We start from the raw sequence: 141,787 nt of genomic DNA, 5'->3' as shown, positions 1-141,787 counted from the left end.
ACCCGTTTTTCCCTGAAGCCTTTTTTGTTTTTTTCCTGAAAAATTGAAAAAAAATAAAGAAAAAATGGATTATGGGATGTTTTATTTTAGCATGATGAATAAAATGTTTAAGACAAGGTGTCCATATATTTACTTCTCCAATTGCTTTCTAAAAACTATGTACAGTATCAGATTATTACAATTTCTGTGCACCGAGGACAAGGAAGTCCTAGGTTGCAAACTGAGACTACAACTCTCAACTGCAAGAGCGAGATGCGTTTCTGCCTCTAGGGGGCAGCACTGCCATTGAAGCAGAGACTAAAACTATTAGTGATGGCTATAGCTAAGAAAATGAGTCTGATTAAATTTCATGTATATTCATTGAATCTTGGTCCCCCCCCCTTTTCTCAGTTCTTTTTGTGAGAATGGGGGCTTTATGTCCACTTGACACTGTGGAGGACTAGCGGAGACATAAATAATTTTCTTGGTTACTAACGTTGATGGTTTCCTCTGTTGTTGTTTTGAATTATTTTTTTTTGCCTGCTCTACATAAACTGGCAAAACCAAAGAGGTTCCTAACAGTTCAGGTGTTCCTAACAGTTCAGGAGCTTGTAGCTCCATTCGTTACCAAAAAAGGTAAAAATAAAAATAAAGTAAATTCAGTTTGTAATAATTGTTTCAATACACTGTACTTTTAATTTACCAACTGTAATAATTTTATGCCAAACCAATTTGGACATAATTACATTTTATGTTCCTAAAGCAGCCTTCCTCAACCTGGGGCGCTCCAGATGTGTTGGACTACAACTCCCAGAATGCCCCGGCTGGGGCATTCTGGGAGATGCAGTCCAACACATCTGGAGCGCCCCAGGTTGAGGAAGGCTGTCCTAAAGTAACAAAGTGACTTTCAATCTGTAAAAAGTGCTAATATTGCATTGTTTTGATTTTCCCGAAAATTTCTGATTTTTCCCCGGGGGGAAACCGGGAAAAAAACGTGTTTTTTTCCATGGCTTCAAAATGTCCAGGAATTTTACATCTCTATCTCCAGGGGTCTCCAGATGGCCTCACTTCTTTCCTCCACACGGCCAATCCTTTGGTATTTTCCCAGTTTTTCTGCAATTCTTCTCCCATTCTAAAAGTTGAAATGGCTCTCCTAAGGCGTAATGTCTTAAGCTAAAATATGCTGGTATTTGGGGTATTTTGGCCTCACACGTTTTGGTCACCACTGGAATATGATCCCCGAGAGCTTCTCTGAATGCAACTCAGGCCATGATGGACTGAAAGAGGTTCTGTACCCCTGATAGAAATGCCCACAATCTGAGCCCAAGGTTGATTTGTAGTTTTGCTTAGACACATCATTTTCCCAGTGAACGGGAAATTAGCTCTCTGGGTTTACAACTGAAGCTGGCTGTGCAAAGGTGCATGCATCGATTTCACCCGATTTCATAGGTGACCCTATGAAAAGGAGGACAGGGCTCCTGTATCTTTAACAGTTGTACTGAAAAGGGAATTTCAAGCAGGTGTCATTTGTATATATGGGGAACGTGGGGGAATTTCCTCTTCATCACAACAGTTAAAGCTGCCCTCTTTTAAATCTGGTCACTCTAGTATAGCTCCCGCGGCTTTAACTGTGGTGATGAAGAGGGAATTTCACCAGGTTCTCCATGTATACAAATGACACCTTCTTGAAATTCCCTTTTCTATGCAATTGCTAAAGATACAGGAGCCCTGTCCTCCTTTTCATAGGGTCACCCAATTTAAATGGATGGTGGGGAATGCAGCTAGTATCACTTTGGCTAGTTGGTCTGCACTGTTGGCTGGTATGCATTGCAGAGGAGGAAGAAAAGCCACGTTCACGCTGGGGGCGGCAGCGGTCCTGACGTACATGTATATTAGTGTCACTCTAAGTTTTGTCAGGGTTCCCAGCTTAAGTCCTCTTTAAGTTCTTGCTAGATAAACGTTCTGCTGCATGGTATGGTGACCAAATGAAAAGGAGGACAGGGCTGCTGTATCTCTAACACTTGTATAGAAAAGGAAATTTCAGCAGGTGTCCTTTCGATGCATGCAGCACCGGCTCAGATTCCCTCATCAGCACAACAGATAAAGCTGCAGGAGCCCTGCGTTCTTGACCAGATACAAAGGAGGGCAGGGCTCCTGCAGCTTGAACTGTTGTGATAGAAGGAATTTCATCACCAAGTGCTGCATGCATACAAATGACACCTGCTGAAAAAGCAAATGCTATTTTGGGCTGCATTCATAGAAGTATAGGTTCCAAATCGTATGAGGTCCTGGTTCCTCTCTATTCGGCCCTGGTTAGGCCTCATCTAGAGTATTGCGTCCAGTTCTGGGCTCCACAATTCAAGAAGGACGCAGACAAGCTGGAGCGTGTTCAGAGGAGGGCAACCAGGATGATCAGGGGTCTGGAAACAAAGCTAGGGTGACCATATGAAAAGGAGGACAGGGCTCTTGTATCTTTAACAGTTGCATAGAAAAGGGAATTTCAGCGGGTGTCATTTGTATATATGGAGAACCTGGTGAAATTCTCTCTTCTTCACAGCAGTTAAAGCTGCAGGAGCTATACTAGAGTGACCAGATTTAAAAGACGGCAGGGCACCTGCAGCTTTAACTGTTGTGATGAAGAGGAAATTTCACCAGGTTCCCCATATATACAAATGACACCCACTGAAATTTCCTTTTCAGTACAACTGTTAAAGATACAGGAGCCCTGTCCTCCTTTTCATATGGTCACCATAAACAAAGCCCTATGAGGAGACACTGAAACAACTGGGCATGTTTAGCCTGGAGAAGAGAAGATTGAGGGGAGACGTGATAGCACTCTTTAGATACTTAAAAGGCTGTCACACAGAGGAGGGTCAGGATCTCTTCTCGATCCTCCCGGAGTGCAGGACACAGAATAACGGGCTCAAGTTACAGGAAGCAAGATTCTGGTTGGACATCAGGAAAAACTTCCTGTTAGAGCAGTACTACAATGGAACCAGTGACCTAGGGAGATTGTGGCCTCTCCCACACTAGAGGCCTTCAAGAGGCAGCTGAACAACCATCTGTCAGGGATGCTTTAGGGTGGATTCCTGCATTGAATGGGGGGGGGCATTCCAACTCTGCTATCCTATGAGTCTATGCAATTCCCTTCTCTAAGCAACTGTTAAAGATACAGGAGCCCTGTCCTCCTTTTTATATGGTCATCCTAGATTAGGTGCTCAGCTGAACTCAGGCCATAGCTGACAGCAACGTCTGTCTGAGCTCCTTGCCCCTTCCTCATGAGAAACCGGCACCCCTGGCATACTTGGAAAGGAAAATGCAGAGAACGTGAAATTCTGCCCAGATTTGAAAACTGAGCAAATGTGGTAGAATTTGAACTTGCCTTGATGAATTGCTAGCGTTTTCAGACTGGAGTGACGTGTTTATTGATTTTCAATGACACTGCATGGAAATTGCCGATTGGGAAAGGGTTAGGAGACACCAAGGATACCAGAAGAAGTAAATGGGGCAGGGGGTGAGTGAGCAAATGCAGAGGGAAACAGCCTGGCCTTTCCAGCCCACCTCCTGCTACTCGGAGCAGCCCCTGGCCTCACATATTTCTGTCCAGACCTCTGCCACGAACTCTTCTGGAAAAGCGAATTCTCCTAGGAGCAAATCCAGGCCATGAGCAAAGTCCTCGGGGCTCTGGCATTCCTTAGCCATTTCCACCATTGTCGAAGCTGCAGAAAGTGGGTTTGCCGTTAGGTTTTACATGGTGTTCAACGCTAGGCAAGACTGATCAATGCCCCCCACCCCCCACCGCACCCTTTGTGGGGCAGTTCTATAGAGTTATCTTCACTTGATAGGTTCACCTTTCATAAGAACGTGTAAGAACTGCCCAGGTCTTGGGTCAAGGGTAGACCTTCTTGGGCATCAGCGACAACACCATAGGTCAGTTTCATTTGACTGAACCAAACCCAGCCAAGTCCTTAGGAATACCCCTAGCCATATCACCAATAGGAGAAGGGCTATGGGCGCAAAGCACACCTGGGAAAGCACATGGCGATGGCTGTAATTTCAGCTGCAATTCCCCTTTCTGACCACTGCATGGAAGTATATAAGCTATTGTTCAGACCCAGCCCAGGGTGACTCTGGATTAACAGCGTGAGCGAGAAGAGTCACCTCATTCTCGAGAATAAACGTTTGGAACCCAACGCCTTGCCTGTGATCTTTCACGAGTGTCTCAATATTGGATTTTGGCACACTCGGATTTGGCATAATTTATGCAACACTCTTCTGCTCACGACCTGGTGGCCTTTTTAGGTAGGCTCCCGCTGAACATGGAGGTTCTTATCTGGGCATGTTGTTGCTGCACTAGTAGGGCCTCGGGGCGTGGGAGAGCGCTGCACGGATTCCAGCCATTAAAACCCCGGGAGCACCCCTCCTCCTCCCCCACTCACCGAGTTCCACATCACGGATGCCCATGTAGCTCTCCAGAAGGTCATCCACCTTTCCGGCAGCTTCTTCCTCAAACTCGTTTGGCTGTAAACGGGAGGTAAGGAGATTGGTTAGTGCCAGGACACCTTGGCTTACGGGGATCTCCCTAGAGAGTTGACAGCTCTGGATGGTAACAATGTCGGCCTCTTTGGTGTGTGGAGTGTGGGGCAGACCATCAAAGCTTGAGAAACATGGCGGTTCAGAGCCCCACTCTGCTGTGAAGCTCCCTTGGTGACCTTCTGTCAACCATAATCTCTCTCCTCCCTCTCTCTCCACCCCTCTCTCCTCCTCCCTCCCTCTCTCTCCCTCTCTCTCTCTCCCCCTCCTCTCCCCTCTCCCCCTCCCTCTCTCTCTCTCCCCCTCCTCTCCCCTCTCCCCCTCCCTCTCTCTCTCTGTCCCTCCCCCTCTCTCCCTCCTCCCTCTCTCCCCCTCTCTCCCCCTCTCTCTTCTCTCTCTCCCTTCCCCCTCCCTCCCTCCTCTCCGTCCCTCCTCTTCTCTCTCTCCTCTCTCTCTCCTTCCCTCCTCTCTCTTTCTCCTCTCTCTGTCTCTCCTCTCTCTCTCTCTGTCCCTCCCCCTCTCTCCCTCCTCTCTCTCTCCCTCCTCCCTCTCTCCTCCCTCCCCTCTCTCTCCTCTCTCTGTCCGTCCCTCCCCCCTCTTGCTCCCTCTCCTCTCTCTCCCCCTCTCTCTCTCTCTCTCACACACACACACAGAGGAATATTATGATAATATTATAAGGATAAAATTAGAGGTAGGAGGGGGAAACCATGTATGACACCCTGAACAGATGCGATTAAAAATGTAATAAATTACTGGGCAGAGCCAGGGCAGAAGCCAGTGGACACAAACAGAACCAACCACAATCTGGATCTTACTGGATTTTTTGACCCTCCAATATCAGCTATTCGACAAAAGGCTCACTGGTAAAAGTCACTCTTGTTGAGCATAGCAGCCATCAGTCCCTTCCAGAAGTGCCTCTTCTGCAGGCAGAAATGGGAAGCAACTGGACGTTTGTGCTCCCTTGTCATCCTTCAGGACAGGGGTGCAGCACCGAAATAAGGTGGGGGGGCTGAATTCCCCCACCAGACCCCTGCCGGCCAGATGACATCAGTGGGTGTGGAGACGCCCATTGACGTCCTCGCCCTCCGCCCATTTTGCCAGTGTGCTCTGAGTTCCCTGCCACTTGCATCCCCACGGTGATCTCTGATCTCAGCCTGGAGATTACAGGCGGGGGGCAGGCCGAGCCCCCCCCCGGAGGAACCCAAGGGGGCTCCATGGACTGGACGTGCAGCCCCCCACAGGCCGGAGACTGTGCACCCCAAGCCCTGACAAGACAGGCATCCAATCTAAACTCTCACAAGTCAACGGTGCTCCAGGCAGATCCTGTGAATAGGCATGCGTTCAGGCTGTGCGTTATTTCCCTCCGCCACACTTATGGTAAACGCCATTAGCATGGCAGGGGAAATACACACTTTCCGCATACTCTGGGAACCGCGCTTCCTGCTCCGATCGTGGCCTTAAAATAAAAATAAAATAAAATTCCCATGATGCACACTCTAATGAAATGTGCAGCGCACACCTATGGCCACAGGTGCCCGGCCTGTTCCTCATTTCATCACAGTAACCGAATCCCCATGGGAAAAGAGGAACCCGATCCACCCCAGCTCCTCCTCCCCTTCAAGCCAGCCCAGGCCTGACTCACCGCTTCCTCCACCGTGGCACTGCCCTGGGCACGCAGCCGTAGCGTCTCCCTTCCGCTGGCCACTTTCCCCTCACAAGGGCTCTTGTTGCTTCGTGTCCGCTGGCTGATCATGTCTTGGGGAAAGGGGCAGACAAAGAAACGGGGAGTCAGAGTAGGGACAGACCGCGGGAGTGTTGGTTCAAAACACGGTTTATGTTCCAGCTGTACTGTTCCTCTGTACGTCCCTTCTTCTCTTGCATTTCCGGAGAATTCCCCGTTGGCGTTCTCATCAGAGAGCACCAAATCACGCCAGCCAGCCAGCCTCACTGGGTTCGGACGTCATTGATTTATTTATTATTGCATTTATAGCTCGCCTTGTTTCCTCCAAGGAACCCAAGGCGGCGTACATAATCCTCCTCCTCCTCTCCGTTTTATCCTCACAACAACAACCCTGTGAGGTAGGTTGGGCTGAGAGTCTGTGACTGGCTCATAGTCACCCAGTGGGTTTCCGTGGCCGCCTGGGGACTAGAACCCAGATCCTGTAACTTGAGCCCATTATTCCGTGTCCTGCACTCTGGGAGGATCAAGAAGAGATCCTGGCCCTCCTCTGGGTGACAACCTTTTAAGTATTTGAAGAGTGCTATCATGTCTCCCCTCAATCTTCTCTTCTCCAGGCTAAACAGGCCCAGTTCTTTCAGTCTCTCTTCATAGGGCTTTGTTTCCAGACCCCTGATCATCCTGGTCGCCCTCCTCTGCACACGCTCCAGTTTGTCTTCATCCTTCTTGAATTGTGGAGCCCAGAACTGGACGCAATACTCTAGATGAGGCCTAACCAGGGCCGAATAGAGAGGAACCAGTACCTCACGTAATTTGGAAGCTATACTTCTATTAATGCAGCCCAAAATTGCATTTGCTTTCTTTGCATGCCACGGTAAGTGACCCTGAAAATAAACCGCAGTGGGTTGGCTGTTCGCTCACTGACCCACTTTACTCCTAATCGGACGCTCTGTGCTGGCTGTGGCTTTTTTCTCCCTTAGTCCTCCCAGCACAAGGGCCTTTTGCAGCCCAATCCCTTTCACATTAGGGATGTGCTCCGCTTCTAATCGGACCGGCGAATTAGAAGCGGAGCGGGGTGCTTCGCCTCCCCTTAAAGCGGAGGCGAAGAGGATTGGGGGGCCGGCGGAGCGTTGCGAAGAGGATCGAGGTGAAGGCGGATCCTTCGCCTCGATCCGGAGCTCCGCAAGAAAGATAAGTGGGGTTTACCGGGCACTGCCGCTGTCGCTGTCGCCCATGCGGCGACAGCGGCAGGGCCCGGTAACCCCCCCTCCCTCCTCTCCCTTTCCTGCATCCGTCCGCGGTCCCTCGGCTTCTTCAATTGAGCCCGCGGCTCAACCAGGAAGTCTAGGCCGCACTTGCGGCCCAGACTTCCTGGTTGAGCCGCGGGCTCAATTGAAGAAGCCGAGGGACCGTGGACGGACGCAGGTAAGGCCCCCCCTCCCCCTTGGTCCCTTACCGGGCTCTGCAGGTAAGGGAGAGGAGGGAAGGGGGCCTTACCTGGCGCCACTCCCCTCCACTGCGGAGCTCCGATTCGGAGACGGAGCTCCGCGGTGAAGAGGAGTGGACTATGGGCGGAGCGGCGCGGAGCGGAGCAGGCCGATCCGAAATTTTCGGATCGGCCCACGGGGCGGATCGGGGGGGCTGTGCCCTATTTCACATCCCCACCCCCTACGGAGGGAACCCTTTCTCGTTTCCTGCCTTGCTTCAATTGCTATGTATTTTCTGTGCAATTTTTCTGTTCACCACCTTTTTAAAAAAAACAATTTCCGGTGCAAATCGGTTCCTTTCGTTCCTGTTGTTTGCAAGTGCACAACTGAGCACCTAGCCTGTCCGCTATTTACTTTCTTCAACAGTACAGATCAAGATCCCTTCTTTATGTGTTGAAAGATTTTGCACAATCTTTGAATTGCACAAAATTTTGAATTTTGCACAATTCTTTGATGGCAGTTTTTGGCAGGCCTTTTTTTTCTCTCTCACTGCATTTTTGGTGATTTGTAAAATGGCGGAATAAACGTAAAAAACGATGGGAGAGGCAACCGAGGTTGACGACGTCATGTAAAGAACGTGCAAACTTCTGAGAGTGAACAATCACAAGTGATCAAGAGAAAATGCCTTGCGTTTGTGAGCATTCACCCCCACCCACCTGCCTGGACAGAAAACATCTTTCACATTGAATACAAGATTGATTGACTTAAATTTGCTCCCCAGAGCCCCACCTCATAGCACAAATGCAGCACTCAGTTGCATGCAGAGACTTCATGTACTAGTGCAGAGGTTCCCAAAGTGGGCGGTACTGCCCCCTTGGGGGGGTGGGATTGCATAGGGGGGCGTCAAGAAGCAAGGCGGCCTCTTAACGCCTCTCCAGAAGGTCTTAAAACCCAGGGACAAATAAAAAAAATAAAAAAAATAAGGGACATTTTTATGGGAGAAGGTAGTTTGGTCCCAAGCCATATAGGGGAAGAATCCACACATGTATTAATACTGTTTAAGAAGAGTCCTTTTAACAGTGAATTGAAATGTTTCCAAAGCACCAAAACACTAATGAAGAGACATACCTTGCTTGGTGTGCCCTGCCACGCCGGCTGCAAAACAGAGGTGTTTGCTCTCTTTTCCCTCCCTCCCTCGGCAGGTGCTTTGGATTTTGAATAAATATTCAATTAATTGTTACTGTTTTGAATTTTATTGTTATTATCTTCCTTAGTGGGTGGTTGAAAACCGCTATTCTGAACAATGATTTTTATAGTGTAGGGTAGGGGGCACTGGGCATGAGTAGCAGTCCAGGGATAACCCAGAAGGAGTGATGGAACTGCGTGGCTAGTGCCACCATTTTAACTCCACCAGCCCCACCTCAAATGTAGGCCATGGTGGGGTTGGCCAGTACAATGAACACGGCAGTGCCAGTGAATGCAGGCATGTTGGCCTGGCGCAGGGTGACCCTATGGAAAGGAGGACCGGGCTCCTGTACCTTTAACAGTTGCATAGAAAATGGAATTTCAGCAGGTGTCATTTGTATATATGGAGAACCTGGTGAAATTCCCTCTTCATCACAACAGTTCAAGCTGCAGGAATATAGCTAGAGGGACGAGACACAGAAGAGGGCAGGGCTCCTGCAGCTTTAACTGTTGTATTGAAAAGAGAATTTCAGCAGGTGTCATTTGTATATATGAAGAACTTGGTGAAATTCCCTCTTCAACACAACTGTTAAAGCTGCCCTCTTTTAAATCCGGTCAGTCTAGTATAGCTCCTGCAGCTTTAACGGTTGTGATGAAGAGGGAATTTCACCAAGTTCTCCATATATACAAATGACACCTGCTGAACTTCCCATTTCTCTACAACTGTTAAAGGTGCAGGAGCCCAGTCCTCCTTTTCCACAGGGTCACCCTATGCGCTAGTATATGCAGCAGCAGCTCAAACTGCAGATTCTTCTCAGGGACTGACTCGGGTTCCTGCCTCCTTCTCCTCCGCTGGTGTCCACTCACCAAAGGCGCGTTTCGGCTGCACCAGGCGCAAGGTGAACGGCTGCGCCTTGGGCATCTCGCGCAGCATCTTGGCAACTTCGTAGTGGCGGCACCCGACGATGGTTTGGTCATTGATGGCCTCGATGCTGTCGCCAACGCACACAATTGGGATGCGGTTGATGATGCTGCCTTCCTTGATGCGCTGCAAGGCGATTTGGGAGTGCGTGCGAGGAGGAGAAAGTAAGGAACACATAAGGCAAGGCTCAGGCCCTCCCTCCAGCCATTAAGGGTCATGGAATAAGGTGACCCTATGAAAAGCAGGACAGGGCTCCTGTATCTTTAATAGTTGTGTAGAAAAGGAAGCTTCAGCAGGTGTCACTTGTATGCATGCAGCACCTGGCGAAATCCTCTCTTCAAAAACTAGATTAGCAACTGTTACCCAGAGGACCGTCTCTTCTGCTGCTCCCAGACTGTGGAATGGCCTGCCGGAGGAGATTCATAGAATCATAGAATCATAGAATAGCAGAGTTGGAAGGGGCCTACAAGGCCATCGAGTCCAACCCCCTGCTCAATGCAGGAATCTACCCTAAAGCATCCCTGACAGGTGGTTGTCCAGCTGCCTCTTGAAGGCCTCTAGTGTGGGAGAGCCCACAACCTCCCTAGGTCACTGATTCCATTGTCGTACTGCTCTAACAGTCAGGAAGTTTTTCCTGATGTCCAGCTGGAATCTGGCTTCCTTTAACTTGAGCCCGTTATTCCGTGTCCTGCACTCTGGGAGGATCGAGAAGAGATCCTGGCCCTCCTCTGTGTGACAACCTTTTAAGTCTTTGAAGAGTGCTCTCATGTCTCCCCTCAATCTTCTCTTCTCCAGGCTAAACAGGCCCAGTTCTTTCAGTCTCTCCTCATAGGGCTTTGTTTCCAGACCCCTGATCATCCTGGTTGCCCTCCTCTGAACACGCTCCAGCTTGTCTGCGTCCTTCTTGAATTGTGGAGCCCAGAACTGGACGCAATACTCTAGATGAGGCCTAACCATTGCCGAATAGAGAGGAACCAGGACCTCATGTGATTCGTCAACTTAACAGTCTTTTAGCATTTAAGAAAGCTATCAAGACTGATCTCTTCCGGCAGGGCTATCCAGTGGAATTTTAGGATGTTTTTAGAATGTTTTTAGGATGTTTTAACAATGTATATTATGTCTTAATTCAGTTTTATGCATTTTACCGTTTACTGTTGTTCCCCGCCTCGATCAAAACAGAGCGGCGGGTAAGAAATAAATTGTATTATTATTTATTATTCTTCATCACAACAAGTTAAAGCTGCAGGAGTATAGCTAGTGTGTCCATATAATTATTATTATTATTATTATTTATTTATTTATTTATTTATTTATTTATATAGCACCATCAATGTACATATGGACCATGTAATGTGATTTTAGATTGTAAGCCTCTAGGCAGGTTATCGCTGTTTTATTTGTATATTTTGTACAGCACCAAATACATTGTTGGTGCTATATATAAATAATAATAATAATAATAATAATAATAATAATAATAATAATAATATGCGAAAGAGGGCAGGGCTCCTGCAGCTTTAATGGTTGTGATGAAGAGGGGATTTCACCAGGTGCTGCATGCATACAAACGGCACCTGCTGAAATTCTCTTTTCAATACAACTGTTAAAGCTGCCCTCTTTTCGGCCATGTTCAGAAGACACTTTAAACCATGGCTTTAACCATCGTGAATAAGACTTTCTGACTTAACCATCATGGTTAAAGCCATAGTTTAAGGTGTCTTCTGAACACGGCCTGGCTTTCTGGCTTAACCACCATGGTTAAAGCCATAGTTTAAGGTGTCTTCTGAACACGGCCTGGCTTTCTGGCTTAACCACCATGGTTAAAGCCATGGTTTAAGGTGTCTTCTGAACACAGCCTGGCTTTCTGGTTTAACCACCATAGTTAAAGCCCTGGTTTAAAGTGTCTTCTGAACACGGCCTGGCTTTCTGTCTTAACCATCATGGTTAAAGCCATGGTTTAAGGTGTCTTCTGTACATGGCCTGGCTTTCTGGCTTAACCACCATGGTTAAAGCCATGGTTTAAGGTGTCTTCTGTACACGGCCTGGCTTTCTGGCTTAACCACCATGGTTAAAGCCATGGTTTAAGGTGTCTTCTGAACACGGCCCAGCTTTCTGGCTTAACCACCATGGTTAAAGCCATGGTTTAAGGTGTCTTCTGAACACGGCCTGGCTTTCTGGCTTCTGAACTGGGCCGTAGTGTTTTATACTTACACAAATAGTTGAATCCCTATGATACTATCTATTCTTAAGGGAAACCAAAGAAACTACAAAATCTTAGGAAACAAGAACAGATTTTTGGAAGCATCCTTAGTTTTAACCTCTGGGCCCAGAGAAAGTTGCAAGCGTCCTCTTTAGCTATGCAAAATGATTTATTCTCAACGCTTTTGGATAATTGAAAGTTCTTATTGGAATGGCCTTTGGTGGCTGGTGGCTATTAGCTGTTGCCCACATCCTTCTTGATTGAGCAGAGGATGGAGAGGAGCTGATCAGCAGTCCAAATGCATCTGGCTAAGAGGAAACAAATCTAAGGGATGGGCACGTTTCCCTCTACGTGTGTTTTTTACGCTACCCTCTCCTCCCCAGGAAGCTGAGGCTGTTAAATGTTGTAGGATGTAGTGATAGCCACCAACCTGGATGGCTTTAAATTCCTGGAGGCAAAGGCTATCCATGGCTCCTAGCCCTGATAGTTGTGTGCTATCTCCAGTATTCAAGGCAGTAAGCCAGGTGTGCACCAGTTGGATTACTGCAATGCGTTATACGTGGGGCTGCCTTTGAAAACGGTCCGGAAACTTCAACTGGTACAAAACAGGGCAGCACGGTTACTAATAGGGGCTGGCCAACGAGACCACATCACGCCAGTCCTTTTCCAGCTTCATTGGCTGCCAGTCCAGGTCCGGGCCCGATTCAAAGTGCTGGTATTAACATTTAAAGCCCTAAACGGCTTGGGGCCAGGCTATCTGAAGGAACGCCTCCTCCCGTATGTACCTGCCCGGACCCTAAAGTCATCCTCAGGGGTCTTTCTCTGTGAGCCCCTGCCAAAGGAAGTGAGGCAGGTGGCTACCAGGAGCAGGGCCTTCTCTGCTGTGGCACCCCGGCTGTGGAATGAGCTCCTTAAGGAGGTTCGCTTGGCACCTACATTATATTCTTTTAGTCGCCAGGTGAAGACCTTTTTATTCTCCCAGTATTTTAACAGTCTATAAATTAATTTTAACTCGGCTGTTTAAAATTTGTATTTTAAATTTGTATTTTTGCATTGCTGCTGTTTTTAGCTTGGTTGTGCTTTTATATTGTATTTTTATATTATGATTTTATACTATTGTTTTGTTTTGAATTGCCTTAAATTTGTAAAACGCCCAGAGAGCTTCGGCTATTGGGCGGGATAGAAATGCAATAAATAAATAAATAAATAAATAAATTGCTGGGGAACATGGGTGGGAGGGTGCTGTTGCACCGTGTCCTGCTTTGTTGGTCTCTGGCCGATGGCTGGTTGGCCACTGTGTGAACAGAGTGCTGGACTAGATGGACCCTTGGTCTGATCCAGCATCAGGGCTCTTCTGATGTTCTTATGTACCAAGCCATTTTTAGAGTGCCTGATTTGGTCCTATTTTTGAAATGAAAGCAGCTGTTTCTGAGCTCAAGCCGGAGCATAGGGGAGGAATGTTGGCAGCTGGGCTCAGAAGCCATTCCAACTAACCCTGCTCCAATATCCAGGGAGAAGTTTAGGTGATGAGAATTTTGGCAGCATCCTTAATTTTCCTTTTAGAGAACGTTGCAAGCCAGTGCTCACACGCTCGAAGCGTGGGACTTTTCAATTAGCAGGGATGCCAGGGCCATCCACCATTACCCTGCCCCCCCCCTCAGACGTCTCTGTTCCCTCTGTGCTTAGCTGTAATTGTTCATAGTAGCTGACGGAAAGTGGATTTTGTCCCTGGGGCTGAGAAAAGAAACTCCTGGAAAATCCTGAGCTGCTTGAGCAGTGAAGTGGCCAAGTTTGCCGACGCCTCCAAATTATTTAAGGTTGTTAAAACACAAACGGATTGTGAAGAGCTCCAAAGGGATCTCTCTAAACTGGGAGAGCGGGCATCTAAATGGCCGGTGTGGTTCAATGTAAGCAAGTGTAAGGTGATGCACGTTGGGGCAAAAAAAAAAAAACCCAACTTCAAGTATAACCTAATGGGATCTGAGCTGGCGGTGACCGAACAAGAAAGAGATCTTGGGATTGTGGTGGACAGCTTGATGAAAATGTCCACCCAGTGTGCAGCTGCTGGAAAGAAGGCAAATGCCATTTTAGGTGTGATAAGAAAAGGAAATGAGAATAAAACAGCCAGTATTGTACTGCCCTTATACAGATCTATGGTGCGACCACACTTAGAGTACTGTGTACAGTTCTGGTCACCGCACCTAAGAAAGGATATTATAGAGCTGAGAAAAGTGCAGAAAAGGGCAACGAAAATGATTAAGGGGCTGCTGCATCTCCCCTACCAGGGAAGGTTACATCAACTGGGATGGTTTAGCTTGGAAAAAAAGGAGGCTAAGGGGAGACGCTGATGCTGACTGCAGCCAGGAAATCAGAAGACGTTTACTTCTTGGGAGGAGAGCAATGACAAATCTTAATAAAATAGTTAAGAGCAGAGACATCACACTGACAACAAAGGTCCGCATAGTTAAAGCAATGGTATTCCCCGTAGTAACCTATGGCTGCGAGAGCTGGACCATAAGGAAAGCTGAGCGAAGGAAGGTAGATGCTTTTGAACTGTGGTGTTGGAGGAAAATGCTGAGAGTGCCTTGGACGGCAAGAAGATCAAACCAGTCCATACTCCAGGAAATAAAGCCAGACTGCTCACTTGAGGGAATGGTATTAAAGGCAAAACTGGAGTACTTTGGCCACATAATGAGAAGACAGGACACCCTGGAGAAGAGGCTGATGCTAGGGAAAGTGGAAGGCAAAAGGAAGAGGCGCCGACCGAGGGCAAGACGGATGGATGATATTCTGGAGGTGATGGACTTGACCTTGGGGGAGCTGGGGTGACGGCCGACAGAAAGCTCTGGCCCATGAAGTCACGAAGAGTCGGAAGCGATTGAACGAGTAAACAACAAGGGGAGACATGATAGAGGTGTATAAAATTATGCCTGGTGTGGAGAACGTGGATAGGAAGTCATTTTTCTCCCTCTCTCAAAAGCAGGGGACATCCCATGAAACTGATGGGTGGGAGATCCAGGACAAATCAAAGGAAGGACTTCTTCACACAGCGCAGAGTTAAATTATGGAACTCACTACCACAAGATGTCGTGATGGCCACCAATCTGGATGGCTTTAAAAGGGGGTTGGATCAATTCCTGGAGGCAAAGGCTATCCATGGCTACTAGCCAGTATTCGCGGCAGTAAGCCTGTGTGCACCAGTTGCTGGGGAACATGGGCGGGAGGGTGCTGTTGCACCATGTCCTGCTTGTTCATCCCTGGCCGAGGGCTGGTTGGCCACTGTGTGAACAGAGTGCTGGACTAGATGGACCCTTGGTCTGATCCAGCATCAGGGCGCTTCTTATATTCTTTTGCTTGGAATATCTCCCTACCCTTTCTCATGCAATTTCGGACCTCTCCTGCCGAAATCCAACACATAAACTACAACGCTGACCTTTGCCAGCTCATGGTTGTAGAACTGTCAGATCATCCACAGAAATTTGTTACCATGCTTTGTACTGCTGCTCTTTGCCTACACACACACACACACACACATCTGTATATAGATCCACACCACTGTCTTCATTTCGACTCTCCTTGTGGGTAGGGTGACCCTATGAAAAGGAGGACAGGGCTCCTGTATCTTTAACCGTTGCGTAGAAAACGGAATTTCAGCAGACGCCCTTTGTATGCATGCAGCACCTGGTGAAATTCCCCTTTCATCACAACAGTTAAAGCTGCAGGAGCCCTGCCCTCTTTTGAATCTGGAAAAAAAGAGAGTAACCCTACTGTGAAAACGCTGTGGAAAGGATCCAAACATCAAAGAACTGTCTGAGTGTAATGAATAAGACAATAAAAGGTTCTACTATGATGTAAATGAATGTGTATTCAAATGCAATGACACCATTCTGGAAATCTTCCTTTATCCATAAGAGCTGCAGTCAACGAGGTTTTACAAACTGTGAAACTATAGACTTTTACTACCAGCAGCCCACAAATAGATACTGTTGTTTTATACTGTTTTTATGTTTTTTTAATTTTTGTATACTTTTAATGTTTACTATTTTTAATTGTTGTAAACCGCCCAGAGAGCTTCAGCTGTGGGGCGGTATATAAATGTAATAAAATAAATAAATAAATAAATAAATAAATAAATAAATAAATAGTTGTGCTATACAGGGGGTGAACCTGCTTGTTTAACCTGGATGATTTACTTAGGGTGACCATATGAAAAGGAGGACAGGGCTCTTGTATCTTTAACAGTTGTATTGAAAAAGGAATTTCAGCAGGTGTCCTTTGTATATATGGAGAACCTGGTGAAATTCCCTCTTCTTCACAACACTTAAAGCTGCCCTCTTTTAAATCTGGTCACAGTATAGCTGCAGTATAGCTCCTGCAGCTTTAACTGTTGTGATGAAGAGGGAATTTCACCAGGTTCTCCATATATACAAACGACACCTGCTGAAATTCCCTTTTCTATGCAACTATTAAAGGTACAGGAGCCCTGTCCTCCTTTTCATAGGGTCACCCTAATTTACTTGAATGCTGACTTATATTGCATATATTGTGGGTGTATGGTATATATTGTAGCATGTAGGATTTATGTGATTTTTTTTTTATGCAGTGTTGATAATATGTGATCATTGTTTCATATTGTTGTATCTTCATCTACTGTATACACAGTAAGATATATGTATGTGTATCTCTATGTTAATTGTGGTGTTACACTTATCTGCACCTTTTTGAAGTGTTAATGATACTCTGATCATCTATTTGTAAAAGAGGAGTTGCTAAAATCTAATGGTGTCATTGCATTTGAAAACACATTCATTTAAATGATAGTAGAACCTTTTATTGACTTATTCATTACACTTAGACAGTTCCTTGATGTTTGGATCCTTTCCACAGCGTCCTCTTTTGAATCTGGTCACGCTAGTATAGCTCCTGCAGCTTTAAGTCTTGTGATGAAGAGGGCATTTCACCAGGTGCTGCCTGCATACAAATGACACCTGCTGAAATTCTTTTTTCTATACAACTGTTAAAGACACAGGAACCCTGTCCTCCTTTCATAGAATCATAGAATAGCAGAGTTGGAAGGGGGCTATAAGTAGGGTGACCATAAGAAAAGGAGGACAGGACTCCTGTATCTTTAACAGTTGTAGAGAAAAGGGATTTTCAGCAGGTGTCATTTGTATGCATACAGCATCTGGTGAAATTCCCTTTCGTCGCAAAAGCTTTTAAAACTTGATGTTGCGCAGACTTTATACTGTTAGTTTTACCCTACCCTGTGCCTGCTTACCCTACCCTGTGCCTGTTGGCATTCTCTTCCCCTCCTTATTGTTTTACTATGATTTTATTAGTTTGTAAGCCTATGCGGCAGAGTCTTGCTATTTACTGTTTTACTCTGTACAGCACCATGTACATTGATGGTGCTATATAAATAAATAAATAAATAAATAATAATAATAATAGTTAAAGCTGCAGGTGCCCTCCTCTCTTTTGTATCTGGTCAAGAGGGGCAGGACTCCTGCAACTTTAACTGTTATGATGAAGACAAAATTTCACCAGGTGCAGCATGCATTCAAATGACACCTGCTGAAATTCCCTTTTATTATTATTATTATTATTATTATTATTATTATTATTATTATTATTTATTTATTTATATAGCACCATCTATGTATATGGTGCTGTACAGCGTAAAACAGTAAATCGCAAGACCCTGCCGCATAGGCTTACATTCTATTAAAATCATAGAAGAGCGATAAGGAGGGGAAGAGAATGTAAACAGGCACTGGGTAGGGTAAACAGGCGCAGGGTAGGGTAAAACTAACAGTATAACAGTATAAAGTCCAAACAGCATCAAGTTGTGAAAGCTTTAGGAAAAAGAAAAGTTTTTAGCTGAGCTTTAAAAGCTGCGATTGAACTTGTGGATCTCAGATGTTCTGGAAGAGCGTTCCAGGCATAAGGGGCAGCAGAAGAAAATGGGCGAAGCCGAGCAAGGGAAGGAGAGACCCTTGGGCAGGCGAGAAGCATGGCATCAGAGGAGTGAAGAGCACGAGCGGGACAATAGTGTGAGATGAGAGAGGAGAGATAGGAAGGAGCTAGACCATGAAAAGCTTTGAAGGTCAACAGGAGGAGTTTATATTGGATTCTGAAGTGGATTGGAAGCCAATGAAGAGATTTCAGAAGTGGAGTAACATGGTCAGAGCGGTGAGCCAAGAAGATGATTTTAGCGGCAGAGTGGTGGACAGAAACCAACGGACTGATGTGAGAAGAAGGAAGGCCAGAGAGAAGAAGGTTGCAACTTTAAAGATACAGGAGCCCTGTCCTCCTTTTCATATGGTCACCCTACTATAAGGCCATCAAGTCCAACCCCCTGCTCAATGCAGGAATCTACCTTAAAGCATCCCTGACAGATGGTTGACCATCTGCCTCTAGTGTGGGAGAGCCCACCACCTCCCTAGGTCACTGGTCCCATTGTCATACTGCTCTAACAGTCAGGAAGTTTTTCCTGATGTCCAGCTGGAATCTGACTTCCTGTAACTTGAAAAAAATAGCCAAAGGCAAGGGTGGAACCAAGTAATCTTCAAACATAAATATTAGCAAAAGTTTTATTAAAGTGTCAAGGTGCCTACGCGTTTCGAACGCAGTTGCGTTCTTCCTCAGGGCTTTATAGCATCCGTGAAGTTGTCTACAGAAAGCTGCTAGACTAGGGCTTTGTTTCCAGACCTCCTTATGGTCACCCTACTTGGGGGCATGGTTCCAGGGCTGCTATAAGAAGTGGCTACACTTCCAAATTTACCGTCACACCGTTGGTCCTCCCCTACCTTGATGAAGGCATATCCAGCCCCATTATCTGTGATCGTCAGCCCTAGGGCGTCCTCCGTCTTGGTCACTTCCACCTCCTTCGTCTCGCCACGGATGTGAGCAAAAATGAAATCCTCCAAGCCAATCTGGCCTCCGAGGAGCTTCTGCATGTCCACTTTGTGAGTATTCAGGGTGCAGAACAGGATCTGAGCGGGTGAGACATCAACGGTATTATTAAGGACGCCTCACCCAGTAGCACAGAGAGAGTTAAGGGCAAAGAGTCTGTCTCGTTTGGGGCATGCAGAACTCAGAACTCAACACCACAGAAAATCTGATGTTGATGGCTAGTGGGAGGACAGTGCACAAATTTTGGGAGGGGGGAGCCAGTGTGGTGTAGTGGCTAAGGTGTTGGACTGGGAGTCGGGAGACCTGGGTTCTAGTCCCTCCTCGGCCATGGGAATCCAATGGGTGACTTTGGACCTGTCACAGACTCTCAGCCCAACCTACCTCACAGGGTTGTTGTTGTGAGGATAAAATGGAGAGGAGAAGGAGGATTATGTACGTCGCCTTGGGTTCCTTGGAGAAAAGCAGGTGGGATATAAATGTAATAATAATAATAAAAAAATCATCTTGATACCTCTTGTGAGGGCCCCCATAGCTGTTTTTTTAGAGGGCTACAGTGGGGGTTGTTTGACTAAAATTTGGATGGGGAGGGATGACCTGTCTATCTAAAATTATTTCAAGGGTGGATCCCTCTCAAGGGTGGATCAGAGCTTGGGGACATTTTCCTCAAAGGCCTCCCTACATAATACATCCCCCCTTCTCTCTCACACACACACACAATTAGAACACTGTGGAAGATAGTTTAATGTGTTCTCGGAATTCAGCCGGTACTCGCTTACGGATTCCCTACACAAGGTCTTCATCAAGCCCAGGAAGCCCCTGAGCATGTGAATACTGCAGTTATCTGGTTTTTCACAATAGGGAAGGTGTTGAATCACGATGGAAGAGCACCCGCTTTATATGCCGGAAATCCCAAATTCAATCTCTCTGGCAACTCCAGATAGGATTGGGGGGAAAGACACCACTCTGAGACCCTGGAAAGCCATTGCGTTGACAATACTGGGCTAGATCATAGAATCATAGAATATTAGAGTTGGAAGGGGCCTACAAGGCCATCGAGTCCAACCCCCCTGCTCAATGCAGGAATCCACCCTAAAGCATCCCTGACAGATGTCTCTTGAATGCCTCTAGTGTGGGAGAGTCCACAACCTCCCTAGGTAACTGATTCCATTGTCGTACTGCTCTAACAGTCAGGAAGATTTTCCTGATGTCCAGCCGTAATCTGGCTTCCTTTAACTTGAGCCCGTTATTCCGTGTCCTGCACTCTGGGATGATCGAGAAGAGATCCTGGTCCTCCTCTGTGTGAGAACCTTTTAAGTATTTCAAGAGTGCTATAATGTCTCCCCTCAATGGTTCGATTCCTAACACAGACACACTGCTTAGGTCACTCTTTAAAGTTCCACGCATACCTGTGGCATTCTCTTCCCGCAAAAACGAGACCACGTTTTTCAAGGTCCCTTTTAAACCCTCCTTCCTTAGCTCAATGGCCCTGTCCAATATTTCTCTGCTCTTAGGTCCTGACACCTCCTTTCCTGTGACCTGTTCTCCTCCAGTTCTGCCGCCTCCTTCCTCTACCTTTCCTCCCTTGCTGCCTCCTACACCTGGAGCCATCTTCCAGAACAGCTGCCTGACGCGGCCTCTCCCCCGGCACGATGCTGAGTTTATTTTTGAGTTATGGTTTTATTCAGCCCTTCCTCCAAGGAGCTCAGGGTGCTGTGTACATGCTCCCCTCTCTCCCCTTCCTTTGCATCCTCACAACAACCTTTTCAGGTAGATTAGGACCATGACTGCCTCGAAAGCTTAACAGCTGAGTGGAAGGATTTGAACTCGGCTGTCCTAGCCTTGCCCTCCAACTGCTACTTCAGTAAAGTAGTTAAACGGTTTCAAGGAAATTACCCCCCCCCCACTCCCAGTTCTCCCTCCATGCTGCCAAGTCTCCGTGGGACCAAAGTTCAGCCCTTCCTTGGATAGCTGAAGCTGACCAACCTTCCCAGTCCTCACCTCTGTCGGGGAGATGTCAAAAACCTCTGCAATTTTGGCATACAGCTCCTTAACGTTGGTGAAGCCCTCGATCTTGCCGGTGGGGCTACCGTGGGCCAGCTGGGTGTGGAAAACGAGCCGGGGCCGGACACGAGCTGGGCCAGGGCCTTGTGCTGGGGGGCCCTTGGACCCCCCTTCTGAAGAAGCGTGGGAGCCTCCCGCCTCCTGGGACACCCCGTTCTCCATGGGCATCCCCTTCTGCGGTCCTGGGTCTCGCTTCCTGCACTGCTGTCCAAAGCTACGCAGTATCGTGCCGCCCAGCTTTCGAACGCTGGGAGACAAGGGCCCCGGTTGAATTATTGATGCTGCTGGCCTCCAGGTAGAATGGCAGAGGCGTAAGGCGATCCCAGGCCTGGCACAATACCCAGAAACCCAATCTGCCACAGGACAATTCAGTTAGGTGAGCTGCACCCGGCTTCCCGAGGTACCACTGCCCGACAGGTCACTGATGCAGCAGGGTGAAGTAGAAGGATACTACCCAGAAGCATACAAAGCTGCAAAGGATCTGTGCCTCGGATTCTGTTCCAGATGCTGTCAGCATCTCCTGGGAATACAGATGTTTTCCTGTGGTACCTGCAGCACATGAGACCTGGGTTTGTTTGTTTTTATTTAGGAAAAAAAACATTTATTCCATCCTGACTTTCTCAGCTTTGATGTTATGGAGTAATTGAAAGGACTCGATATTGAGAAATTTTAAAAAAGCAATTTCATTACCAGCACCTAATCGAAGTTTAGTTAATACCGTAAGAAATCTATCAGCACGCTCCTTCGATATATAGCGAACAGTGACAGTAAACAAAATAATATATGACAAGGAGTTCATATAGAAACATTACGACGTCGAGTAATGATTGAGAAGAACATTTTAGTTGACGTACCAACAAAAAGCAAAGTCAAAATAACCGGTTTTTATAAAATATGAGACTAAGGCTGCAGTTCTGTCCCCACTTACATGGGAGTAAGTCCAATTGAATTCAGTGGAGCTTATGTCTGAGTAGACCTGCACAAGAGGCAGCTGGACAGCCATCTGTTAGGGATGCTTCAGGGTGGATTCCTGCATTGAGCAGGGGGTTGGACTTGATGGCCTTAGAGGACCCTTCCAACTCTACTATTCTATATTCTATGACTTTGACTGCTTGTTGCGGCCATTTAAGCACTGAGCCTCCAACATAAGCTCAACTTGTGTATTTGTTTAAAAATACAAATATTATAAAACTCTGGAACTGACTGTGGTTTCCAGAGGAAACCAAATCTGGATAAGTGCTGCACCCTGGAATTCTTGCTGCCAAGAAAGGTGGGGTGAGTACAATGACGTTATTTATGTGTCTGGTGGCATGTGCAGGCCACTTTACAAAGAGCTATCTTGGCAGGTTAATATCTACAGGCTTAACATCTAAAAATCATAAACCATGGCCTGAATTTTTATTTTTACATTAGTTTTCCAAATGCAAAAACAAAGAAAGGTCAATGCAGGAATCCACCCTAAAGCATCCCTGACAGATGGTTGTCCAGCGGCATCTTGAATACCTCTAGTGTGGGAGAGCCCACAACCTCCCTAGGTCACTGGTTCCATTGTCGTACTGCTCTAACTGTCAGGAAGGTTTTCCTGATGTCCAGCCGGAATCTGGCTTCCTGTCACTTGAACCCATGATTCCATGTCCTGCACTCTGGGAGGATCGAGAAGAGATCCTGGCCCTCCTCTGTGTGACAACCTTTCAAGTATTTGAAGAGTGCTATCATGTCTCCCCTCAATCTTCTCTTCTCCAGGCTAAACCTGCCCAGTTCTTTCAGTCTCTCTTCATAGGGCTTTGTTTCCAGACCCCTGATCATCCTGGTTGCCCTCTTCTGAACACGCTCCAGCTTGTCTGCCTCCTTCTTGAAGTGTGGTGCCCAGAACTGGACGCAATACTCAAGATGAGGCCTAACTAGTGCCGAATAGAGGGGTTTTTGGGGGGGCATCATCAGACGAGTGTTTTAATGCATGATCATTGCTGGGCACTCACAGATTCTTGCGGGACCCTCTCATGACGTTGTCTGGATCCTGTGCACCCCCATCCCTTCTAGCCTTCTGCGCATGATGAAAAACAACCCAGTAAGTCTGACTTATTTTTAAGATGGACCTTGCTGCTACCTCCTGCTGCGTGCAAGAGAAGCAGCACGATCAAGACGGCCCACGGAATGGACCACGTGCACATTGTTTACTTCCTCTTTTGAAAGAGGAAATAATGAGGGACAAACGCGCGGGCGGAGAAGCAACGGTAAGGAAATGCGATTTCCCCCAACGTGATGATGCTCTTTGTCACACAAAGGCTAGAAGGGACGGGAGGCATGGGCGACGCAGACAACATAGTTATGTGACCCCCGAGACTATGAAGAGAGACTGAAAGAACTGGGCATGTTTAGCCTGGAGAAGAGAAGATTGAGGGGAGACATGATAGCACTCTTCAAATACTTAAAAGGTTGTCACGCAGAGGAGGGCCAGGATCTCTTCTCGATCCTCCCAGAGTGCAGGACACGGAATAATGGGCTCAAGTGACAGGAAGACAGATTCTGGCTGGACATCAGGAAAAACTTCCTGACTGTTAGAGCAGTATGACAATGGAACTAGTGACCTAGGGAGGTGGTGGGCTCTCCCACACTAGAGGCATTCAAGAGATGGACAACCATCTGTCAAGTATGGTTTAAGGTGGATTCCTGCATTGAGCAGGGGGTTGGACTTGATGGCCTTGTAGGCCCCTTCCAACTCTGCTATTCTATGATTCTATGATCATGAGAGGGACCCGCAATGGTCTGTGAGAACCCAGCAACAGACTTCATCCTTAGCTGGGGTAGATAGAAAGATATTTCAGGCATTTCCCAACCATTGAAATGTTCCCTAACCAAAGGAAGTGTAAATTTGGTCCTGTTTAACTTCAGAAACTACTCCCAATGGGTCCAAAACACCCTGGTGGGTAACCAGTGCTAATACATACAGATAAACTGCATCACCACAGATAAAATTGTAAATAGGAATCTTTTTATTTGAGAAAATCATAACATTAAAACTAAGTGGTTATATGAGTGTTAGAATCATTCTCTGTGGATACCGGGAAAGAGAATGCAACAAAACCAGAAGATTAATTTAAAGAATTGCAATTGCCAAAGCTGGGATGAATTTAGCTAATAAGGTAACAGTTTGAGCTTCTAACATTGTTATGAGTCCTTCTTACCATCTCCTGCTTACTACTGGCGGTTTCAAGCTAGAATAAAACACCCGAAACTGAAACATATTTGTTAACTCGCCTTCACTTCTTCCTACACATTACTTCAGTATGGAAAGCAAGCTAGAGCATTGTTTACTTCCTCTTTCAAACGAGGAAGTAATGAGGGACGGAGAAGTGTGGGCGGAGAAGCGACGGTAAGTAAATGTGATTTCCCCCTGAGTGATGGACAGCCGCTCAGTTCAGCAAAATGTTAAGGACAAGGGCCGTATCATTGCAAGTAGGGCTGGAGAAGATGCCTGTCTGAATCTCGAAACCCCGGAGAGCTGCTTCTAGAGTAGAGCAGTCTTCCCCACCCTCCAGATATGTTGGACTACAACCCCCAGAATCCCCCAGTCAGCATAGGGAGCTGAAGACCCACACATCTAGAGCCGTGGATCTAGAGAGTTCTGCGTTAGATACACAAAAGGCAGCTTCATGTGCCATAAGCCAGTGTGGTGTAGTGGCTAAAGTGTCGGACTGTGAGTCAGGAGATCCGGGTTCTAATCCCCACTCGGCCATGGAAACCCACTGAGTGATTCTGGGCCAGTCACAGACTCTCAGCCCAACCCGCCTCACAGGGTTGTTGTGAGGATAAAATGAAGAGGAGGAGGATTATGTATGCCACGAAGGGCTCTCCGTGGCCCCCACCAAACCGTGGGGATGGATTTCTTTTCCCTGTCACCAGGGGGTGCTGTTCTCTCACCTAGACAGTGTCTCTCTGGCCACAGACTTCTCTTGTATATTCCCAGAGTATAAACCATCTTGATGGGATTTTGTAATTGTTTCCTGAGACTGTATTAACCTAGGACATTGGGTGACTTGCCTTCTGGGAAAGGCATCCACTTGCAATAAACTTTTTAGATGGTTGAAGCTGTTTGGTGCCCCTTGAACCAGCGTCACAGTAGGCGGGTTGCAGCAAGTGGAAAGGCCAGGAGGAAAGGGATGATAAATCCACAAATGGGAGGGTGTCTGTTATATAAAAGAAAGTGTGGTGTAATGGCTAAAGTGTTGGACTGGGAGTCGGGTGATCCAAGTTCTAGTCCCCGCTCGGCCATGGAAACCCTCTCGGTGACTTTGGGCGAGTCACAGACTCTCAGCCCAACCCACCTCACAGGGTTGTTGTTGTGAGGATAACATGGAGAGGAGGAGGAGGATTACGTACGCCGCCTTGGGTTCTGTGGAGGAGAAAAGGCGAGATATAAATACATACATAAATAAATAACAACTGATGGGTTGGTAGTGGAGTTAAAACTTCTCCTGTTGGATTTCTGCCTGTCCTCTGGTAGCCTGGCAGCGGAGGAAAAAGAGGTGAAGGCAATCCTGTATCTACTGAGGTGGCAATTCCTGCCCACTGGAGCACCCAAGGGAACGTATGCCCCCCCTCCTGTTTTCTGGAAAAGGTGGGGCCCACCCTCCTCTGCCACACTTGCTGTGCAGGTTTTGATCGTTGGGAGTCACTGGCTGAATTTTGCGCAGTTTCTCTTCGGATGGATTTGCAGCAATGGGCAGGTGAGCCATGAAGACCCTCAAATCAAATCGTTGTCTTACATAGGGGGAGGGCAAAGGAGTTGCCCCAGACCCTTTTAAGTCCATTGCCCCCCTCCCTTCCCATTAAAGAAAAACCAACTACCCTCACCCCCCCCCATCTCTGATTGGTGGCGCCTACAACCAACCCGTGCGCCTCCGAGCCGTGATGCGTCCCTTTACGCGCGGTGGTAGGGATGTAGGTGGGGGTGGGGGAGCCGCCTATCAGGGTGGGGGCGGAGGCAGCTCTCGCCCAATCAGTGCCTTGAGAGAGAGCTCATTTGTATAATGACACAGCTGGGAGGGAGGGGGGAGGACAGGGAAAGGGGGGAGGTGCTTCTGCTGGTGAAAGAGACAAGAAAGAAAAGAAACAGACCAGGAAAGTTTTGGAGAGAATTATTGTGGTTTTGCTGTGGTTTCGGGGAGGGGTGGGACGCGGGGAACCAGGGAACGAGGAGGGGGAGAGGGGGGTCTGCAAGAGGGGGGAGATCCTGAACGAATCCCAAGGTTTTGGGGGAGAGGGAGAGGGAGGGGTGGGAATTAGTTTCTCGGTCTCTTTTTCCAACCTCTTGGTTTTTTTATCATGATGATGGATGCGAATATCGTGGTGTCCTTCCATATTGGAGCTGCGATCTCCAAAGCTCTTTGAGGGACCTGTTCCTGGTCTAGATGGAAGAACCTCAAAAGAGCTCTGGCGGACCAGTCCAAGGGAGGGGCGTTAGTCCCCTCGCCCTAGGGCTGGCGAGGTGCCTCTGTAGGTGTGAAGGTAGCCCCCACTCACCCGCTGCTAGCCCCTGCAGCCGGCGAACTGGTAGGCTGCTTTTGGACATGGAGGTTCTGCTTTCCCTGTCCTGGCTCATGGGCCTCTCTAGACCTGCCTTCCTCCTTCCAAAAATGGTCCTGACCTCTTTTCCGAAGCGACCTCATCCATCGCTTCAATCTCATGGCAGCACATTCTATAAACTAATTCTTTATTTGAAGCCTTGAAGTTTTTTGTCTGTGCTGAACCCATTCCGTGATGGCTCTGGAACGGTTTAGCGTAGGGCTTCCTAAATGATAGGAAAGTTAACTGAAATGTTAGGAACCACCACCTTTCACAAAGGAGGCATTTGTGGTTCTCTCCCATGGTGGTGGTCTTTCCCACGTCCATCAGAGTCCTTTACAGCAGGGCAGGCAAGTGGTAGCCCTACAGATGGCCCACAACGTCATCCTGTCATCCTTGGCTATGGACCAGGCTGCTTGGAGTTGGAGTTTGGTCCCATGTGGAGGGCCAGGGTTCCCCACCCCTGCTCCGAGGAGTCTCCTGTTCCCTGCCTAAAGAGGATGAGAGAAGTGGTTTGGAAATTGTCTTGAATATTCGCTATTACTTACGGAAGCCCCTACCAGAAGGTGTGGTGATAGATATTCGCTTAGATCGCTTGCAAAAAGATCAAACGACTTTACTAAGAATCGACGTCGTTCTTAGCTATGTTAGCTAAATGTAGAGGGTGTTTGGAACCCCATATATAGGGCAAATCTCCTGCTGTTTTGAGTTAACAGCAGGACAGGGCTGTTGCCTTCATGCCCTGGTTGTGGGCTTCTAAGCATGGTGGAAGCACCTGGTTGATCATGGTGGGGCGTGATAGCCTGGACTGATCCATCAGGATTCTTCTTCTGTTCTTCTCCTATTAAACCAGGGATGGGGAGACCTCTGGCCCTACAGGTGTAGTTGGACTTCATCTTCCATCAGCCCTGGACAGCATGGCCAGTGTTCAGGGATGGTGGGAGTTGACCAGCAGCATCTGTGGAGATTCCCCGGCCCTCCGTTACGTTCTCATGCTAGCTAAATAGTGCCTGCCTGGAGCAGGCCAGATGGCTTCTGAAGATGCGCTACTTTCAGGCAAATGAGATGAAAGGGCGGCTGCTGTCACACCTTGCTTGTGAGGTTCCTGGAGGCCTCTGACCATGGGTTGGAAACAGAATCCTGGGTTAGGTGTTGTATAGTGTGAGAGGAAGATTCACACATGCAAGGCTCTGCGTGGTGTGTAATACATTCCAAATTGTTCTTTCTAGGTCCCTCAGTTTGAGCAACCATCCTGTTGCCAAGATACAGCAATGTCACAGAGTTCCAAACAGCAATCCGGAGGGATCCTGTAAGTGTTGAATGTCTTGAGAATAGGGGGTCTTAAGTGGGCTTATTATACTCTCTCTCTCTGTGGCCTTAGCTAGACCTAAGGTTTATTCCGGGATCGTCCCAGGGTCATCCCTGTTCATGTAAATGACACACAGGAGATCCCGGGAGCAGGCAGGGACGACCCTGGGACGATCCCGTGATAAACCTTAGGTCTAACTAAGGCCTCTCTCTCTCTCTCTCTCTCTCACACACACACACACACACACACTTCATTATTCCAGTCTGCATTTTAGATGCTTTTACCTGAAGTAGTGAATTGCTGAAGGTATTCGAAATTAAATAAAAATTCTGCAGCATGTTACTCCAAGTTTTGCCTCCAGAAAAACAGATGAAGTACATTTTTCGGGGCAGTTTTGCTAGTCTCTGAAAAATCTTATTTGGCTTCCCCTATGGTTTCTGAGATTCACCAGGTATTGGTTGCATTTGCTTGCCATTTTAAGTCAGAAATCCTGGCTTAATAAACCACATCATAGCTTTGCGTGAAGTCCGAACCTGGGGTTATGGTTTATTGCCCTCAAACAAGCCAGCATTCAGAAATCAACAAACAGCTTGGTTTAAAGCTGGTTTACAATCCTAGTTTGTTTAGGCACAATAAACCATAATCCCAGGGTTGGCTATCCCACAAAGCTTATCACTGCCTGGTTTGTTTACCTACTCACACGAGTAGGAGGAACAAGCTAGTTGTGTGCACAAACACACAGTTCATTCATTGCTGTGTAATAAACCATGATTCCTGGCTTCTTATGTGTGAACAACCACAATGTCTTGCTTGTGTTAAACCACTGATTTTTTTTAAAAAAACTATGGAGACATATTTTATCTTACGACAAGTAATATGAAGCTATTCTCAAGAACGTTTTAAATAACATTGCACTTTTATACAAGCCTACACAACGGCTTCTAGGTGAGACTTTTATGCTGCAGTCATACTGCCTGATACATGGACTTTTACAGGGCATCTAGACGGTCTCGCTGTCCATTTGTAATCCTCCTAAGTTTTCCCACCCCTTCTGTCTTTCGTTTTTACCACAAAAGAAAATCCATTGGGGTGGGAAAGATGGCATAGCTGCACAATGGCTTTTTACGGATAAAGCTAGGAGCTCCCTTGAGTTCAATAGGGCTTAATTCCACGTAAGTGTGTATAGGAAAACACCCTGGGGAATTGTTTATGCAGCTTTCTGTCCTGTATATGTAAATTTAGGTATGTTCCATTTTTTAAAAGAACAAAAACAACCCACACCGATATTCACAGAATCATAGAATAGCAGAGTTGGAAGGGGCCTACAAGGCCATCGAGTCCAACCCCCTGCTCAATGGAGGAATCCACCCTAAAGCATCCCCGACAGATGGTCTGATCCAGCTGCCTCTTGAAGGCCTCTAGTTTGGGAGAGCCCACCACCTCCCTAGGTAACTGATTCCATTGTCGTACTGCTCTAACAGTCAGGAAGTTTTTCCTGATGTCCAGCCGGAATCTGGCTTCCTTTAACTTGAGCCCGTTATTCCATGTCCTGCACTCTGGGAGGATCGAGAAGAGATCCTGGCCCTCCTCTGTGGGACAACCTTTTAAGTATCTGAAGAGTGCTATCATGTCTCCCCTCAATCTTCAATATGCTGATACATCTATCAACGTATTCCAGAACCTAGAGAGAAGGAGTGTCTATGAATGTTCTGAATGAACAAATTTCATTCTGTTGTTTTCAGCCCAGCACTCCAGCCTCTCAAGATCACTTTGAAGTTTGTTTCTGTCAAACTGTTATTGATGAAGGCTTGGATATGGTTTGGGGTTTGATTTTACCGCTGCGAGAATTTTTGCTTCTCTTCTGCTGCTCCCAGACTGTGGAATGGCCTGCCGGAGGAGACTCCTCAACTTGGCAGTCTATTTGCATTCAAGAGAACTATTGAGACTGGTCTCTTCCAGCAGGCCTATCCAGGGGGATTTTAGGATGTTTTTAGAATGTTTTTAGGATGTTTTAACAACGTATATTAATTCAGTTTTATGTATTTTATATTTATTGTTGTTCCCTGCCTCGATCAAAATGGAGAGGTGTGTAAGAAATAATAATAATAATAATAATAATAATAATAATAATAATAGCTTGTAACCTTTGATTTCAGGAATGTTGCTGGTAAAACTCAGCATGGAAGTTTCTTGGTGGCTATTAAGCAAGAGAAGGGTGAGACCCCTCGGTTAATTGGGGAGAAGCCTCACAACGAAGAGGAGGTGAGCCTCCTGGTGCGTTTATACAACCAGACTATCGGCCTTCCTCTTACCCCTGACTTGTATGTAGAAACATTAGACTTCGGCACGCCAGAGTTGTCCTTGGTGGTTCAAAACTGGAGTTATCTGTCTCCACTCCTGGTTCTGTTGCATAGGTCTGAATGGGCCCGAGTGGGAGGCGTTGCAAAGAAAGGGAGGAAACGCAGGAAACCTGATCATTTGGGGGCACGTTGGTTGCTCTGCACTTAAAATAAAAATAAAAATTAACTATGCACCAATTTTGTGTCTGGGCCATCCATATTGTACATCAAGCAAAGATGGATTTGGCAGCCTGTATAAATTATAAACAGTTAGCACTATTTTCCTATCTCATATAATTCTGCAATTTGTTTTTACTGTTTTGCATAATTCTGGGTTGACTCATCATGGGGGCGGGGCCTGGATATTTGGGGGGCATTAGAACTTGTCTCTGCCATTTCACTCCAGCTACTGGAACTGCCCCCTCTGGCTTGGGAAAGCTCAGCAGGTGTTGCCCGTTCCCCTTTCAAGTATATCTTCACATCCATGAAGGCTAGAAACTACGGCTGTGCACCCCCTACCTGAACCACTTTGGAACACAGTCCGGACCTTCCGGATCGGGCCAGAACTGGTTTGGGTTGATCCGAACTTTCCCCGATCTGCTCCAGAACTGGAGTAAGATCCAGAGGTCTGAATCGATATTCAATCCCCATTTTGCCCCCCTTCCCCACTTACTTGCCTTCACGACAGAGCCAGGTAAGCCCCCCTCCCCTGGCTCCGCCACCATCGCCAGGTAAGCCCCCCTCCCCCCCCCCACTTACTTGGCTCTGCCGCCGCCGTCGCACAGACCATGGCGGCAGCGGACGGAGGAGCCAGTTAAGCCCCCCATCCCACTTACCTGGCTCCAAAGCTTCGGAACAGTCCAAATCGCTTCGGACCGTTTCGAACCGCTTCAAGCCGATCCGGACCTCCCCCGATCCGATCCGGAACCGGGCTTCAGGGGTCCGGATTGGCCCGCTCCGCTTCAGATTCAGGGATCCGTAACAGAGCGGAGCACACCCCTACTAGAAACTTGGTTTCATTTTTAATTTGAGATTCTCCGGGAATTTAATTCTGCGCCCGGGGTCACATCTGTGCTTTCGTGTGTGTAAGTTTTTGTGGAATTGCCACAGACAGCAGCACTGAGCATAATACTTTAGAAATCCAATCAGTTTTAGTCCAGGTTGCTAGTAATCTTATTTCTGTCTGTCCTGGACTGGGCAGCCGGTGAAGAAAAGGGGCTGGCCAAAAGGCAAGAAGAGGAAGAAAATTCTCCCCAACGGGCCCAAGGCCCCAGTGACGGGCTACGTCCGCTTCCTGAATGAACGGCGGGAGCAGATCCGGATGCAACACCCAGACTTGCCTTTTCCAGAGATCACAAAGATGTTGGGCGCAGAGTGGAGTAAACTGCAGCCTCCGGAGAAGCAGGTGAGGCACAAAAAGCAAAAGAGAAAGAGAGTCTGCTTGCCTGCTCAGCACTTGCCCCCTCTGACTCCTTTCTCCCCTATCGTCAAAGGGGCTGCCGCTTTTGCAAAGGTGTGAAGGCACTCTGCGTATGGCCAGAGGCTCCTTCAGTTTTCTTGCATAGTTCCTGGAAAAAATGGAGAGGGGTGTTTCAGTTTCTCACTATAAACTATTTCCATGGCACCCTAGTATGAAATGTTTATTGCTCAGTCCACAGATCATTGTGACACGTGCAAACTTGCAATGCAATAGCAATACTATGCTATTATACAAAACAACATATGGTGAAAACTACAGCGCTATCAAGTACATAACACCCATTACTGAAATGATGGTAAAATGGGTGAACGGAAACCTTTAATTACTTTTCAATCACAGCTCATAAGAACATAGAATCATAGAATAGTAGAGTTGGAAGGGGCCTATAGGACCATTGAATCCAACCCCCCGCTCAAAGCAGGAATCCACCCTAAAGCATCACTGACAGATGGTTGTCCAGCTGCCTCTTGAAGGCCTCCAATGTGGGAGAGCCCACAACCTCCCTAGGTAACTGGTTCCATTGTCATACTGCTCTAACCATTAGGAAGTTTTTCCTGATGTCCAGCTGGAATCTGTCTTCCTGTAACTTGAGCCCATTATTTCTTGTCCTGTACTCTAGGGGGATCGAGAAGAGACCCTGGCCCTCCTCTGTGTGACAACCTTTTAAGTATTTAAAGAGTGCTATCATGTCTCCCCTCAATCTTCTCTTCTCCAGGAAGTGCCCTGCTGGATCAGACCAAAGGTCCATCTGGTCCAGCACTCTGTTCGCACAGTGGCCAACCAGCTATCAGCCAGGGATGAACAAGCAGGGCATGGTGCAACAGCACCCTCCCGCCCATGTTCCCCAGCAACTGATGCACACAGCCTTATTGCCTCGAATACTGAAGATAGCACACAACCATCAGGGCTAGTAGCCATGGATAGCCTTCGCCTCCAGGAATTGATCCAACCCCCTTTTAAAGCCATCCAAATTGGTGGCCATCACTACATCTTGTGGTCATGAGTTCCATAATTTAACTCTGCGCTGTGTGAAGAAGTCCTTTTATTAGTCCTGAATCTCCTACCCATCAGCTTCATGGGATGACCCCAGGTTCTAGTATTTTGAGAGAGGGGAAAAAATGTCTCCCTGTCCACATTCTCCATACCATGCATAATTTTGTACACCTCTATCATGTCTCCCCTTCTCCAGGCTAAACAATCCCATTTATATCTCTGAATCTTTATAGCACCTCACACCAGTAGTATCCAAAAACTTTGCTCTACGTCTATTAGCTTTCGCCGCAAATAGTGCAACCCTCTGAATCACATATTTATTTTTTTATTATTTTTTATTTATTTAAGCATTTTTATGCTGCCGTTCAGCCAAAAAAGGCTCTCACGGCGGCTTACAAAAGTATTTCTTGACAGTCCCTGCCCACAGGCTTACAATGTAAAAGACATGACACAAAAGGAAAGGGGATTGGGAGGGAGGAGGAGGAGGGGGAAAAGGAAAGCCAATTCAGGCACTACTATCTTAGTTGCAAAGTTCAGCAGTTAAAGTTGGCAGTTGGCAGCTGGCAGCAGGAGGGAGGGGGCTCTCAGCTGGAGCTGGACCCAGACACAATGGAGAGGTGCCTGGCTGCTGCTTCCTCCCTCACTGGTGGCCTCTGCAGAGACAGTTGGCAGCAGGAGGGAGGGGGCTCTCGGCTGGAGCTGGACCCAGGCACGATGGAGAGGTGCCTGGCTGCTGCTTCCTCCCTCACTGGTGGCCTCTGCAGAGACAGTTGGCAGCAGGAGGGAGGGGGCTCTCAGCTGGAGCTGGACCCAGGCATGATGGAGAGGTGCCTGGCTGCTGCTTCCTCCCTCACTGGTGGCCTCTGCAGAGACTGTTGGCAGCAGGAGGGAGGGGGCTCTCAGCTGGAGCTGGACCCAGGCACAATGGAGAGGTGCCTGTCTGCTGCTTCCTCCCTCACTGGTGGCCTCTGCAGAGACAGTTGGCAGCAGGAGGGAGGGGGCTCTCAGCTGGAGCTGGACCCAGGCATGATGGAGAGGTGCCTGGCTGCTGCTTCCTCCCTCACTGGTGGCCTCTGCAGAGACAGTTGGCAGCAGGAGGGAGGGGGCTCTCAGCTGGAGCTGGACCCAGGCACATATGGGTCAGTTGAGTGTAATAAATAACTCAGTTTTTCCTTAACAGCCCTGTATTTCACTTTCTTTAAAACAGGCTCCAAATAACTTTTTCTTAAGTCTGTGTATAAGGGACAGTCAAATACGTAATGCACTATGTCCTCTGGAATTGGCTCTCCGTTAACGTATACAGCCCTGGTCCTAGGCAGGATCTATGCTACTGCTTTAAAGCACTTTATAACAGTTTTGACAACTGTTGAGGCCCAGGACACACTACATATACAGTTGTCAACACTGTTATAAAGCACTTTAAGGCAGTAGTGTAGATCTGGCCTAATGTGAAACCTTCTTTTTCTTTACACTCTTCCTTCTCTTCTCTCTCTCACTGCTGTCTCGTACACTGTCTGAGTCTAGATTGGAAGCTCCTTGAGGCCAGAGGCCAGTTAGAGATTTTGTGTGTGTGCATATCAAGTTCCGGGTGTAGCGTAAGCTGACCCCACCATCTAGATAAGAGGCGAAAGAAGACCTGACGGACCTTGTGGACTGAAAGTGGTAAATCTTCCTCTGATTTCAGCGCTATCTGGATGAAGCTGAGCGGGAGAAGCAGCAGTATATGAAGGAGCTGAGGGAATACCAGCAGTCGGAAGCCTATAAGATGTGTGCCGAGAAGATGCAGGAAAAGAAAATCAAGAAAGGTATGTTATGTCTGCTGCTTCTCCGATATGGCTGCAAGAAAGGCCAATGCTATTTTGGGCTGCATTAATGGAAGTATAGCTTCCAAATCACATGAGGTAGTGGTTTCTCTCTATTCGGCCCCTGGTTAGGCATCATCTAGAGTATTGCGTCCAGTTCTGGGCTCCACAATTCAAGAAGGATGCAGACAAGCTGGAGCATGTTCAGAGGAGGGCAACCAGGATGATCAGGGGTCTGGAAACAAAGCCCTATGAAGAGAGACTGAAAGAACTGGGCATGTTTAGCCTGGAGAAGAGAAGACAGAGGGGAGACATGAGAGCACTCTTCAAATACTTAAAAGGTTGTCATACAGAGGAGGGCCAGGATCTCATCTCGATCCTCCCAGAGTGCAGGACATGGAATAACGGGCTCAAGTTAAAGGAAGCCAGATTCCAGCTGGACATCAGGAAAAACTTCCTCACTGTTAGAGCAGTACGACAATGGAATCAGTTGCCTGGTGAGGTTGTGGGCTCTCCCACACTAGAGGCCTTCAAGAGGCAGCTGGACAGCCATCTGTCAGGGATGCTTTAGGGTGGATTCCTGCACCGAGCAGGGCGTTGGACTCGATGGCCTTGTAGGCCCCTTCCAACTCTGCTATTCTATGATTCTATGTTCCGGGAGCAACTTGCACAAAAAAACCCAGAGAGAGGGTGAAACTCAGTAACGAAAACTGGCAACATCGGGCTGAAAGAACTGGGAAAGCAACTGTTGCCGGGGTGATTACAGTAACCCTGAGTTTGGTAGTGAGTTGTGCTCCAGAGTTCAGACTTCTGCACATTTTGGTTTATATTGTACTACTGGTGCAAAACCCCATGCCCTGCTCCTCTCCTGCTTTTTTGCCCCTTACCGCAGAGGCGTCTCATGGATAATGCAAATACTGCTCATGCGTGGTGAACACTGCCATGACACAGGCTCTGAACAACAGGCCTGGCCGCGGACACTCCCTGTTCAAGCTAAGCCCCACTACTTAAGGAGCCTGAGGCGAGGGACAAACTCCGCCTTTCTCCAAACTATGTGGAGAAAGGGGTGAAATTGGAAGGATTTCAGTAATAAATCAAAGCGCTGTGAATTATATGTGCTGATTTAATGTCACAGTGGGTGTTAAATGTATATAGAATCATAGAATAGTAGAGTTTGAAGGGGCCTACAAGGCCATCGAGTCCAACCCCCTGCTCAATGCAGGAATCCCCTCTAATGCATCCCTGACAGGTGGTTGTCCAGCTGCCTCTTGAAGGCCTCTAGTGTGGGAGAGCCCACCACCTCCCTAGGTCACTGGTTCCATTGTCGTATTGCTCTAACAGTCAGGAAGTTTTTCCTGATGCCCAGCCGGAATCTGGCTTCCTGTCACTTGAGCCTGTTATTCCGTGTCCTGCACTCTGGGAGGATTGAAAAGAGATCCTGGCCCTCCTCTGTGTGACCACCTTTTAAGTATTTGAAGAGTGCTCTCATCTCTTCCTCAATCTTCTCTTCTCCAGACTAAACATGCCCAGTTCTTTCAGTCTCCCCTCCCAGGGCTTTGTGTCCAGACCCCTGATCATCCTGATTGCCCTCTTCTAAACATGCTCCAGCTTGTCTGCACCCTTCTTGAATTGTCATTAGTTCCATTGTTGTACTGCTCTAACAGTCAGGGTGTTTTTCCTGATGTCCAGCCAGAATCTGACTTCCTGTAACTTGAACCCGTTATTCCATGTCCTGCACTCTGGGAGGATCGAGAAGAGATCCTAGCCCTCCCAGAGTGCAGGACATGGAGACATGGGCTCAAGTTACAGGAAGCCAGATTCCAGCTGGACATCAGGAAAAACTTCCTGACTGTTAGAGCAGTATGACAATGGAATCAGTTACCTAGGGAGGTTGTGGGCTCTCCCACACTAGAAGCCTTCAAGAGGCAGCTGGGCAACCATCTGTCAGGGATGCTTTAGGGTGGATTCCTGCATTGAGCAAGGGGTTAGACTCGATGGCCTTAGAGGCCCCTTCCATTGCTACTATTCTCTGATTCAACCTGCTGGTGTAGTGTCTGCCCTGCCTATTTGGCACAGAGGAAATTAATTACTATTCAATTTAAAGCTTGAGCTTTGAACTTTGCCAATTATAACCAACTAACTTTTCTTCAGCTCCTTCCCCAACGTTCTGTGTCTGTCCTTTCATCGACCCAGAACTTTAAATTGAACAATTTTAACTTGCTTTTTAAATCATCTTTCTTTTACTGTTTATATCTCTGTTCACTGCTCTGGAATCTCTGTTAGATAATTGAGCGGTATATCAATATTGTTGATGATGATGATGGCTGGCTATTGAATCTCTGCTTTCGGATTGCCCCAGGAAGCATGTCCTAGAACACCATCTTGCCTAGGAACAGAAGAAGGTCCTGGCCTTCTTCAAGGACAGGCAGTTCTCACAATTATAACACCCCCAAATCAAACTTTTGTGTTTTTTGGGGGGCGGAGTACATGATTGATGGCTTGCTTCCCATTTATTTATTTATTTATTTATTTATTGCACTTATATACCGCTCCCATAGCCAGGGCTGTCTGGGCGTTTTAGAGAAATTCTAAAATTAAGATTAAAACGAGTATACAAAATTTAAAATCCTAAAACACAGAACACGCACACATAAAGCATTAAAAACCGTTAAAAAACTAAACATGTAGGTGATTAAGATGTGCCACCATATGCCTGGGCAAAGAGGAAAGTCTTAACCTGGCGCCGGAAAGATTGCAGCGTTGGCGCCCTTGAGTGGGGGGTGGGGGAGAGTATGTCATAGGAATCAAAAATTTGGAAGTCACAAGGGATAGGGATTAGGTAGGGTGGCCCTATGGAAAGGAGGACAGGGCTCCTGTATCTTTAACAGTTGCATAGAAAAGGGAATTTCAGCAGGTGTATGTATATATAGAGAACCTGGTGAAATTCCCTCTTCATCACACCAGTTAAAGGTGCAGGAGCTATACTAGAGTGACCAGATTTGAAAGAGGGCAGCTTTAACGGTTGTGATGAAGAGGAAGTTTCACCAGGTTGCCCATATATACAAATGACACCTGCTGAAATTTCCTTTTCTATGCAACTGTTAAAGATACAGGAGCCCTGTCCTCCTTTCCATAGGGTCACCCTAGATTTAGGAGGACCTGTCTTTGAGTTGTGTCTGTGCTGTTGGCTTTTGTGACTTTGGTCAAGTAAAGTCCTTATCTCTCTGCTTTGGCTGACTTTTTTTTTTTTAATTATCATTTCCTCTAGAGGATGTTGGATCTGGAGCAGTGAACACGCTACTGAATGGGTACAAGGTAAGCAACTTGACAGAGTTTGAGGAAAGACCTCTTAGATATTGGCTTAGAAGGACTAGCCTTGTGGAAAACGGGGTGGGTGGCTGTTTCCAGCTGCCGGAGTCCTCAACTTTAAACCCTCCGCGCTCCATATCAGCCTGGAATTTCGCTTAGCACATAAAATGTGGTCTGTTTCCCCCTCTTTATTTTTATTATTTTCACAACAAACTAACACACAACACAAAAGACCAAAAAACACAAGACTCAAAGAAAACATACAAAATTAAGATGGACTTTAAGTAACCATATTTTCCCTTGCTCTATAATTACAAAATTCCCCTCTTTCTTTTGTCTTAGAATTTTCTTCTTATTCGTTGAATCCACAGATAAACAAATCACTGTTTTCTAGATCCTGCAAAAAACAGTCTTTAAGAGGTTTCCATTCAGTTCTAAACATAGATGTAGACTTTTCTCTGATTATTGCCTTAAGTTTTGCCATCTCTGCAAATAGACTCAAAATGTGGTCTATTTTTTTAAGCTATTTTTTTTTACTTTGTATTGATGTCAGGTGTCAATTGCAAATGCTAACAAGTTGCTATACCTAGGGTGACCATATGACCGGATCTGCCCGGATTTGTCCGGGGTTTTGGGGACAAATCCGGGAGGGGGAGGGGAAATCCGGATTTTTCCAATCTTCCCCAGCCAAAGAGCAGCTCTGATGGGAATTAACAAAAATGCTTATAACTCTGTCATTTTAAAAGATAAAGTCATGAAACTTGGCACAGTGGTAGCTCTTAGGAAGGGCTTTAGTCATACCAAATTTGAAACAGGTCCGTTCATCCATTGATTAGACATGCATAAGATTGCACATTTAGTCTTCTGAACATATAGTAGAGGGTGGTTTTCTTACCTCCTTGCCTGTTGTGCTAATCTATTCCTTTTAAAGAATAAATGTTATAGTTTAGTTTAGGTTTTGTTTAAGAAGTGAAATTGCACAGTTTATACCAAGCGATCCTGTGGTCCCTGAGGAACTAGGATAGATTGGAATTCCCTCTCCAAGAAGGTCTGACCTTGGAGCAAGGAGATTTGACCTTGGACCTCCTCACCCCAGCTTTTGCAGAAATTCTGCGTCCCTCATCCCTCTGATGGCAGACCACCGACGTCGGAGCAGAGTGTTGGGGAAGGGATGGATTAGTAGGCAGTCACTGAGGGTACCAGGAGGTATCTAGAGCTGGTCCCAACACATGGGAAACAGAGAAAGAAAGAAAGAAAGAAAGAAAGAAAGAAAGAAAGAAAGAAAGAAAGAAAGAGAAAAATACTCCTTTTGGGAGTAAGAACATCAGAAGTGCCCTGATGGATCAGACCAAGGGTCCATCTAGTCCAGCACTCTGTTCACACAGTGGCCAACCAGCCATCAGCCAGGGATGAACAAGCAGGACATGGTGCAACAGCACCCTCCCACCCATGTTCCCCAGGGTGCACACAAGCTTACTGCCTCGAATACTGGAGGTAGCACACAACCATCAGGGCTAGTAGCCATGGATAGCCTTCGCCTCCAGGAATTGATCCAACCCCCTTTTAAAGCCATCCAGATTGGTGGCTATCACTACATCTTGTGGTAGCGAGTTCCGTAATTTAACTCTGCGCTGTGTGAAGAAGTCCTTTCTTTTATTTGTCCTGTATCTCCCATGGGATGACCCTGGGTTCTAGTATTTTGGGAGAGGGAGAAAAACGGTCTCCCTACCGACATTCTCCGTACCATGCATAGCATGTAACTTAAGATATGTTGGAGGCTCTGAAACTGAAGGTAGGATTGTGCTGTTCTTGTTTTATCCTTTGTCAGTCCTACCTTGGAGCCTTGATGGCAGAAATCACCTATAAACATGTCTAATAAACGTGTTTCGAGGGGAAATGTACTTTATTGAGCAGATCTATATTGCAATAAACAGAATTTCACTGACGTTTCTGAAAGGGAAATTCAAATTATTTTCTCAGACTCCAGACACTTTTACACACAATTTGTCCCCAGATTTTCCTTTTCCCGCATACTGGGCCAGGGAAAAAGATGTCACCTTTTGTTAATTCCCCATCATGTCTTTAGCTTTCCAATTTCCTTCTCCACCAGGCCGGGGAGGGCAGCAGTGACGGCTTCTCAACATTTGACGTCCCCATATTTACAGAGGAATTCTTGGACCAGAATAAAGGTACAAGCCAGGCCAATGAAATGTGTGGTGTAGTGGCTAAGGTGTTGGACTGGGAGTTGGGAGATCTGGGTTCTAGTTCCCACTCGGCTATGGAAACCCACTGGGTGACTTTTGTCCAGCTGCCTCTTGAAGGCCTCTAGTGTGGGAGAGCCTACGACCTCCCTAGGTCACTGGTTCCAGTGTCGTACTGCTCTAACAGTCAGGATGTTTTTCCTGATGTCCAGCCGGAATCTGGCTTCCTGTAACTTGAGCCCATGATTCCATGTCCTGCACTCTGGGAGGATCGAGAAAAGATCCTGGCCCTCCTCTGTGGGACAACCTTTTAAGTATTTGAAGAGTGCTATCATGTCTACCCTCCATCTTCTCTTCTCCAGGCTAAACCTGCCCAGTTGTTTCGGTCTCTCTTCATAGGGCTTTGTTTCCAGACCCATGATCATCCTCATTGCCCTCCCCTGAACATGTCTGCGTCCTTGTCTGCACAGACAAGAACCGTGTCTGCGTCCTTCTTGAAGACCTGCACCAGGTCTTCTGTAAAGCTCATGAGACCAAGCCACCCCAAAATACTTTACATTACAAGGAACAATATATCCTTGCTGGGAAAATATACCTCTCCCCCCACCCTCACCTACTGTGAGGATTATAGCGAAGCTTTGAGGGAACAGGGAATTCAGGTGTGGGTCTGGGAGCACAGGACATCAGCCTCCCTACTAATGAAAATGTGCCGGCGCTGCGTTCCCGACGGCCTGTCTCCACTATACCACCGAGCAGAACAATATGGATGCCACACAGACTGCCCTGAACTTTTTTTCATAGAATCACAGAATAGTATAAAGACTGATCTCTTCCGACAGGCCTACCCAGTTGAATTTTAAGATGCCTTTTTTAATGGTGTGCTGCTTTTAATGATGCACTGGTTTGAATTAGTTCTATGTATTTTATGGTATTTTTATTTGTGTTGTACCCCGCCTTGATCCAGAGTGAGAGGCGGGTAACAAATATAGTAGTAGTAGTGCTAGTAGTAGTACATAGTGGTAGTGGTACTACTACTAGTAGTAGTAATGTATTTTATGGTGTTTTTATTTGTGTTGTACCCCGCCTCGATCCAGAGCGAGAGGCGGGTAACGAATATAGTAGTAGTAGTAGTAGTACGTAGTGGTAGTGGTACTACTACAACTAGTAGTAATGTATTTTATGGTGTTTTTATTTGTGTTGTACCCTTCCTCGATCCAGAGCGAGAGGCGGGTAACGAATATAGTAGTAGTAGTAGTACATAGTGGTAGTGGTACTACTACTAGTAGTAATACTACTACTACTATATTTGTGGTACTACTATATTTGTGGTACTACTGTAGTAGTAGTGGTGGTACTACTACTAGTAGTGGTACTACTAGTAGTAGTGGTACTACTACTAGTAGTAGTTGGAATGGGTCTATAAGGCCGTTGAGTCCAACCCCCTGCTCAATTCCTGCCCTCTTTTTCTCCCCCCTTGAGAAGCACGGGAAGCCGAGCTCCGGCGACTGCGGAAGGTGAACACAGAGTTTGAGGAGCAGAACGCCATCTTGCAGAAGCACACAGAGAGCATGAGTTGTGCCAAGGACCGCTTGGAGCAGGAGCTTATGCTGGAGGAGAGGCAGACGATGGCGTTGCAGCAGCAGCTCCAGACAGTGCGCCAAGCCCTCACAGCCAGTTTTGCCAGCCTCCCCATTCCAGGTACAGTGGGGGGGGGGCAGAGAGGGTCTCAGCTGAGCTGAGCCCTTGGCAATCTTCCCTTTAATCTTAGAGGGGCTACCACTCCGTGGAAGCGTGTGTGCTTTGCATGGAGTTTTTTTTAATATATATATATATATATATAATATATAATTTACTAGTAAATATTATTTTCTATTTACTAGTAACCAGCTTTGGCTTTGCACGGGTTTGATACAGTGAAGCCTTTGTGCATACCTTTGAGGTAGGGGTGTGTATGGCCCGCCCAATCCTCTTCGTGCCCGATCCGCAAATTGCGGATCAGGCCCGCTCCGCCCCGCCTTGATCCGCCTAGGGGCCACTCCGTTCCGGCTCCAAATTGGAGCTCCGCAGTGGCGGGGAGTGGCGCCAGGTAAGGCCTCCTCCCTCCTCCCCCTTACCTGTGTCCGTCCTGGCCCATCCCAGCTTCACTAGAGCCCGCAGCTTAACCAGGAACTGTAGGCCCCACTTCCTGGTTGAGCCGCGGGCTCTAGTGAAGCTGGTATGGGCCGGGATGGACACAGGTAAGACCCCCCTCCCCTCTTACCTGGCTCTGCCGCCGTCGCTGCATGGGCGGCAGCGACAACGGCAGGGCCAAGTAAACCCCCCTTATCTTATCCGCCTTCAACTTCACCTCGATCCGCTCCGCAATGCATCGCGGCTCCCCCGATCCTCTTCGCCTCTGCCTTAAGGGGAGGCGAAGCCCCCCGATCTGCTCCTGTTTCTCCGGTCCGAGGAGAAGCGGAGCACATCCCTACTTTGTGGCTGTCAGAGCTGGACACGTTCTCACCCTGCCTGAGAGATGCTGGCACCCCTGGGTACAGCCTCTGCCATGGTATGTTCCCCTATAGCTCCCAGAGGGATTGGCCTCCTCCATTCCCTTGAGGGGGCCTGCCCTGTAGCAGTGAGGAGGGGGAAACTATAACTCATAACACTCCCTCCTGGCTTCATAGAATCATAGAATCATAGAATAGTAGAGTTGGAAGGGGCCTACAAGGCCATCGAGTCCAACCCCCTGCTCAATGCAGGAATCCACCCTAAAGCATCCCTGACAGAGGGTTGTCCAGCTGCCTCTTGAATGCCTCTAGTGTGGGAGAGCCCACAACCTCCCTAGGTAACTGATTCCATTGTCGTACTTCTCTAACAGTCAGGAAGCTTCACACTATTGACTGTAAAGCTACGTGCAGGATAAGGGTCTCCTACTTAATGACTGAAGATGGCTTCAGTAACATTGACACATTAAAATTAATTAATACTTTTTTTAAAAAAAACACCCACCAAGGTGTACACCGCTAGGGTTCCTTTAATATGCCTGCCAAGTTTCAGGTGTCCAGGTTCCACCGTCTTTGTGCTATGGTGCAAAAACGTCTTCTTTTATTACTTAATAGATTACATGTATATGCTGCCCAACAGCCAAAGCAATCTGAGTGGTTCACAAAAGAAAAGTTAAAGCCATACAATGCAATAGCATAGTAGAACATAATGTAAGAAAACTTCAGTTTAATACAGAATAAAACCAAAGTGAAAAGCGGGGCAAAAGCCACAAAGATCTAAAAGTACATGAACACAAGTTTTTTTAAAACTGAAGGCCTGAAATGTCTGGGGAAAGCCTGGCTCCAAAAAGGACTGTGGGGGCCTCTCTGGGGCATGTATGTATGTGTGAACTTCTACAACTGGGGTACCATCACTGAAAAGGCCCTTAGTAGTCACCAACCTGACTTTATTTGTCTTGGTCACCCAAAGAATGGTCTTTGAAGGTGATCTTCAGTTCCAGACAGGTATAAATGATCCTTTAGGTGCCCTGGCCCAAGTGGTTTAAAGTTTTGTAAGTTAATACCACCACTTTGAACTGGAACCACAAACAGACTGGCTGCCAATGCAGAAGATTACGGGTTCAATCTGCAGTTGCTGCCCAGTTCTGGCCAAGATTGTTTGACCTGGCTATTAGTAGTAGTATGTATTATTTGTAGTATTATTAGTTTGTTTGTGTTTATCTTGATCTTTGCTCTGAGGGCTCTTAGACTGTGCTCAGATTATGGAGGAGGCGTAAATATGGAGGCCTTTAATGACATCCCCAAGCCCCCTCCAATTTTAGCCAATTCATGCCCCTTCAATGCCTTCTAAAAACAATAAAGGGAGCCATCCCAAAATGTAACAGTGCTGATTCCCCCATGCCCTGTTCTGTACTCTTTCAGAGTAGCTAACATAATAATATCGTTGTCTAATTGAAGAGCAGCAAAGATAACATTAGATATTGTCTGGCATCAGGTTATACATTTTGTAAACTACCCAGAGAGCTTCGGCTATGGGGCGGTATATAAATGTAATAAATAAATAAACCTGAAAAACCCACCTTGTACATAGAATCATAGAATAGCAGAGTTGGAAGGGGTCTACAAGGCCATCGAGTCCAACCCCCTGCTCAATGCAGGAATCCACCCTAAAGCATCCCTGACAGACGGTTGTCCAGCTGCCTCTTGAAGGCCTCTAGTGTGAGAGAGCCCACAACCTCCCTAGGTAACTGGCTCCATTGTCGTACTGCTCTAACCGTCAGGAAGTTTTTCCTGATGTCCAGCTGGAATCTGGCTTCCTTTAACTTGAGCCCGTTATTCTGTGTCCTGCACTCTGGGAGGATCGAGAAGAGATCCTGGCCCTCCTCTGTGTGACAACCTTTTAAGTATCTGAAGAGTGCTATCATGTCTCCCCTCAATCTTCAATACGCTGATACATCTATCAACGTATTCCAGAACCTAGAGAGAAGGAGTGTCTATGAATGTTCTGTATCCGTACTGTGCAAGTACAGAACTTGCTGTTGAGGAAAGAATTCTATATCTCAGCTTTCTCCCCCCTCCCCCCCTTTTTTTTTTTTAAAAATAAGTAAGTTCCTAGTCCTTAAGACAGGCTTGAAACTGTGTGGCTGATTTCTAGGCTGCCAGAGGGTGGGGATTCATTCTTTGCCACTCCGGGAAGTAGAGAAGAGATGTTAATTCACACAGCATGATGGTATCTTTCCGGCAGGGACGGGTGAGACTCCCACACTGAGCACCCTGGATTTTTACATGGCAAAGCTGCACAGTGCCATTGAAAGCAACCCTGTGCAGCACGAGAGGCTGGTTATCCGAGTCAAGGAGATTCTGTCACACATTGCCAGGTAAATGACAATGAGCAGGAGCTACTGTGGGACTTTGCAAAATAGGACCGTCCCACTTTTCCTCCATGGATCAGGTGAGATCCACTGTTTCAGCAAAGCGTGTGGAGGGATAGCAGCATTTTTAATATACGTTCTCTAAAGCAGCAGTTTCTGCAGCCGAAACTCTCCCCACGGCCTGAGTTCGATCCCAGCAGAAGCTGGTTTCAGGTAGCCAGCTTGGGTTGACTCAGCCTTCCATCCTCCCGAGGTCGGTAAAATGAGTACCCAGTTAGCTGGGGGAAAGGGAATAACGGCCGGGGAAGGCAACGGCAAACCACCCCACTATAAGGCCTGCCAAGAAAACGTCAACGAAAGCTGCCGTCCCTCCAAGAGTCAGTAATGACTCAGTGCTTGCACGAGAGGTTCCTTTCCTTCCTTCTCTGACGTTGGGTCGACTGTCGCAGGAAATTTAGTTGCACATGAGTGCTTGAGGACATGCACACCGATTGCGCAGGGATTCAGAATGGTGTAGCAGAAATAATTTCCAAAAACAGACAATTAAAAGAAGTTAAGGATATACGTATGAATTAACATTTAATACAAATGAAATGAAATTATTAATACTTTCAAAGAACACTCTTCTACATTTACAAATGAAGTAATAAAATAAAAACAGTTCTCATTAGACTCTGGCCATACGCGTTTTGACTTGTTAGCCTTCGTCAGTGGCTTTACAATTCGTCAGGGATTTATATATCACTCCCCAAAGTGGTAGATAGAGTGCACCAGGCGTGTTGGCTTAGCCTCAACTCTCGTGCATAATAAGGTAATTATTTCCACCAGCACTAGGTTGGCAGGGGGCACTTCGCCCCCTCCACCTCTGTCACATCTGGCTCAAGGCTGATAGCCACTCATGCAGAGGCAGTGAAAATGGTGACTCAGTTTGAGAAAGGTGTAAAAGTGAACCGTGGGCAGGAATAAAAAGTTCAGGTACCCTTGAATGACATGAACCTCCCAAACTCATCTTCAAAAGGAAGGCACCTCCTGCTCTAGAGAATTCTGACGGAATATAATGTATACGTACACAAACACCATCCATATTCCATAACGAATTAGCATTCTCTGGGAATAATATGAACATCAGAAGTGCCCTGATGCTGGATCAGACCAAGGGTCCATCTAGTCCAGCACTCTGTTCACACAGCGGCCAGCCAGCCATCGGCCAGGGATGAACAAGCAGGACACGGTGCAACAGCACCCTCCCGTCCATGTTCCCCAGCAACTGGGGCACACAGGCTTATTGCCTTGAATACTGGAGGTAGCACACAACCATCAGGGCTAGTAGCCACTGATAGCCTTTGCCTCCAGGAATTGATCCAACCCCCTTTTGAAGCCATCCAAATTGGTGGCCATCACTACATCTTGTGGGTAGTGAGTTCCATAACTTAACTCTGCACTGTGTGAATCATAGACTAGCAGAGTTGGAAGGGGCCTACAAGGACATCGAGTCCAACCCCCTGCTCAATGCAAGAATCCACCCTAAAGCATTCCTGACAGATGGTTGTCCAGCTGCCTCTTGAAGGCCTCTAGTGTGGGAGAGCCCACAACCTCCCTAGGTAACTGGCTCCATTGTCGTACTGCTCTAACAGTCAGGAAGTTTTTCCTGATGTCCAGCCAGAATCTGGCTTCCTTTAACTTGAGCCCATTATTCTGTGTCCTGCACTCTGGGAGGATCGAGAAGAGATCCTGGCCCTCCTCTGTATGACAACCTTTTAAGTATTTGAAGAGTGCTATCATGTCTTCTCTTCTCCAGGCTAAACATGCCCAGTTCTTTCAGTCTCTTGTCATAGGGCTTTGTTTCCAGACCCCTGATCATCCTGGTTGCCCTTCTCTGAATCCAGCTTGTCTGCGTCCTTCTTGAATTGTGGAGCCCAGAACTGGACACAGTACTCTAGATGAGGCCTAACCAGGGCCGAATACAGAGGAATCAGTACCTCACGTGGTATCTTGGCCCCAAGTTGTTTAGGGCTTTGTACACTTTGTACCAATGGGGAATGAGTCAGAGCGAAGAGAATAGGACCTGGCCTAAGTTTTGCCTGTGCACCAGAGACATAGGAAGCGGCCTTAGACCAGGACAGATGATTCCTCCATCTAGCCCATTCCTGTCTACTTCGACTGGCAAGAGTGCTCCAAGGTTATCTCAGGCAGACCTTGTGTTTCTGTTTTAAGCTGGAAATGCCAGGGATTGAACCCAGGACCTCCGACATCCAAAGTAGGTACTCTGCCATTGAATTACAACCCCTCTCCTGCAATGAGCTCTAGGAGGAGGTGAGAAATTTGAACCTGGGTCTTCCTGACTTGCATTTTTACAGGACAATCTGTGCATTCTTACTTGGAGATAAATCACACTGTGTTCGATGCTGCTTAGTGCAACAGAGGGAAATCTCCAAGCCATGGAGGTTTTCAATCTAACCTGTGGAGGGTTGGGCTCCCTCCCTGGTCACCACCCCTTCACCTCGCTCTCTGGTCTGGATGCTACTATGGGCTTGGGCAAGAGTCAGGGGAGAGGAACCCCCATGTTATCGCTGATCAGTCCTAACCAGGAGATTCCCCTGTGCGTTGCTTCCCCTAGCAGCACAGAAAGGGAATCCCTTTGTTATGTGGCTGTGCTTAGCTTCTGTTCTGTTTACAGGCACATGCGTGCGCACACACACACTAAGCCTTAGTGTGTGTACAGACGTAATAGAAGGAAAACATAGCCAAGCTGTGTGTGTGTAAATGCAGAGTGCACTGGCATTTAGGGGAAGAGGAGGTCGTTCAATAAGTCACACCCTGGGGATTAGAAATCTTAGCATGACAGACAATTAAACACACCAGAGGTTGATTATTGTACTCTCTCTCTCTTCCTTGGATCTAGTGAGCACTTGTGAGCCGCTGTGGATCCGCTGGTGCAGCTTGAAAAGGTCTCAGCTGTGATCTGCTGTGTCACTGGAAGGTTCCTCCTCACGCGGCTGCCTTCATCTTCCAGATCTTCTCTCTGTGCTTCTCCTCTTCAAGGAGCCTTCTCCATTCCTGCAGTTTGTAGGAACAACTCTCTCCTTTTCCTTCTCTGTCCCTTTGCCCTACTCCCCAAAGTTGCCTGGTAGGACAGTAGATGGTAGAATACTACAAAACCAATGTGCTTATTCTAGGGCTGCTGGATTCTGGAGATCTGGGATGTTGTACTTGATGGTGGTGGTAGGAATCCAATTTTTGCAAGGGAAGGTGAGCAGCTGCCTACAAATGGCCTGGTGCCGATGGCTATCAGCCATGGTAGCCAAATAGCCTCATTGAGGAGAAGCAGTGGACCCTTTGCTACCAGATGGGTATCGCTGCCACTGCATATGTGGCTAGCCACTGTCAGGAAGTTGCAGTGCCGCCTTCTAATCAATTAGATCATACTAGAATATCATAAGGAATAGGGATGGAGAGATTAGTCTTTTTTTTTTTTGTCTGTGTCAATTTAATCTCTGTTCATTTATAAGTCTGTTTTTAAAACTTGCAATTTTTTTTTTAAAAAAAATCTGCACAAAAACCTTACTTAGCATCTGTATTTTTGAAAGTATATCCTCACAAAATACGTATTTCTGAACTTACTTAAGTAAGAATATAAGAAGAATCATACTGGACCAGTATGAACCATCTAGTTCAGCGTTCTGTTCACACAGTGGCCAACCAGCTGCTCATGGGGAACCCACAAGCAGGACGTTAATCAACAGCACCCTCCTGCCCATGTTCCCCAGCAACTGGTGCCTCTGATTCTGGAAGAGAGCACATAGCCATCTGGACTAGTAGCTATTGATAGCTTTCTGCCCCAGGGATTTATCCAACCCTTTAAGCCATCCGAATTGGTGGCCATCATAGAATAGCAGAGTTGGAAGGGGCCTACAAGGCCATCGAGTCCAACCCCCTGCTCAATGCAGGAATCCACCCTAAAGCATCCCTGACAGAGGGTTGTCCAGCTGCCTCTTGAAGGCCTCTAGTGTGGAAGAGCCCACCACCTCCCTAGGCCACTGGTTCCATTGTCGTACTGCTCTAACAGTCAGGAAGTTTTGCTACATCTTGTGTAGCAAATTCCATAGTTTAACTACGTAAAAAGAAGTTAAACATAGTTTAACTACGTAAAAAGTACTTCCTTTTATCTTGAATCTTCCCAACAATCAGCTTCATGGCATGACCCCGGGGTGGTAGTATTTTGAGAGAGGGAGAAAAATACCTCCCTATCCACATTCTTCACATCGTGCACACCTCTATCCAGTCTCCTCTTACCTTCCTTTTTTTCCAAGCTAAACAATCCCAGCTGTTGTAAATGTATTTTACTCAAAAATACGCATTTTTAGATGTACTTTGGTGGGGGGTTTTGAGCCAAGAACTGTGCCGGAAAATTGGGAGAAGTGCGAAGTCCAAAGGATAGAATCATAAATAGCGGAGTTGGAAGGGGCCTACAAGGCCATCCAGTCCAACCCCCTGCTCAACGAAGGAATCCAACCTAAAGCATCCCTGACAGATGGTTCTCCAGCTGCCTCTTAATTATGTTCCAATCTACACAATAGTCCAGGAGATGTGGATCAAGTTAATTTGCATTCAGAATACATAAAGAATTCTTCAAGCATCCCTAAAAAGCTGCTTTTGAGCAAGTCATTTCAGTGGTCCAACTAGCTCAGAACTGGCGGCAGATGTAACAAGCTTGCAGGCCAGAGAAGACTCCTTTTTAACTAGAGACGCCTAGATTAGACCTGGGACTTGCCTGCAAAGCTCATTAGACCCTCCTATTTATATAGGAATCTGTTTTATATTGAGTAAGACCATTGTTCCATTCAGTTCAGTATCGTGGGAGTAATAGTGGCTGTCCGGGGTCCCACACAATACAACGCAGCCCTGCCATTTTAATTGGAGATGGCAAGAACTGAAGCTGGGAACTTCTGCATCCAAAAGGCATGCCTTGCACTGACTCCAATGCCCACCCTTTTTAAAGGTTAATTTCCTCTTCCATATGTATGGTTGCCATCCACAGTTGCACCATACATGGCGAAAAATCTGGCAGTTGGGACGCTGAATTCAATGGGCTGGGAATCCAGGCTTTGTGCTTTTGAAAAATAAAGTCTCTAGCCCTCATGACTGCAATTGGTGGAACCGCCAGAGAGCAGGAAGTGAAGGAGAAGTTTTCAAAGCTTCTTGCCCTTTCTCATGGAAAGAAGAGAATTAAGAACATAAGAAGAGCCATGCTGGATCAGACCAAGAGTCCATCTAGTCCAGCACTCTGTTCATAGAATCATAGAATAGCAGAGTTGGAAGGGGCCTACAAGGCCATCAAGTCCAACCCCCTGCTCAATGCAGGAATCCATCTTAAAGCATCCCTGACAGATGGTTGTCCAGCTGCCTCTTGAGGGCCTCTAGCGTGGGAGAGCCCACAACCTCCCTAGGTAACTGATTCCATTGTCGTACTGCTCTAACAGTCAGGACGTTTTTCCTGATGTCCAGCTGGAATCTGGCTTCCTTTAACTTGAGCCCGTTATTCCGTGTCCTGCACTCTGGGAGGATCGAGAAGAGATCCTGGCCCTCCTCTGTGGGACAACCTTTTAAGTATTTGAAGAGTGCTCTCATGTCTCCCCTCCATCTTCTCTTCTCCAGGCTAAACCTGCCCAGTTCTTTCAGCCTCTCTTCATAGGGCTTTGTTTCCAGACTCCTGATCATCCTGGTTGCCCTCCTCTGAACACGCTCCAGCTTGTTCGGTGTGGCCAACTAGCTGCCAGTGGATGTGAGTGCAATAGCACCCTTCCTCTTGATTTGTTCACTCATGTCTACAATCAGGACATGAGTGCAATAGCAGCCCCCCCCCCCCCCCGGCCCTTGGGTTCTCCAGCAACTTTTATACAGAGATAGAGTAACGTATGGGGGAAATGGCATAATTCGCATAATGATCTCTGGCTGCAAGACCCAATTTGTCAGTGGACAACCTGAGTTTACTTGGCATAAAATATGGATTTCCCTATTTATGAGCACACTCCAGTCCCCTTTCTCATGATTTAAGAAAAAAATCCAGTCTGGTTTTGGCCTCATGGTGAATTAGTTCTGCTTTGCATAGACTTTCAGAATCTCTTATTTTCTTAGTGTTGTGTACTAAAAGGGGAGGTTATTTTAGCAATGAGGGAAGTGGTTATGTTGCTTCTGTGGGTGCAGGAATTCTTTTTTTAAAAAATAAAATATTTCAAAAACATACAAAACCTATCTGAATAACTGGCTGTCTTTTTTTACATGTGGGTGAATTTTAGCTGGTATGTAGAAAAATTGAGAGAAAGGTTTATGAGTTATTTACATGGAAACTGCAGTGTCCATGTAGTTAAGGACAGTGAGTAGATTCTGCATTCCCCCATTATAAAGCAGAAATGGGTGTGTGTGTCATTCTAACGTTCATAAAATCAAAATATCTGTTACAGGCTAACAGTAGGATCCTATACATCAGCCTTCCTCATTCTCGGGCGCTCCAGATGTGTTGGACTGCATCTCCCAGAATGCCCCAGCCAGCTGGGGCATTCTGGGAGTTGTAGTCCAACACATCCGGAGCGCCCCAGGTTGAGGAAGGCTGCTATACATGTTACTTGGATGTTGAACTGTGTTCAATGATGCTTACTCACTAGTAAGTGCCTGTACAGATATAGAATATTTTTTATTATGTGACCATAGGGTGTAGCAATATGAAACTATTAAACAATTATATAAACAAATTGCACTAATTTAATAAAATGAATCAAATTACAAATTAGTTTTTAAAAAGTAATTTTATATTTATAATTGAAAATTAAAAGGAATTGTGATTAGTATTGATATCGCCTTGACAATTCACAGTATGATCCTGTGCCTGGCTGGGAGACGTGTAATCAGCTCTGGATGATGGGATCACGCTCTCCCTGAAGGAACATGTGCACAGCTTGGGGGTACTACTGGATCACTTTGTCATTGGAGGCTCAGATGAACTCTTGTGACACAGAAGCCTCCCACCAGGTTCAACTGTGACCCCACCAGTGGTCTATGCTCTGGTAACCTCTAAATTAGATGACATCAATGTATTTTACATTATTTTTATTATTATATTTATTTGTATCCTGCCTTTTTTCCCAATACTGCGTCTCAAGGCGGCCTTATGAAATTTAAAACATACACATTTTAAACCTAGGAAAAGAAATGTACAAAAAAATAATAATTACAGTATTAAAACATAGACTTTACAAGTCCTTAACATAGAGGGAGGACCAGATTATTCTCCAAAGGCCTGCTGGAACAAAGAAGTTTTAGCCTGCTTCCAAAAGCCCATCAAGGAGGGAGCCAGCCTAGCTTCCCCGGGAAGAGAGTTCCAAAGCATTGGAGCAGCCACCGAGAAGGCCCTCTCCCGTGTTCCCACCAGGCGCGCCTGTGAAGATGGTGGGACTGAAAGAAGAGTCTCTGCGGAAGATCTCAAAGCACGGGCAGGCTCATAAGGGAGAATACTGTTTTTCAGATAACCTGGACCCGAGCCATAGAGGGCTTTATAGGTCATAACCAGCACGTTGAATTGTTCTTGGAAACCAACTGGAAGCCAGGGGAGCTGTTTTAACAGGGGACTTGTCTGCTCCCTGTAACCAGCCCCGGTCAACAATCTGGCTGCAGCTCTTTGAACCAGCTGGAGTTTCCGAACGCTCTTCAAAGGCAGCCCCACGTAGAGCGCGTTACAGAAATCCAATCGGGATGTAACTAAGGCATGTGTCACCGTGGCCCGGTCCGACATCTCTAGGGACGGGCGCAGCGGGCGCACTCGCTTTAACTGTGCAAATGCACTCCTGGCCACCGCCAAAACCTGGGCATCCAGGCTCCGGGCTGAATCCAGAAGTACACCCAAGCTGCGGACCTGTGTCTTCAGGGGGAGTGTAACCCCATCCAACACAAGCTGAGTCCCTATTCCCTGATCTGCCTTTCGATTGACCAGGAGCACCTCTGTCTTATCTGGATTAAGCTTCAATTTGTTCGCCCTCATTCAATCCAGTACTGCCTTTGAAGATGGTTTGGAGACTGAAGCTAGCGCAGAATTCGCGTGGAACGACTGTTAACTGGGACTAGATGATGTGAACATATAAGACTAGTCCTGACTCACCTACTTTGGTTGCCAATTTGTTTCGTGGCCAAATTCAGAGTGCTGGTTTTAATCTATAAAGCCCTACATTGCTCAGGATCTCAATACTTAAGGACATAAGAAGCGACCTGCTGTATCAGACCAAGGGTCCCATCTAGTACAGCAGTCTTGTTGAAGAAAGTGCCCAGCTAATCATTAGAGATGCTTGCCAAGAAAATGTCTTACTGTGTGTCTTACTTTTCAGTCAGAAATCTATCTATATATAAAACGCTTTGGTATGTTTCCATACAGGCTTCAGCTGATACAGGTTGCTAAGCAACAGTAACAATGTGTAACGTCAGCTGATACAGGTTGTTAAACCCCTTGTCTGACTCCTCCGGGCTTTCCAAGGTAATCCTACCCCCCTTTCTGCCTCTTTGCACCCCCCCCAATGAAGGGGGCAGTGCCATGGTCGCATGAGCGAGGCACGGCCGGGGCCCTTGGTGGCTGGGTGCGAGGCCGCTCGCCTGCTGCGAGCCGAGGCCCCGGCCTAATCTCATGCGAGCCGGGTGGGCGTCCCAAGGCTGACAGGAACCCCAGGGAGAGGGGGACACCTGCTTCTCCTCCCCCCGACCTCCCTGCTCCCCAGGTCTGCCAGATGGCGCTGTATCGGTGGCCCCCATGATGATATTTATTTAATAAACTTTAAGACATGCTACAACGGCGTACGTTACGCCGGGTACAGCTAGTAGGTGTATACACACCTTGCTAACTCCCTTGCAAGGTAGGCACATGCTTTGCAGCAATCAGCTCCTGTGCCTCATTATTCTGCAGAATAAACGTTGTTTGACCCATACTTCATCTCTTCTCCTCCTTGTGTGCTGAATTCGACTTGGTACACCAGAGAACGAGCTATTTTTGCTACATTCTCCATGATACCGGAATTGTGTTGCAGCCTCGTTACAAAGCGAGGTGCAGATGTATTCACAGCTTCTAGGCCCAAGCTTCCTGTTCCGAAAATTACATGTTTTGTTTGTAATTTGTTGTACAGGAGAGCATTTTCATTAGCCAGACTTAATGTCCTTCCCTCCAAACTTTTGGAGGGCAGATTTAATAAAATTCCAGTGCTCAACAGATGCTGCCCCTGCAACAATAGTGAAGTGGAAACTGTATCTCATGTTTTACTGTTTTGTAGATTTTATCTAGGGGCTAGAAATGATCTTATAAACCCTATTTTACAATTTTATCCTGGTCACCCAACTGAATTCTTAACGTCTCTCTTACTTTGTAATATAGACAAATCAATCACTGAGCAAGTGGCCAAGTTTTTGAACCTGGCCATTTCTTTCAGATCTTCTATGATCGCCTGACTTTTAATAGTTAATAGTTAATGGTATGTTCAGTTTGCTTGTATGTAAAAATTTTATTTGCTGGAATGGTCTATTGACCGCAATAAACTGTTGTTGTTGTGTACTCTGAGCATATGCAGAGTGAAATCTGCCAGAGCAGAGACAGGAATTCTGACCCTCCAGAAATCCCTGGTCAGAGGGCTTTCAATGGTAAATAGATTAAACACGTCTGTGTTTCCGGAAATCAGGACAGCCTTGGAGATCTCTGTATCATCATGATGTTGGTGGGGTGCTAGAGGGAAAGTGTCAGGAGTGAGTTCGAGCAATTCATTCACATTAAATTGAGAGGTTTAACACTCTGATCCCATGGTGGCCAACCAGCTGTCGACCAGGAACTGAAGCAGGCCATGGATGCAACAGCACCCTCCCACCCATGTTCCCCAGCAACTGGTGTAATATAGGCTTATCGCCTCTGATACCAGAGAGCAAGTCTTCTTATCTCACGACTTTCAGCATTTTTTCTTAATAAAGGGGCCATTTTCACACTGTTCTTTTTTATTATTTATTCATTTATTGCATTTCTATACTGCCCAATAGCCGAAGCTCTCTGCGGATTATTATTATTATTATTATTATTATTATTATTATTATTATTATTATTATTTGCATTTTTATACCGCCCAATAGCCGAAGCTCCAATTCAAAACAAAACAATAGTATGAAATCATAATACAAAATACAATATAAAAGCACAACCAAGTTTAAAAACAGCAGCGATGCAAAAAAATACAAATTTATAGGGTGCAAAGTTAAAATTAGTTTATAGACTTAAAATACTGGGGAAATAAAAAGGGTCTAAAAGAATATATAATGTAGTTCTTCTTCTTCTGTTCTAGCTTTCTGGGATCTACCCTCTTCTTCTTTGTAATGTGACATGAATATTATATATATTATTTATTTATTTAGAATATTTATATACCGCTCCCCATTGAAAAATTTCGGAGCGGTGTACAAGGTAAAATGAAAATAAAAACAGAATAAAACAGTTAAAACAAAATTTAAGAGAAGCAAAATATTATTCTAAATATATTTATTTCTCGATGGCTAAGTTAGCAGTTTTGCATACACTTAAAACGGAGGCCACATATAAAGGAGCAAACTCAGCTTGCTATTATTTATTTTACATTTTTTAAATTATTATTTTTCTTTGTTTCTTCCACTGTCCTTGTGTGCAGGTCCTTTTTAATTTGTAAGGCTGATGTCAGAGCCTGCCTCTCTTTTTATTGATTTGGAGACAATAATTGTCTGAAAAGCGGGATAAATATATATAATTTATTTATTGATTACATTTCTATACCGCCCAATAGCCGGAGCTCTCTGGGGAGGTTCACAAAAACACTGTAAATATATACATTTTTCCAGCACTCTTCCCAGCCGACCTTCACAGGCAATTAATTTATTTAAAATAAATTAAATAAATAATTTAAAATAATTTAAATAAATTATTTAAATAAATGGAAGTGGAGGGGAAAGGGAGAGACGGCGATCGCTTTTATTCATTTAAATAAATAAATTATTTAAATTTATTTAAAGAAATTATTTAAATTTATTTAAAGAAATTATTTAAATTTATTTAAATAAATAAAAGCGATCGCCGTCTCTCCCTTTCCCCTCCACTTCCATTTATTTACTTTTATTTAGGGATGGAGCTCCTCACTTCTATAACCTACGTCCTCCCGCTTTCATGTTTCTATTAATTTAGGTTTTAATTATTATTCGTGTTTTTGTGTTTTTTTTGTTTAACTTCAGGCAGGCTGCACGGGCGCTTGCTAGGCCTCGAGACAGTTGCTAGGGGCAACGGCTACGCTCTCTCTCGCGCCCCGCCCCGGGTTGTATTGTTTCGAACGGGACGAATCAGAGATCGAGGAGGGAGGGGCCGCTGCTGCTGCTCCTCCCGTGATGCCCTGCGCGTGGGTGGGGTTTGTGAATTTGTGTGTGAGGGAACGAGAGAGGGGGAGTGGGCGGGGCGACGCAGCAGGAGTGGGCGGGGCGCAAGGCGGGCGCCATATTGGATGGGTCTCGCTGCGGCAGGTGAGGGAAAACTGGGGTTTTTCCCCCTTCCTTCTCTCTCACCCCCTTTTCCCTGCAACAGAGGAGGGGGCGGGGAGGTAATGGGAGCGGGGGGTCTTGCTGGAAGGAGGGAGGTGGGTTCGGAAGGCTGGCTTAGGGGTCGTGTTATTGTGGTGCTCATTGGAGGGGAGCTGATGGGGTCAGGATTGTCAAGCTGAGAGAGGAAGAGGGGAGGCGAGAAGGAAATCCCCCCCTCACAGCCCCAGGCCCCCTGTTTTTGGCGTAAGGGGGGGGTGAAAAACCCTCCTCCCCACGGTTGGACTGCAACTCCCATCAGCCCCAGTCAGCATAGCCAGCGGTGAGGCGTGAGAGGAGTTGTAGTCCAACAGCATCTGGAGGGGGGGCCTCAGCCTCCCCCATCTCTGCTTTACTGCATTGCTAATAGTGGGGCATGATGGGAGTTGCAATCCAACATCATCTGGAGGGGGCCCTCAGGCTTCCCCATCTCTGCTTTACTGCATTGCTAATGGTGGGGCATGATGGGAGTTGCAATCCAACATCATCTGGAGGGGGGCCTCAGGCTTCCCCATCTCTGCTTTACTGCATTGCCAATGGTGGGGCATGATGGGAGTTGTAGTCCAACATCATCTGGAGGGGGGCCTCAGGCTCCGCTATCTCTGCTTTACTGCATTGCCAATGGTGGGGCATGATGGGAGTTGTAGTCCAACAGCATCTGGAGGAGGGCCTCAGCCTCCCCCATCTCTGCTTTACTGCATTGCCAATGGTGGGGCATGATGGGAGTTGTAGTCCAACAGCATCTGGAGGAGGGCCTCAGGCTCCCCCGTCTCTGCTTTACTGCATTGCCAATGGTGGGGCATGATGGGAGTTGTAGTCCAACAGCATCTGGAGGAGGGCCTCAGGCTCCCCCGTCTCTGCTTTACTGCATTGCCAATGGTGGGGCATGATGGGAGTTGTAGTCCAAAATCAGGAGGGGGTCCTCAGGCTCCCCCATCTCTGGGGAGAGACATCCCTGACAGGTGGCATCCCAGGGACAGGCATCCCTGACATCCCTGACAGGTGGCTGTCCAGCTGCCTCTTGAATGCCTCTAGTGTGGAAGAGCCCATGACCTCCCTAGGTAACTGGCTCCATTGACGTACTGCTCTAACAATCAGGAAGTTTTTCCTGATGTCCAGCAGGATGTCCAGAGGTTGAAGCCTCCATTTATCCTCCTCCTAGTCCAGGTAAAAGTAGGACATCTGAGAGGGAGTGACTGGGGGGGGGGGGAGGGAACCGCTCCCTAAATTTGAGGAAAGCAAATTTCTCGTGACTGGAGAGTTGGGAGTATGTGGCATTGCTCTAACGCAGTGTGTAGGGCTATTAGGGCAACGTTTTGGGATGTGGGATTATACTGCATTTGGGTAAGTGCAATGAAAAAGGGGGTTGCTTCTCATTTTGTGGTCTTTGTTATTGGGGGCAGTTTGTGGAGATGTTTTTTTCTTTTGTCCTGGTTCAGCGACGTTGATGGCTGTTTGTCAGGGAGATGCATATTGCAGGCGAAAGGTGTGTTTTGGGAGATATGGAAGGGATATCTCCAGGGCTGGGCATTTGTGGTGGATGGAGCATGGGGGAAGCCCTTAATTTGGAAATATGAATTCTGGTGTTGTTGTTCCTGTGGCTTGGGATATATTTAAAGGATGGGTGATTCGGGCACTAGGAATAGCGATGTAAAACATCTGTAAATTTTGGAGCCATGGTGACAAGCAGAAGGGATTTTTCTTATCCAGCTTTTTTTTTTAGTGGGGAATGGGGATGACGGGGGGAATGGAAAGACTTAGGATTGGATCCGGATTTAAGACTTTCCATTCCCCTCTCCCATCCCCATTTCCCCCTTAAGTCACTCTGAGACTGGGTTCGGATGACACCATCGCCAATAGGTGATGAAATAGTTAACCATTAAACTATTGTCATCTGGCAAGCCTTTTCCATACCCCGGTGGGTTATTTCCATGAAATAACCCAACGCAGATAATCAACGATGTGCAGAGTTGACTATCTGCACAACCGTTGATTGTTGCGTCGTGTGGCGGGCTCCGTTGACTATTTCACACGCCTACAGAGTTGCGAGGCAAGAGTGGCAGAAACCCTTGCTGCATGGGGCTCTATAGGCATGTGTTCGTTGTCCCAGGAAGCATGTGGGAGCTCCGATAGGGTCGCCCCCCTGAATGGGGTGCTGCAATAGGCGATCAGTGAAAAGAGCATTCCACCATGTTAAGGCCGTAATTGGGGTGGGTCATTCTGACGTTCATAAAATGGAAAATGTTTCACCAATCTTTCTGAAACGGAGACCTGCCAGAAAGAAATGCTGGTTTTACATACCCTGCGTGTTTCAAGAAGATTGGTGAAATATTTTCCATTGTGGAATGAGCTCCCCAGAGAGGTCCGCCTGGCGCCTACACTGTACTCCTTTCGTCGCCAGCTGAAGACCTTTTTATTCACTCAGTATTTTAACACTTAATTTTAACTTAAATTTAAATTATACTGTTTTAACTCTGTATTTTAACCTTATATCAATTTTGCTGCGTGGTTTTATCCTGGTTGTGCTTTTTATATTGTATTTTGTATTTGTATTTTTAACTTGTTGGTTGTTTTATGATGATTTTAATTTTTGTGAACCGCCCAGAGAGCTTCGGCTATTGGGCGGTATAAAAATGTAATAAATAAATAAATAAAATAAATAAATATTGAGGGCAGGATGGCAGTTCAAAGGACCAAAGTGGGAAAAGCCTCTCTGGCTCAAAATGGCTCTTTTTTTTTTACTTCTGGGTGGCAACCATTTTTTTTGCTCACTAAAAGCTCTGAATTGGGACCCTTACCCTTCAATTCAGTGGTGGGATCTTGTCCCCTCTGTCCTTCTAGTTGGTGGAATGGCTTTTCTTTTTTCAAAATTCGCTTCTGTTGATTTTTAATTAATATATTTCTTTGCCCCCTTAAAGTCAATGGAAGGCCCGATAGAGCAGAGCATGCTCAGTAGCATCGCTCTCCCCCCTCCCTCCTGTCTCAGATAGATTAGAATGTTGGAAATAAGATGCACGCCTACAGAGTTGCGAGGCAAGAGTGGCAAAAACCCTTGCTACTCTTGCCTAGTGGGGCTCTATAGGCATGTGTCTGTTGTCCCTGAATGGGGTGCTGCAATAGACGCCTCTCCACACGCTTCCCTAGACATGCATGTCCCGTCCCTGGGTGGGATTCTGAGAATGGGGAGGACAGGGTGCAAGGATCTCTCCTGCAGCTGTCAACCCATCCTCCCCGTTCTCTCTACCATGGCGGAGAATGAGAATGGGGGATGCAAGGATCTCTCCTGCAGCTTTCAGGCTGCAGGAGAGATCCTTGCGTCCCCCGTCCCATTCACCATCACTTTGGAGAGAACAGGGAGGGTAAGATGCAAGCATCTTGACAGCTGCAGGAGAGATGATTGCACCCTGCCCTCCCCAATTGCTCCCCCACCCAGGGATGGCACGCCCCATGAGAATCCCACTTCGTGCTGGGTTCTGACAGTGTGTGGGGGTGGAAGTGGGGGTGGCGGCATGAAGGGGCATTCTCATGGGAACCAGCACTGCTATTCGGTGGGAAGGGCAGAGAGGGATGAGGGTGGGCAATAGTCAACCATGTGTCAACTCCATGGATGACTATTTAGGGGGTACTCCCAACACGACATGATAATAGTCATCCGTGGAGTTGACTATTAACACATGGTTGACTACTGTGTTGTGCGAACCCAGCCTGAGAGTCTTTTGACTGAAGAGTGGGGAATAAATGCTTTGAATAAATAAAATAAATGATGGGAGTTACCGTTGAAAACATCTGGAGGCACTAAGTTGCCTACTCATGTTCTAGAGTGAAGGAGGGTGGTTGCCACCTAACTTTTGAAATATGGGATATCGCTGTCAATGACAAACTAACATGTAATATTAGAGTAAGAAGAGGAATAACAAAAAATGATTTTGAAGAGATATGGAAACTGTTTCTAGAATTTGTTTTATTAAAGGGGAGAGGAAGAACCCCTCCAGAGGATTCAGTGCAATTTTGGAAAGTACAATAAGATCCCTGGGGATGGGGTGCACTTATTAATGTTAAAGGTAATAATAAGAATAATGTGTAGTTAAATATTGAAGACTGATGTTATTGTTATGTATGTGGATTTTTTTATATATTTGTGTAGTTATAAAAAAAACCAATAAAAAATTTAAGAAGAAGAAGAAGAGTTAGATGGAGCATGCACAATAATTACCTGCGGTACTTTTAATCTTTCAAAAGTACCCATTCGATACTTGATGCGTTGGTTTCTCCTTGGTTGTTATAGCACGCTGGTTACACCCTGGTCTCTGAAGAGAAGGTCCTGAGACTTGTAAGACACCTTGGGTTTTCCTACCCCTGCTTATCCGCCATGGATCAAGATTACGAAAGGCGCCTTCTCCGCCAGATCAATATACAGAATGAAAACATGATGCCTTCCGTAAGTCTATTAATATTATTTGTACTGGCTCTTGTTTATTTGTTGTTTCAACCATCATGTTCACCTCAACTTTACCCCAGCAATACAGGTAAGCACACAAAAACTTTACAAAACATTATTTTTGTCAAACCCCAAATCTCTCCCCCATAGGTCATAATAATAATAATAATCTATGCATTTGTAATACTGCTAAATGCTGCACAAGGAATAGAATAAGACGGCGACCTTCTAGAATAGTTTAAAACCTTAGAAGAGAAACATGATGCAGAAGGAAGAAACAATGGAGGGCTCAAGAAAACTAGCAATTTGGGATTGGATATATGATCCTTAACAAATCGCCAGGTGAAATGGCCGCTGTCTTGTTCGCCCATCTTGCAAACGATACCATAGTCTTTCCAGTGCCTTATATTAATGCGGAAAATGTTCCATTTCATAAGTTCGTTGGTAACATAAATATGTACTTCAAAGTTTCAATTAATGCTTTTCTGGTGAAAAGTGCGGCCTAGACTTCCTGGTTGAACCGCGGGCTCAATTGAAGAAGCCGACGGACTGCAGACGGAGGCAGGTAAGGGAGAGGAGGGCGGGGGGTTTACCGGGCCCTGCCGCCGTCGCCGCATGGGCGACAGCGACAGTGGCAGGGGCCGGTAAACCCCACTTACCTTTCCGGCGGAGCTCCGGATCGAGGCGAAGGATCCGCCTTCACCTCGATCCTCTTTGCCAAGCTCTGCCGGCCCCCCAATCCTCTTCGCCTCCGCCTTAAGGGCAGGCGAAGCCCCCCGCTCCGCTTCTAATTCGCCGGTCCGATTAGAAGCGGAGCACATCCCTAATTAAAAGGACAAGTAATCATAGCAGATCTAATAGAAATGGCCAAGTTCAAAAACTTGGCCACTGGCTTATTTATTTATTTATTTATTACATTTTTATACCGCCCAATAGCCGAAGCTCTCTGGGCGGTTCACAAAAATTAAAACCGTAATAAAGCAACCAACAGGTTAAAAACACAAATACAAAATACAGTATAAAAAGCACGACCAGGATAAAACCACGCAGCTTGGTGATTGACTTGTCTGAGTTCCGAAGTAGTAGGGACATTAGGAATTCAGTTGGGTGACCAGGAAAAGATTGTAAAATGGGGTTCGGAAGATCCCCTTGATAAAATCTACAGAACAGTAACACATGTGATCCGGTTTCCACCTCGGTATTTTTACAGGGACAACATCCGTTGAGCCGTGGGATTTTATTGTATCTGCCATCTAAAAGTTTAGAGGGAAGGACATTAAGTCTGGCTAGTGAGAATGCTCTCCTGTATTTAGGAATTGTTAACCAGCGCAGGTAGGGCGTCCCGTCTTTGCAAAAGGAGACCAGTAAGCCAAAGAACTGGAGGGAGCATTTTAGTGAATCAGTACAAAATGAACACGCCTCAGTCAGTCCTCAACCCCACTGCAGGAGAGAGCCAGTGAGGTTGAGCAGTGCTAATGTGTTTTTACTCTACTTGGGGAAAGGTAAATCCTTAAACAGGTTTCTAGAACAAAATCATAGAATCATAGAATAGCAGAGTTGGAAGGGGCCTACAAGGCCATCGAGTCCAACCCCCTGCGCAATGCAGGAATCCACCCTAAAGCATCCCTGACAGATGGTTGTCCTACGTGAAATACTTCACGTAGGACAAAAAAAATATATGCACACGAATGGTGAGTTGCTTAATGGAACAATACTATTAAATGTGCAGTACTGTATTTTATATTGTATTTTATATCATGTTTTTATACCGTTTGTTTTATACTTTGAATGGTTTTAATTTTTGTGAACCGCCCAGGGAGCTTCGGCTATTGGGTGGTAAAGAAATGCAATAAATAAATAAATCTTCGAGAAATCCCTTTTGCCTGGCTCTGCTGCATTCTCTTCTGTTGACATTCAGACTGGAAGGGATTCTCATACACAGAAGCAAGTCAGTGTACTTTAGGATGTCATTCTTTCTCCAAAACCTCATGTTAATGGTGCCATATAAATTATAAGATGAAAGATGTAGAATAAATTCTGCAAAATTCGAAAAACTTTGCAAATGTGCCCAACTGACATCCTGTTATCTGGAATCCAGCTTTTCTTCTCTGGCTACAGAACTTGTTTGGTTTTGGCTTTTGGTTCCTGCATATCACTAAACTTAAGTAAAATACTGTTCAAATGAAAATAACCATGCTCCTTCCATCCATCCCGATATTTCACTGGAATGTGTTTGTAATAGCTGCTTCCCCCCCCCCCCCGCTTTTTCAAAATTCCAGGTTGCAGACATGAGGAGAACTCTGACGCCTTCGAACTCCCCTGTCTCCTCCCCCAGTAAACATGGCGACAGGTTCATTCCCTCCCGAGCAGGGGCAAATTGGAGCATCAGCTTCCACAGGATAAATGTGAGTATCACAGAAAGATAACTGTGGTGGTGGTGGTGGTGGGGGAGATGCCTGGAGAGAGACATCCAGAGGTTGGTAGCATATTAAAAACCAGAGTTAAAAGACCCACACTGGCGGCCTGTTATCTACCGAGCCATGTACAAAGTTACGCTATTACCTTTGTTGTTGTTTATTCGTTCAGTCGCTTCCGACTCTTCGTGACTTCATGGACCAGCCCACGCCAGAGCTTTCTGTCGGCCGTTGCCACCCCTAGCTCCCCCAAGGTCAAGTCTGTCACCTCCAGAATATCATCCATCCATCTCGCCCTTGGTCGGCCCCTCTTCCTTTTGCCTTCCACTTTCCCTAGCATCAGCCTCTTCTCCAGGGTCTCCTGTCTTCTCATTATGTGGCCAAAGTACTTCAGTTTTGCCTTTAATACCATTCCCTCCAGTGAGCAGTCTGGCTTTATTTCCTGGAGTATGGACTGGTTTGATCTTCTTGCAGTCCAAGGCACTCTCAGCATTTTCCTCCAACACCACAGTTCAAAAGCATCTACCTTCCTTCGCTCAACTTTCCTTATGGTCCAGCTCTCGCAGCCATAGGTTACTACGGGGAATACCATTGCTTTAACTATGCGGACCTTTGTTGTTACCTTACAAAGCCCTAAACAACTTGGGACCAGGATACCTAGCAGACCACCTTCCCTTATATACACCCAGGCAACATTTACGATCTCCAGAGGAGGCCCTGCTCGTCATCCCAACACGAAAGAATGTCGCCATGAAGAACCTCGACGGCGGGGCCTTCTCTGTAGCGGCCCCCCACCCTCTGGAAAACCCTCGTGCGGTTCGGGTGGTGGGAAATGTAATAACTTTTAAACGCCTCCTAAAAACATATCTTTTGGAACAAGGCTCCCCTGGACTGTAATTTACTCTGGTTGTGTGTGATTTTAAAGTTTTAATCTGGATTTTGTGGTTTTAGGTGTAAACTGCCCAGAGAGCTTAGGCTGTTGGGCAGTATAAATATGAAATAAATAAATAAATAAATAAATAAAATAATAAAAAGGCAGAACTGCCTTCTCCCATACGAGATCTTGCAGCAATGATCAATAGGGGTTCCTAAACCCAGCTTGCTCTTTGTACCAAATATTCTTAAGATAGATTCACTACTTCAACCTATTAAGAAAGCATATATTTTGAAAGGAATATTCAAAAGACTATTTTGGAAGGAATATACAGCAGACTAAATTCTGAGGAAGGAAGGGATCACCTTTTTTTAAAAAAATAGGATAAACCACAGACAAGTTCCGTCCTGGAGCAGCTAAATCTGTTGCATTAATATGGGTGAATAACTTAGCAAGGACAGGGGCCCACCAGTTGGAATACACTTATCTTGGCCAAGCCATGGGCAGCAATATCCCCCAAAATGTGCTCATTAATTTCAGTGATAGCTGAACTCAAAAACCCCCAATCAGTGCCATTGTATTCCAGTTTTTCAAAAAATAATAATAATGTGTTTTTAGAAGGATGTAAATTTAATTTAATAAACTGCCTAAGGAAATTTAGCCAGTATTTTCTTAGCAACGTAAGCACAAATGATTTGAGCCAGGGTTCTGACATGAAGTACAGGAGTAGTTAAAGAATGTTTTCCCAATATCTGTGGTCTACTTGTACATAATGCTATGTACATAGGCAAATACTATTTTGGGCTGCATTAATAGAAGTATAGCTTCCAAATCACGTGAGGTACTGGTTCCTCTCTATTCAGTCCTGGCTAGGCCTCATCTAGAGTATTGTGTCCAGTTCTGGGCTCCACAATTCAAGAAGGACGCAGACAAGCTGGAGGATGGCAACCAGGATGATCAGGGGTCTGGAAACAAAGCCCTATGAAGAGGGACTGAAACAACTGGGGATGTTTAGCCTGGAGAAGAGAAGATTGGGGGGAGACATGAGAGCACTCTTCAAATACTTAAAAGGTTGTCACACAGAGGAGGGCCAGGATCTCTTCTCGATCCTCCCAGAGTGCAGGACACGGAATAACGGGCTCAAGTTAAAGGAAGCCAGATTCCAGCTGGACATCAGGAAAAACTTCCTGACTGTTAGAGCAGTACGACAATGGAATCAGTTACCTAGGGAGGTGGTGGGCTCTCCCACACTAGAGGCCTTCAAGAGGCAGCTGGACAACCATCTGTCAGGGATGCTTTAGGGTGGATTCCTGCATTGAGCAGGGGGTTGGACTTGATGGCCTTGTAGGTCCCTTCCAACTTTGCTATTCTATGATTCTATGAGTGGAAGGAGAATCTTTTCCTAAAAGAGTCAATAAGAATGGAGTAATATTGGTTCCTTAGACCTCATAAGTTTAGCCAAAGTATGGTAAAAGTCGTCTCAGTCCTATGGACTGCGTCTTCGATGCTCAGAAGCCCTCGAACTTAAGAGGCTTCTGAAATTCCTATGCCCTGCCAGACTGAAGCCAACAGAGCGGGAAGAGCGTTTGCATTTGTCCTCCGTTATCCTTTATTTTCTCTAGATAGGCTAGCAAATGGATCCTTTTCTCACTCTCCGAGGTTCATTTCCCAAGGATGGAGAGGCAGCTGGGGCGGTTTACTCTGTGCCGGCTGCATCGGGTGGGGCGGGGCAGCGTTCAGATCTCTGACTCAACCCAGGGACCATGAGATTGCTGTCTTATTCCCAAGGAGCACTGCTATAATAGCCCATATAGTCCACCCCGCACACTCAGGTCCTCTGGGGAGAACTTACTTCAGTCAGCCAAGACTAGCCTGACATCAGTTTCCCAGAGGACCTTTTCTTCTGTCACCCCCAGATTGTGGTATGGCCTGCCGGAGGAGATTCGTAAAATTAACTCTCTGTGTGGTTTTAAGGCAGCTTTAAAGACTAGCCTTTTCCGGCAGACCTATCCAGATCAATGTTAAATCATGAATTTTTAAGATGTATTGATTCCTGTTCTACTGTTGTTCCCCGCCTCGATCCAAAGGGAGAGGCGGGTAAGAAATAAATAAATATATTATTATTATTATTATTATTATTATTATTATTATTATTATTATCATCGGATGCTTCCGTCAGAGTCCTTACGAACTGCCCATGTAGGGTCAATGTGCCTGAGAATCTCCCTCACTATCTTCTTTATTGTCCAATTTATGAAGATTTAAGATCAGATTTGCTATAGAATCATAGAATAGCAGAGTTGGAAGGGGCCTACAAGGCCATCGAGTCCAACCCCCAGCTCAATGCAGGGACTTAAATCTGCCATTTGATTAACTCCTTACTGGGGGACAGATTGCACCAGGTTTCTGAAAAGGTGGCCCAGTTTGCCTTCAGAGCAGCAATCTTAAGGGGAGAAATTTGCGATAAGCCAATCTGTATTGATGAGTAAGCCATTACAGTTGGGTTTTAACATTATTTTAAACTGATGTGTATTTTACTTTTGTTTCGATGAGTCCTGTTTCTTTGTAATGGCTTTTGCTACACAAATAAATTTGAATTTGTTGTTGTATTCCTAAGGAGCTTTCCATGACAATTTTAATAATAATAATAATAATTAATAATAATAATTTTATTTATTTGTTACCTGCTCTCCCTCTGGATCGAGGCAGGGTACGACACAAATAAAAACACCATAAAATACATAAAACTAATTCAAATGTTTAAAACCAGTGCATCATTAAAAGCAGCACACCATTAAAAAAGGCATCTTAATATTCAACTGGGCAGGCCTGCCGGAAGGGATCAGTCTTTATGGCTTTCTTAAATTCCGGAAGACTGTTAAGTTGACGAATCTCTCCCGGCCTGGACCCAAACCATGTAGGGCTTTAAAGGCGATAACCAACACTTTATACTTTGCCCGGAAACTAATTGGCAGCCAGTGAAGGGATTTTAAGACTGGTGTTATTTTGATGATAAAGTGGTGAGATCCAGCAGTATTAGAGCCTAAGGTGGTATAAGCGCTTTCTATCTGGTCCAAAATACCCATTTCTATTATAAACATTCCCTATTTCATACACACACACACACACAGTGTCCCTGAGTTAGCAATGAGTGTAAAGCTAGCCCTAGACTTATCCCAAGGACTGCTGTTTTAATATAATAAGATTAAAATGTTAAACAAGCTTGAGTGGGTATTCCCTTGTTGATTCAGATACAATCCCTAAAAAAGCGTAACAATCTTCCCAATCCAAATATTAGGAAGGGTGCCCTATGGTAAGCAGTCCGCAGCGGGTGCTCGGGGGGGCAGAAATGACCCCTAGACCTCCAGAAGTTCTCCGCCCTGCTTTTGGCAAATGAACTGACGAAGAAAAGGTCCCCAGAACAGATTGGGAATTCTGAAAACAGCTGCCTCTATCCCTGTTCTCTATGCTTCCAGGAAAATGAAAAGTCTCCAAGTCAAAACAGAAAAGCAAAAGATGCCACCTCGGACAATGGAAAAGGTAGACATCAACTCCTGCCTTTTGTTTGCATGTCTGTATCCCTCTTAGGGTGAATTCTGGTAGGTTGCATAAGGGGCATCTCTTGTTTTGCGTTCGGCCATAGCGCTTTTAGTTTCCTGTGGAGGAAGGTCGGTGTTTATCCGCTGGAGAGAGCTAGGCAGGTTCTTCATATTCTTTGTTAGGTTTAGAGAAGGGCAGGAAGATTAATGTGTTCTACCAGAGGGGGAATCAGTTTATCAACTATTAGGATAGACATTCTCCCCTAAAATATTGCATAGGGGATACTGGTTTTATAGGTATTATGTTCGATTTTCCTAATTAAATTGTTTGTCCGTTCATTGGCTTGGACAATATATTGTTAGGACCTTAACAGGAGAGCCGGTGTGGTGTAGTGGTTAGAGTGTCAGACTGGGAGTCGGGAGATCCGGGCTCTAGTCCCCGCTCGGCCATGGAAACCCACTGGGTGACTTTGGGCCAGTCACAGCCTCTCAGCCCAACCTACCTCACAGGGTTGTTGTTGTGAGGATAAAATGGAGAGGAGGAGGATTATGTACGCCGCCTTGGGTTCCTTGGAGGAAAAAAGACAGGATATAAATGCAATAAATAAATAAGTAGTGCAATTGTATACATCTCTACTTAGAAGTAAGCCCCACTGAGTTCAGTGTGACTTAATGCCAAGGGAAATGTGTGGGATTGTAGCCCAAGAATCTTTAATATTGGTAAGCTGTAAATATTACTAACATTTAAAGTTTTAAAAATTACATTAATTTCATTAATCATACTAATTCTACATCTTATTAACTTCCTATGAAATGTTTGCCTCTAACCCATTTTTTTAATCGTATAAAGCATATATTCTGTATATTATGTCACGTTTACTCATTTGTAATTTACTGCTTCTGATTTTTTTTTAAAAAATGGACAGCTTCAATAAGCCTCTTCTTCAAGTTTCTCCGCTTTTCTTGCCCCTGCAGATGGACTAGCTTATTCAGCCTTGCTAAAAAACGAGCTCTTGGGAGCTGGAATTGAGAAAGTGCAAGACCCCCAGACAGAAGACAGGAGGCTGCAGCCCTCCACGCCCGAGAAGAAGAGCCTCTTCACAGTAATACCTGTTTTTAAGATTTGTATCCTGGTTTTTAATATAACAGTACAGTTCAATTTTAAAAAATTGTGCAGTAAAAATTACAATAAAAATGAAAAGCAATAGACAATAATAAGGAACAAATAAACCACAAAACACCCCAAAAATATAAACCATACAAACACAGAGATAATCTTAACACATGCACACCCACCCAAAAACCCCACCACAAACAGTAAGGCGCATAAAACAGGAAGACCAGGCAGACTTAGGACCCATTTAGCTGTGGTATCCAAAAGCTAAAGACAGGCTTACCGTTGAGAATCATCTGCTACATTTCCGAAATTGGGAAAACACAAAACAGGGCCTTTGGGAGAGATGTGAAGTTGTCAAACCAGCTGGAGGAAGATGCTTCTTAAGGTATAATTCTGGCCTGAGGCCCTTCAGGGCTTAGACAGTTAAAATTGCTCCTTTAAATAGAGTCCAGTGGAGTGGATGAATGACACCTTGGGTGTCTGCATTGTCAGTACGCCTGTTTGGGGTGGGGGACCTCCAGTCTAAGGGTCTCATCCAGCCCTCATCCAAGATGCCTTCGTGGTTCTCTCCAGTGAGGCGGCATTTGGCCTCCAAGCCCTGCCCATTAGAGAATCCCTGCTGCCATCTCAAAACACAGCGGGGTGTTGTATGAAGCTTCAGGGACTCAACCATGCAGCACCTGCCCTGATCAAAGGCAGATGCCACCCAGGCAAAGTGCTCTGGTGAAGTCCGCGCCCTGGGGCACTCCTCCAGCCACGGACTTGGTCAGCGCAGCGGCTTCACCGGCAGAGGAGGGCCAGGATCTCTTCTCGATCCTCCCAGAGTGCAGGACACGGAATAACGGGCTCAAGTTACAGGAAGCCAGATTCCAGCTGGACATCAGGAAAAACTTCCTGACTGTTAGAGCAGTACGACAATGGAACCAGTGACCTAGGAAGGTGGTGGGCTCTCCCACACTAGGGGCCTTCAAGAGGCAGCTGGACAACCATCTGTCAGGGGTGCTTTAGGGTGGATTCCTGCATTGAGCAGGGGGTTGGACTCAATGGCCTTGTAGGCCCCTTTCACCTCTACTATTCTATGATTCTATGGTGCTTTCCCCCACTGGGCTCCATCCAGCCCCTTACCCTGATTTCATTACCCGCTCCTTGTTTAGTTGCGCAAACCCTTATCTCGTCATGTGCTGAGACCATACCCTGTCTTCTTTCTAGACACACTCTAGAAAAGCCTGAATTGGACAGCAGGCGATAGGGATTACATAGGTGGGAACACAGAACTGGATGGATCCTGTCACCAAGGCAACGGTTGGACCTGTGGGTGGGTTAGCGTTTTCTGGCTGGCCCCATGGAGGAGGGGCAAGAGGTTCCAGTGCATAATTTCTAAACAGTTGCTGGTGTGAGGCTGATGCTTTCCTCCTCCTCGTCTCTTTAGTACTCCCTCACTACGAAACGGTCCAGCCCAGATGACGGCAACGAGGTCTCTCCATATTCTCTCTCCCCAGTCAGTAACAAAAGGTTGGCTCCCCTTCTGGCGATGTGTGTGTGAGTGAGTGAGTGAGTACGGGGGTGAGGGTTCTCTGGAGCCGTTTTCCTACTCCAGGTTGGGAACTGGGAGGCACTCCAGTTCTGCCAGTGCTTGTAAGGTGAAGGTTGGTGGTGGAGCTGGGCTGAAATCTGCCTCTTGAGAGATGTTGTGACTCCCCCCTCCCTGTTCTCCCTCCCTCCGTCGACCTGAGAGAGCAGAAGGGGGTGGGATTTTATCCTTCTCCTTTTCCAGTTCGCATTTGCCTGGAGACTGGAGAGAGAAGGAATGAAGACATCGTATTTTGGAGATTCTCCTTTCTCTTTTGTTTTGTTCTCCAGCCCCACCCCGATGTATAAAGGGGGCGGGGGGGGGAATGGGACAAAAGTGGCTGGATGTGCTAGCAAGGTGTGTTGGGTAGCCAGAGCTTACCTGCTTTCTCACCACCCACCATATCTGAAAGGCCGTATTCTCCCTTATGAGCCTGCCCGTGCTTTGAGATCTTCTGGAGAAGCCCTTCTTTCAGTCCCGCCATCTTCACATGTGCACTTGGTGGGAACACGGGAGAGGGCCTTCTCGGTGGCTGCTCCGGTGCTCTGGAACTCTCTTCCCGGGGAAGCTAGGCTGGCTCCCTCCTTGATGGGCTTTCGGAAGCCGGCTAAAGCTTCTTTGTTCCAGCAGGCCTTTGGAGAATAATCTGGTCCTCCCTCTATGTTAATGACTTATAATTTTGTTGTGTATTTTAAACGTTTTTTTTTTTTTTACATTTCTTTTCCTAGGTTTTACAATGTATGTTTTAAACTTTGTAAGACCGCCTTGAGGCCCAGTATTGGGCAAAAGGCAGGATACAAATAAATATAATAATAATAATAATAATAATAATAATAATAATAATAATAATAATAATAATATATCCCTTCACCAGCCTGCTGGACTGGTGGCATGGGATGCATTTATGATCGGAGAATCAGGGCTGTGCTTTCTGGAGCCAGTAAATAAAATTTCAAGAAATATTTCTGGAAAAGCAATGGGGCAGCTAGGGAATTTTGGAGCCTGGATGTAATAATATTGTGGGGGTGGGAGTGGGGTAGATAGCCATGTATTAAGTTTTGAAGCACACAATAATCTTGCCCCCCGGCCCCTGCCATTCCATGCTTTAAACTAGGGTGACCCTATGGAAAGGAGGACAGGGCTCCTGTATCTTTAACAGTTGCATAGAAAAGGGAATTTCAGGAGGTTTTGTTTGTATGCATGATGAAATCCCCTCTTCATCACAACAGTTAAAGCTGCAGGAGCTATACTGCAGCTATACTGTGACCAGATTTAAAAGGGGGCAGGGCACCTGCAGCTTTCACTGTTGTGATGAAGAGGAAATTTCACCAGGTTCCCCATATATACAAAGGACACCTGCTGAAATTCCCTTTTCAATACAACTGTTAAAGATACAGGAGCCCTGTCCTCCTATTTAAACTGCTTCTTGCACAGTTACAAGATGGATACTTGGCTCAGCAATACTACAAATGAGAAGGATCTTGGCATTGTTGTAGATCACAAGGTGAATATGAGACAACACTGTAATGTAGCTGCAAAAAAAGCAAATGCTATTTTGGGCTGCATTAATAGAAGTATAGCTTCCAAATCATGTGAGGTACTGGTTCCCCTCTATTTGGCACTGGTTTGCCGTCATCTGGAGTATTGCGTCCAGTTCTGGGCACCACACATCAAGAAGGATGCAGACAAGCTGGAGCGGGTTCAGAGGAGGGCAACGAGGATGATCAGAGGTCTTGAAAGCCCTTTCAGGAGAGACTGAAAGAACTGGGTATGTTTAGCCTGGAGAAGAGAAGATTGAGGGGAGACATGATAGCACTTTTCAAGGACTTGAAAGGTTGTCATGCAGAGGAGGGCCAGGATCTCTTCTCGACCCCCCCCCCCGGAATAATAGGCTCAATGACAGGAAGCCAGATTCCAGCTGGACATCAGGAAAAACTTCCTGACTGTTAGAGCAGTACGCCAATGGAACCAGTGACCTAGGAAGGTGGTGGGCTCTCCCACACTAGAGGCCTTCAAGAGGCAGCTGGACAACCATCTGTCGGGGATGCTTTAGGGTGGATTCCTGCAATGAGCAGGGGGTTGGACTCGATGGCCTTATAGGCCCCTTCCAACAACACTATTCTATGATTCTATGATACATTCCTGATCTGTTGGAACAGCTAAACGTTTTGCCAACTGATTAAACAAAATATTTCAGAACATGCATTTTTGCATTTTAAACTCAAAAATAGCACTGCAATTTCTATAGGAATAAGATGGAGTTTGCTTCTACACTTGCCACTCTCTGGGCAGTCATTTAACGGGTGTGTGAGTGTGTGTGGGGGTAAGTTGTAGGTTCTGAAACGCTGGCCCCAAGGTCCATCCTTAGCTCCATCACGGAGGAAAGCCCTCCCCATGTGACCACTTGCAGCTAACCAGCAATATTTACTCTGTCTGTGTGGGTCTAGAGTAAGAGGGGAGAGAGAACGTTCCTTCCCTCAAACAGCTAAATGTTTTCAGTAATGCCACTTAACAATGGTTTCAGAAAGTATTCCTACACATTGGCCCCTTTGACACTTTTAAAGATAATTTTCGCTTTCTCTGTATCTGTAGGAAGTGATACTCCCAAGCTCTGGGATATATTTGTGGAAAGAACAGCTTTTCCCTTTTCACATCTCTTTCTCCCCCTCCCTCCGTCCCCCCCTCCCGCAAAACAACAGCCAAAAGTTGCTACGATCCCCTCGAAAGCCAACGAGGAAGATCTCGAAGATCCCCTTTAAAGTTCTGGATGCCCCAGAACTGCAGGACGACTTTTACTTGAATCTGGTGGACTGGTCGTCTCTCAATGTCCTCAGTGTTGGCCTTGGAACCTGCGTCTACCTCTGGAGTGCCTGCACCAGCCAGGTAAAGGGGCGGAGAAGAGGGGGTATTAATTTCTTCTCACAATGTGTCCCCCCCCCTTTCCTTTCGAGGAATTTGTGCCGTACACAATTTCGCACGGGGGAGGTTTCTGAATTGATACTGAGTGCCCTTTTATCAGGGCCTTTGTAGGGCTTCCTTGCTGTTTCCTGTTTCTCTGATCTCTCCTTGTTTGTTTTCAAGGTGACTCGGCTCTGTGACCTTTCTGTCGAAGGCGATTCCGTTACCTCCGTGGGATGGTCGGAACGGGTCAGTATTTATTTATTGCCTTTATATACCGCCCCATAGCCGAAGCTCTCTGGGCAGTTTACAGAAGTTAAAAACAGTAAACATTAAAACAAATATACAAAATTTAAAAGCATAAAAACACAGTATTCTTATAAAAACAGCTATTCTGGGGTCCGTTAATTAAGGGTTCCTGCAGCTTTAACTGTTGTCAAGAAGAGGGAATTTCATCAGGTGCTGCATGCATACAAGTGACACCTGCTGAAATTCCCTTTTTTACACAACTATTTAAGATTCAAGAGCCATGTCTTCCTTTTCATATGGTCACCTTAAGCTTCAGTCCCCATTTAAATTCAGTCACCAGTTAAAGGATATTAACTGAGATGCTTCTCCCAGAGTAGAGGATACTGGTCTTGGGGGACTATTTATTTATTTATTTATTTAAAACATTTATATCCCGCCCTATATCATTAAGATCTCAGAGCGGCGTACAGATAAAAACATACAGTACAAAACAATAAATATGCACAGTTAAAAACAAATTAAACCATGTGTTAAAAACAAATTAATTTGTTAAAAACAAATTAAACCAGATCAAATTAGGCTAGTGACCTGACCTGGCACAAGCGCATGCCGAATTTGTGCGAGAAGAAATACCACTTAATTCCCCCCCCCCCTTCATTTTGTACACACACAAAAAGCTACAGCAAGAATTATGGGCTCTGGTGACTTGCATGAACATTACGTAGAATGCAATGCATTCCTGGCAAATTGTCTATAAAACCTTAACTGCTCTGTTAGTGAGAGGAGAGTGAATAAATGCCTATAATCTTCAGAATTGTCTAGAGTGGTGCTGTGGATTGCAGAGATGAAGGTCAGTTCCAGATTCTGCAGCTATTACTGTATTTTTATCTGTGAACTCTTATGTCTGTCTCTTCTGCCAAGACTCTTGTTCATGCATTGGTTATTTCTCGGTTGGACTACTGCAACCTTCTTCTCACTGGCCTTCCTTCTTCTCACATCAGTCCGTTGGTTTCTGTTCACCACTCTGCCGCTAAGATCATCTTCTTGGCTCGCCACTCTGACCACTTACTCCACTTCTGAAATCTCTTCATTGGCTTCCAATTCACTTCAGAATCCAATATAAACTTCTCCTGTCGACCTACAAAGCTTTTCACTGTCTAGCTCCTTCCTATCTCTCCTCTCTCATCTCACACTATTGCCCCGCTCGTGCTCTTCGCTCCTCTGACGCCATGTTTCTCACCTGCCCAAGGGTCTCTACTTCCCTTGCTCGGCTTCGTCCATTTTCTTCTGCTGCCCTTACGCCTGGAACGCTCTTCCAGAACATTTGAGAACTACAGGTTCAATCGCAGCTTTTAAAGCTCAGCTCAAAACTTTTATTTTTCCTAAAGCTTTTGAAACTTGATTTTGTTCTGACTTTTATACTGCCTGTTTTGTGCATTCTCTTCCCCTCCTTATTGTTTTATTATGATTTTATTAGAATGTAAGCCTATGCGGCAGGGTCTTGCTATTTATTGTTTTACTCTGTACAGCACCATGTACATTGATGGTGCTATATAAAATAATAATAATAATAATAATAATAATAATAATAATAATAATAATAATAATAATGTCGTGTCCTGTTTTTGCTTAGGGTAATTTGGTTGCGGTCGGGACCCACAAAGGTTTTGTACAGATTTGGGATGCCGCAGCAGGAAAGAAGCTGTCTATGCTGGAGGGTCATACGGCTAGAGTGGGTAAGGAAATGCAAGAACAACAATAGTGTAAACTGTAGCCTTGTACCTAGGTGTTTATGGGTCCTCTTCCATCTTGAGTACTAGTTTTTCTTCTTTCAATAATGGGTTCTTATGCTGATGTTGCAGGCACCTATTACTTTTAAAAAAAATTAGGATCAACTAAAATAATAAGCCAAGTTTTTGAATCTCATCAGGCTGGACGTTGAGAATATTTATCCACACCATTCTCTGAAGATTTAGAGTATTTTTATCCCACGCCTCAGCCAAAAAGGCTCTCAGCGCGGCTTACAATTGGTCAGTAAAGGAGACAGTCCCTGCCCTCAGGCTTACATTCTAAAAAAAGACACGACACACAAGGAAAAGGGGGTGGGGAGGGAAGAGGAAGAAAAAGAAATGAAGGAGACTGTTCAGGCTGGTGGGAAGGCCCTGCACCGTCCTCTCATCTCCCAATGGAGGGGCAGACCCACAGCTCCTTCTTCCCCATAGGGTCAAGATGACAGTTAGCCCTGGGGATGGTGTTTTCCAACTCAACAGCTAGCTCATTACTTTGTGACATTTTAGTTGGTCCTAAGTTGTTGTTTTTTTTAAAAAAAACACAACACTACTGCCAATTAACAGTATCACTGTGGAGAAAGAAAATCTGGGACATAGCAATAAACGAAAAGTTGACACCAAACTTAAGAACACATAGGGCAGCCTTCCTCAACCTGGGGTGGTCCAGATGTGTTGGACTGCATCTCCCAGAATGCCCCAGCCAGCTGGCTGGGGCATTCTGGGAGTTGTAGTCCAACACATCTGGAGCGCCCCAGGTTGAGGAAGGCTGACATAGAGGGATAAAGAAAAGAGATACTTTCAAGACAGACTGGCAAAAATATATAGACTACATGAAAAAGGAATCAAACAGAACAACTTTGGCAGAAGCCTATAGAATTCTGTGGGACTCTTAAAAAAACTAGATAATCAACAATCTTCCTGAAATACTTTGTCGGACTTGTCACAATTAATGGGATACTTCTATTTTGTTTATTTAGTGCTGTGATTTGATGTAATTGTCCAAGTCTTGAGAGGGAACGGGGAGGGATATAGAATAAGTATTGGATGTGTATAGTTTTATGTTTTATTTTTGTTTTTTCTTGAGTTCAGTGTATTTAATAATAATTAAAAAGAGGGGAAAAGGGACCACTAAGGAAGGCAAACTTGATGTGGTCCAGTCTGGCATAGCTATGTTAGATGTCTGCGTAACCTTCACCAGTAGAACTGAGATGATGCATAAACCATGATGTTGGATTCTTGGAAACTGCAAACTCCAGCTTGTCTGCGTCCTTCTTGAATTGTGGAGCCCAGAACTGGACGCAATACTCTAGATGAGGCCTAACCAGGGTCGAATAGAGAGGAAGCAGTCCCTCACGTGATTTGGAAGCTATACTTATATTAATGCAGCCCAAAATGGCATTTGCCTTTCTTGCAGCCATATCACACTGTTGGCTCATATTCAGCTTGCGATCTACAACAATTCCAAGATCCTTCTCGTTTGTAGTATTGCTGATTGACAGGCCCCGTTCTTTCAGCCTCTCTTCATAGGGCTTTGTTTCCAGACCCCTGATCATCCTGGTTGCTCTCCTCTGAACACATATAATGAACAATATAATGAAGGTTATAGTACATACAAAGCTGCAAACGTTCCACACCAGCTTTTAGAGTTCAAGCCGGTGACAGATACACCATCTAGTTGGTAATAGTTGGTTTGGAAAGGCAAGGTTTCTCAACCTGGTTTTGAGGACCTAGAATCTTTTGGTATCTTCATAGTTGCAGAAGAGCTCCCCTGGTAATCATCCTTGTGCAGTGTTATGGTCATCAGCCAGTCCTCTTTGCTGAGATTTCTCTTTTTGCGAAGAATTAGGAGCTTGCTGTCCTCACAGACTGGATACCACATCATACTTGGCCAAGTATTGCTGTGCATACTTGGCTCAGCAATACTACAAAAGAGAAGGATCTTGGAATTGTTGTAGATTGCAAGCTGAATATGAGCCAACAGTGCGATATGGCTTCAAGAAAGGCAAATGCTATTGTGGGCTGCATTAATAGAAGTATAGCTTCCAAATCACGTGATGTACTGCTTCCTCTCTATTCGACCCTGGTTAGGCCTCATCTAGAGTATTGCGTCCAGTTCTAGGCTCCACAATTCAAGAAGGACGCAGACAAGCTGGAGCATGTTCAGAGGACGGCAACCAGGATGATCAGGGGTCTGAAAACAAAGCCCTATGAAGAGAGACTGAAAGAACTGGGCATGTTTAGCCTGGAGAAGAGAAGATTGAGGGGAGACATGATAGCACTCTTCAAATACTTGAAAGGTTGTCACACAGAGGAGGGCCAGGATCTCTTCTCGATCCTCCCAGAGTGCAGGACACGGAATCACAGGCTCAAGTTAAAGGAAGCCAGATTCCGGCTGGACATCAGGAAAAACTTCCTAACTGTTAGAGCAGTACGACAATGGAATCAGTTGCCTGGTGAAGTTGTGGGCTTTCCCACACTAGAAGCCTTCAAGAGGCAGCTGGACAACCATCTGTCAGGGATGCTTTAGGGTGGATTCTTGCATTGAGCAGGGGGTTGGACTCGATGGCCTTGCAGGCCCCTTCCAACTCTACTATTCTATGATTCTGTGATATCCTTCCCTTTGCAATATTTATAGAAACATTTGAATTTCGTGAAACAGAACATTTTCTATAAGCCGGCAAAGTGGCAAACCGTGATAATTTCAAAAAGTGTCCACAGGTTTGGCCGCCACTGTATACTCCAACTCATCCGGAAGGCACCGTGTTGGAGAAGGTTGCTCTTTCGCAGTAGCTCAGCCTGTGGTGGCTGTAGAGGCAGAACTGAAGGATTCCTGCTAACAGGAGGGTTATTTTGACACCCGCGCTAACGTGCGTCGAACTCAAATGTTTCAGGTGCTCTGGCATGGAATGCAGACCAGCTATCTTCTGGCAGTCGGGACCGGATGATCCTCCAGAGAGACATCCGAACTCCTCCCTTGCAGTCTGAGCGGCGTCTCCAAGGTCACCGGCAGGAAGTGTGTGGGCTGAAATGGTCGACAGACCACCAGCTCCTGGCATCTGGCGGGAACGACAACAAGGTACGGCGGCCAACATCTGTTCTGCCCCCTGCTGCTTCAGAGTGGCTAGGGTGGACCTGGACAGGGTGCCGCCTCTCTTTGATGCTATGCATGTGGGGCCTGCTCAGTGCAGGAATTGCATTGAGCAGGGAGGTGGTGGGCTCTCCCACCCTAGAGGCCTTCAAGAGGCAGCTGGACAACCATCTGTCAGGGATGCTCTAAGGTGGATTACCAACAACACTATTCTATGACATGAGAGCACTCTCCAAATCCTTAAAAGGTTGTCACTCAGAGGAGGGCCAGGATCTCTTCTCGATCCTCCCAGAGTGCAGGACACGGAATAACGGGCTCAAGTTAAAGGAAGCCAGATTCCGGCTGGACATCAGGAAAAACTTCCTGACTGTTAGAGCAGTGCGATGGTGGAATCAGCTACCTAGGGAGGTGGTGGGCTCTCCCACACTGGAGGCCTTCAAGAGGCAGCTGGACAACCATCTGTCAGGGATGCTCTAAGGTGGATTCCTGCATTGAGCAGGGGGTTGGACTCGATGGCCTTGGAGGCCCCTTCCAACTCTGCTATTCTATGATTCTATGAAGCTCTCGGTTTGAGGATCACCTCTCACCTTTACTTATTAGGTAGTCTAAGGAAAGCCACTGCCTCTGCCTCAGTCTTCCCGGTCTGCATTGTGGGCATAATAATATATTGACCTACCTTACAAGGTTGTTGTTACTGGCAAGGAAGTGTACATAAAGCACTACATTGATGATGATGATGATTCAAGAGGCAGCTGGACAACCATCTGTCAGGGATGCTTTAGGGTGGATTCCTGCATTGAGCAGGGGGTTGGACTCGATGGCCTTGGAGGCCCCTTCCAGCTCTGCTATTCTATGATTCCATGATTCTATGACCTCTTTCAGCCCCATGGCCCTTCTCAGGGGTTCCGTTCTAGGGATGCCCCCCGCCCCCCAAAGACCACCATAGTTTTGGTGATAGGTTTTACTGCCACTAGCTAATGGCTCATCTACACCAAGCAGGATATTGCACTATAAGACTAGTATGAAAGCGGTATATAAAAGGCAGGAACCCCACCACGCAGAATATAGCGGTATGAAAGCGGTATATAAGGATACTGTTTTTTTTTATGCTTTTTATGTTTTTAAACGTTGTAGATGTGTTTTTAATGTTTACTGTTTTTAACTTTTGGAAACGACCCAGAGAGCTTCGGCTATGGGGTATAAATGAATATAAATAAATAAATACTATGTGTCAATGGGCCCCGACAGTTGTCAGTGCACTTCTATACCGCTATAAAGCAGTCGTGTGGCTCCTGTCTTTTATATACCGCTGTCATAGTGGAATATCCTGCTTGGTGTAGATGAGGCCTAAGCCTTACGAGAGGCCTTTCGGCCTTTTAGAATGAGGCAAAGCCCTGAGCTGAGTGTTCAGGGGAAACGGATGGGACTGGCAGACGGGAGAGGATCTGGCGTGCCCCAGAGGGCAGGATTGGGACCTCCAAGTGGCCAGGATTTGTCCCTCGGGCCTGAGGTTCTGCACCCTTGCTGTCAGGTGTGGGGTAGCCTGAACAGGCATGGCAGCGGGAGCAAAAGAATATGGGGTGACTTAAGGCAAGAGGTGTGTGTGTGTGTATGTGTGTCTCGTTTCCATCTTCTTTATTTTAAGGTATTTCTATCCTGCCTTTTGACTGCATAGCACCCAAGGCAGCTGACAGCTTGTTGCGTAAAACAGTGTCTTCATAAAAGCTAAAGGATCGTGTACCTCAATTAAGATTTTTGTTCGACTGTGTCCACCGCCAGTGGGAGGTGGGGGCTTCCTTGCTTGCAGTGCCCAGGCTGTGAAACAGCCTTGCCCAGGAGGCGCATTAGGCCTCTCCTTGAACCTTCCAAAAGACCTTCAATATTAGGGTGACCCTATGGAAAGGAGGACCGGGCTCCTGTGTCTTTAACAGTTGTATTGAAAAGGGAATTTCAGCAGGTGTCGTTTGTATGCATGCAGCACCTGGTGAAATTCCGTCTGCATCACAACAGTTAAAGCTGCAGGAGCTGTGCCCTCTTTTGTATCTGGTCAAGAGGGCAGGGCTCCTGCAGCTTTAGCTGTTGTGATGAAGAGGGAGTTTCACCGGGTGCTGCATGTGTACGAAAATGACACCTGCTGAAATTCCCTTTTCTATACAACTGTTAAAGATACAGGAGCCCTCTGCTCCTTTTCATAGGGCCACCCTATTCAATCTTGATTTTGAGTTCTTGACTCTGTTGTGGATGACGTGTTTGTGCTTTCTGTTGCTCTTAAAAGCATTAGGATATTGTTTGAATGTTTATTTCTAGTGTTGTGTTTACTATTGTGTGCCGCTTTGAGGGCACTTTGGGGTGGAAAAGCTGCTTATGAATATTAATCTCAGTGAAATAAATAACCCACAGTAGAGAAAACTGGAAACCATTAGAAAAAGTACCAAAAATTCTGGAGTGAAGCAAAGACCAAGAGCCGCATGAATTCTGTTAATAGTGGATCTATTAGCACATAATTGTTTTATTTTATTCTTCCGCATCCTTCATGGGCAGGATCCTATCTGCCCCCACGCTAGCAGCACAGCAGTAACCAGCAGAGCCTGAAAAAACCCGAAACAAGTAGCAACACTCATTTCTGGAATGCGGCCGGTCAGAGAAGCACTGTTGACCTGCCCTCTTCTGGAAATGCGCGTGGCCACTCATTTCAGTGCTCATTTTGGGAACCGTTTCCGTTCCAGAGGATGGTTTATTGTTTTATATACATGCAAACAATGTGTAAAACTAGTGACCAATTCAAAGCTGCCTTGAATTGCTCTTAATTTAAAGGCAGGGTAAAAATTAGGGCTGTGCAGGGACCCCCTCGATCCACCTCGGAGGCCAATTTGGAGCCCCCGAAGCAACCCCGATCTGCCTGGGGCTGTTTTGGAGGCTGCCAGAGACGACTCGGACTTTTCTAGGTGCTGTCTGCGTGGTCGGCACCCAGAAAAGCCTCCATTTCCCCACTTACCTGCTGGCTCCACTGCCTCACTTCGGCTGGCTTCCGTCGCTGGCAAAAATAACCGGGCCGCACGTGATTTTAAAATTTATTTATTTATTTATTTAAGCATTTTTATGCTGCCATTCAGCCAAAAAAGGCTCTCACGGCAGCTCGCAAAAGTATTTCTTGACAGTCTCTGCCCACAGGCTTACAATCTAAAAGACATGACACAAAAGGAAAGGGGATTGGGAAGGAGGAGGAGGGGGGAAAGGAAAGCAAATTCAGGCACTACAATCTTAGTTGCAAAGTCCAGCAGTTATAGTTGGCAGCAGGAGGGAGGGGGCTCTCAGCTGGAGCTGGACCCAGGCACGATGGAGAGGTGCCTGGCTGCTGCTTCCTCCCTCTCTGGTGGCCTCTGCAGTGACCGTTGGTAGGAGGAGGAAGGGGGCTCTCAGCTGGAGCTGGACCCAGGCACGATGGAGAGGTGCCTGGCTGCTGCTTCCTCCCTCACTGGTGGCCTCTGCAGAGACAGTTGGTTGCAGGAGGGAGGGGGCTCTCAGCTGGAGCGGGACCCAGGCACAGTGGAGAGGTGCCTGGCTGCTGCTTCCTCCCTCACTGGTGGCCTCTGCAGAGACAGTTGGCAGCAGGAGGGCGGGGGGGCTCTCAGCTGGAGCTGGACCCAGGCACGATGGAGAGGTGCCTGGCTGCTGCTTCCTCCCTCACTGGTGGCCTCTGCAGTGACTGTTCACTGATTTTAAGACATCACAGGGCCTCTGAGTTATTAGTACCTCTATGGCCACCATAGTTTGTATGGGTAAGGCCTGCCCGGTGCTGCTCCGAATCAGCCCAAGGCAACCCGAAGCTTCAGAGCCAATCAGCTTCGACTTTGGGGCATCTTGGGCTGAGCCAGAACCGCCTCGGAACCGAGCCGAAGCGGGCCAAATCAGCCCGCCTCGGCTCAGATTCGGTGCCTCGGCCCGAGGCAGTGCACAGCCCTAGTAACAATGCCCAATTTCAAACACAAGTTGCAACAATTAGAACAAAGCAATAATAATAATAAAAAAAATCCAGCATAATTAAAGCCAGATCCAAAAGCCTGGGTAAATGTCTTTCCCCCCGCAAGTGGTGTTAGAAAGACATCAGATAAGATGTCAGGCTAGCCGGCCTGGGCAGAGCATTCCACAGGTGGGGGCAGTGGGAGCAGTGCTACAACTGAGGAAGTTCTCTTTCCCAGACGCCTCTCCTCCAAAGGGGAGCGTTAGAAAGGGCAGCCCTGGAGTGGCGGCTTACTTGGCCCACACCTGTCTGCCGCTGTTGAAGCATTTATTTATTTATTTAGAATATTATATATACCGTTCCCCATTGAAAAATTTCGGAGCGGTGCACAAGATAAAATGAAAATAAAAACAGAATAAAACAGTTAAAACAAAATTTAAAAGAAGCAAAAAAACAGAGATTCAAGGCTGCATATTAAGGAAAGGCTTAAATTGTTTGCCAAAAAACACACCCTTTTTGGAGGGCTTTAACTAAAAACAGCGCGAGACTACTATTTAAGAGTCTGCAAACCCTACTCCCACGGCTTGTGCTCGCACACGGCAAAAATGAAACTGTTCCTCTGAGGAAGTCTCGCATGACGAAACGGGATTAATACCGGATGCCTGTCACTAATAATAATAATAATAATAATAATAATAATAATAATAATAATAATATATTTATTTCTTACCCGCCTCTCCCTTTGGATCGAGGCGGGGAACAACATTAGAACAGGAATCAATACATCTTAAAAATTCTTGATTTTACATTAATCTGGATAGGCCTGCCGGAAAAGGCTAGTCTTTAAAGCTGCCTTAAAATCACACATAATTTTACGAATCTCCTCCGGCAGGCCATTCCACAATCCGGGGGCGACAGAAGAAAAGGTCCTCTGGGAAACTGATGTCAGCCTAGTTTTAGCTAACTGAAGTAACTTCACCCCAGAGGACCTGAGTGTGCGGGGCGGACTGTATGGGAGAAGGCGATCCCGCAGGTAACCTGGACCCAAACCATGTAGGGCTTTAAAGGTAATGACCCACACTTTGTACTTTGCCCGGAAACTAACTGGCAGCCAGTGGAGTGATTTTAATGTTGGGGTAATATGCTCACCTCTAGATGTACCGGTGACCAACCTGGCTGCCCTATTTTGAACTAGTTGACGTTTCCGAACTAGGTACAATGGTAGCCCCATGTAGAGCGCATTGCAGAAGTCAAGCCTTGAGGTTACCAGCGCGTGCGCTACTGTCTTTAGACCTTCTGACTCTAAGAAGGGGTGTATCTGGCGTATCAGCCGAAGCTGATAGTAGGCACTCCTGGCTGTCACATCTATCTGGGCTGTCATTTGGAGCGACAGAAAAACAACTATGAAAAACAACTTGTATGTTTCATTGAGAACTCACCTATTTAAGTGTGTAGAATCCAGACTTGAGATATAACCAGCTAGGGGACTTAATTGCCCTACAAAGAACTTTGATTCGTGTTGTAGAAAAATAATGTATTTTGTACTCAGTTGTGTGCTTTTTTTGGGCGTTGCTTGTTTCTGGGCTTACTTGGCGCACCTGCTCCTCCTGCAGCACCCCTGCTCTGAAAGCCAGGTGCTCACGAGTCTGTCTTGCTTCCCCAGCTCCTCGTCTGGAATCACTCCAGCCTCAGCCCCGTCCAACAATACACGGAGCACCTGGCGGCAGTCAAAGCCATCGCTTGGTCCCCCCACCAGCACGGGCTGCTGGCCTCAGGGGGCGGGACGGCGGACCGCTGCATACGTTTCTGGAACACGTTAACCGGGCAGCCCCTGCAGTGCATTGACACTGGGTCGCAGGTGTGCAACCTGGCCTGGTCGAAGCATGCCAACGAGCTGGTAAGGACTTTTAGCTGGAGCAAATGAGGCTACTCCGCCTCAAAGGTGAAGGGCAGGAGGGAGGCTCATGTGGTGTTTATTTTCAGCAGAGCACTATTTATTTATTTACCTAATGGAACGCCTCTCCCGACATGAACCTCCCTGTACACTACGCTCAACATCTAAGGTCCTCCTCCAGGTTCCTATCCCGAGGGAAGCTCAGAGGACGGCAACCAGGGAGAGGGCCTTTTCAGTGGTGGCCCCTCAGTTTTGGAACGATCTCCCTGATGAGGCTTGCCTGGCGCGGACATTGTTATCGTTTCGGCGCCAGATCAAGACTTTTCTCTTCTCCTAGTCATTTAACAGCATATGCTGAGTTTTTTAACTGAACCCAGAATAGTTGTTTTAAACGGATATTGTCTTGTTTTTGTTTGTATTTTATTCTTTTTATGGTTTAAAATTTTGTATATTTGTTTTTTAATGTTCACTGTTTTTAACTTTTGTAAACCGCCCAGAGAGCTTCGGCTATGGGGCGGGATATAAATGTAATAAATAACAATAGCAACAATAGTTTTATATTGCCCACCAGCCAAGGCTCTCTGGGCAGTGCACGATTAAACAACATGAAACAAGTATAGGTAAAAAAAAATGTAATTTTTTATTTTATTTTCTACAATACTTGAACATACAGCATTACAATTAAAGAAAACAACATACTACATGAATGTTGAATAAATGTTGAATACATAATATCATATCTAAATAACATAATCAAACTTAACATATAAGTGCACCCCCCACCTCGGGATCTCATTCCTGATTCCAAAATCTCATACTTTCTTCTGCTGGCGGTTTCCCACTTCCGTTAGAAAACACAGATATTAGGAACTGTTTCCAAATTCCTTCAAAATCATTTGTTTTAGCTATACCTCTTCTCCATTTAATATTACAAGTCAATTTATCATTAATAGCTATATCCCATACTTCTTTATACCATTCTTCAATAGAATATTCCCCTTGAATCTTCCAGTTCCTAGCTACCATCAATCTTGCCGCAGTCAGCAAATTCGTTATCAATTCCTTAATTTCTTTTTTACATTTTAAATCTTCAAATAGTGACAGTAATGCAACTTTTGGTGTTCGTTCTATCTTCATTCCCACAATTTTTTCAATCTCCAAAAACACCATCTTCCAAGTATAGGTAAATTTAAAAACATTAAAAGTTAAATGCTAGATCTCTTTCTTCCTAGCTGTGACCTTAAGGGCCTTTTCTCTGCAGGTGAGCACGCACGGATACTCACAGAACCAGATCCTGGTCTGGAAATACCCATCCTTGACTCAGGTGGCAAAACTCACCGGGCATTCGTACAGAGTCCTCTACCTGGTGAGCATTCTCCTCTTTTTGCATTAAAAGTATGCACTGTCGCCTGTAGAAAATGATGTTCTATGTTGGCGAGGGAAGGGCGTGTCTCCCTTGCAGCAACTCCCTCCTCCCCGGTAACATTTCCCGGCAGATTCTGTTCACATTCTGTTCACATTCTTCCCTTCTCCAGGCAATGTCACCTGACGGGGAGGCCATTGTAACCGGAGCAGGGGATGAGACGCTGAGGTTTTGGAATGTCTTCAGCAAAACTCGCTCCACCAAGGTAAAAATGGGTGGGCGGGCATTTGACTGGTGTGGGGCGGATGAGGGTGAGACCACGACACACACCTGTCACAGAAATCTAGTCCGTTCCTTCCGTTTTAGCGAGATGAGGACCATTGTAGAACAGCCTCCTTGATTTTGGGAGGGTTGGCAGGGACAAAGCAAGTTCTGAGGCCGGACCTCGCTGCTCTCTTTCTGGAACACAGGATGACTATCAATTTCTGCCACCTTCTGGTGAGCAAACAGCAAAAAAAAGGGGAGGGACCCTCACAGTGAAACTACAACTGTATCCTTTGAAAATCATCAAAGGAAGGGGCCTATACGGCCATCATGTCCAACCCCTGCTCAATGCAGGAATCCACCTTAAAACATCCCTGACTGATGGCAGTCTAGCTGCCTCTTGAAAGCCTCTAGTGTGGGAGAGCCCACGACTTCCCTAGGTCATTGCTTCCATTGTCGTACTGCTCTAACAGTCAGGATGTATTTCCTGATGTGACTGGAGCCCATTATTCCATGTCCTGCATTCTGGGAAGATCGAGAAGAGATCCTGGCCCTCCTCCGTGTGACGATCTTTCAAGTACTTGAAGAGAGCTATCATGTCTCCCCTCAGCCTTCTCTTCTCCAGGCTCAACAAGCCCAGTTCTTTCAGTCTCTCTTCATAGGGCTTTGTTTCCAGACCCCTGATCATCCTCGTTGCCCTCCTCTGAACACGCTCCAGCTTGTCTGCATCTTTAGCTACAACCAGTTGTGCAAAGAAATGCTTTGTAACCCCAATTTGGGCTCACCCGGGTTTTGACATTAAGAATAAAGCAGAAAACAAAAACAAATTAAAGGAAAGAGGGGCCTATAAGGCCATCTAGTCCAACCGCCCACTCAGTGCAGGAATCCACCCTAAAGCATCCCTGACGGATGGTTGTCCAGCTGCCTCTTGAAGGCCTCCAGTGTGGAAGAGCCCACCACCTCCCTAGGTAACTGGTTCCATTGTCATACTGCTCTAACAGTCAGGAAGTTTTTCCTGATGTCCAGCTGGAATCGGCCTTCCTGTAACTTCAGCCCGTTATTCCGTGTCCTGCACTCTGGGAGGATCGAGCAGAGATCCTGGCCCTCCTCTGTGTGACAACCTTTCAAGTATTTGAAGAGTGCTATCATGTCTCCCCTCAGCCTTCTCTTCTCCAGGCTAAACATGCCCAGTTCTTTCAGCCTCTCTTCATAGGGCTTTGTTTCCAGACCCCTGATCATCCTGGTTGCCCTCCTCTGAACACGCTCCAGCTTGTCTGCATCTTTAGCTACAACCAGTTGTGCAAAGAAATGCTTTGTAACGCCTTGCTGGGAGTGTGGTACGGAGCTAACAATCCCTCCTCTTCCTTTTTTTTTTTGATCCTAGGAGTCTGTCTCAGTCCTTAACCTCTTCACCCGGATACGGTAAAACCCGCCACGAGGCTGCGTTTTGGGTTCGAGAACCACTAACCTCCGTGCATGGAACTTGAGGCTATGATTTGGGGAACTGGGGTGGGCGAATGGGGGCACTACATGTCAATCTGTTCAGAGGAGTCTCAGAGATCCTTATTAAATATCCAAGTATGAATGCTACTGGACATTATTTAGGGAGTGGGGTGGGTGGGATGGAAGCTGCCAAACGGTTCTACTCTCGTCCGTCAGGCCAGGGAACAAGGGGTGAGGGGAGGTTTTCAACGAGAGGAAAGTGTCTGATATTATATTTGTGTGTGTGTGTGTGTGTGTGTGTGAGAGAGAGAGAGAGAGAGAGAGAGAGAGAGAAGGGGGGAGTGTCTATATGTTTGAGTGTATGCATACTGGGTCAGTAAAAATGACAGTACTGGATTGTTTCAGTCCATGAAGAGGAGGGAGAAGAAGAAAAAAATATATACAATGTAGAAATGTCGCTTGTGTGAATAAGCCAGAGCTGACTGAGACATTGGTGTTCTGCTAATACTTTCCCTCTTTGACTCCAAGCACAGCTTGACTGGGGCGTCGATAACCTCCTTGTAGCAGCAAGAGCAAAAGAATTATTTTATTTAAGCCTGCACTCCCCAACCTGGTGCCCTCTAGTTATGTCGGATATCATTGCCAGCCAGGAGGCCCATCGGGCATGGTGGGTGGGGATTATGGAAGCTGTCATCCGACACATCTGGAGGACGCTGGGTCGGGTGTGTGTGTGTGTGACTGATTTAATTCTTCGGCCTTTGTGGGGAAGTGGAGCAGAAATGAAGGAAGCTTCTTGTCCTCAGACAGTTAGGCATTTAAGATTTTTGTGCTGGGCCTGCTCGTGGGGAAAGTCCTGTTAATTTGGGTGGGATTTCCTTCTAAGTCAGTGAGGGTCACAGACAGGAAAAGTTTTTTTTTAAAAAAAGGAGAGCTACACCCTCCCCTGCCTCCAGGAGTCAAGCGCCCTGGCAAACTATGGTTTGTCCAAACTAAGAAGCCTGGGATAAAATTGAGAGTATAGGGAGGGATACTCAGTTTTGCTGGCCAAGCAATGGTTCAGCCCTTATGAGCCGTGTATTTTCATTCTTGGTGTGTTTGGTCTTGGAAAAGGGGGGTGTAACGAATGGCTACAGAAGGTCTTCTTTCATTTAAAGAGCTTTAGTTAGATCCAGAGTGGATTTTTTTTTAAAGTTCTTTTTTATTTTGCGGAAGAGGATAGAGTGCACCCTGTTCTGTTGAACGCCATGTGAATGAGAGAGAAAGAGAGTGAGAGAGAGAGAGAGAATAAAGCACTTACGTTCTGTGTGTTGCTTTTACAATTTAAGCGCTCTTTCTGCAGCCAATCTCAGTCTGATTTGTATGCAAATGGTCGCCCCAGCTGTATGCTTTTTTGCTTTGTGTGTGTGTGTGTGTGTGTGTGTGTTGCTGTTGTCTTGGGAATAGACCAAGACAACCTTATGGCTCTTTACAGGCATGTGGGAATAGACCTTTTGTCTTGTGGTGCATTGGGTGCGGGCTAGCCTTCCCCAACCTATTGTCCTCCAGATCTTTTAACTACATGGCCCATGCTGGCTGAGGAAAACGGAACTTGTAGCCCAACACATCTGTAGGACGCCAGGTTGGGAGACGCTGGTGACCATCTCCCGGTGCTGTTAGGTGAAGGGTAGGCAATTTGTGGGCCTCTAGAGGTTTTCGCTTACAACTTCCAACAGCCCTAGCCAACATAGCCAATGGTGAGGGAAAATGTGAGTTGTAGGACCAACATCTGGACTGCCATTAGTTGCATAGTCTGTGTATGCACGTATTGCACTGAGACGAACACTCTTGGCAGGAAGCACTCCATAAAACGGAGATTGTGGCCTTGGAAATGATTTTTCCGTTCTCCCCAAGTCCCTTTCTGCTTTTAAAACCCCCAGGTGTTTTCATCTCAGGGCAGGGGGGACAGTTGGGGGAATGGCCTTGCCAGGAGCTGCCAGCAGCGTCCGCCTGACGCGATGCTCAACCAGCACGTTCCAGGAAGAGCCGTCGACTGCCTGCCTCCAAGCCTAAGGAGTCTCTGACCTGGTTCAGATGTAATGATAGCCCATGGTTTAAACAACCCATGGGTTATCATGCACGAACAGGAGTGTGGCTGATGCCTCCTGCACGCCTGCCACTTCCGCTTTTATTCAGTAACCCATGATCGACCCTTTGTTAGATGGTTGTCCGTGACATGTGAACCCAGACTGGTGGATTAGTTAGAGGCTAAACAAACCGATGAACCCATGTTTTGTTGTTGAGTTAACTGCTGGGTTGTTTCGCCCCTAAACAACCCATCCATACAATTTTGTGCATCACACTCAACCTACGAATGGGCTGATCGTAGCTTGCTGATTAACACCAGAAGTGGACGGCGCATTGCAGCAGCCAGCACACACTTTCCTGCCCATACCTGCCCACGCCCCCCATGGGTTGTTTAACCCATGGGCTCACGCGCAAAAGTGCCCTAACGGTGTCTTGCCTCTACTTCCATTGAGAGTTACCAGCTTGAGATCGTGTCTCCGGCAAAAGAAAGAAGAAAAGTTATTTAAATCGCCCTTTCCTGCTTTGCTGTGGTTGGGGTGTGTGTGTGTGTTTATAAGGAGGCAGTTGGAGGCCTCCAAATAAGTATTCCGTGTGTGTGCGTTGCGTGTGTGTGTGTTTTGTCTCCCCAATTCTGCTGTGGGTGACAGTACAAGAGCGTGTGTCGAAACAACGAAACAAGGAAGAAGATGCTGATGATGGCGTGACGTTGCAAGTTTGTACTTTCGATACACCTTACTTTCCGGCCAGATGTTTATAAAAAAAAATCTAAGAATATTCGCATTGTGATTTCTTTTTTTGTGCAGGGCGGGGAGGTGCGTGTGTGTGTGTGTGTGTGTTTTGTGTGTGTGTGTGTGACATTCTTCTACACGCAGTGCATTTTCCAAGGAGGCGGGAGAGGAGAGGAGGGGTATGATACGAAAAAAAAAAAACCCTTGCAACTTGATCTGTAAAGTTAATGTATCTGGTATTAAAAGGATTTGTGGATTTCAACTTTACGTCGGCAAGCGAGTGGTGTTTTCAAAGCTGTAGTGAATTTTAAGTTCCGTTGTTTCCCAAATATGGCCTGTTCCGTTTTTGGTGGGGCTGGGAGGGATGCGCACACACCCCTCCACGTGATCAGACAAATCAGCTACCGTGCATAGCTTATTTTCCCCGCCCAGGCCCTTCATCCGTCGGTGGTCCTCCCACTTATTATTATTATTATTATTTATTTATTTATATAGCACCATCAATGTACATGGTGCTGTACAGAGTAAAACAATAAATAGCAAGACCCTGCCGCATAGGCTTACATTCTAATAGAATCATAATAAAACAATAAGAAGGGGAAGAGAATGCACAAAACAGGCAGTATAAAAGTCAGAACAATTCAAGTTTTAAAAGCTTTAGGAAAAAGAAAAGTTTTTAGCTGAGCTTTAAAAGCTGCGGTTGAACTTGTAGTTCTCAAATGTTCTGGAAGAGCGTTCCAGGCGTAAGGGGCAGCCGAAGAAAATGGACGAAGCCGAGCAAGGGAAGTGGAGACCCTTGGGCAGGTGAGAAACATGGCATCAGAGGAGCGAAGAGCACGAGCGGGGCGATAGTGTGAGATGAGAGAGGAGAGATAGGAAGGAGCTAGACAGTGAAAAGCTTTGTAGGTCAACAGGAGAAGTTTATATTGGATTCTGGAGTGATTTGGAAGCCAATGAAGAGATTTCAGAAGTGGAGTAACATGGTCAGAGCGGCGAGCCAAGAAGATGATCTTAGCAGCAGAGTGGTGAACAGAAACCAACGGACTGATGTGAGAAGAAGGAAGGCCAGTGAGAAGAAGGTTGCAGTAGTCCAACCGAGAAATAACCAATGCATGAACAAGAGTCTTGGCAGAAGAGACAGACAAAAATGATCGAATCCTGGCAATATTATACAGGAAAAAAACGACAGGATTTAGCTACTGCCTCAATATGAGGAATCAAATCCCGGCTTCCCCTGTGCTGCCGAAACATCACTTGCGTCTCTCTAATTGGCCTGTCCCGTGCTAGGGGAGTATTCTTCTGTCTCTGCCACCTACCTACTATTATTGGTGCATTTATTTATTTATTTATTTATTTATTTATTACATTTCTATACCGCCAATAGCCGGAGCTCTCTGGGCGGTTCACAAAAATTAAACCAGCATTGCTGGTTGTTAGCTGCTTTTCTGTTACCCCACCCAGCGGTGCCCCAATGCTCAAGATGTTCCTGCTGCTCCCTCTTCCTGCACTGCCCACTTCCTAGCTGGTTTTCAAAGCTGTCCCCTTATTGCAGACCGTGTGCATCAAAAGTGGGAGGGCTAACTCCTTGATAGTTTGCTGAAATGGGGGGTGGGGGGTGGCTGGAGATCAGGAAAAACTTCCTGACTGTTAGAGTAGTACGACAATGGAACCGGTTACCTAGGGAGGTGGTGGTCTCTCCCACCCTAGAGGCATTCAAGAGGCAGCTAGACAGCCATCTGTCAGGGATGTTTTAGGGTGGATTCCTGCATTGAGTAGGGGGTTGGACTCGATGGCCTTGTAGGCCCCTTCCAACTCTACTATGATTCTATATGTGGGGTCTCCTCATGGAGAGCCGTCAAGTGCTGTACTGGGTAACGACTTCCCTTTTTCATGGAAAAGTGACCATTCCCTTCGCTTCTTCGCCTTCCCTTCCATTTGCATCACCACCACCACCTCATATTCCTATCCGGCAGTCCCAGTGTTCTAGCCCTTCCGCCTCTGCCAGCCAGGAGCACAGAAATAAAAAGAAGCTGTTTATTGGCATATAAAGCAGCTTGTTTACGTTCTTCTGCTTGCTTGGAACTGGGGTTGCTTAATACTACGTTGAAGCTACTGAAGCCCTTTGGTTTGATTATAGAATCAGAATAGTAGAGTTGGAAGGGGCCTATAAGGCCATCGAGTCCAACCCCCTGCTCAATGCAGGAATCCACCCTAAAGCATCCCTGACAGAGGGTTGTCCAGCTGCCTCTTGAAGGCCTCTAGGGTGGGAGAGCCCACAACCTCCCTAGGTCACTGGTTCCATTGTCATACTGCTCTAACAGTCAAGACGTTTTTCCTGATGTCCAGACAGAATCTGGCTTCATATAACTTGAGCACGTTATTCTGTGTTCTGCACTCTGGGAGGATTGAGGAGAGATCCTGACCGTCCTCTGTGTGACAACTTTTCAAGTATTTGAAGAGTGCTTTCATGTCTCCCCTTAATCTTCTCCAGGCTAAACATGCCCAGTTCTTTCAGTCTCTCCTGGATTCCAGACTCCTGATCATCCTGGTTGCCTTCCTCTGACCATGTTCCGGCTTGTCTGCATCCTTGAAGTGTGGTGCCCAGGCTTCAAGAAGGATGCAGACATAGATAAACACACAGAGATAGATACTGCATCAAAGATAGTCCAAACCATGCTGCACGCTCAAAAAGGGGGCTAAAACTCCACGGAACTTCGCATGACAAGCCAAAAATTCACACACGGGTGTCGTTTGTGGAGATGCACCCAATGAACAGCAAGAACTCTATGCAGGTGCCACTGCCCGACCAAGAAAGTGTTTGACATTTAGGGAGTGTGAAGAACACACTACCAGGGGGAGGGTTAGGGCAGAGCTGGGTGGTGAGAGTCATCTGTTGCTAGACAGTTCTTGGAAACATCTGGTTGGAGCAGAGTTTTGGCCGTTCTTGCCAAGTGACTGTAGGCGATCTTTAAACGACTGTTTAAGCCACAGTGGAGTGTCAGGTGACCCGATAAGCCACGATGGTTTAAATAAACCTCATTGCAGACCATGGCTTCTCAGGGTGGCTTATTTTGGTTAAAAAAGCCACAGTGGCCGGGAAAAACCGCTTGCAGGTAATATGATAAACCATCATGGCTTATTCAGGAAAAAAAACCATGGTTTATTCAGGAAAATAAACTACCATGCCTTATTGTGACATGCAAACCCAGGCTAAATGTGTGTAGGTTGTTGCCCTTTCGGGTAAAAATCTTTCCAAAGCTGCTTACATAAAATAGGGCGACCCTATGAAAAGGAGGACAGGGTTCCTGTATCTTTAACAGTTGTATTGAAAAGGGAATTTCAGCAAATTATGCATGTTTAATAGATCCCAGTGCTGTCCCAAGACCTTCATCTCCCCCCCCCTCATCTATGTGCTGAATCTAAAACCCCTTCCTCCTGCACGCTAATGCAGTTGTACCAAGCGAAGGGGAAGAAATATCAGCACGGAGCAGCTGGTGCAAGTAGAATCATAGAATAGCAGAGTTGAAAGGGGCCTACAAGACCATCAAGTCCAACCCCCTGCTCAATGCAGGAATCCACCCTAAAGCATCCCTGACAGATGGTTGTCCAGCTGCCTCTTGAAGGCCTCTAGTGTGGGAGAGCCCACAACCTCTCTAGGTCACTGGTTCTATTGCCATAATGCTCTAACAGGACGTTTCGTCCTGATGTCCAGCCGGAATCTGGCTTCCTGTAACTTGAGCCCATTATTCCGTGTCCTGCATTCTGGGAGGATCGAGAAGAGATCCTGGCCCTCCTCTGTGTGATCCTGGCTGTCCTTCTCCTTCTCCTTCTCCTCCTCCTCCTCCTCCTCTTCCGAAAGACCCTCCTTTGCCTAAGACCCGGGAGAGTGACTGTCAATCATAGAATAGAAGAGTTGGAAGGGGCCTACAAGGCCATCAAGTCCAACCCCCCTGCTCAATGCAGGAATCCACCCTAAAGCATCCCTGACAGATGGTTGTCCAGCTGCCTCGTGAAGGCCTCTAGTGTGGGAGAACCCACAACCTCCCTAGGTCACTGATTCCATTGTCATACTGCTCTAACAGTCAGGAGGTTTTTCTTGATGTCCAGCCGGAATCTGGCTTCCTTTAACTTGAGCCCGTTATTCCGTGTCCTGCACTCTGGGAGGATCGAGAAGAGATCCTGGCCCTCCTCTGTGTGACAACCTGTCAAGTATTTGAAGAGTGCTCTCATGTCTCCTCTCAATCTTCTCTTCTCCAGGCTAAACATGCCCAGTTCTCTTCTTCACACCCTTCTCTGCCATTATCCCCCCATGCTCTTAGAGCACTATCTTTCATCCTCTCTCCATTTATCCAGGTTGCCTCCTTTGTTGCTAGGGGGATGGTTGCCAGGAGGTGTGTATTGCAAACAATGCTTACAGCTCTTCCCACTCTTACCTGTAACACAAGGTAAGCTCCCCTCTCCTTACGTGGCCTGTGCTGGAGGCTGGGGGGCGCGTCACAGCTTGGCAATGGAATTCCATGGTCTGAACTACCGGGATCTGGTGTTAAATCGTCCCTATGTTCCTCAAAGCACCTTAGAAACTGACTTTCCCACCCCGCTGCACAGGTGAGTGTGTGACTGTATTTTAACCCCATATGTTAAGAGAGCAAAACTGGGTCTCTCATTAAAATCTAATTTCCATGCAGCCCCTAGAATCATAGAACAGCAGAGTTGGAAGGGGGCTACAAGGCCATCGAGTCCAACCCCCTGCTCAATGCAGGAATCCACCCTAAAGCATCCCTGACAGAGGGTTGTCCAGCTGCCTCTTGAAGGCCTCTAGTGTGGGAGAGCCCACAACCCCCCTAGGTCACTGATTCCATTGTCGTACTGCTCTAACAGTCAGGAAGTTTTTCCTGATGTCCAGCTGGAATCTGGCTTCCTTTAACTTGAGCCCGTTATTCCGTCTCCTGCACTCTGGGAGGATCGAGAAGAGATCCTGGCCCTCCTCTGTGTGACAACTTTTCAAGTATTTGAAGAGTGCTCTCATGTCTCCCCTCAATCTTCTCTTCTCCAGGCTAAACATGCCCCTCTACCCCTCAGCTTCTTGGAAAACGAATTTGCCCCTCAGTCTGAAAGAGGTGCAGCAGCCCTGCTTGAAAGCAACAGCCCTGTTGTGATAGGACAGCCATTTGGAAGAGCAAATCAAACTGAGTTTCAGGGTTTAGGGCTCATCCTGGAGTCAATGTCACTTTTCCTGCTCCTTCCAGTGGAATTTTAGGATGCTTTTAGGATGTTTTTTTTTAGGATGTTTTAACAATGAAACATGTTTTTAATCAGTGTTTTATGTATTTTATACTTACTGTTGTTTCCTGCCTCGATCAAAATGGAGAGGCGGGTAAGAAATAAATTTATTATTATCATTATTGTTTCTTGTGGCTTCTGGTTGTTGTTGTTGTTGTTGTTGTTGTTGTTGTTGTTGTTATTATTATTATTATTTATCATACTTATACCCCGCTTTGGAGTGGCTTACAATTAGTTAGGCTTACAGTCTAATAATCCATTCATCTTTTATTTATTAATTAACCTTTTATCTTTCGACATCTGCTTAATCCTGCTTCTTCCCCCTCTGCAGCGATGAGTACCTGTCACTGAGGGGGCCAGTGAATGCCCCCATCATAAAGGAGGCCGTTCGCTGGAAATTCACGCCCATGGGGTGGGACGCGTTCCCTCAGACCTGGTACACGGGGCTGACCAACAACCACAACCGTGACGCCTGGTACACCCTCACTAACAACGTCGGCCGAGAGGCTTACCACCGCTGGCAAAAGTCCCACGCCGAACGGGAGAAGACTCTAGCGCCTGGTAAGGTTTCACGTGGCACGGCTGGGGCATGGCTTCCCTCCTCACTATCCCCCACCGCTCTCTCTTGATCACGGCAAAACCACACGGATGGGCAGAGAACCCTTGCTGTATCTTAGTCTTGTGCGTCCTGCCAGGGTTGTTGTATAAACTCGCCTCAATCATAGAATAGCAGAGTTGGAAGGGGCCTACAAGGCCATCGAGTCCAACCCCCTGCTCAATGCAGGAATCCACCCTGAAGCATCCCTGACAGATGGTTGTCCAGCTGCCTCTTGAAAGCCTCTAGTGTGGGAGAGCTCACAACTTCACCAGGCAACTGATTCCATTGCCGTACTGCTCTAACAGTCAGGAAGTTTTTCCTGATGTCCAGCTGGAATCTGGCTTCCTTTAACTTGAGCCCATTATTCCGTGTCCTGCACTCTGGGAGGATTGAGAAGAGATCCTGGCCCTCCTCTGTGTGACAACCTTTCAAGGATTTGAAGAGTGCTATCATGTCTCCCCTCAATCTTCTCTTCTCCAGGCTAAACATGCCCAGTTCTTTCAATCTCTCTTCATAGGGCTTTGTTTCCAGACCCCGGATCATCCTGGTTGCCCTCCTCTGAACCCGCTCCAGCTTGTCTGTGTCCTTCTTGAATTGTGGAGCCCAGAACTGGACGCAATACTCTAGATGAGGCCTAACCAGGGCCGAATAGAGCCTTGAAATATGTCCATTTCCTTTTCTCCATAAGTCCCAGGAACAATGTTCCGTTGTTTCTGGCCATAAGGATCCGGCATTGCAGCTCCATTCAACTTTAGGTAAATGTCACGTAGGTACATTCCCAACTCCAACTTGCTTTGTTGACAGCTCAGGTCAGTTTCAGGTAACATTGACCAGTGAATTCCAGCTGAATCCCTACAGCTGTTTCCCTGGATACACCACATCACTAGGAAAAAGGCTACGGGTGGGAATGTGAGTATACAGCACAAAGGATACCTGGGAGCAGGTAAACAAGACACGTGGTAATGGCGGTGGCCAGGTATTTTTCAGCTGCAATTCTCCTTCTGACCACTGTATGCATGTGACAGCGCATGTCTGGGTGACATGACAGGTGGCGCGGACCAATGGGATGTGGGTTAATGACGTGTAACACCTGGATGTATATATGCTATTGTTTCGCTCCGTCGCCGTGTGACCCTGATTTAGCAGCAACAGCGCCAGGAGGTCACCTTATTCTCGAGAATGAAATCTGTTAGCCCAACGCTTTGCCTGTGATCTTTCTCAAGTGTACCAAAATTGGACTTCATTACACTTGGACTGGCATAATTTTTGCAAGTTTAAGTTTATTAAAAAATAAATAAATAAGACGTTGGCAGTTTCTGTGGTAAAGACTGGACAGGACAGTGGAAAAGTTCCTTTTTTAGCCCCCGTTCCCCCCCCCCCCCATTCAGTCTCCCTGCCTTTGACACTAATGGGAATTAAAACTAGAGCTGGTATTCTTTTCTTTTCTTTTTTTGCATTTTTGGGTATGTGTTGGAGGAATAAGGGGCTTTGCATTTGGTGGATCCAGGGGGCCTCCCCACCACTGAAAAGCCCTATGGCACTGGGGAGGTCTCTGGGTCTGGCTTCCCCTCTCAGACCACTGCCCTGAGCCACCTTCCCAGAGAGCAAGAGATCACTCCTTAACAATTATATTCTAACACTTGCACACAGAGACACTGTATTTCTGAATCAAGAAGCGTTCCTCTCTTCGTTTTAGACCAGTGCTCTTCAACTGGTCCAGACCCTAGACCCACCTTGGACTCCCAGCATGCAACATGGGACCCACTTTTACAACTTCCCAATTATCCAACATGGCGGCAACAACTTTGCTGCGCCCCGTCTGGATTGATATTGTGACATACTTTTGGGTCAAGACCCACCAGTTGAAGACTACTTTCTGGTAATAATATAGTGTCATCTGCATACCTTAAATTACTGATGTTTCTCTCTCCAGTTTTGACATGCAGGGATTGCTTCGTAATGCATCAACATAGAATCATAGAATAGTAGAGTTGGAAGGGGCCTATAAGGCCATCCAGTCCAACCCCCTGCTCAGTGCAGGAATCCACCTTAAAGCATCCCTGACAGATGGTTGTCCAGATGCCTCTTGAAAGCCTCTAGTGTGGGAGAGCCCAACACCTCCCTAGGTAACTGATTCCATTGTCGTACTGCTCTAACAGTCAGGAAGTTTTTCCTGATGTCTAGCCGGAATCTGACTTCCTGTCACTTGAGCCCAGTATTCCATGTCCTGCACTCTGGGAGGATTGAGAAGAGATCCTGGCCCTCCTCGGTGTGACAACCTTTCAAGTATTTGAAGAGTGCTATCATGTCTCCCCTCAATCTTCTCTTCTCCAGACTAAACATGCCCAGTTCTTTCAGTCTCTCCTCATAGGGCTTTGTTGCCAGACCCCTGGCAGTAGAATCATAGAATCATAGAATAGCAGAGTTGGAAGGGGTCTACAAGGCCATCGAGTCCAACCCCCTGCTCAGCGCAGGAATCCACCCTAAAGCATCCCTGACAAATGGTTGTCCAGCTGCCTCTTGAAGGCCTCTAGTGTGGGAGAGGCCACAACCTCCCTAGGTAACTGATTCCATTGTCGTACTGTTTGAAACCCGCTCTGTTAGTGGCTGCGTGTGTGTTTTTTTAAATGACATTACCAAGGAATGCTTTGGCCTTTTCAATGAAGTTGATGCACCTTAAGTTGCTTCATGTCCATTTTGTGCTCTATCTGTGTCTTCTTCCCCCAGCTTATGCCCAGCATTTGAGAGAGAGCAGCTGGTACGACCCAATTGTCCCTGCTCAGTACTTGGAACCTAGCACACGATGGGGTGCATTTCTTTGGAAGGACAAGCCGATTCTTGGCAAAGAATATGGTAAGGAGCAGCAGGGCTGTGCCGGGGAGAAAAGGAGATACCTGGGGTGTTATCCCTATGAGGAAAGGCTCAACAGTTGAGGATTTAAAGCTGGGGAATTATTATTATTATTATTATTATTATTATTATTATTATTATTATTATTATTATTATTATTATATTTGTATACCACTCCATAGCCAAGGCTCTCTGGGCGATTTACATAGGATGAAAACACTTTTTTCCTCTCCCTCCCAATCCACTTTCCTTTTGTGTCGTGGTTTTTTTAGATTGTAAGCCTGTGGGCAGGGAGTGGCTTAAGAACTATTTTTGTAAGCTGCCTTGACCACCTTCCATGGCTAAAAGGCAGCATAAAAGTGCTATAATAATAATTATAATAATAATTAAAAATATATATATACAAAAATTTAAAATCCCCAAAACATACAATTTAAAACCACAACAACAAACCCAGGCTCATTACATATTGCTAAATGCCTGGGAGAAATGTCATGACCTGGCGCTGAACAGATGACCATGTCAGCTCCAGGCAGGCCTCGTAATTTATTATTATTATTATTTATTTATTTATAAAGCACCATCAATGTACATGGTGCTGTACAGAGTAAAACAGTAAATCGCAAGACCCTGCTGCATAGGCTTACAATCTAATGAAATCATAGTAAAGCAATAAGGAGGGGAAGAGAATGTAAACAGGCACTGGGTAGGGTAGAACTAAGAGCGTAAAGTCCAAACAACATCAAGTTTTAAAAGCTTTAGGAAAAAGAAAAGTTTTTAGCTGAGCTTTAAAAGCTGCGATTGAACTTGTGGATCTCAGATGTTCTGGAAGAGCGTTCCAGGCGTAAGGGGCAGCAGAGGAAAATGGACGAAGCCGAGCAAGGGAAGTAGAGACCCTTGGGCAGGCGAGAAACATGGCATCAGAGGAGCGAAGAGCATGAGCGGGGCAATAGTGTGAGATGAGAGAGGATTGTTTCACAGTTGGGGGGCCACCACTGAAAAGGCCCTCTCTCTTGTTGCCATCCTCCGAGCTTCCCTCAGAGTAGGCACTCGGAGGAGGACCTTAGATGTTGAGTGCAGTGCATGGGTAGGTTCATGTCAGGAGGAGAAAGAAGTTTAAAGAACCTCTCCCAGCCCTCAGGCTGAGTGTTATTTTGGAGAAGCCCTCAGGGAAAGAGGGAAGGCCAGAAAGATCAGCCTATTTTTGCTTAAAGCTCTTACTGACAATAACTAAGACTTAGGAGAAGGATTTTGATATTTTAAAATGGGGGGGGGGGAATTGCCCCAAAGCGAGGAAGCCACTGAAATTTTAGACCCTGGACTTAATGTGGGCGGGGGTTTCTTTAGGCAGCCATACATATCGCCATGCCAATGCTTTAAAACCGCTTCGACATTCCTGGTACATTAGAACAGCAAAACGGTTTGCCAACCCTGACTAAAAAAGGAATTCCGTTTTACATTCTAAACTCCCTTCAATCATAGCACCGCAATGTCTACAGGAATTTAATGGGCTTTGCTTCTGCACCTGCAACTCTGGGGTCCCCCTGAGTTTTGCCCAGCCCTGACTGTACCACTGGGACAGGGGAAAGGGGCGTAGCCTTTCAGAGGCCCCTGGTGGGCTGGATTAGGACCCCTGGGCCTGAGGTTCTCTGCTGTAAATATTGCAAAGGGAAGGATATCACAGAATCATAGAATAGCAGAGTTGGAAGGGGCCTCCAAGGCCATCGAGTCCAACCCCGTGCTCAATGCAAGAATCCACCCTAAAGCATCCCTGACAGATGGTTGTCCAGCTGCTTCTTGAAGGCTTCTAGTGCGGGAAAGCCCACAACCTCCCTAGGTCACTGGTTCCATTGTCATACTGCTCTAACAGTCAAGACGTTTTTCCTGATGTCCAGACAGAATCTGGCTTCATATAACTTGAGCACGTTATTCTGTGTTCTGCACTCTGGGAGGATTGAGGAGAGATCCTGACCGTCCTCTGTGTGACGACTTTTCAAGTATTTGAAGAGTGCTGTCATGTCTCCCCTTAATCTTCTCTTCTCCAGGCTAAACATGCCCAGTTCTTTCAGTCTCTCCTGGATTCCAGACTCCTGATCATCCTGGTTGCCTTCCTCTGACCATGCTCCGGCTTGTCTGCATCCTTGAAGTGTGATGCCCAGACTTCAAGAAGGATGCAGACATAGATAAACACACAGAGATAGATACTGCATCAAAGATAGTCCAAACCATGCTGCACGCTCAAAAAGGGGGCTATAACTCCACGGAACTTCGCATGACAAGCCAACAATTCACACACGGGTGTCGTTTGTGGAGATGCACCCAATGAACAGCAAGAACTCCATGCAGGTGCCACTGCCCGACCAAGAAAGTGTTTGACATTTAGGGAGTGTGAAGAACACACTACCAGGGGGAGGGTTAGGGCAGAGCTGGGTGGTGAGAGTCATCTGTTGCTAGACAGTTCTTGGAAACATCTGGTTGGAGCAGAGTTTTGGCCGTTCTTGCCAGGTGACTGTAGGCGATCTTTAAACGACTGTTTAAGCCACAGTGGAGTGTCAGATGACCTGATAAGCCACGATGGTTTAAATAAACCTCATTGCAGACCATGGCTTATCAGGGTGGCTTATTTTGGTTAAAAAAGCCACAGTGGCCGGGTAAAACCGCCCGTTATTCCGTGTCCTGCACTCTGGGAGGATCGAGAAGAGATCCTGGCCGTCCTCTGTTTGACAACCTTTCAAGTATTTGAAGAGTGTTATCATGTCTCCCCTCAATCTCCTTTTCTCTAGGCTAAACAAGCCCAGTTCTTTCTTTTCTCTCCAGTTGTCAACCGCAACCGCTGTGCTGAAGAACTCAAGGGGAAACCGGGCTACGTGCCTCACCTGTCTTTCCACACACCTGTTTTCACCGCCAAGGACTACCGCACCTGGGGAAGGTTCAGCCGCCAACCCTCCACCAACCAGTAAAAACTCTCCTTGCTGCCTGGCATGATGTGAGACTCCTCCTTCGCGGTTCAAGGTGGGATCGCTGGCCTTTGAGCAGCCAGTGTTTTCGGCCCAGTGTCTTGGACAGGCAGGCCTGTCTCACGTCAATGTAATAGTTTAGCATGATTGGACTACAAAGTGAGACCAAGAGAGCCTTTTAGCAGCCTGTCCCTATTCCAAGGGAACTGATGGATGGTTGATTCTTCAAGGGCTGCTTTACACAACGCAGGATTGCCTGGTGGAACTCACTGCCACTGGATAAGACGACGAGCGCTGGATGGGATGGCTTTCCAAAGGGGTTTAGACCATTTCCTGGGGTGGGGGGGATGAGTCATTCCTTTAAGGGCTTTCAGAGAAACTCAGGAGGTCATGTCTGAGCACTGTGATTAGAAATAGATCAGTGTCCTGCATGTTGACATCTGTCCCAGTTCTGAGTAAACCATCTCAAACAATGAAGCGTCTGCATAACATTGTATACAAGCCAGGACAGGAATAAAGAGGGCCAATTTCGGATCACTGATAACCTCCCGCCTAGATTTTCGATGGGGATATTTCTTTCAAGAGGAGCCTTCAGTCTTAGCTAGGGCTGCCATATTCTGAATCCACAAAACCGGGACAATTTTGTTTTGGGGGGGGGGCTAGAATTTTTTTAGAAACTGAGCAATATGGAAAAGTCTAGGGAAAGCCCCATTTTTCAATTAAAACATTGACGACTGTAAAACCAGACATCTTAAATTCACTGCAACTTACTTCCAAGTAACGGATTTGAGGCTTGCAACCCAAATCCAAGGAGGTGGATTTTTGACGGGCGATTTTGGGGGGAGTGACTTTCCTTTCCTTTCTGCCCTCTCTCCTTTCCTCTCCTTTACCCCCTCATCCCCCACTCACTCACTCACTTCTGTCCCCCACAAAACTCTCTTCCTTCCCCCACAAATCACCCAGCAGCTCCGCCCTGCGCTTACCCTAAAGGTCTGACCACAACCAGCCAAGCGCACCAAACTCCTTTGCATTGCGTGGGACTCAGGTAGCCCGAGGAGAGCACGTGCGCCTTTCCTCGCTGGTGTTCCTCTTCTACGCATCTGCAGGTGCAATAAGGTGAGTCTCAGTAACAGGGCCGGTGCTACCATAGAGGCCACTCAAGCGGTCGCCTAGGACGCCAAGCTAAGAGGGGCGCCAGGTGAGCTGGCCCGGGCCAGCCCGAGGATTCAGCTGGGCGAGATAGCGCCCCGTGCCCACCCAGCCGAAGTGAAGCCAGGGACGCTGGGGGGGGCCCCCTCCATGTTCAGACTTCCGCCCAGAAGCCGCCCTCCCAGAGCCGGGAGGCTGCCTCCAGAAGAAGAAAAAGCACGTGGCCTCTGCCTTACTCCTGAGGAAAGAGCACTGGGTTGCCTCGCCTCTCTCCTCAAACAGGCTGTGATGTCCAGGCAGGCAGGCAAGGGGGACTCCCTCTCCCTTCCCCCAGGAAAGCTAGGGACTTGTGGACTCCTCGCAAGGCAAACTCTCCTGCTTCCCGATCCTGTGCGCGTGGATCAACGGGACTTGCATCCGAGAAAGCATTGCACCGGGTCGCACCAGTGCGGCCTGATCCACCTATGCCTCCTTACTCGGAAGCCTTATTCCCCCGAGTAAACGTGCGGAGGGGATCGGGACGCCAGGCTGCATAGCGGGTCGCGTTGACACGGAAGTAAGTCCCGGTGAATTCCAGACGGCTCGGTTCCAAATCAAAGCCAGTCCCAGCTCTCCACTCGGCGCACACGTTCGGACTTCCGCGCCATTGGGGTGGGGTGCAAGTAGCTCGCCTTGCCTAGGGCGCAAAATAGTCTGGCACCGGCCCTGCTCGGTGAGTGACTCGGATGAGCCTGTGAAGGAGCGGTGATGCTCTGGAAAAAGCGCCGGATTGATGCGGCTTTTTCTCTGCTGTTGCCGCTTCGCTAAACAGGCTCAAGGCACCCATTTTGGAGGTCAGAATTTTGGAGGTCAGAATCCGGGATTCTGGCCCAGCTGGTCGGGACATTTCAGAATCTCCTGGAAATAGGGACGTTCCCGGTTTTCCGGGACGTATGGCAACCCTAGTCTTAGCACACTTAGACTTTGCTTTAAGTGGTTTATTTACTTAATTTAGATTTTTAAACCCACCCACTCCCAATAACAAAGGTTCTCTGGGCATATCTCATGCCTGAAAGTTATTATGTAAAAACCAAACAAAAAACCAGTCTCCTAATTTACACTACAGCAAGGCTTAAATGGTTACAGATTTAAGCTGGACCAGCTGTGCTGGTAGAAGTGGACACCCGCTCCTTCCCATGCCAGCCGTCTGGAAATACTAGAGTCAGGAGAACCGGCTGAATGGGTGAACTGTGTTGTCGGGGAGTGTCTCCCAAAATTGGGCAGAGGAACCTTCCATGAGTGGAGCTCTTGTTCTCGAGGAAGGCAGATCCTGTATCCAGCCCATGTAATAGACACTGGTTAGCATTTACTCAATGTATAAATCCCTTGATAATGTTCACGCAACAGTATAAATAGCTGGAGTTTAATCTGTACCTCAAATGGCCAGTTTTTTATTCGCGCAGTGGTGAATTTCTCAACCTATTTATTTTTGACCATTTGTGACGGGCATCGGCCAAACGAAATTGCACCTGAAACTTGCGGGAAGGGCTGAGAATTTTGGAGACTTCCCCCTGCCCCCCGGGTGCCAGGCTTCAGCTCTTGCCTTACTGTGAGGTGGTGGCTGACGGGCGGGCTCTTTTTTTTACCATTTCCCACTATTCTTTCCCACGATGCTTTAGGGTGGATTCCTGCATTGAGCAGGGGGTTGGACTTGATGGCCTTATGGGCCCCTTCCAACTCTACTATTCTATGATTCTGTGATTCTATTCTGTCCTTGTGGGAAGCTGCTTGCGCATTTGGAAAATCCCCCTGGAAGGTAGGAGGAGAAGGAGAAGGAGGAGGAGGAGGAGGAGGTCTCAGCTTTCAGGCACTTTGCAAGCAGCAGCCCTGAAAAGACCCACGGGACGAAGTTATAGTTATGATTAATGGAAGCATTCTACGTTTTCTCCTGTCCATTCAGGGGACGATTTTCATAGAATCATAGAATAGCAGAGTTGGAAGGGGCCTACAAGGGTTTATCCCGCCACTTTTCCTGCACACAGCATGGGAAAAGGGAGCAGGAGGCGGACGCCGTCATTGAAAGGACGCGCGAAAAACTGTGAGGAGGCAGTAGAGAGAGAGCGATAAAGTGCTCGCCTCGTGAACCCCTTGCAAATAGAGGTCCTCGTAGAGCGTTGTTTCCAGACCCCTGATCATCTGGTTGCCCTCCTCTGAACACGCTCCAGCTTGTCTGCGTCCTTCTTGAATTGTGGAGCCCAGAACTGGACGCAACACTCAAGATGAGGCCTAACCAGGGCCGAACAGAGAGGAACCAGGACCTCACGCAATTTGTAAGCTATACTTCTATGAATGCAGCCCAAAATAGCATTTGCCTTTCTTGCAGCCACATCGCACTGTTGGCTCATATTCAGCTTGCGATCTACAACAATTCCAAGATCCTTCTCGTTTGTAGTATTGCTGAGCCAAGTATCCCCCATCTTGCAACTGTGCATTTGGTTTCCTTTTCCTAGATGCAGAACTTGGCATTTATCCCTATTAAATTTCATCCTGTTGTTTTCAGCCCAGCACTCCATCCTATCAAGATCACTTTGAAGTTTGCTTCTGTCTTCCAGGGTATTCGCTATCCCGCCCAATTTTGTGTCATCTGCAAATTTGATCAGCGTTCCCTGCACCTCCTCGCCCAAACCATCTCAAGATTCCAGCCTCTTCCTGTCCTGCAATGCCTCCGTTTGACCCCAGCATCTGGTCCTCAGCTGTAAATTGCTTCTCAATGTGGAGGCCAGGATTGTTTTAATTACTTTGAAAAGAAAAAAAAGGGTATAATGAAATGGTGAGGAATGTGTGAACTCCTTTAAAACCAACTTGGGAGTTTCTAATTAAAAATGAATACATATGTACAAAATAATATTTGATTAAAAACATAGAATCATAGAATCATAGAATAGCAGAGTTGGAAGGGGCCTACAAGGACATCGAGTCCAACCCCCTGCTCAATGCAGGAATCCACCCTAAAGCATCCCTGACAGATGGTTGTCCAGAAATAGGATCGGAGGAAAGGATTCCCCTCTCCCCATCTTCTTTTTTTTCTTTCCGTAGAGGAGATGTATGAATAATGAGAAGGATGATCCTTGCACTAGTTTAGCATATGGTGTGTCTGCTCCAAAAAAGTCTCTTACTGAGATGCTAAAGATTTGGCTTCAAATAGGACTTTTTTTTTGTCACATATGACTGATGTTTTGGGAACAGGAGACCAGAGCTGCTCTGTTTCTCTCACATGTCCAACCAGCAGGTATGAAGATGGGTGTTGAAGATTTGGCTGCATATGGAAGACTGGATCCCACCTGGCTCTCAGGTTGCCTTATACCTGTCAGGAAAGGAGGGGGGAAAGTAAAAAAAAATTAGGCTTAGCAAAGGATAAAAGGTAAAAGCATGGAATCTCATGGATCAGCACATTACACAATGCCGTCTGGGAGGAGATTCAGGACAGACAAGAGTAAATCGGACGACTGGAGGAGGGCTAACATTGTCCCTATCTTCAAAAAGGGCAAAAAAGGAGGAACCTGGGAACTACAGACCAGTCAGTCTGACATTATTATTATTATTATTATTATTATTATTATTATTATTATTATTATTATTTATATAGCACCATCAATGTACATGGTGCTGTACAGAGTAAAACAGTAAATAGCAAGACCCTGCCGCATAGGCTTACATTCTAATAAAATCATAATAAAACAATAAGGAGGGGAAGAGAATGCACCAAAAAGGCACAGGGTAGAGTAAAACTAACAGTATAAAAGTCAGAACAAAATCAAGTTTTAAAAGCTTTAGGAAAAAGAAAAGTTTTTAGCTGAGCTTTAAAAGCTGCGGTTGACATCCATCCCTGGGAAAATTCTGGAGCAGATTATAAAGAAGTCAATCTGTAAACACCTTGAAATCAATGCGGTGATCACTAGAAGCCAACATGGATTTGTCAGGAACAAATCCTGTCAGACTAATTTGATCTCATTTTTTGATAGGATAACCTCCCTTGTGGACTGTGCGAATGCTGTGGACGTCATATATCTTGACTTCAGCAAAGCTTTTGACAAAGTGTCCCATGACATTCTGATTAACAAACTAGCTAAAAGTGGGCTAGATGGAACAACTATTAGGTGGATTCACAGTTGGCTACAGAATCGGACTCAAAGAGTACTTATCAATGGAACCTTCTCAAACTGGGGAGAGGCAACGAGTGGGGTACCGCAGGGCTCAGTCCTGGGCCCAGTGCTCTTCAACATTTTTATTAATGATTTGGATGAGGAGGTGCAGGGAATGCTGATCAAATTTGCAGATGACACCAAATTGGGTGGGATAGCTAATACCCTGGAAGACAGAAACAAACTTCAAAGTGATCTTGATAGGCTGGAGTGCTGGGCTGAAAACAAAAGAATGAAATTTAATAGGGATAAATGCCAAGTTCTACATCTAGGAAATAGAAACAGAAAAGTTGGAGCATGTTCAGAGGAGGGCAACCAGGATGATCAGGGGTCTGGAAACAAAGCCCTATGAAGAGAGACTGAAAGAACTGGGCATGTTTAGCCTGGAGAAGAGAAGATGGAGGGGAGACATGATAGCACTCTTCAGAACCCCACAGCTCAATTGCCAGGGGGAGCGAGAAATGGTCACCCAATGTTATTCTGGAATCGGCCTGGAACCACCAGCACCACGGTCAACGGGATCGAAAGCCAACGAGAGATCAAGCGGAATTATTATTTGTGATTATTTATTACATTTAGATACCGCCCCATAGCCGGAGCTCTCTGGGCAGTTTACAAAGATGATCGTTGCTGCTGTGCTGGGTCGGTGGGACCGGCCTTGATGTCCAAGTGGAGGGCAACACGGGTGCCATTCATTGTCACAAGGGGACTAAAACGAACCCTGCCGGGGCCCGTCTACTCCAGCGCCCTGTTCCCCACTGTGACCAGCCCAATGTCTCTGGGAAGCCCACAAGCAGGCCCTCCAGCACAACAGATACTCCAGCCTTCCCCAACCTAGATTCCTCTAGATATGTTGGACTACACCTCCCATCATCCCCCAGGCAAGTCAGGGAAGGATGAAGCTACTCAGAGACAGACTGTAGGTGTCATGAGGGAAGGAGAAGACCCTGTTTTCCCTGCCGTCTTCCCACCACCACATGCCTGACCAACTCCCCACTTACTCGCCCCCCCCCAAAGGCTTCCCATCCTTCTCCAACCTGGTGCCCACCAGAGAGGCTGGGATACAGCTCCCATCATTGGCTATGTTGCGTGTGGGTGATGGGGGTTGTGGTCCAACACAGCTGGAGGGCGCCTCCTCTCCTGATAGGGACTCTTCCTTGCCCCAATTGGATAATCCTAAACCTCCCCGTCCTCATCAGGAAGGAATCCACACACACACAAAGGGTTGCTCTAACTCTGTCCTTCTGCTAAATTTACATCTCCCCCCCCCCCACACACCCTGATACAAATCAGTCTGAATGTGACGCAGACAAGCTGGAGCGTGTTCAGAGGAGGGCAACCAGGATGAACACGGGTCTGGAAACAAAGCAATATGAAGAGAGACTGAAAGAACTGGGCTTTTTTGGCCTGGAGAAGAGAAGATTGAGGGGAGACATGATCGCACTCTTCAAATACTGAAAAGGTTGTCACACAGAGGAGGGCCAGGATCTCTTCTCGATCCTCCCACAGTGCAGGACACGGAATAAGGGGCTCAAGTTACAGGAAGCCAGATTCCAGCTAGACATCAGGAAAAACTTCCTGACTGTTAGAGCAGTGCGACGGTGGAACCAGTTACCTAGGGAGGTTGTGGGCTCTTCCACACTGGAGGCCTTCAAGAGGCAGCTGGACAACCATCTGTCAGGGATGCTTTAGGGTGGATTCCTGCACTGAGTGGGCGGTTGGACTAGATGGCATTATAGGCCCCTCTTTCCTTTAATTTGTCAAAACCCGGGTGAGCCCAAATTGGGGTTAACGGTGAAACACCTGGCTTTAACTTCTTCCTTTTTAAGATACCATGTTTTTAACAGTCCTGTAATTGTACCTCTTTTCCTTTCTATTTGTTATTTTATATCTTTTTTTCTATAAACAATGTTCTGTATTTCATCCGCCTTTAGCTCCATCAGTTCTTTTCCTATTTCTACCCATTGTGCCTTGGTTCCTCCCTTTATTATCATTAATAAGTGCCTTAATTGATACGTGTCATAATATGTTTTTAAATGTGGTATCCCCCACCCTCCTTCTTGTCCAGGTCTGTATCTAAATGCCTTGGGGGTTCGTTTGTAGTTGATACAGTTAGAATCTGGTGGGGACGGGAGGGAAGGGGTGGGTGGGGAGTAATTGAAGCCACGGAGTTCTGCACTAGCCCTCTCCCCGCTTAGGGAATGGAGTGGGCAGGCGCCTCTCCCCGGGGGCTGGCTAGAGGTGAGTGCCATGGCAGGGGCTGGGCCCCAGAGTGACATTGGGCATGGCTGCACTCAGATGGGGCAGACACAATACGTCCAACTGACAGCTGCATCAGCTGGCTGGAAGGCTTTGCTGTATCAATCTATTATTATTATTATTATTATTATTATTATTATCATTATCATTATCATTATCATTATCATCATCCAGCATTTTGCCCGATACTGGGCCTCAAGGCGGTCTTACAAAGTTTAAAACATACATTGTAAAACCTAGGAAAAGAAATGTAAAAAAATGATGTTTAAAATACACAACAAAATTACAAGTCCTTAACATAGAGGGAGGACCAAATTACTCTCCAAAGGCCTGCTGGAACAAAGAAGTTTTAGCCTGCTTCCGAAAGCCCATCAAGGAGGGAGCCAGCCTAGCTTCCCCGGGAAGAGAGTTCCAGAGCACCGGAGCAGCCACCGAGAAGGCCCTCTCCCGTGTTCCCACCAGGCGCGCCTGTGAAGATGGTGGGACTGAAAGAAGGGCTTCTCCAGAAGATCTCAAAGCACGGGCAGGCTCATAAGGGAGAATACGGCCTTTCAAATAACTGAGCCATAGAGGGCTTTATAGGTCACAACCAGCACTTTGAATTGTGCCCGGAAACCGACTGGAAGCCAGGGGAGCTGTTTTAACAGGGGACTTGTATGCTCCCTGTAACCAGCCCCGGTCAACAATCTGGCTGCAGCTCTTTGAACCAGCTGGAGTTTCCGAACGCTCTTCAAAGGCAGCCCCACGTAGAGCGCGTTACAGTAATCCAATCGGGGTGTAACTAAGGCATGTGTCACCGTGGCCCGGTCCGACATCTTTAGGAACGGGCGCGGCTGGCGCACTAGCTTTAACTCCTGGCCACCGCCGAAACCTGGGCATCCTGGCTGTGAGAACCTGTGCAAAGCCAGAGAAGAACCAATACTCACCCATCCAGCTCCGGCCAGGCTCCCATGGAGGTCAGCTCTTCCTCCAGCTGGACAATACGCAAACCGATGTAGCCCGAAGAAAGAAGCAAGACGACAACTCTGAGCGAGGGCCAAAGATGTAAAGAATAAATATTTTAAAAAATAATCGGCACAGAGAAGAGGGTAACATTTCAGGACACCCTTATGTCAATGTCGGACCTCACTGTGATAATGACAGAGGTGCCTCTAAGCATGTATAGAGTGCCTTTCCCACAAACACTTTGATAAAAAGAAATATTGCCGGTGGGTTGTTTAGCAGACTGCCAAGGCTAAGAGAAATTTTTTTGTGAACCATCCAGAGAGCTTCGGCTATTGGACGGTATAGAAATGCAATAAATAAATAATAAAAAAATAAATTTTGGACTCTTAAATATAGTCAGATCCCTTAGGAAACCCCAGAATTCAGTTTTCTTTTATTAAAAAACTGGTCTGAGCATATCCACTCCGCCTATCATTTTTGCTACGGTTGATCATTGCTATTACTAAATTACATTTCAACCCATTGGCGGATTTTGGGGGGTTTATAGATGGGCGTCTTCCCATTTGATCCCTACGACAACACTGCGAGGGGTGTGGGTCAGGCTGAGAGATGGCCACCGGCTCCAAGACTCCCCTGGTGAGTTTCAACACTGACTACATTTGAATCTGGGGCCCTTTATGCACGTCTCCCCACCCACCCCCAAAAAACAGAGATCCACTCACAAGAAGAGATATATAAGGATGACTGTGTTGAGGGGGCACAGTGGAATCTCCCAGCTTCTCCGTGATTTCGTGACCCGCTCTCTGCCTACAAAGACAAAGGGAAACCGTTCAAGTGCGTTGCCAACGAGTGGAAGGAAGAGTTGATTTACCGTCTGGAGAATTCACTTGGTCCTAAGGATTTAACAGTGATTTTTTACAAGGCAAGCATGTCAATACTTTTGAAGGTGCAGTCCAAAAGGCAGGAGAGAGGCTCCTGTCAATCAGGAGACCTTCCTTTCATTGCTGGCACTCTTCTGGGTTTTTGGAATGCAACCTTTGGCAGAACTTGGGAAGCTGATGCCAGTTAGTCAATGCGATGGGGTAGAGAAAGGTCCTGTTCAGAAGACACGTTAAACCACGGCTTTAACCATGGTGGTTAAGCCAGAAAGCCAGGCTGTGTTCAGAAGACACCTTAAACCATAGTTTTAACCATGGTGGTTAAACCAGAAAGCCGGGCTGTGTTCAGAAGACACCTTAAACCATGGCTTTAACCATGGTGGTTAAGCCAGAAAGCCAGGCTGTGTTCAGAAGACACCTTAAACCGTAATTTTAACCATGGTGGTTAAACCAGAAAGCAGGGCTGCGTTCAGAAGACACCTTAAACCATGGCTTTAACCATGGTGGTTAAGCCAGAAAGCCGGGCTGTGTTCAGAAGACACCTTAAACCATGGCTTTAACCATGGTGGTTAAGCCAGAAAGCCAGGCTGTGTTCAGAAGACACCTTAAACCATAGTTTTAACCATGGTGGTTAAACCAGAAAGCCGGGCTGTGTTCAGAAGACACCTTAAACCATGACTTTAATCATGGTGGTTAAGCCAGAAAGCTGGGCTGTGCTCAGAAGATACCTTAAACCATAGTTTTAACCATGGTGGTTAAACCAGAAAGCCGGGCTGTGTTCAGAAGACACCTTAAACCATATGGTGGTTAAGCCAGAAAGCCGGGCTGTGTTCAGAAGACACCTTAAACCATATGGTGGTTAAGCCAGAAAGCCGGGCTGTGCTCAGAAGACACCTTAAACCATATGGTGGTTAAGCCAGAAAGCCGGGCTGTGTTCAGAAGACACCTTAAACCATATGGTGGTTAAGCCAGAAAGCCGGGCTGTGTTCAGAAGACACCTTAAACCATATGGTGGTTAAGCCAGAAAGCCGGGCTGTGCTCAGAAGACACCTTAAACCATATGGTGGTTAAGCCAGAAAGCCGGGCTGTGTTCAGAAGACACCTTAAACCATGGCTTTAACCATGATAAATAAGGCTTTTTACATCAGCTGGGATTGTTTAGCATGGCAAAGAGGAGGCTAAGGGGGGGGACATGATAGAGGGTGTGGAGAATGTGGGTAGGGAGGCATTTCACCCCTCTCTCAAAATACTAGAACCAGGGGACATCCCATGAAACTGATTGGTGGGGGATCCAGGACAAATAAAAGGAAGAACTTCTTTACACAGCGCAAAGTTAAATTATGGAACTCACTACCACGAGATGTAGTGATGGCCACCAATTTGGATGGCTTTAAAAGGGGGTTGGATCAATTCCTGGAGGAGAAGGCTATCCATGGCTACTAGCCCTGATGGTTGTGTGCTACCTCCAGTATTTGAAGCAGTAAGCCTGTGTGCACCAGTTGCTGGGGAACATGGGTGGGAGGGTGCTGTTGTATCATGTCCTGCTTGTTCATCCCTGGCCGATGGCTGGTTGTCCACTGTGTGAACAGAGTGCTGGACTAGATGGACCCTTGGTCTGATCCAGCATCAGGGCACTTCTGACATTCTGATGTTCCCACTCACCTCTGCTTGTTGACATTTGCGGCGGCTCAAATGGCGCTTCGGAGAACTTCTGCGACCCGTCCACCTCATCTGTGAAACCAGACACACACCCCACCCCGGTCAGAAGGGATTTGGCGATCTGCAAGTCATCAATGCAAGCAGTGGGGGGGAAATCCGTTCCGTTTCAGCAATGGCTGCCAAGCTAAAAACCTTCACCTCCTGCACGCCGATGCAGCTGTACTCGACCAGGGCAGCACTAAGCTGGGGTTGTTTCCGTGGTAACATCTGCCTATCAAGAGGCTCCCATTTTGGTCACAGATTAGGGATGCCCAGACTCCCAGGGCCTGCTTGCTCCCTGAAACTGGCTCAGCTAGGGCTGCATTTCGGGGATGAGGGACAGCACAAACGGCCATCCAGAGAGCGGCAGATGATGGGGCTGTGGCAAAAAGGCCTCACCTGGGTTGCTGCACCATCCTTTCGTCTTCTTTCCAAAAGCATATCAGAGTTAAGGGGCAGCCAACTGGAATTTTCCAAGCCCAATTCAAGGTGCTGGTCCTAACCTATAAAGCCTTACACGGCTTGGGACCACAGTACCTGACGGAACGCATTTCCTGACATGAACTTACCCGAACACTACGTTCAACATCTAAGGTCCTCCTCCGAGTGTCTACTCCGAGGGAAGCTCGGAGGGTGGCAACAAGAGAGAGGGCCTTTTCAGTGGTGGCCCCCCAACTGCAGAACAATCTCCCTGACAAGGCCTGCCTGGCACCAACATTGATATCTTTTTGGCACCAGGTCAAGACTTTTCTCTTCTCCCAGACATTAGCAATATGTAATGAGCCTGGGTCTGGGTTTTTTGGCTCATCGTTTCTAAAGTTGTTACAGTGGTTTTCACTGTATGCACATTTTGTATGTTTTTGTGGTTTTTAATTTTTGTATATTGTTTTTAAATGCTTTATCTTATGTGAACCGCCCAGAAGGCTTCGGCTATGGGGTGGTATATAAAAAATAATAACAAAAACAACAGATGGGCACAGATGCTCATTATATTATTTTCACTTTTAAAAAAAATATTATTCCTTTTCTTACGCTTATTCCTATGTAAATATACTTAGCAGCAGAAGCAAACTCAATTTTAGTCCAATAGTCATGATGGTGCAAAACTGCAGATGTTCAGTTCATTTCTCTCTGGGCTTGTTCAGACAACACGTGTCTGGAGTGTGTTCAGAGGAGGGCAACCAGGATGATCAGGGGTCTGGAAACAAAGCCCTATGAAGAGAGACTGAAAGAACTGGGCCTGTTTAGCCTGGAGAAGAGAAGTTGAGGGGAGACATGATAGCACTCTTCAAATACTTGAAAGGTTGTCACACAGAGGAGGGCCAGGATCTCTTCTCGATCCTCCCAGAGTGCAGGACCCGGAATAACGGGCTCAAGTTAAAGGAAGCCAGATTCCAGCTGGACATCAGGAAAAACTTCCTGACTGTTAGAGCAGTACGACAATGGAATCAGTGACCTAGGGAGGTTGTGGGCTCTCCCACACTAGAGGCCTTCAAGAGGCAGCTGGACAACCCTCTGTCAGGGATGCTTTAGGGTGGATTCTTGCATTGAGCAGGGGGTTGGACTCAATGGCCTTGTAGGCCCCTTTCAACTCTGCTATTCTATGATTCTATGATTCTACTGGCACCAGCTGCTCCGTGCTGATATTTCTTCCCCTTCGCTTGGTACAACTGCATTAGCGTGCAGGAGGAAGGGGTTTTAGATTCAGCACATAGATGGGGTGGGGGGGAGATGAAGGTCTTGGGACAGCACTGGGAGGAAAGACGTACGCACAGGCTTCTTGGAGACGGCTTGGAGGGGAAAGGCAGAGCCAGGTTTTCTGGTGCCAGGTGTAGTTCTCTCTGTTCACCCAGGCCTTCAATAACTTATAGGCCTCATCTACACCAAGCAGGATATTGCACTATGAAAGTGGTACATAAAAGGCAGGAGCCACACGACTGCTTTATAGCGGTATTGAAGTGCACTGACAACTGTTGGGGCCAATAGACACATATACCATATCCCGCTTTCATACCGCTACATCCTGCTTGGTGTAGATGAGGCCAGTTAAAATCTCAGTTTATAACTGTAGGGTTGCTGTGAGTTTTGTTTCTTATATTTTACGTTGCATTTGATTTTCAGTTATATGTTCTATATTTATAGGTTTGTTTTTTTTAAAGTTCTCATGTTTATGTTATAGAACAGCATGCAAAGGTTGCAAATAAAGAACAGCGAAACCAGAAACCACCCAGTTCTCACCTGGCTCCTCTGGGAGGATTTCATACTCTGGCGGAGTGTGATTTGAATCCAACTCCTTTGAGAGCTGCAAGGAGAGAAGAGCGAGGGTGAAGATGGGCTTTATTTATTTTATTTATTTATTATGTTTTTATACCGCCCAATAGCCGAAGCTCTCTGGGCGGTTCACAAAAATTAAAACCATAATAAAACAACCAACAGGTGCAAAGCACAAATACAAAATACAGTATAAAAAGCACTACCAGGATAAAACCATGCAGCAAAAATTGATATAAGATTAAAATACAGAGTTAGAACAGTACAATTAAAATTAAAATTCAGTGTTAAACTACTGAGAGAATAAAAAGGTCTTCAGCTGGTGACGAAAGGAGTACAGTGTAGGCGCCAGGCGGACCTCTCTGGGGAGCTCATTCCACAACCGGGGTGCCACAGCGGAGAAAGCCCTGCTCCTGGTAGCCACCTGCCTCACTTCCTTTGGCAGGGGCTCACAGAGAAGGGCCCCTGTAGATGATCTTAAGGTCCGGCAAGGTACATATGGGAGGAGGCGTTCCTTCAAATAACCTGGCCCCAAACCGTTTAGGGCTTTGAATGTTAGTACCAGCACTTTGAATCGGGCCCGGACCCGCACTGGCGTAACAATATTATTAACATTTGTATACCATTTGTCAGGGATGCTTTAGGGTGGATTCCTGCAGGGGGAAGGGGGTTGGACTCAATGGCCTACGAGTCTAAAATTCTATGGATTGTACATCGTATTCCAAATATAGATGCACATAAAAAGTATTATGATTCTGACTATATTTTCAATAATACTAGAGGGAAAATGCATGGAAGTGGGTGTCTGTTGACTTGAATCTCAGAACACACACACACTCACACAAAACCACACACACTTACACACTTACCAGGGATATCTTAAGAAGATGGTCTGAACTGATGTAAGGACTGGTCAGGCTGCTGTCCCGGATTCCATCCTTAGACGAGCAGAAGGAGGAACAGACAGTGAGAGCCGTTGGTGCAGAAAAGCCGGAAGAGATGAATTGTAAGGTACCCTTGAGCAAATTCTAGATTCCAGCTGGACATCAGGAAAAACTTCCTGACTGTTAGAGCAGTACGACAATGGAACCAGTTACCTAGGGAGGTGGTGGGCTCTCCCACACTAGAGGCCTTCAAGAGGCAGCTGGACAGCCATCTGTCAGGGATGCTTTAGGGTGGATTCCTGCATTGAGCAGGGGGTTGGACTGGATGGCCTTGTAGCCCCCTTCCAACTCTGCTATTCTATGATTCTATGATTCTAGGGGCTGCATGGAAATTAGATTTAATGAGAGAGCCAGTTTTGCTCTCTTAACATATGGGGTTAAAATACAGTCACACACTCACCTGTACAGCGGGGTGGGAAAGTCAGTTTCTAAGGTGCTTTGAGGAACATAGGGACGATTTAACACCAGATCCCGGTAGTTCAGACCATGGAATTCCATTGCCAAGCTGTGACGTGCCCCCCAGCCTCCAGCACAGGCCACGTAAGGAGAGGGGAGCTTACCTTGTGTTACAGGTAAGAGTGGGAAGAGCTGGAATGACAAGAGCTGATTCAACAATGGAATCAGTTGCCTAGGGAGGTTGTGGGCTCTCCCACACTACAGGACTTCAAGAGACAGCTGGACAACCATCTGTCAGGGACGCTTTAGGGTGGATTCCTGCATTGAGCAGGGGGTTGGACTCGATGGACTTGTAGGCCCCTTCCAACTCTGCTATTCTGTGATTCTATGAAATCAGGACAGCCAGTAGCATCATTACCTGGAGGTGTTTACAAACTGAGCGTAGCAGCTGGTAAGTGCTTTCCCGTGACCGTAGTGATCCGAAAAGGAACTGTAGGGGAGAAAAGAGGGCAAAACATCACCCCATCACATGAAACAGACCCCAGTGGAGCAGGTGTGCTGAACCTCTTTCTTCCTGACAGCTAAATTCCATTCTGGAGGTGCTTGGGGGGGGGGCGGATTTCAAGTGGTGGGTGGGGCCGAAGGCTGCTGCCAAAAACCCAGCATATTTTTTCCTTTTTGCTCTTGCTAGCAATAACTAAGACTTCGGAAAAACATCTCATTCTTTTTAGAATGGGGAAAGCTACACAAAAGCTGGGAAACCCCCGAATGATCCATGTTTGGAGAAAAGGGGTGGGTTCGAGGGAAGGGGTGTGGCTATCTCTCACGTCCTGTCTGTGGGGTTTCCGACGGGCAGCTGGTTGGCCACTCTGGGGCCAGAATGCTGGACTAGATGGATCCTTGGTCTGACCCAGCAGGGCTCCTCTGATGTTCTTACCTGGGGAACTCCAGATGTAGGGTGACCATATTTTGGAAACCAATAAGGAGGACAACATGGTCGGCCCCCAAGGGGGCGTGTCCAGCACCAAGGGGGCGTGCCCACCCAAATATAGCCTTGGTCACATGTCTGATTTTACAGCACACGTTTAAGACAAATCTGTTCTACATAACATCTTAATGTTAAAATCACTGAAATAAAGTGCAAGTGAGAGATTCAATGTATCTGAAATTAACTTCACTCACTCCTACTTTTGTAGGTTTTGCTGTACTTTGAAGCTTTTGCTATACTCTGTGTGTTACATTCTCCCCTTCCCTCAAATATCTTTTCTGACTGTATCTTCACTCATTGCAAGCTGCTGTTGTTGTTAACAGGGTTTGCTACTGGCCCCAGATCTGTTTCAAATTTGGTATGGCTAAAGCTCTGCCTAAAAGCTATCATGATGCCAACTTTCAGCTCTTTATCTTTAAAAATGACAGTTTTAAAAATAATAATTTTAAAACCTCAATTTTTTAAAAAATCCTAAAAAATCAATGGATGAATGGATCTGTTTCAAATTTGGTGTGGCTAAAGCTCTACCTAAATACTATCATGGTACAAAGTTTCATGTCTTTATTTTTAAAAATGATGATTTTAAAAATAATAATTTTAAAACCTCAATTTTTAAAAAATTCCTAAAAAAATCAATGGATGAACAGATCTGTTTCAAATTTGGTGTGGCTAAACCACCAGCAGAAGAAAGTATGAGATTTTGGAATCAGGAATGAGATCCTGAGGTGGGGGGTGCACTTATATGTTAAGTTTGATTATGTTATATAGATACGATATTATTGTTAATCAACATTTATGTAGTATGTTGTTGTTTTTTATTGTAATGGTGTATGTTTAAGTATTGTAGAAAATATTTTTTTTTAAAAAAAAACCTCAATTTTTAAAAAATTCCTAAAAAAATCAATGGATGAACAGATCTGTTTCAGATTTGGTGTGGCTAAAGCTCTACCTAAATCCTATCATGGTACAAAGTTTCATCTCTTAAACTTTAAAAATGACGATTTTAAAAATAATAATTTAAAAAACTCAATTTTAAAAAAAATCCTAAAAAAATCAATGGATGAACGGATCTGTTTCAAATTTGGTATGACTAAAGCCCTTCCTAAGAGCTACCATTGTGCCAAGTTCCATGTCTTTATCTTAAAAAACGACGGAGTTATAAGCATTTTTGTTAATTCCCATTAGAGCTGCTCTTTGGAAAAAAACCCCCGGATTTCCTCTCCCCCTCCTGGATTTGCCACCAAAAAAACGGACAAATCCGGGCAAATCCGGTCATATGGTCACCCTAGCCAGATGGCCAGATTCGGCCCTTAGGCCTAAGGTACTGCACCTCTGCACTAGAGAGCCCCCAAACTGCAGGTAAATAGATCTCGAGTGATAGCAATGAGCCTTTCCTGCCTGAGTGGTTAGAGAGTGGAACCCATGACCTAGGGAGGTTGTGGGCTCTCCCACACTGGAAGCATTCAAGAGGCAGCTGGACAACCCTCTGTCAGGGATGCTTTAGGGTGGATTCCTGCACTGAGCAGGGGGTTGGACTCGATGGCCTTGTAGGCCCCTTCCAACTCTGCTATTCTATGATTTTATGGGAATTGCGCCCGGTCAGAACAGGCAATCCTGGGCAAAATGGATGCCGAGTCTTCTCCAGTGACCCACCAACTTATGGCAGAAGACGAGGGAACAGGGGCAGTTCTTGAACAAGCCCGAGAGGTAGAGACGGGGAGCTGAGGATGACACTATAATATTTTGAGACCGGGGGAGCCTCTCAAATATTCATCCCACTAGACACTTGCTAGGGAAAAAACAGGAATTTCCTTACTGTAAATAAGGAAGGAGAACATCTAAAGACCGTTGGGTTTGCCCCTCCCCTCAGCAGGAGATAGATGGGAAATCAATTAGCTGGCATTGTGAACTGCCCAGAGAGCTTCAGCTATTGGGCGGTATAAAAATGTAATAAATAAATAAATAAATAGTAATCTCTTGTGTTGCTTTCTAAAAAATTTGTGCAGGGCCCAGAATATTTGATGATTTAAATTCTGTAGGACTGGCTGATTATTATTATTTTTCTCCTTCAAAAGGAATGAGAACAGCTGAATTCTGGGACCTATGGAAATTGTGTTTATGCCTACGTCTCCCCGTGACTAAAAGAAGGAGGCTCAATGCTGCAAAAAGCCTACGACATGGCACCAGAGCCCCTTAACCAGTGGGAATCTCACTCAGTCACCAGCCCCACCTTCAGAAACATTGCCTGGCTTTGTTTGGGTCACACGGATAAATTCCTGGAGGTGAAGGCTATCCATGGCTACTAACCTTGATGGTTGTGTGCTATCTCCAGTATTTGAGGCAATAAGCCTGTGTGTACCAGTTGCTGGGGAACATGGGCGGGAGGGTGCTGTTGCACCATGTCTTGCTTGTTCATCCCTGGCCAAGGGCTGGTTGGCCACTTTGTGAACACAGTGCTGTACTAAATGGACCTTTGGTCTAAACCAGCACGGCTCTTGGAACTCACCACCACAAGATGTAGTGATGGCCACCAATCTGGATGGCTTCAAAAGGGGGTTGGATAAATGTCCTGGAGGCAAAGGCTCTCCATGGCTACTAGCCCTGATGGTTGTGTGCTATCTCCAGTATTCGAGGCAATAAGCCTGTGTGCATCAGTTGCTGGGGAACATGGGTGGGATGGTGCTGTGGCACCATGTCCTGCTTGTTCATCCCTGGTTGGCCACTGTGTGAACAGAGTGCTGGACTAGATGGACCCTTGGTCTGATCCAGCATCAGGGCACGTCTTATGTCCTTAAGGAGGAGGAGGAGGAGGAGGAGGAGGAGGAGAAGAAGAAGAAGAAGAAGAAGAAGAAGAAGAAGAAGAAGAGGAAGAGGAAGAGGAAGAGGAAGAGGAAGAGGAAGAGGAAGAGGAAGAGGAAGAGGAAGAGGAGGAGGAGGAGGAGGAGGAGGATTATAATACCATGTCCTGCTTGATCATCCCTGGCTGATGACTGGTTGGCTGCTGTGTGAACAGAGTGCTGGACTAGATGGACCCTTGGTCTGATCCAGCATCAGGGCAGTTCTTATGGTCTTTGTACCCTTAAAGACTAGACTTTTTAAATTTAAAAATGTGTTTCTTAGGATGCTAAATAATTCTGAGTTTCCATTGTGCAAGCTCAGAAAATGTGCAAACACAGACACACAGAACTTCCCCCCCCCCTCCCCATCACTTTGGACTTCCCACCTTTTCTCCTTCGGCTGTACGGATGCAGATGGCGTTGGGTACCAACAAGGCTGTGTTGGCCTTCTTCAGGACGCTGATGGATTGCACCGGAATGACGACCTGATTAGGGAAACAGGAGGCAGGAGAATGTCCTCTACATCACCAATGTACACATGAGAATGAACAAAAATACACCCTCCCTTATGTGATCGAACATAAAGGAGTCTTGCATGAAGACTCTGTGGCACGGAGTACTTGGGGTCAGCTTCGGCTGATCCACCAGCTACGGCCTTTCCTGGACAGGGACAGCCTAGCCACAGTAGTGCATGCACTGGTAACTTCCCGATTAGACTACTGCAATGCACTCTACGTGGGGCTGCCCTTGAAGACGACATGGAAATTGCAGCTAGACTGCTGGCAGGTACGTCTTACAGAGCCCACATAACACCGGTTTTAAAGGAACTGCACTGGCTGCCTATACGCTTCCGGTCGGAATTCAAGGTGCTGGTAATGACGTTTAAAGCCCTAAACGGCTTGGGACCTCGATACTTGAGAGAGTGCCTCTCCTTATATATGCCTGCCCAAGACCTTAGATCTATTGGAGGAGCCCTTCTCTGCATCCCATCAATGCAACATATACGTTATGATGGGACAAGGGAGAGGGCTTTCTCTGTGGTGGCCCCCCACTGTGGAATGCCCTCCCCTTGGAGGCCCGATTGGCGCCATCATTGATTGCATTTCGACGCCAAGTAAAAACATGGCTTCTTAACAAAGCCTTTGATGGTTAAACTCACTGGCACATTGTTTTAACTGTTTTAACTGCATCTATTGCTTTTAAATGATTGTTTTAACTTGGATTATGGTTTAATTTGTTTTTAACTGTGCGTATTTATTGTTTTATACTGTATGTTTTTATCTCTACGCCGCCCTGAGATCTTAGTGATATAGGGCGGGATATAAATATTTTAAATAAATAAATAAATGAATGAATGAAGTTCCTTTTGGGGCATGCATGTAGATACTGCACGAAATAGAATCCTAATGTAATCATGTTTACAATCATAGAATCATAGAATAGCAGAGTAGGAAGGGGCCTACAAGGCCATCGAGTCCAACCCCCTGCTCAAGGCAGGAATCCACCCTAAAGCATCCCCGACAGATGGTTGTCCAGCTGCCTCTTGAATTCCTCTAGTGTGGGAGAGCGCACAACCTCCCTAGGTAACTGATTCCATTGTCGTACTGCTCTAACAGTCAGGAAGTTTTTCCTGATGTCCAGCTGGAATCTGGCTTCCTTTAACTTGAGCCCGTTATTCCGTGTCCTGCACTCTGGGAGGATCGAGAAGAGATCCTGGCCCTCCTCTGTGTGACAACCTTTTCAGTATTTGAAGAGTGCGATCATGTCTCCCCTCAATCTTCTCTTCTCCAGGCCAAAAAAGCCCAGTTCTTTCAGTCTCTCTTCATATTGCTTTGTTTCCAGACCCGTGTTCATCCTGGTTGCCCTCCTCTGAACACGCTCCAGCTTGTCTGCGTCACATTCAGACTGATTTGTATCGGTGTGTGGGTGTGTGGGGGGGAGATGTAAATTTAGCAGAAGGACAGAGTTAGAGCAACCCTATGTGTGTGTGTGGATTCCTTCCTGATGAGGACGGGGAGGTTTAGGATTATCCAATTGGGGCAAGGAAGAGTCCCTATCAGGAGAGGAGGCGCCCTCCAGCTGTGTTGGACCACAACCCCCATCACCCACACCCAACATAGCCAATGATGGGAGCTGTATCCCAGCCTCTCTGGTGGGCACCAGGTTGGAGAAGGATGGGAAGCCTTTGGGGGGGGGCGAGTAAGTGGGGAGTTGGTCAGGCATGTGGTGGTGGGAAGACGGCAGGGAAAACAGGGTCTTCTCCTACCCTCATGACACCTACTGAGTAGCTTCATCCTTCCCTGACCTGGCTGGGGGATGATGGGAGGTGTAGTCCAACATATCTAGAGGAATCTAGGTTGGGGAAGGCTGGAGTATCTGTTGTGCTGGAGGGCCTGCTTGTGGGCTTCCCAGAGACATTGGGCTGGTCACAGTGGGGAACAGGGCGCTGGAGTAGACGGGCCCCGGCAGGGTTCGTTTTAGTCCCCTTGTGACAATGAATGGCACCCGTGTTGCCCTCCACTTGGACATCAAGGCCGGTCCCACCGACCCAGCACAGCAGCAACGATCATCTTTGTAAACTGCCCAGAGAGCTCCGGCTATGGGGCGGTATCTAAATGTAATAAATAATCACAAATCATAATTCGGCTTGATCTCTCGTTGGCTTTCGATCCCGTTGACCGTGGTGCTGGTGGTTCCAGGCCGATTCCAGAATAACATTGGGTGACCATTTCTCGCTCCCCCTGGCAATTGAGCTGCGGGGTTCTGCAAGGAACCATGTTGTCTTCGAGGTTGTTTCACATCTTTATGAAGGATTGATATTCGGCCGCCATTTTGCCCCCCTTCCCCACTTACCTGCCTCCGCAGTGGACGGTGGGGATGGGGGGACAAAATGGGGGCTGAATAAGCCCACCTCCTCCCCTTACCTGGCTGCATGGACCGCAGCGGTGGCAGATCCAGGTAAGCCTCCCTCCCCCACTTACCTGGCTCCGCTGCCATCGCCACCGTGGTCCGTGCGGCGGCTTGAACTGCCGCCCACGCCTAAGGCTGGAAATATTTCCGGCCTTAGGCGTGGGCAGCAGTTCAAGCCGCTGCACGGACCGCAGCGGTGGCAGACGATGGAGCCAGGTAAGCTCCCCTCCTCACTTACCTCGCTCCAAAACGATCCGAATCGCTTTGGACCGTTCTGAACCACTTCGGGTCTATTCAGACCTCCCCTGATCTGCTCTGGAACTGGGCTTAGGAGGTCCGGATTGGGGATCCGTAACGGAGCGGAACACACCCCTAGTTTTGGTACTAGTGTACAAAGCCCTAACCAACTTGGGTCCAGGATACCTGAGAGAGCTCCTTCGCCATTACCAACCTGCCTAGTCCCTGAGGTTGTCAGAGGGCATGTTTCTGGCAGTTCCACATGGACCGATTGCGCTATTGGAAGAAGAGCCTTCAACGTGGTGGCCCCTTTCTGTGGAGCTCCATGGAGGTCAGGCAGGGGCCAACGCTGCGTTGTTTCCAGTGCCTCCAGAAAACAGTCTTATTCCAGGAAGCGTTCCTTGCCTGACAGCCAAGTTTTTTATTGGCATTGTTGTTTTATTTTAGTGTAGTAATGGTGTTTTAATTTTTGTATCTTTTACTGTATTAATTCTTACGCTCCAGAGTGGTATACAAATGTTATAAACAAGTATTGACTTGTTTATAACATTTGTATACCACTCTGGAGCATAAGAATTAATACAGTAAAAGATACAAAAATTAAAACACTATTAAATTAACTGCAAGCTGCAACCAAGTGCGTATACTCCAATCCTGAACTTAATCTCAGGAGTTCTCCTAGTCAAACTAGAATTAGGGGGAAAGTGGACGCAGGGCACAGAAAAATCCTGAAACATAAAGGAGATCGTGAGGTCTAGATGTTCTCATCCCTTCTCCCTGGAAGCCCAGCGAGTTTGCAGCAGACCCATCATTCAGCTGTCACAGCCTGGAATTCCCTACCTTAACCTCCCTCCTCAGCATACTACAGTAGAAGCAGACGTGATTGTGCGAGATGTACAGGCGGCCATGATAAGGCACCTCCCGTTGCCAGGCACAGGAGAACGCTGTGGAACAAGATGGAGAAATAGGGGTTAGCGTGGGAGATCGAGAAGTCTAGGACCCAGGAAGCGGTCCATGCTCTGCCCTCACTGGTAGTGGTTCTCCAGAGCAGAACGGGGTCTTTCCCATGCTGTGCTACCTGATCCTTGAACTGGAGAGTGAAAGGCTTTCTCTGTGGTGGCCCCCCCGGTTTTTATTTTTATTGATTTATTATTGCATTTAAATCCCAGCTTTTCTCCTGCAAGGAACCCAAGGCGGCATACATAATCCTCCTCCTCTCCACTTTATCCTCACAACAACAACCCTGTGGGGTGGGTGGGGCTGAGAGGCTGTGACTGGCCCAAAGTCACCCAGTGGGTTTCCATGGCCGAGTGGGGACTAGAACCCAGATCTCCCAACTCCCAGTCTGACACTCTAGCCACTACACCACACGGGCTCGGTTGTGTAATAGCTTCCCCTTGAACGCCCAACTGGCTTTATTTCGGCACCAAGTTAAAACATGGCTCTTTATCAAAGCCCTTGAGGGCTAAATTCCCCATGGTCACACATAGTTTTAATTGCTTTTATTGCTTTTAAATTTTTTTTCCCTGTTGGTTTTAATTCGTTACCAATTTCATACTCTTTTAGCTGTGTATTTTTATGTTTACGTTGTTCTGATTTTACCTGCACGCCGCCCTGAGATCCGAGTGATAGAGGGCGGGATACGAATGTTAAATAAATAAATAGGGATTGAACCTGGCATCTTAGTATCATAGAATAGCAGAGTTGGAAGGGGCCTACAAGGCCATCGAGTCCAACCCCTTGCTCAATGCAGGAATCCACCCTAAAGCATCCTTGACAGATGGTTGTCCAGCTGCCTCTTGAAGGCCGCTAGTGTGGGAGAGCCCACAACCTCCCTAGGTTACTGGTTCCATTGTTGTACTGCTCTAACAGTCAGGAAGTTTTTCCTGATGTCCAGCTGGAATCTGGCTTCCTTTAACTTGATCCCATTATTCCGTGTCCTGCACTCCGGGAGGATCAAGAAGTAGAGCAAACCACACGCTCTACTGCTGCGTTATGGTCCTTCTCCTAAGAAGCAGGGCTCTCCGTTGGGAAACCCTAACCAGACAGATGCCCACTATGTCATGATTGCATTATTTCAGGTCCAGGAGCCAAACTGACATAAGAATATAAGACGTGCCCTGCTGCTGGATCAGACCAAGGGTCCATCAAGTCCAGCACTCTGTTCATGCAGTGACCAGCTGTTGACCAGAGTCCCACAAGCAGGTCTCTCTGGGGTTTTGCAGGTGGCCACGCCCCTTCCCCTAGCCTCACCTCTTACCCCCAAGGACCAATCATTTGGAGCTTTCTTGGGCTTTGTACTGTTTTCCCCCCATTCTAAAAGGTTGAAAGGCCTCTTCTTAAGTCTTAGTTAGTGGCAGGAAAAGCCTGAAGCTACAGTGGGGTAATATTTTCAGTATTTTGGCCTGGGTCCTTTGTCCCTGCTCAGCACTGGAATGTGGCCCCCAAGAGCGTCAGCGAAATGGAATTCAGGCCTCCTGTGGAAAGGGGCTCTGCACCCTTCCAGTATGGGATGCTCTCCAGTAGAGAGCGTTCACCCCCATTGCTTGTTCCCTAATACCACAGGAGATGCCAGGGACTGAATTCAGGACTCCCCGTGTGCCAACAGGTGCTCTGATACTGATACCCCTCCCCCTAGAAGGGATATTATTATTATTATTATTATTATTATTATTATTATTATTATTATTATTATTATTTCTTACCTGCCTCCCCGTTTTGATTGAGGCAGGGAACAACAGTAAATATAAAATACATAAAACTGAATTAAGAACATAATATACATTGTTAAAACATCCTAAAAATATTCTAAAAACATCCTAAAATTCCCACTGGATAGGCCTGCCGAACATTCTAAAAAGTCCTAAAATTCCCACTGGATAGGCCTGCCGAACATTCTAAAAACGTCCTAAAATTCCCACTGGATAGGCCTGCCGAACATTCTTAAAACGTCCTAAAATTCCCACTGGATAGGCCTGCCGAACATTCTAAAAACGTCCTAAAATTCCCACTGGATAGGCCTGCCGAACATTCTTAAAACGTCCTAAAATTCCCACTGGATAGGCCTGCCTGTTCCAAGACATGATGGGGGAAAACAAACTGAAGCTGGATCCAGACAAGACGGAGGTGCTCGCTGTCAAAGGCCACAACCTGGGTTTGGAGGTGTGTCAACTGGTTCTGGAGGGGGTTACACTCCCCTTGAAAGGCTGCATTCGCAGCTTGGGAGTGCTTCTGGACCCGTCGCTCCAAATGACAGCCAAGACAGATGTGATGGCCAGGAGTGCCTACTATCAGCTTTAGCTGATACGCCAGCTGCGCCCCTTCCTAGAGTTAGAAGACCTAAAGACGGCCGTGGATACGCTGGTAACTTCGAGGCTTGACTTCTGCAATGCGCTCTACATAGGGCTACCATTGTACCTAGTTCGGAAACTTCAACTAGTTCAAAACATGGCAGCCAGGTTGGTCACAGGTACACCTAGGGGGGACCATATCACACCAATCTTAAAATCCCTTCACTGGCTGCCAATTAGTTTCCGGGCGAAGTATAAAGTGTTGTTATCACCTTTAAAGCTCTACATGGTTTGGGTCCAGGTTACCTGCGGGATCGCCTTCTTCCGTACAATCCGCCCCACACACTCAGGTCCTCTGGGAAGAATCTACTTCAGCCAGCCAAAACAAGGCTGACAACTATTACCCAGAGGACCTTCTCTTCTGCTGCTCCCAGACTGTGGAATGGCCTGCCGGAGGAGACTCGTCAGAAAGCTATCAAGACTGATCCCTTCTGGCGGGCCTATCCAGTAGAATTTTAGGATACTTTTAATATGTTTTTAGGATGTTTTTAACAGTGTATGCTATGTTTTCAATCAGTATTTTGAGTGTTTTATGCTTGCTGTTATTCCCCGCCTCGATCCAATTGGAGAGGCGGGTAAGAAATAAATAAATAAATATATTATTATTATTATTATTATTATTATTATTATTATTATTAATGGGCTGTGGGTGGACGGGAGCAGCTGAGTACTTACTCTCCAAGAGTTCCTCCTCTTCAGAGAGATCTTTAAACACTCGGTGGAAGTTGACAGCGTGCTTCATCAGCTTGTGAAGGGGAAAAGGGAGATTATTATTATTATTATTATTATTTATTTATTTATATAGCACCATCAATGTACATGGTGCTGTACAGAGTAAAACAGTAAATAGCGAGACCCTGCCGCATAGGCTTACATTCTAATAAAACCATGATAAAACAATAAGGAAGGGAAGAGAAAGCAAACAGGCACAGGGTAGGGTAAACAGGCACTGGTATTCTGATTAGCCAATAGCCCAAGTGTTTAATTTTTTAAAAAATGTATTTTTTTACCCAACGCTTCATAAATATCGTAGAATTTAAAAATACCAATAAAATAAGATCAAGCACTAAGCTGCAAAGGCAAACTCATATTTGACCACCAAATTAAACAACCTGATGGGATAAATGCCATTTTTTGTCCTTCTTGATTTTTAAGAACAACAAAACTTTTCCATATGAAGTACTCCTGTTCAATGTTGCAGCTGGCCAGCCAGGCCTCCTTTTCTGCTATTCCATTCCATTCCCTCCCCACCCCCCTGCAATAAATACAGAGTGTTCTGTGGCCACCAAGCCCGCTCATCTCTCAATGGGCTTTGGGTGAGGCAGGTTTTTTTGTTCCTTAAAAGTTTTTGGATTTCTGGAAAAAAAATCATACTTAAGGACATCAGAAGTGCCCTGATGCTGGATCAGACCAAGGGTCCATCTAGTCCAGCACTCTGTTCACACATGGGCCAACCATCCATTGGCCAGGGTCCAACAAGGCAGGACATGGTGCAACAGCACCCTCCCGCCCATGTTCCCCAGCATACAGGCTTATTGCCTCAAATACTGGAGATAGCACACAACCCTCAGGGCTAGTAGCCCTGGATAGCCTTCGCCTCCAGGAATTTATCCAACCCCCTTTTGAAGCCATCCAGATTGGTGGCCATCACTACATCTTGTGGTGGTGAGTTCCAGAATTTAACTCTGCGCTATGTGAAGAAGTCCTTCCTTTTCTTTGTCCTGCATCTCCCACCATTCAGCTTCATGGGATGACCCCCTTGGGTTCTAATATTTTGAGAGAGGGAGAAAAATGTCTCTGCAGCCTTTGTGTTTCTCTAGCTCCTGGTCCTCAGGTGGTGCTGTTTCAAACTACAGAAGGACTGGCAATTAGAGAATGGTTTCAGTATTAATACACATGTCAACAGATAGCTAAGACAAGATGTATTCACTTCCAATTAAAAAGATTTAGTTTCTGGGATGGGACTTGAACCCTGAAGAATGGTAATACTAGCAAAATGTTAACAAGGTATCCCAAATCAGGCGGAGATTGGGATAGGGTCAAAAACATCAGGACAGGTCTTGGTCAATTGGGACAGTGGCCATTGCTAGACCTAAGGTTTATCCCTGGATCGTCCAGGGGTCAAACCTGTTCATCGAGGTGACTCACAGGGGATCCAGTGCTCAGGCAGGGGCGAACCCTGGATGATCCCAGGATAAACCTTAGGTGTAGCTGTGGCCAGTGAGAGCATATGTTAACATACACGCACCAACTTACAGTGGATATATTTGGGACAGAGTTCCTATGCTGGACAGAAGTTGCTTCTTCCTCTGTCTCTTTGCCGAAACACGGGTCGTAGGTTTTGGATCTAAAAAGACAAGGAACACAACAGAAACCTGAGTCCTACATGCAAATTTCAATGCCGATGTATTGGACTGCAACGCCCAGCCAGTATGGTTAGCATTGGAATTGGGGAAGGCTCATCTATGCAAATACTCACCGGGACAAGGGTGGCTTGTGTCCATTGCAGGACGCCACAACAGGTTCTTCCAAGCTCTGGGATTTTTTCTGCTCTGCCATCTTCTTCTTGCTCTTCCTGTGTTTTCCAGATGCATCAGAGCCGCAGCTGGGGAGGAAAGAGGCTTGGTCAATTGTGTCATATTCCTCTCCCTCATCCCCGGCTTCAGGGTGGATACTAGAACTTCCTCAGACACAGTCATTCTCCCAGGTAGCACTCAATCATTATCAGAATGAGGCAAACCGTTCTACCCAGGCCCCTTTTACTGATGGACCACGGAGGCTGAGAATGGGGTGCAATCATAACTTTGGGGTGAAGAAGTTCAGGGAAGAGGGGGAGGAGAATAAAATTCTCACTGGAAACAAAGCCCTTTGAAGAGAGACTGAAAGAACTGGGCATGTTTAGCCTGGAGAAGAGAAGATTGAGGGGAGACATGAGAGCACTCTCCAAATCCTTAAAAGGTTGTCACTCAGAGGAGGGCCAGGATCTCTTCCCGATCCTCCCAGAATGCAAAACACGGAATAAAGGGCTCAAGTTACAGGAAGCCAGATTCCGGCTGGACATCAGGAAAAACGTCCTGACTGTTAGAGCAGCACGACAATGGAACCAGTTACCCAGGGAAGTTGTGGTCTCTCCCACACTAGAGGTATTCAAGAGGCAGCTGGACAACCATCTGTCATGGATGCTTTAGGGTGGATTTCTTCATTGAGCAAGGAGTTGGACTCATAGAATCATAGAATCATAGAATAGCAGAGTTGGAAGGGGCCTACAAGGCCATCGAGTCCAACCCCCTGCTCAATGCAGGAATCCACCCTAAAGCATCCCTGACAGATGGTTGTCCAGCTGCCTCTTGAATGCCTCTAGTGTGGGAGAGCCCACAACCTCCCTAGGTAGCTGATTCCATTGTCGCACTGCTCTAACAGTCAGGAAGTTTTTCCTGATGTCCAGCCGGAATCTGGCTTCCTTTAACTTGAGCCCGTTATTCCGTGTCCTGCACTCTGGGAGGATCAAGAAGAGATCCTGGCCCTCCTCTGTGTGACAACCTTTTAAGTATTTGATGAGTGCTATCATGTCTCCCCTCAATCTTCTCTTCTCCAGGCTAAACATGCCCAGTTCTTTCAGTCTCTCTTCATAGGGCTTTGTTTCTAGACCTCTGATCATCCTGGTTGCCCTCTTCTGAACACGCTCCAGCTTGTCTGCGTCCTTCTTGAATTGTGGAGCCCAGAACTGGACGCAATACTCTAGATGAGGCCTAACCAGGGCTGAATAGAGAGGAACCAGTACCTCACGTGATTTGGAAGCTATACTTCTATTAATGCAGCCCAAAATAGCATTTGCCTTTCTTGCAGCCATATCGCACTGTTGGCTCATATTCACCTTGTGATCTACAACAATTCCAAGATCTTTCTTGTTTGTAGTATTGCTGAGCCAAGTGTCCCCCATCTTGTAACTGTGCAATTGGTTTCTATTCCCTAAATGTAGAACTTGGCATTTATCCCTATTAAATTTCATCCTGTTGTTTTCAGCCCAGCACTCCAGCCTATCAAGATCCCTTTGAAGTTTGTTTCTGTCTTCCAGGGTATTAGCTATCCCACCCAATTTTGTGTCATCTGCAAATTTGATCAGCGTTCCCTGCACCTCCTCGTCCAAATCATTAATAAAAATGTTGAAGAGCACTGGGCCCAGGACTGAGCCCTGCAGCACCCCACTCGTTGCCTCTCCCCAGTTTGAGAAGGTTCCATTGATAAGTACTCTTTGAGTCCGATTCTGTAGCCAACTGTGGATCCACCTAATAGTTGTTCCATCTAGCCCACTTTTAGCTCGATGGCCTTAGAGGCCCCTTCCAACTCTACTATTCTATGATTCTATGAGGTTTTCAAAGACCCCTCTCTTTGAAATGAATGAATTTGTCACATGAGGAAAGAAATTGTGTGAAGGGGCTGGAACATCTCCCCTATGAAGGCAGGGTACAACAGCTGGGATTGTTCAGCCTGGAAAAAAGGAGGCGAAGGAGAGACCTGATAGAGGTGTACAAAATTACGCATAGTGTAGAGAATGGGGACAGGAAGACATTGTTCTCTCTTCCCCATAACACTAGAACCCAACGGGGTCATCCCATGAAGCTGACTGGTAGGAGATTCAGGACCAAGAAAAGGAAGGACTTCTTCACACAGCGCAGAGTCAAATTATGGAACTCACAACCACAAGATGTAGTGATGGCTACCAATCTGGATGGCTTTAAAAGGGGGTTGGATCAATTCCTGGAGGCGAAGGCTATCCACTGCTACTAGCCCTGATGGTTGTGTGCTATCTCCAATGTTTGAGGCAATAAGCCTGTGTGCAGCAGTTGCTGGGGAACATGGGCGGGAGGGTGCTGTTGCACCATGTCCTGCTTGTTCATCCCTGGCTGATGGCTGGTTGGCCACTGTGTGAACAGAGTGCTGGACTAGATGGACCCTTGGTCTGATCCAACATGGCTCTTCTTATTTTCTTAAGAAATCGTCCTTCTGTCTACCTGGTTTCAGTTCTTTCTTGCTTTGCTTTCTAATCCGCTGCACCAAGCCACTTTTTGTCAGCCTGTCATTAGCGAAGTTTAATGAGCTTTTGCTGTTAATTAGCCGTCCTGCCCCGATACAAACCCAGAGATTGTGATCGTTTTACGTAACCACTCAGGTGACACAAGAGGGAGAACAGGCCTGGGCGCCACTGGTGTGACCTCAATAAGGGAGCCTCCATTTCTGATGCAGTCTATCTGTGTATACCAACTTTTGGTGAGCAAACCACTGCACGGTGGCCAACCTCAAGAGCAGGGTTCTGGACTAGGCGGACCTTTTGGTGTGATTCGGCAGTACTGTTCTTATGTGTCTCTCTGTAGCTACAAACCAAGCTAGTTAAATAGAACTTCCATGTAGGTGGTGGAGGAGACATCAACTGCACAGGTGAAAGTAGACTCCCCCCTCCCACAAATCTCCCCACGACGACCCCCTGAAAAAGGTACCTGCTGAATGGAGTGTGTTGCGACGAAGGGGTGGAGAGGAACCCCCCAAAATTAGGCAGAGAAAGGCATTTCTTCGATCCAGCCTGACATCGAAATATAGGGTTAGCAAGCCACAAAGTCAGGAGGATCTATTGGGAAATGAATGTCAGCATAGCTCTCATCTCACAGGCACCATGGTGCAATTAAGAGGCAGTGTGGCATAGTGGCTAAAGTGTTAAGAACATCAGAAGTGCCCTGATGCTGGATCAGACCAAGGGTCCATCTAGTCTAGAGTGACCCTATGGAAAGGAGGACAGGGCTCCTGCAGCTTTAACAGTTGTATTGAAAAGGAAATTTCAGCAGGTGTCATTTGTATATAAGGGGAACCTGGTGAAATTCCCTCTTCATCACAGCAGTTAAAGCTGCCCTCTTTTAAATCTGGTCACTCGAGTATAGTTCCTGCACCTTTAACTGTTGTGATGAAGAGGGAATTTAATCAGGTTCTCCAGTTATACAAATGATACCTGCTGAAATTCCCTTGTCTATGCAACGGTTAAAAGATACAGGAGCCCTGTCCTCTTTTCCATATGGCCACCCTAATCTAGTCCAGCACTCTGTTCACACGGTGGCTAACCAGCCATCGGCCAGGGATGAACAAGTAGGACATGGTGCAACAGCACCCTCCCGCCCATGTTCCCCAGCAAATGGTGCACCCAGGCTTATTGTCTCAAACACTGGAGATAGCACACAACCATCAGCATTCTACCAGGAGCAGGGCCTTCTCTGCTATGGCACCCTGGCTGTAGAATGAGCTCCCTAAGGAGGTTCGCTTGGCCCCTACATTATATGCTTTTAGATGCCAGGTGAAGACCTTTTTATTCTCCCAGCATTTTAACAGTCTATAAATAAATTTTAACTTGATGTTTTAAATTTGTGATTTTGCATTGCTGCTGTTTTTATCTGGCTGAGCTTTTATATTGTATTTTATATTATGGTTTTATACTGTTGTTTTATACTTTGAATGGTTTTAATTTTTGTGAACCGCCCAGAGAGCTCCAGCTATTGGGCGGTATAGAAATGTAATAAATAAATAAATAAATTATTCTCTCAGCATTTTAACAGTCTATAAATAAATTTTAACTTTATGTTTTAAATTTGTGATTTTGCATTGCTGCTGTTTTTATCTGGTTGAGCTTTTATACTTTATTTTATATTATGGTTTTATACTGTTGTTTTATACTTTGAATGGTTTTAATTTTTGTGAACTGCCCAGAGAGCTCCGGCTATTGGGCGGTATAGAAATGTAATAAATAAATAAATAGTACCCAGTAGGTGACCTGTTGGACTAGGAGATGGGAGATCCGGGTTCTAATCCCCTGTCCGCTATGGAAACCCACTGGGCGACTTTGGGCCAGTCACAGACTCTCAGCCCAACCCACCTCACAGGGTTGTTGTTGTGAAGATAAAATGGAGAGGAGGAGGATTTTATGTACGCCACCTTGGGTTCCTTGAAAGAAAAAAGGTGGGATATAAATGCAATTAATTAATTAATTAATTAATTAACTAACAAACATAAAAATGGATTGAGAGTCTCTCTCCTGCCCCCAATAAATAAATAAATGAAGTGCCCAATTAACTGGTAAATGCATAAATGTACCCACATTGTTAAAGGAACAAAGCAGGAGAAATCCAGAAGGAAAGGAGGCTTCCCTGCCAGAAACGGCAGCACCTGCAGGAGCTTTTCCCGAGGGCCCTTCGCCCAGCAAGCTACCAAGCGCGGGCAGAACCTGTCGGGCTGCTTCCACATTCCTGGGATTCTCCCGTAATCCGCAAGGGAAAAATTACCTACAGAAGATGGGCCAGGCCAGGATGCCCCAGTCTCATTCGCCAATCCAGCCCTTTTGGACATCAGGGCTCTCCCACCTAGAGGCCTTCAAGAGGCAGCTGGACAAGCATCTGTCGGGGATGCTTTAGGGTGGATTCCTGCATTGAGCAGGGGGTTGGACTCGATGGCCTTGTAGGCCCCTTCCAACTCTGCTATTCTATGTTTCTATTACTACTACTGATTCCAGCAGGCACCACCCATTTGGACTGACCAATTAATTTACATACATTCCAGCCCCCCCCTCTCTGAATTGTTAGTTACCTCAGAGGGACAGAACATCTGGGATATAAATATTCATTGAAATAAAGATGTAGTAGTATTAGCAATAATAATAACAAAGATAGCTTCTCTGACCACGTGCAGAGTAAATTTTCTTCAGTACCAACTAACTGTGTGCCTGAGAGCCAAGATACTGTTGGAATCGGTGGGCAGCTTAGGGAGAGGAGAGAAGATTTGGCAGAGAGCTACGAAACCTGGTTTGCTTTGGAAAGCAGAAATAAAAGGGGTTATAAAAGGGATGTTATGAAAGGGATTTGGAAGAGCAAATGGGATGAGTTGGATCTTTGTGGGAGTGAGATAAAAAGAGGAGCGGGGAGGGTTAGCTAGGACACCTGGGTTCTTTCTTGAAGGGGAGAAGAATAAGTATGTTTGGGTTAGGGTGACCATACGGAAAGGAGGACCGGGCTCCTGTGTCTTTAACAGTTCTATAGAAAAGGGAATTTCAGCAGGTGTCATTTGTATGCCTGGTGAAATCCCCTCTTCATCTCAACAGTTTAAACTGCAGGAGCTATACTAGAGTGGCCAGATACAAAAGAGGGCAAGGCTCCTCCTTCACCAGGTGCTGCGTGCCTACAAAGGACACCTGCTGAAATCCCCTTTTCTATACAACTGTTAAAAATACAGTAGCCCGGTCCTCCTTTCCATAGGGTCACCCTATCCTAGGTGGAAGGGGAGGGAAGGCTTGATCTGGCTGAAGACCAGGACACCTGGGTTCATTCCCCAGTGTTCGGGTGGCTGAAACATGGGAAGTCCAGTTGAAGGATTCTTAATTCGTCCCCTGATTTATTTTGCAGGCGTTTAAAATGGGGGTGGGGTGTCTGTCTAAGTGAGTCCTTGGTGAGGTTTGGATCAAGACACCTGGGTTCTGTTATCCCCTCCAGCTCTGGATCAAGACACCTGGGTTCTGTTATCCCCTCCAGCTCTGGATCAAGACACCTGGGTTCTGTTATCCCCTCCAGCTCTGGATCAAGACACCTGGGTTCTGTTATGCTCTCCAGCTCTGGATCAAGACACCTGGGTTCTGTTATCCCCTCCAGCTCTGGATCAAGACACCTGGGTTCTGTTATTCCCTCCAGCTCTGGATCAAGACACCTGGGTTCTCTTATCCCCTCCAGCTCTGGATCAAGACACCTGGGTTCTTTTAGCCCCTCCAGCTCTGGATCAAGACACCTGGGTTCTCTTATCCCCTCCAGCTCTGGATCAAGACACCTGGGTTCTCTTATCCCCTCCAGCTTTGGATCAAGACACCTGGGGGGGGTACTACCTGATTTCGGCCAAGCTGAAGCTGTTGGGTCCCGTGGCGACTGCCAGCGTCGCCATCCGGAGGCTTTAGCCAGCCCCGTCCCGCAGATCTGATGCACGGGTGATGGGCCGTAAGGAGAGCGAAACCTTCTCTGCAGCACCTGGCCCTCCCTCTTCGCCATCAGATCTCCTCCCTTTTCCCCTCCTTTGGGAGTCGAGTCAGCTCCAACGTGGGAAAAGCGCCTTCGGCCATATCTCCAACAAGCCCGGGCGGCTGCAGAGATGAACAATTGGAGGGGGCCAGGCAGGTTTGAGTCATTAAAGGCAAGCCGAGTGACTCCGGATCAGCAGAAGCCAGAAGATGAACTGCTAGTGTCAGCAACACAGCGCCCCCTAGTCGGAAAGCACTCAAAGATTTGGTGGATTACAACGCCCTTTATTTATTTATTTATTTATTTATGCATGCATTTATAGCCTGCCTTTTTTCCTGCAAGGAACCCAAGGCGGCGTACATAAACCTCCTCCTCTCCATGTTATCCTCACAAAAACAACCCTGTGAGGTGGGTTGAGCTGAGAGTCTGTGCCTGGCCCAAAGTCACCTGGTGGGTTTCCACGGCCGAGTGGGGACTAGAACCCGGATTTCCCGACTCCCAGTCCGACACTTTAGCCACTACACCACACTGGCTTATCCCAGACCAGCATCTATAATTTGCTCTGGATATTTTCAAAAGACAGACGCTTCTGTGACCGCACGACGGAGGTGATGTGGGGTGTCTTAACTAGACTTCAGTTCTCTCTTTCTAAGGCTTCGTACCTTTTCTGATCTGTGGACGTGCAGGGCCTTGCTCCTCAGAGCAGGGTGGCCCCCAAAAGGCTGCTCTTAGAACAGAAAGAACTGCACTGTGCCCCTGATTCTGAGGGCTCCTTTACTGTTTTTAGAAAGTGAGGGTAGGTAATATTTACCTAAAACTGACAGAGCCTGGGAGTATAGCTTGTGCATTGCTCCTGTTTTCACAACCTACACAAAACACTTAAAGACAATAAATATTCTAGCTGTCCCTGTTCACCCGGAAGAATTTTCAGTCTGGGAAACTGTCCTGATTTTGTTTGTGTTCTCTTCCGGCAGGCCCATCCAGTGGAATTTTAGGATGTTTTTAGGATGTTTTAACAATGTACATTATGTTTTAATTCTGTTTTATGTATTTTATATTTGCTGCTGTTCCCCGTCTCGATCAGAATGGAGAGGTGAGTAAGAAATAAAATTATTATTATTATTATTATTATTATTATTATTATTATTGTTATTATTATTATTATTATTAAACTTCCTTGTTAAGTGCTTCATTTAAAAAATTGTTAAAGTGTTCCTGAATTTGTCATTCTTTAGGAATCTCGTTCTTTCAACAGGGCCTCTATGAACTAATTCTTTGAGGAGTACCCATGTAGATGGATCTTGTCTCTTGAGGATGCAGTTATGTACATGGGCATGAATGCTAAGTCTGTGAAGGGTTAAAAGGCTGTAGCCAACTCCTCTTCGCATAAGTGTGGATGGGATTTATCTTCTGTGTTCTTCTTCTCCCTTCAGTCAGTCCAATGTTTGTGAACCTCAAGCTAGTTTTATTTGTTACCCTATAATAAAGCAATTTTACTGTTCTCCAGATGTCTGCTGTGATGAATGGTCAACATATCAGGTGAGTAATTGCACAGGGAACTCATGCAAGAATCCTGCAGACAGTTCACACGCATTGCAGTCACTGAGATCTATTTTGAATTGTGCAAAATGTGCCATGAAACTAGGGTGACCCTATGAAAAGGAGGACAGGGCTCCTGTATCTTTAACAATTGTATTGAAAAGGGAATTTCTGCAGGTGTCATTTGTATATATGGAGAACCTGGGGAAATTTCCTCTTCATCACAACCGTTAAAGCTGCCCTCTTTTAAATCTGGTTACTCTAGTATAGTTCCTGCAACTTAAACTGTTGTGATGAAGAGGGGATTTCACCAGGTTACCCATATATACAAGTGACACCTGCTAAAATTTCCTTTTCAGTACAACTGTTAAAAAGATACAGGAGCCCTGTCCTCCTTTGCATATGGTCACCCTAATGAAACAGTAGCCTATTTTAAGCAAATAAAAAACCCTCTCTGTTTGAAATCAATGGAGGACAGACTGTTGAGGAGGAAATGAACACAGCACCGCTAGGCAGAGTACATAAAAACATAAGAAAAGCCCTGCAGGATCAAACCAAAGGTCTAGTCCAGCATTTAATTCACACAGTGGCGAAACAGATGCCTATGGGAAGCCCATAAACAGGAGATTTATTGTATTTATTCATTTACAAAATGTATATATTGCTCCATATCTAAAATAGATTCTGGAGAGGTGAACCTAGGAATGAAACAGTAAAAAGAAAGAAGATGATAAACAGCAAATTAAAATTGTTCAATTTAAAACAATGTACCAATAAATACAGTGGCTGTTCAGTGGAGGAATGCTTCCTGGGAAAGTTGTTTTCAAGAGACGCTGGAAGCAGCCTAGTGTTGGTGCCCGCCTGACCACCAGGGGCAGGGAATTCCAAAAAGAAGGGGCCACCACGTTGAAGGCTCTTATAGAATCATAGAATAGTAGAGTTGGAAGGGGCCTAAAAGGCCATCCAGTCCAACCCCCTTCTCAATGCAGGAATCCACCCTAAAGCATCCCTGACAGATGCTTGTCCAGCTGCCTCTTGAAGGGCTCTAGTGTGGGAGAGCCCACAACCTCCCTAGGCAACTGGTTCCATTGTCGTACTGCTCTAACAGTCAGGAAGTTTTTCCTGATGTCCAGCTGGAATCTGGCTTCCTGTAACTTGAGCCCGTTATTCCGTATCCTGCACTCTGGGATGATTGAGAAGAGATCCTGGCCCTCCTCTGTGTGACAACCTTTCAAGTATTTGATGAGTGCTATCATGTCTCCCCTCAATCTTCTCTTCTCTAGGCTAAACATGCCCAGTTCTTTCAGTCTCTCTTCACAGGGCTTTGTTTCCAGAACCCTGATCATCCTGGTTGCCCTCCTCTGAACACGCTCCAGCTTGTCTGCATCCTTCTTGAAGTGTGGAGCTCAGAACTGGACACAATACTCTAGATGAGGCCTAACCAGGGCCAAATAGAGAGGAACCAGGACCTTACACAATTTGGAAGCTATACTTCTATTAATGCAGCCCAAAATAGCATTTGCCTTTCTTGCAGCCCTATCGCACTGTTGGCTCCTATTCAGCTTGCGATCTACAACAATTCCAAGTCTTCAGGTTTTGTTTCCAGTCCCCTGATCATAACTGAGTCAAGCAATAAAATAAATAAATTCTCCTGTTCCATCAACAACTCCCATTCCACAGAGAATCAAGTGACTTAAAATGATGAGAGAGAAGCGAGAATCCACATAGTCATAATAACAATGTTAATAAGAGATGTGAACCACACAGAAATCAGCCTTTTTAGAGCTTTGTATACACTAGTACCAAAACCAATAGGTAGCCAGTGCAGTTCCCTCAGCAGCAAAGGAGTCACATGCTGAAGGGAGGCAACTCCAGACAACAGCCGAGCTGCAGCGTTCTGCACTGGCTTCAGCCTTAAGGGCAGCCCCACATAGAGCGCATTGCAGCAATCCAGTCTTGAGGTTACTAATGCCTGCATCACCGTGGCCAAGCTATCCCTGTCCAGGAGAGGCCGTAGCTGGCAGGCAATAGCATTCTCCCATTCATGTTCCCCATCAACTGATATTGAGAGGCATTCTGCCTCCTATACTGGAGGTAATATATTATCTGAAAGACCGTATTCTCCCATATGAGCCTGCCCGTGCTCTGAGATCTTCTGGGGAGGCCTTTCTCTCAGTCCCACCAACATCCCAGGCACCTCTGATGGGTACGCAGGACAGGGCCTTCTCAGTGGCTGCTCCAAGGCAATGGAACTCCCTGCCTGGGGATGCAAGGCCAGGCTAACTCCCTCTGTACTACAGTTTCAGAGGCAGGCAAACCCATTTTTTCTTTCAGCAGGCTTTTGGAACTGTACTGGACCTGTGTTCATGTATTTTTAACCTTTTAACCTGTCACAGTTTTTAATTTTTTTAACATGTTTTTAATTTTACTGTAGGTTCGATTCTATTAAAAAAAATTGTAATTTATATTTATATGTTTTAATTGTACATGTTTTAATCTTGTAAACCGCCTTGAGTCCCTGTATTGGGGAAAGGTGGGATGATAATAATGGACTAGTAGCCATTGATGGCCTTCTCCGCCATGAAATTGCCTAATCCCCATTTAAATCCATTGAAATTGGTATCCATCACTAAATCTTCTGGTAGTAAATTCCAGTTTATGTGCTGGGTGAAGAAGACATTCCTTTTATCTGTCCTGAACCTTCTATCATTTAGCTTTATTGGATGAACCCCTTGGGTTCTAGTCTCATGGGAAAAACGTCTCCCAATCCAATTTCTCCGCACCGTGCATAATTTCGTACACGTCATGTCTCCCGGTACTTACCTTTTTCCTAAGCCAAAAAGCTCGAGATGTTGTAACCTTTCTTTGTAGGAGAGTTGCTCCAGGCCCTTGTTAATATTGGTTACCTAAATGCCTCTCGCAATGTGCAATAATTTACTGATGCATAATTGAGAGCCTTTAATGAGGTGTGATAATGGCCACCCTTGTTCTATATGGCGTGCTCTCTATTTTTACCTCTGAGATGTTTGCAGGTAAGATCATAGAATCATAGTGGGAAGGGGCCTATAAGGCCATCGAGTCCAACCCCCTGCTCAATGCAGGAATCCACCCTAAAGCATCCCTGACAGGTGGTTGTCCAGCTGCCTCTTGAAGGCCTCTAGTGTGGGAGAGCCCACAACCTCCCTAGGTCACTGGTTCCATTGTCGTACTGCTTGAACAGTCAGGACATTTCTCATGACGTCCAGCCGGAATCTGGATTCCGGAATGTCATCTTTCTCAGTCACCACACGCAAACGCCTTATGATCTCCCACTTTCTGCAATTCAGGCCATTGCTGTTTACAATCTACCTTAACTCTTTTGCATTTCTTCCACCTTGATCTCTGGACCATCCAAGGTAAGGATTTGCTTCCAACTCCTATAAAACTGTGTTTATGGCTCACGACAACCTTGATGTGCACGTGCAGAGGAAGGTGACGTGTACGCCCTGGTGCTGTCCCCCAAGGTCAACCACCAAAGTGCATTGCTGACCAGGAAACTGAGTCATGTCCATTCATTGGAAAGGGTTAGTTCAATCAGTGCTTTCCCTTGATTAAAGGAATTTTAGTTGATTAATCATTTTCATGTTGAACCTGTACTTGTATTGTAGTGTTGTGTTGTGGTTTTTTTTTTACTGTTTTATTCTTTTAGTTGACTGTCCTGAGGATATTTTATATTGAAAATCAGGAAAAAACTTCCTGTTAGAGCAGTACGACAATGGAACCAGTTCCCTAGGGAGGTTGTGGGCTCTCCCACACTAGAGGCCTTCAGGAGGCAGCTGGACAACCATCTGTCAGGGATGCTTTAGGGTGGATTCCTGCATTTATTTATTTATTTATTACATTTCTATACCGCCCAATAGCCGGAGCTCTCAGGGGGTTGGACTGGATGGCCTTACAGGCCCCTTCCAACTCTACTATTCTATGCTTCTATGAAGGACAGCATATAAATTTAACATATTAAGTTAAACAAATACAATGTCGCACTAGATGTACGTTGGGACTGATCCAACAGGCCAGTTCTTACGCGTTTATTGATATTTTATTTATTTACTATTTATTTATGAAATGTATCAGCCACCCTTCATCCGTTAGTAGTGATCCCACAACATTTATAATAAATGAATGAATCCAATCTAAAAAACACACAGTTACAAATCCTAAGGCAAAACAAACCAGCAAAGGAAACAAAAACGCAAAACAGTAATTAATTTTTTTAAAAATTTAAATGTTAAAATGCCGGGGTAAAATGGATTTTTTAAAAACTTGGCACCCAAAAGAAAACAAAGTCAACACCAATCATTATCTTCATTATGACAGATGGAACCTCCATGTTCATGAGCAACCTACCTTTGGATGCTTGGGATACCTGGGATCTCTAGTTGTCACTTTTTTAAAAAG

General features: G+C 46.4%; 5 protein-coding genes across 8 annotated transcripts; 3 read left to right on the top strand and 2 right to left on the bottom strand.

Moving 5' to 3' along the window:
- Positions 1-3,546: 3,546 nt before the first annotated feature.
- Positions 3,547-21,068, bottom strand: GIPC3 (GIPC PDZ domain containing family member 3). The gene is made up of 6 exons (XM_063147330.1): positions 20,838-21,068; positions 18,734-18,919; positions 9,670-9,850; positions 6,155-6,267; positions 4,419-4,500; positions 3,547-3,698 (listed from the first exon to the last, which is right to left on the bottom strand). The coding sequence occupies exons 1-6, from the start codon at positions 21,066-21,068 to the stop codon at positions 3,547-3,549; spliced, it is 945 nt and encodes a 314-aa protein (XP_063003400.1).
- Positions 21,069-26,240: 5,172 nt separating this feature from the next.
- On the top strand, positions 26,241-50,132 carry HMG20B (high mobility group 20B). Of its 4 annotated transcripts, none has more exons than XM_063146970.1 (9): positions 26,241-27,774; positions 29,931-30,048; positions 31,315-31,518; positions 34,271-34,391; positions 37,657-37,703; positions 39,808-39,886; positions 41,381-41,596; positions 44,630-44,762; positions 46,971-47,631. In XM_063146970.1, exons 1-9 carry the CDS (start codon positions 27,737-27,739, stop codon positions 47,071-47,073), a joined length of 1,059 nt encoding a protein of 352 aa, XP_063003040.1. In that variant the 5' UTR covers positions 26,241-27,736; the 3' UTR covers positions 47,074-47,631. The 4 variants fall into 4 exon arrangements, with proteins under 4 accessions (XP_063003040.1, XP_063003043.1, XP_063003042.1 ...); XM_063146973.1 differs by lacking the exon at positions 46,971-47,631 and adding an exon at positions 47,659-50,132 and having other exon boundaries at positions 26,243-27,774; XM_063146972.1 differs by having other exon boundaries at positions 26,243-27,774; positions 29,931-30,036; positions 46,971-47,630.
- A 6,126-nt stretch (positions 50,133-56,258) lies between these two features.
- FZR1 (fizzy and cell division cycle 20 related 1) lies at positions 56,259-90,269 on the top strand. The gene is made up of 14 exons (XM_063146962.1): positions 56,259-56,303; positions 60,643-60,795; positions 63,075-63,200; positions 67,560-67,623; positions 68,598-68,725; positions 70,169-70,251; positions 73,009-73,192; positions 73,391-73,456; positions 75,090-75,192; positions 78,138-78,322; positions 83,959-84,192; positions 85,451-85,555; positions 85,725-85,817; positions 87,201-90,269. Exons 2-14 carry the CDS (start codon positions 60,727-60,729, stop codon positions 87,240-87,242), a joined length of 1,482 nt encoding a protein of 493 aa, XP_063003032.1. The 5' UTR covers positions 56,259-56,303; positions 60,643-60,726; the 3' UTR covers positions 87,243-90,269.
- A 4,289-nt stretch (positions 90,270-94,558) lies between these two features.
- TEKTIP1 (tektin bundle interacting protein 1) lies at positions 94,559-101,739 on the top strand. The gene is made up of 4 exons (XM_063147329.1): positions 94,559-94,656; positions 95,663-95,892; positions 98,657-98,782; positions 101,597-101,739. Exons 1-4 carry the CDS (start codon positions 94,559-94,561, stop codon positions 101,737-101,739), a joined length of 597 nt encoding a protein of 198 aa, XP_063003399.1.
- A 4,390-nt stretch (positions 101,740-106,129) lies between these two features.
- On the bottom strand, positions 106,130-135,740 carry LOC134413198 (GRAM domain-containing protein 2A-like). The gene is made up of 13 exons (XM_063147328.1): positions 135,682-135,740; positions 129,259-129,384; positions 129,036-129,126; positions 127,455-127,524; positions 124,270-124,373; positions 120,669-120,767; positions 116,876-116,947; positions 115,987-116,055; positions 115,085-115,148; positions 112,811-112,879; positions 110,993-111,077; positions 110,252-110,350; positions 106,130-106,228 (listed from the first exon to the last, which is right to left on the bottom strand). The coding sequence occupies exons 1-13, from the start codon at positions 135,735-135,737 to the stop codon at positions 106,213-106,215; spliced, it is 1,020 nt and encodes a 339-aa protein (XP_063003398.1). The 5' UTR covers positions 135,738-135,740; the 3' UTR covers positions 106,130-106,212.
- Positions 135,741-141,787: the final 6,047 nt, after the last annotated feature.

This window comes from Elgaria multicarinata, chromosome 23, assembly GCF_023053635.1.
Source record: "Elgaria multicarinata webbii isolate HBS135686 ecotype San Diego chromosome 23, rElgMul1.1.pri, whole genome shotgun sequence".
In the NCBI taxonomy this organism is placed as follows: domain Eukaryota; kingdom Metazoa; phylum Chordata; class Lepidosauria; order Squamata; family Anguidae; genus Elgaria; species Elgaria multicarinata.
Note: the sequence above shows the minus strand (reverse complement) of the source record. Positions and strands in the feature narration are given on the sequence as shown.

Excerpts from the sequence above, each read along its gene's own strand:
- HMG20B (XM_063146970.1), top strand. The coding sequence starts at position 27,737 with ATGTCACAGAGTTCCAAACAGCAATCCGGAGGGATCCT. Across the intron at positions 34,392-37,656 it reads GGAAAAGAAAATCAAGAAAG|AGGATGTTGGATCTGGAGCA; the intron begins GTATGTTATGTC and ends CATTTCCTCTAG. Across the intron at positions 44,763-46,970 it reads ATTCTGTCACACATTGCCAG|CTGGAAATGCCAGGGATTGA; the intron begins GTAAATGACAAT and ends TTCTGTTTTAAG.
- LOC134413198 (XM_063147328.1), bottom strand. The coding sequence starts at position 135,737 with ATGGCGACGCTGGCAGTCGCCACGGGACCCAACAGCTTCAGCTTGGCC. Across the intron at positions 129,127-129,258 it reads CACAAGCCACCCTTGTCCCG|ATCCAAAACCTACGACCCGT; the intron begins GTGAGTATTTGC and ends TTGTCTTTTTAG. Across the intron at positions 116,948-120,668 it reads GTACAGCCGAAGGAGAAAAG|TTCCTTTTCGGATCACTACG; the intron begins GTGGGAAGTCCA and ends TCTCCCCTACAG.
- TEKTIP1 (XM_063147329.1), top strand. The coding sequence starts at position 94,559 with ATGGAATTCCATGGTCTGAACTACCGGGATCTGGTGTTAAATCGTCCC. Across the intron at positions 94,657-95,662 it reads TTTCCCACCCCGCTGCACAG|CGATGAGTACCTGTCACTGA; the intron begins GTGAGTGTGTGA and ends CCCCCTCTGCAG. Across the intron at positions 98,783-101,596 it reads GATTCTTGGCAAAGAATATG|TTGTCAACCGCAACCGCTGT; the intron begins GTAAGGAGCAGC and ends TTTTCTCTCCAG.
- FZR1 (XM_063146962.1), top strand. The coding sequence starts at position 60,727 with ATGGATCAAGATTACGAAAGGCGCCTTCTCCGCCAGATCAATATACAG. Across the intron at positions 68,726-70,168 it reads AGAAGAAGAGCCTCTTCACA|TACTCCCTCACTACGAAACG; the intron begins GTAATACCTGTT and ends TCGTCTCTTTAG. Across the intron at positions 85,818-87,200 it reads GCAAAACTCGCTCCACCAAG|GAGTCTGTCTCAGTCCTTAA; the intron begins GTAAAAATGGGT and ends TTTTGATCCTAG.
- GIPC3 (XM_063147330.1), bottom strand. The coding sequence starts at position 21,068 with ATGCCCATGGAGAACGGGGTGTCCCAGGAGGCGGGAGGCTCCCACGCT. Across the intron at positions 18,920-20,837 it reads TTGACATCTCCCCGACAGAG|ATCCTGTTCTGCACCCTGAA; the intron begins GTGAGGACTGGG and ends TCACCCGCTCAG. Across the intron at positions 9,851-18,733 it reads CTGGATATGCCTTCATCAAG|CGCATCAAGGAAGGCAGCAT; the intron begins GTAGGGGAGGAC and ends ATCGCCTTGCAG.